Below are 144,179 nucleotides of genomic sequence, written 5' to 3'. Positions count from 1 at the left end.
AAGTTGCATTTCTTTCCCAGCTGAGAGCTCAAACTCACCAATTCATGCTTAAAATATAAACTTTCTAAAATCCTTGATTTAACATCTTAAATTAATACAATCAAAATTTTAAATCTAGGTTTATAAATTATTCTCTTGTGACAAATGATAATCGTGTTGTTTTTATCTGCAGGGAGAGAGCGTGCAGGCTTGAGTGACGGCATTCTGTTTCAATCTTCATTGCTTCCGATAGCTGCGGCCCACACATCCATCACATGACATCACCAATCATCCGTCAGCTCGGCTCTCAGCCCACAACCACCTACTCTCTCTGTTCAAACTATCAACACACACAAACTCACGCACACCATCAGCTCCTACAAGACCCAATTAACACATTCAGCTCCTTTCTATTGTGGTTTATATCAGTTGTTGTATTTGTTTATCAAAAATGTGACGTTTAAAGGCATAAAATGCAGATAGCAAAGTGCAAAGTTGTTTGGCGACCACAAAAGGCCTATGGTGAGGGTGATGGGGTCACAGTGGTTTTACTTATTGGCACTGGCCTGTTGTATGTTCGGGGTAAAACATTGCTTTTGTTTATCTACTTAGATTAGCTAGAAGGGTAGTACTGTATGTAAAAATATATTCTTACAATATTATTTTGCTATATAACTATAATTTAATAAATGACTTCCTTAGTTTACCTGTATGCTTTGTTTACACATGAAGGCTATATTTTTATCTACAACAAATTTTCCCCACGATAATCACATTGGTGTCCCGTCATCTGTTTTGAGCACCTGTTCATGGACTTGAAACTGGCTAATGCATTGCCAATTTTCACACATTAGAAGGATGTGTCTCTGTGAAGTATCATCAATCTAAACATCTTACATAACTACATGTTTGAGACTTCATAATAGGTTCTGGCGAGGGAAGCGCTTGTCGGTATCTGTAAAATCATAATCTCTGCCATTCATCAGGTAAACTTTTTATCCAGATCAACTCACAGTGAAATATAACCACCTGTCTCCTTCATGTCACAGATTTATCAATTTATTTTTAGACCCCTGTGTACTCAAAGGTCGTCACTGTTAGAAAATCTTTAGAAACTTTAGGATTACAGCATTGCTTCACCATGACTGCATGTTAATATCACTCGTTTTCCTGTGGCTCAGCGGTAAGAGCTCGGCGTTAGCAACCTCAAGGTTGCGGGTTCGATCCCAGGGATTGCACATAGAACAAAAAAGTGTAGTATAATGCAATGTAAATCGCTTTGGATAAAGTGTCTGCCAAATGCTTAAATGTAATGTAAATGTACAATGAGATTTGGGTTGTGTGAAGATATTTTTGGAGTTTTGTTAAAAAATATATTTTAGATTATGGAAGAAAATATATTTGTGTCTTTCAAAAGATCTTTTTTGAAGTAATGCATGTTTTCAGAGCAGTAAGAAATATGCATGACTGTCACAGGGGTTTATGTACATGTCAGGGGTAACAACCTTTCATCGCAGCAGAGTTTATGGAGGTCCACTGATGCATCATCTTTCTCTTCACGTATAGAAACACTTCTGCTTTCTAGAAGAGATTTTCATTTAAATCACATGCATCTGTATGCATGGGAACAAGCATGCTAGGTAAGCCTACTTCCTAAATTTGATCACAAAGAAAAAGTTGCACGGTTTTGCCGAGAGGCAGAACCGTTAAGACTGTCAAAAGTGTTATTGTTGTTGTTCTCATTAAATACATTGCTGGGAGTCTAGATAATTAAACTCCCATTCAGAAACAACAACATTTAATTATATGGACCACATTCAGGCTATTTTTGCTGGCAAAATGAACACAGCACAATTAATGTGAGATTACATGCTCACTCTTAATTTCTTGTTTTTATTTTCCTTTTAGTATCTTTTTAGTGTCCTTTGATAATTGATCAGTATTCGCAATGAGCCAACCTTAAACTTTTTTAATTTAATAAATATTTAGGAAGCAGACATGTTGATTACATTTTTATTTACTCACCCTCATGTCATTCCAAACCAAACCATCGTTAACCAAACAACATTGGCGTTAGTGACTTACATTGTATGGACAAAAAATTACTCAGACATTTCTAAAAAATATATATGTTATTCCAGAGACATATACAGGTTTTGAAGGACATGAGGGTGAATAAATAATGAGAAAATGTGTATTTTTTAGGCAAAATTATTTTATAGCCAACTGCTTTTATTTGTAGTGAATGTGCCATCATAAGTTTGGTGGTGGAAGCCATAGACAGGATAATTTGTCTTTGATTTGAATGGCTTCTTACACTGTTACTCTTCTTAATTCTGATTGCATGGGCATAAATGCTTAGTCGTGCCCCCCAGCTCTGGGTTTAATCAGAATGACAACAGCGATGCTATCAGACTGCATATTTATCTTGGTTTGCAAGAGCCGCACTTCCATTCTTCTAACCAGAAATCTAATTTGAGAAAACTATAAATATTAAGCGTCAGTGACCTTATGCTATGGAGATGTAAAATGAATGGATGTTTGATCGTAAAAGTCCACAAACAACACATATTGGAATAAAATCGCTTTTAGCATAACCTGGTTGACAGTGAATGACAACAACATGTATAAATGTGCAAATGGGAATGAATATTTATTTATTGGAAATTATTCCAGCTGTAACTTACCCTAACCTTTGTGTAACTAATTCATATATTTTACAAAATATTTTTCAGATACTCCTGCAGCAGCTTATTGAGAATTACAGTTTTGAGTAGGCTATTTTTACTGTAGGGCTATTACCATTTCAAGTGCAGCTATTGAACCAACCAATAAACTTTCATTTTGTTCACTAGAAAAAACAGTAGGAAGTCCTCTGACAGTATTGATTCTTTAAGTTGAAAGTCTTTGGGCGTTTGGGTGAGTATTTATACCTTTTACTGGCATCAGACCCATGAAGCACGGATACACGTGGCTCCTTGGTGTGTTAGCCGATGTTGACCACAGTGTTCAATGCATGTTGGGATGATGTCCTATTAGAGCTTCCTGGAAAAAAACAAGGGTTCTCATGAGACAGCTCTCAAGCAGGAGTACAATGATTATCTGTTTATTGACAATAACAAGCTTGACTCACTGAATGAGAATAGGTGACTTCACTTGAAAACATTTTTTTTCTTTTAAGGCAGCAAAGAATAGTGTTAAAAGTAAGTTATGTGTGTTTATTATGATTATTAAAAAAATGATGATTATTAAGATTCAGTGTACAATTTAGTAAATCTTAAGTGTTGATACTGAAATTTAAAAGAATAATAACAGAAAAAAATGCTGTCAATGCTTGCATTACAAAAACAAATGTGTTGGTCGAATTCCACTTAAAACTTTCTTTTTCCTGGCAACATAGTTTTGGCCACAGACTCAAGAGCATCATAGCATTGGCTCTTGTTAAAGTCTGTCTAAATAATTGAACGTCCTCTAAAGAGCTCTGTGCTTTGTTTCATATTGTCCTGTTTAATTATCTATTGTTCTTTATATGAACACACATACAAATAGCCTGTAATCAAGCAATGGAATTTGCACGGCCTTCATACATCATTAATTTGGTGTTTCTTTGTTATTTCAGTGTCTGTTATTAATGGGCCTTGTAAGATCATGACTCATTAGTATTCAGCGAAAATGAAGTCAAATGCAGGTGAATTAGTTACAAGTTGTCATATTTTCTCTCACATGTAGTTCCCCATTGGACAGAATGTTCTACTTTAACTTTGATCATGTTTGTGTTCTACTTTAACTCTGATTAGCTGACAGCTTGAATAACACGAGATGTATTGCATTCATGTAAAGGTGTGTGGGGGGTAAGTTTGTCTCCCCACGGGCAGACAAGCTAATAAATCATAGTGATATTTTTTGAAAATCTAAAAATTCAGAAAGGTTTGTGTGAGGGTTAGGGGATAGAATATACAATTTGTACAGTATAAAAACCAAGGATCTATTGACAGAAATGCAGTATACTATATCATGTCATCGGCGGTGTATAAAGACCTAACTAAATGAATCATTATGTTTTTATTACTTTAGAATAAGCTGTTTCTATCTACATAAACCCATGCATTGAATTCGCCATTTTGTTTCTACAGTAAACCTAAACTGCAGAGCGTTTCGAAAATACGTTATCTCCTTCGGCAAAGAAGCAAGAACATGATGGTATTTTAGTTCTGTGTCAGCCACCATAGTGCTTCGAAAGGGGGGTGTGGAATGGCCCTTGGTTGCAATTTGCAGCCTCACCACTAGATGCCACTACATACTATACACTGGACCTTTAAATCACTTTAAAACACTGTTGAGATGTTTTTGTGAAGGATAGGTTTAGGGGTATGGTTAAATAATAAAAATATAAGACATGATATAAAATCAATAAAAGTCTATGAAGTTAGTGTGCTAATATTGCAACCCAGTAAACAACGTAAGTATGTGTATTTGCAGAATGAGGAAATTCAAAGACAAGTAAAATACCTCTCTTTACACATAAACAGATCTTTATGCCACTTAAAAAACTGATATTATTGTGGACTATATTAGAGCAAACCCTGATTGTATTAAAAAATATATTTGTTTTTATGATCAGGTGGTTTGTCTACACGTAATATATATTGTTACTTTTGCTGTTGAGATATATTTTATTTTCATTGAGAACTGACCATGTGTAATGTGTTCAGATGGGGTTCGCTCTTGAGAACCTATCAACTTCTGACTAGTTTAGAAAAGGCCAATGAAATTGGTGAATGAAATTTGCATGCCGGACTCTGCCCCGGATATCCAGGTATAAAAGGGAGACGGCGTGCTGCATTCATTCACCTTTTGTTCTTCGGAGCCTTCACACTGATCGACTTCGAGACTTCAAACTCTACGCCGAATTACTGCTGGAATCTTACGACGTGGTGCAGTGGACTGTCCCTTCCTGCAGCGACTTCCCCTGGGCGTCTCGGCAGTTCCAGAAGTGTTTGAGTTTTTTTCTCTAAAAGAGCAAATTTCTCCAGTGTGGCATGTCCCGCTGTTCTCATGGGTGCAACACACTCATCGAGGAGGGGGACGGACACGATGTCTGCTTCCAGTATGCTGGGGCAGACGTTGTGGATACGTCCTGCCCGCACTGCGGGCGGTTGACGATTCAGACGTTGCGTCTGCTTCCCGTTCCGTGACGGCAGGACTACGACCCTGCCGTCCGCTACGGCAAGCAGCGAGGGTGATATGAGGATTACTGTGAGTGTTAATCCGCCAGCCACTGGCTCACGGACCGTTCTCACCTCGTCTCGCTCGTCTGACCGTTCCCCGGGAGACGGTCCCACCGTCTTGTTCCTCAACCACGTATTCGGAAACGGTGCGTGATAATGATGAGATGTCCCTTGCAGCATCGGGGGGTGACGTACTGCCATCCGACTCCGGCGATTCCTCGGAGCGCCCTCCCTCGGGGAGTCGAGCCCAGGAAGAAGTGGACGTCGAAATGTCAATTATGCTTTCACGGGCCACCGTGAGCGTTGGGTTGCAGTGCCCGCACAGCCTCTCCTGGCACACGCGGCTGGATACATCATGCCTCGGGCTTGAGCGTGGCTCCAAGCGACGCCCGCCCCCAGTGCCGTGTTTACCGGAAGTGCATGAGGAACTTAGTGAGACCTGGAACGCCCCCTTTTCGGCACGTCCACGCCAAACAAGTTCTGTCACCCTCTCTTCCCTCGAGGGTGAGGCAGCTAGAGGATACGTCGATGTCCTCCAGGTGCGGCGGCCACCTGGGGGGCTCGACCTAGACTCCTGTCCAAAGCATGTAGGGACTCGGCATCTCTGGTGTCGAGAGCTTACATTGCTGTGGGCCAAGCTGCCTCCTCTCTCCACGCTATGGCTCCTAGAGAGCTCCACGAGGGTAAGACCGACCCAGCGCTTATGCAGGAACTCCGCGCCGCCACCGACCTCGTTCTACGGGCGACCAAGGTGACCGCGCGGGCCCTGGGTCGGGTGACGTCCACACTTGTGGTCTATGATAGACACCTCTGGCCGAACCTTGCGCAGATGAGTAATGCACAGAAGGTCCGCAAATCTCGCAAGGGGGGGGGGGCTGTTTGGTGATACTGTCGAGCCGCAGTTCTCGACAGTAAAGAAGCAGACAGAGGATATCAAGCATATCCTCACAAGGCCGTCAAGTCCCGTGCACCGTGTGCTTCCCAGCAGCCCTGTTCCTCTTCGACATCCTCCGACTCCGGCGCCCCCCACTCAGGCGGCCCCCCCGGAAGAGACATCGAAGAGGAGACCATCGCCCCGTCAGCAGCCATGGCGAAAGCAGAAGCGGCCCTCATGGGAAGACCCCAGGGAGATCGAGAATACCATCGGGCCCGACCCCAGCCATTCCATCGCTGGGTGGTCGATCCAGGACGGTTCCTGCTCCGTCCCAACAGCCCACTCTCTTAAGAGATTCCTCTCTCTCTGGGTGTTTATCACAACCGCTCTCACCCTCTACACGACGGTGTTCGGCAACTCGACGTTGCGTCACGGCGAGACCCAATGGCGAGGATAATCAGCAGCCCTCAGCACTCTCAATCGACAGTGTGTTGTGCTACATCATCGCCAGGCAGGTAAGCAGCAGAGCCGATCTCCTCCCCGGGGCTTCCCCACGGCAAGGGATCTGCACTGCTCACCATCGAACCACCCCTGGGAGGTCGATGAAGCAGATCGTACCCCTAGCCCCTTTCTCGGTCCCTGGGAGCCTGACTAGAGCCCCCAAACCATCACAGTGGCTACGGGATACGATCCGTCTCAGCTACGCGATCCAACTCGCCAGACGCTGCTCAAGTTCGGGGCATCCTCTCAACCTCAGTCAGAGGCTAGGATGCTCCCGTGCTTCGGGCCAGGGTCACCACCCCTCTGGCAAGCGATCGTGCTCATCCCTCTAGCCGGGAAGAGATGTTCAACAGGTTTTGCAGCCCGTACTTCATCGTCCCCAAAGGGGGGGTTGCTAGATCTGCATACCCTGAACAGGCACCTACTCAAGCTGCCGTTCAGGATGCTCACGCAGAAGCGCATCCTGGCGTCTACCAGATGTCAAGATTGGTTCATGGCAATCGACCTGAAGGACGCTTACTTTCATGTCTCGCTTTCGAGGGCAGGCATATCAGTACAGAGTCCTCCCTTTCGGTCTGTCCCTGTCCCCACGAGTCTTCACGAAGATCGTGGAAGCCGCCCTCACTCCCCTCGGGGAGAGAAGTGTGTGGGTACTAAGCTATCTCGACGATTGGCTCATCTGGGCACACTCGCGAGATCTGTTGTGTACACACAGGGACCTAGTGCTCCAGCACCTAGATCGGTGGGGACCACAGGTCAACCAAGAAAAGAGCAAGCTCTCCCCTGTGCAGAGCATCCTCTTTCTCGGTATGGAACTCGACTCTGTCTCCATGACAGCGTGACTTACTCAGAGCGCGCTCAGTCAGTGTTGAACTGCCTGAAACACTTCAGGCAGTCAGCGGTCCCCCTGAAACATTTCAGAGGTTCCTGGGCACATGGCATCCTCGGTGGGGATGGTCCCTCTCGGGTTGATGCACATGCGACTGCTCCAACACTGGCTACAGGGTCGGGTTCCCTGGAGAGCCTGGCACACCGGCAGCAGGCGTATGGCCATCATGCCTCTCTGCCGACGCACCCTAACCCCCTGGTCTTCAATGACCTTTTTGGCGGACAGGGTCTCCCTAGGACAGGTCTCAAGGCACGTAGTGGGACGACAGATGTTGGCTGTGCTACTTGAACTGAAGAGTACCAACATACTTTCACACCCTCCTACACTCCTACACCCCATCAAGATCCCTGCGTTCTGCAAACCAGCGGCGTCTTGTACTGCCTTCCCATAAGGGCAGTAAATCGCTTTCCCGCTCATTCTCATTCACAACTCCTTCCTGGTGGAACATTCTTCCTAATTCGGTCCGGTCAACCACATCTCTCACAACATTCAAAAAACTACTTAAAACCCACATCTTCTGTGAATACTTGACAGACAGATGAACAAAAAAAAAAAACACTAACCCTCTCACTTTCTCTCAACAGGTAGTGGACTAGCTTTTGGTAAAACTAGTAACTTTGTATTGGCACCTATTGCACTATTGCTCCTGTATGACATATCGCTTATTGCTCCTTATACTCTTTGTAAGTCGCTTTGGATAAAAGCGTCTGCTAAATGACTAAATGTAAATGTAAATGTAAGAGGCTGCAGCCTCTCGTGCAGGGCAAGCACGTGCTGGTCCGGTCGGACAGCACAACTGCCGTGGCGTATATCAATCAACAGGGTGGCATTCACTCACCTCAGTTAACACGACTCGCCCGACGCCTCCTCCTGTGGAGTCAGCAGGTGATCAGCTCCCTGCGAGCCACACATATCCCAGGCGACCTGAACCAGACAGTCGACGCGCTCTCTCGTCAGTCAACGTCTCGCGGAGAGTGGCGATTCCATCCCCGCGCAGTCCGGCTCATATGGGAGCAGTTCGGCCAGGCGCAGGTGGACCTGTTGCCTCCCCGGACTCCTCCCATTGCCCGCTTTGGTACTCCTTGACCGAGGGACCCCTCGGCACAGATACCCTAGCGCACAGCTGGCCGCGGGGCAAGCGGAAGTACGCCTACCCCCCAGTGAGCCTCATTGCACAGGTCTTGTGCAAGGCCAGGGAAGAGGAGCATCAAGTGGTACTAGTTGCGCCCTGTTGGCCCAACCGGACTTGGTTTTCGGAGCTAATGCTCTTGACAACAACTCCCCCCTGGCCGATCCCCCTTGCGAAGAACCTGCTTTCCCAGGGGAAGGGCACGTTACGGCATCCCAGGCAGACCCCTGGAACTTCCATGTCTGGACGGGACGAGGAGATCCTGAGTGGCCCACCCCCTGCGGTGGTTGGGACATCACTCAGGCTAGGGCATCGGCCACTAGGCGGCTATACGCCCATAAGTGGCACCTCTTCTCGTCCTGGTGCTCTTCTCGAAGAGAAGACCCACGGAGTTGCTTGATCGGGAACGTGCTGTCTTTTCCTCAAGAGAGACTGGAGAGTAACCTCTCCTCCTCCACACTGGAAGTGTATGTAGCCGCTACTGCCGGTCATCATGACCCAGTTGCTGGGAAGCCTCTGGGACAGCACGACCTGGTCCTTAGGTTCCTAAGGGGTGCGAGAAGGCTACCGCCTCATCCATGCTCTGTACCCTCTTTGACCTAGGTGGCCCGCCTCAAGAGCCCCCCCCCCCCTTCGAGCCCCTCAGAGATGCCGCTCTTTCTCACCTCACGATAAAGACGGCTCTCCTGATGGCGCTCACCTCCAAGAGGGTAGGGGACCTACAAGCACCCTCCGTGTCCACAGATTGCCTAGAACTCGGGCCCGATGATTCTCAAGTTATCCTGAGACCCCGGCCCGGCTACGTGCCCAAAGTTCCCACCACTCCCCCTAGAGATCAGGTGGTGAACCTGCAGGCGCTCCCCACTGGGGAGGAAGACCCAACCCCATCCGTGTTGTGTCCAGTGCACGCGCACTGCGCATCTGCTTGGATCACACGCAGAGCTTCAGAAGCTCTGAGCAGCTCTTTGTCTGTTTTGGAGGTCAGCAGAAGGGGAGGGCTGTCTCCAAACAGAGGCTGGCACACTGGATCATGGATGCCGTCGCTACGGCATACCGATCTCAAGACCGCCACTGCCCGTTAGGAGGGAGGGCACACTCCACTCAGGGTGTAGCCTCCTCATGGGCACTGGCTCAGGGCTATGCCCAACACCTTCGCGAAGTTCTACAACATACACGTGGAACCGGTGTCAGCCTGCGTCCTGAAGGGCAACATGTAGGACCGGCAGCCGGTAGGGCGTACGCCTGCGAAAGCCCTTCCCCCTTCCTCTAGGGGGATCAGCAGCTATTAACACCTCCCTTCTTTCCCCACTGGGTAAAGAACAGGCATTCCATCCATCACTAAGCACATTCCTGGGGGCAGGCTGGGCAGAGCAGCCCTGCCCCCTTAGGCTGGGGAACAGTTGAGTTATCTACCACATAGCTCTAACCGGACCTAGTGCTCCAGACGTGGTAACCCCCCCATGGGCAGTTCCGTCTTATGTATCCTCATGAATGGTTCCCACCTCGGCAACCCATGACCTCCCTAGGTGGACTTCCACCTTGCAGTTAACTCCTTCAGTCCGCACATTTTCCCATGAGTTCTCCCCTGATGGTGAGACCATGTGGTGTCTCCACTAATTCCTCCCTATGGTAGGTAGTGGTCTCTGTAGCGTTTTTCCCCCAAGGGGGAATAATGCTTACCCAGTGGCCCTTACGGTGCCGGGCGGCTTCTCGCTGTTAGAGAATCAAGGCCTCCGCCCGTGACGGCCGGTGGCAGGGGCTTCCCACCTTTTCTTCAAAAGCTCTGGGACCCCCTACCTCTCCACTGGACGGTTACAATTTCGCGCTAGCGCTCACGTCTGACTCGCCCAGGCCAGTCAGCGTCGCTCCGCTAGAGATTGTGACGCGGCACAGCGCTGTGGCATTTTCCATAGGAACCCCATCTGTCGGCTCGACACAACGTCGAGAGACCGACAGAAAGGGAATGTCTTGGTTACGGATGTAACCTCAGTTCCCTGATGGAGGGAACGAGACGTTGTGTCGTTCTTGCCACAACGCTGGCCGCCCACCACAGTGGTCGAGGGATGCTCAGGCTCCTCAGACCAAAAGGTGAATGAATGCAGCACGCCGTCTCCCTTTTATACCCGGATATCCGGGGGCGGAGTCCGGCATGCAAATTTCATTCACCAATTTCATTGGCCTTTTCTAAACTAGTCAGAAGTTGATAGGTTCTCAAGAGCGAACCCCATCTGTCGGCTCGACACAACGTCTCGTTCCCTCCATCAGGGAACTGAGGTTACATCCGTAACCAAGAAGTTTTCTTTCCACAAAATGCACCTGGTCATTGAAAATGTATGTACGATTTCAATGATTTAATGGATTTAGAGTAACAGTTTCCCACGTGTGTCATGCATGTTAGCTCTCAGATGACTGATGAGTGTTGTGGGGCTCTTAGGTTCCCGACTGGGAGAAAGAGGATGTGTGTGCTTGCCACACATATGCTTCTAACATCACGTCCTTGTTTCTGCACTCATACTTGAGAAACATTTAGGTATGTTTCATATTTCATCAACACGTTGTATTTATCACCACTTTTGAACCATTTTGGATATGGGTTTTTCTACACAAACAAACAAATATGTTTTTTTATTCAAAACTTACAGTGATATAATGAAGACTTTAGGTGGATGAAATGTAACATAGACAAGTGACTTCTTGTGTTGTGTTGTCATATTTGTTTACAGCACCCACATAAGTTTTCTTTTTGATATCAGTCACAATGTGATAAAACCAGATGAAACAAGCAACTAAGCACATTCTGTTGAGTTCTGCTTAACAAATCTTATCGAGCAGCACAATTCATTTGAAAGGTCAGTCTTCTTGGATCCTGTAAATATTAATAAATCACACCAGGTCCCCCTGAACCCATCCTCCTCGTATAAATTCTTTTTACGTAGACCTTTAATAGCTTTTCTGCTGTTGTCTTTAGTCTTATTGTGTAAGAATACCATTTGGATCATCATGTGTCTTGCAGTGCTGTCATATAATGATGTGATTTGACCTGAATCAGTCTTGTCTAATACTCAGGTATCTTTTACTATATGCATCAGTGTTAGTAATCCCATCTGTGTCCTTACCAACAACAGAAAATGATCATATGGGACTGTTGTCTACAACTAGAGAATATCTGTCTATCCAGTGGGATTTAGTTTTAATTTAGAGGATTTCATCACTTAGGCTTGCTTTCACGTCATAATAAAAGAAATCCCATTAGTATTTCTTTAGGGTTCCTTGACTAGAATAACTTGAAAATATAAAGCAAACCAGTGAAGACGGAACAAATGATTTTTATTTTGTACTCAGTGCCTGCATCCTGTTTACTTTAAGTTTTCTGTACTTGTCAGCCTTCTGATTGTATTGTCATGGGTATTATGTATGATCATCCTGTGGATGGTGCCGCGTCTGAGATTTCTCGAATGAAAGCTCATTCCCTCGGGCTCATCTGCTTATCAAATCAAAGCCTGTTGTAAAGGAGAGGTACCAGGAGAACAGGACAGGAATAGCATTGTAATTGATTGGTTCTACCCTTGTTAGTGTAATAATCACTGATGTTTTGACTCATGTAGTCTGGTGAGAACCACATCAGGGGACCGAAACAGTTTGATACAACACAGCTCCCAACATTTTACCAGGAAACAGCTGAGGACGGTAACAGCTTCATCCGTTTAGGAATATTGTAGAAACATGGTGAATGCCATGCAAGGGGACCCACGGTGAAATAGCTCTTTTTAAGGCAATAAAAACATAACGCTTCATTATGTAAGGTCTTTATACACATCTGAAGAAATAGTTATGTATAATATTATCCATCCTGAAAAAAATTACACATTGGACCTTTGATAGGGAATAAATCTACACTAGACAGGAAACTACTATTTCATACGATTTCATCTGGCGACTTTGACTTCACGTGTTAAAAATAGCATCCGTGTCAACTGTAAATTATGTTTCCATTCTTTAATTAATATGAAGACGATCCAGTAAATTACTAGCCGGATTTGTGCCTAGACTATTTAAAGCCCTGCCATGCTTGGAACTATTTATGTTACAGTAAGCTACAGACTGTGCGGGTGAAGGAAAAAAGGCGGTTTGTGAAGACTGTAATTCTTTCATCCTGGTCCAGGCCAAATTAAGTGCCGATCACCTCATTCTCTCCATTCTCTGCATCTAAGAGTCAAATACACTAATTATGACGCAATGGATACAGTAAATTTCACAAGGCCTGTAGCTTTTTTAATAAGTTGACTGGCAGAAGTTGAAAAAATGAGGAGCTGCCTGCTGTTAAGTCAAATCTTATAGGTTCATCTTTGCTTGTCTCTCTTTTCTAAATACTGCACCCCTAAAAAACAAAAATAGCCTTTTTATTTTACGCTTGTTGAAAAACATGACGCAATATATTAAATAAAATGTCCATGTATTGGATCACAGTATGGAAGGTATATTCCTGATTTTTTTTTTAATTCGGCAGGAAAGGAAAATTAAAACCAAATTAACAATTTCATTAACTGCACGCTCAATATGTGCCATAATGAAAAATTGAATCCGGCATAAACGGATATAACGTTTTTGTGGGTGTTCCCAGTAGTGCAGACGCTCATCCATATGGGATTACTTTTGTGTCTTTTTTATTCAATCAAAAATTCTGTGTTTGAGAGTAAAACTAATTATTTTGTAATTAAAAAATAAAAGATCGCAAAAAAACTCCGAAATTGATAACAAAATTGTTTGCATTGCGTTCAAATCTTTGAAATTTTTCTTTGTGCACTTCAAAAACTTTTCATCACGAAACCACAAATGTTGCTCTTTTCTGCTGTCCTTTCTTTGCGGGTCGAAAAGTTTTGCATGCGAGTTTGCTTGCGAATAAGGCCGTATCTCAGTGGGCGGTCTCTACACTCCAGGATGAAAGACCTCTCTTATTGGTCACTTTCAATCGAAGTGCCACGCCCACTAGCCTCCCCCATCATGGCAGCCAAAGCGGGGTAGGGGTATCAAGAGCAACACGTCATTTGCAAGGTACTTTGGCTCTTTATAATACCTTATTTGATGTTATAAATCCTCAAAGTTCATAAATGTGGATAGCTCGTGTGTAACCATTCATGTTTTGATCTAATTATGTAACGTTGGCCTGTAAGTGATACCTCTGTATAGTTTTTATAGCTAGTAGCTTGATAGCTTAGCCTTAGATAGTAGCTTTAGCTTCTAGAGCAGTGGTCACCAACCCTGCTCCTGGAGATCGACCGTCCTGCAGACTGCAGCTACAACCTTGGTTGGTGACCACTGTTCTAGAGTCTGTTAAACTAACTTAAGTTGTTTTATGATTGCTGTCTCAGCGCGATAAAGTTAGTTTTGAGAGATTAGCCTGCTCACCCTGGTTTAATACAGGCAACAGTCTTACACCGATAGTATTACCATTCTTTCGTTTAATAATATTCACTTAGTGTATACAGACATTAAACATTTACTCAAAAATGCCACCTGAGAATGTTCTGACCTGATTTATACACTCTATGGTTCTGACATGTATCAGATTGCAAGGGACAATTTCATCCACTCAATTAAACATTGACCATACCACTCATTACAATCACTTCAATCGATTTATATAAATATTAAATAAGGTATTATAAAGAGCCAAAGTACCTTGAAAATGACGTGTTGCTCTTCATACCGCTAGATCCGCTCTGGCTGCCATGATGGGGGAGGCTAGTGGGCGTGGCACTTCGATTGAAAGTGACCAATAAGAGAGGTCTTTCATCCTGGAGGATAGAGACCGCCCACTGAGATACAGCCTTATTCGCAAGCAAAACTTTTCAACTCGCAAGCAAAACTTTTTGACCCGCAAAAAAAGACAGCAGAAAAGAAAAGAGAGCAACATTTGTGGTTTCGTGATGAAAAGTTTTTGAAGTGCACAAAGAAAAATGAAAAATTTCAAAGATTTGAACGCAATGCAAACAATTTTGTTATCAATTTTTTTGCAATCTTTTATTTTTTAATTACAAAATAATTAGTTTTACTCTCAAACACAGAAGATTTAATTGAATAAAAAAGACAAAAGTAATCCCATACCATCCACACCCACTGATTAACATGTAATTTGCATGACATTGAAGAAAATAAAATGAAAATAAAACTTTACATTTTAATTTGAATTGTGTCAGTATTATTGCGTGAGCATTAGGGCTGAAACGATTCCTCGAGTAACTCGAGTTATTCGAATACAAAAAATCATCGAGGCAATTTTTGGTGCCTCGAAGCCTCGTTTAATCCATTTAACTACAGTACACACGGAGCACTGCGTTTCCCCACGGACCGTTATTACTGACGCACAGCCCGCTAAACTCTGTTCATGTTACAGGGCTCTCAAGTCTCATGCATTCACCGTGAGACACACGCGTTTTAGTATGTTCACACGCTCACACGTGTTTCTCATGCTGATAAATAACTGATAGCTTATAGGGCTGTGACGGTTGCCGTAACAACCGCACCACCGCGATGGTAAAGTGCCATGACGGTGAACTGCCACCGGCTGTAGTGCACGTCACTCTGACAAATATAGGTGTAATAAATATGAGAGTTGCGATAACGATTGCTAGTTGTAGCCTTTCAGTTGTGGGTGGTTTTATTTAAAAGATTTTAAATTAACAGAAATTATTGTCATACGTGTCCATTGGTGCGTTCGAGCGCAGGCGTGCACGGCAAAACCCAGGTTATTCTGCGGCTTCTGCAATGGATCTTGTTGTGAAATGAACAGATACGTAAAATCAAAACTGGCTATGACCCGCTTGCTTAGTGTCGGAGCGCGCGCAGGTTTTGCCGCGGTTGCGGAGAGACATCTATTCATTTGCGCTCCTGTGCACATCTTCTGAACGCGCATTTAGTGCAGCTGTACACATTTTAATCTGGACCATGTCAACAAGTAAGTTTCACATCAACGAGTCGGAAAAAGTAAAGTTTTTATGGCAATCTGAATAGGAAAGCCAAGGTAGGTTTAAACAGTTTGTTTCAAATGGAATTGTTAAGGACTGTAAGGGTTAATACGCCACTGACTGAAGTTACTGCAACAAGAGCTTTTTTATTTAGTATTTAGCTTTCTTATATCATTTAAGTTTTCATTATTTACTGATGTTTATTTCAATGTTTTATATGCTGTAGCGTGCCGTTTCACTGATGGATTTGCGCGTTAAACATTGACGGATGCTTCATCCTCATTTATTTCAAATATCATATTTCAATTATTTAACAATTTCAAGTATTTAAATAAGGTCTATATTTCTCTTCCACTCGTCATGGGGTTGCTACACGCAAATATAAATATTATTTATATAAATAATATATATTTCTCAACCACCGCACCATCGCGGTCGATTTGTCTATTACCACCGCGGTGGTAAAAAACTGCCACCGTCACAGCCCTAATAGCTTATTGAAATGGTGAACTGATATTTGACTTGGTTTTAGTCTATTTTACGAGTGAAACTTGTTTTCCGGCTGCATTGAGTCCATCAAACTAGATGCGGACTAGTGGATGCCAAATCCTGTTATTTACACATTTCATCTGTCTGTTCTGCGTGTCTGAGTGAATGAACTGCACAGTTTAACGTGCTACACGCGTGATACTCATGAATTTGTCTGCGTCTGCGCTGAATGAGGACATGAACGCATGAACTTCACCTCCAGAGTTGCTCTGAGAGTTTATTTCACAAACATGTTATTGTTTGAGTGAAGAAACAGACATACTAAAAAATAAGGGTCTTCTGACAACCTGCCAAAATAAAAGCCATAGGCTATTGTTTGAAATTATTAGTTCCATTTTTATTCATGTTTCTTATTTATATATTTGTATTATATTGCATTTTGAATTTAATATGGCAATGGAATGTACTAAATGGGTTTAGTTTTCGCAGATATTAATGTATGCCATTTCAGCAATAAAAACTAATTGTTCTAAAAAGGAAGCAAATTAGTTGTTTTACTCATTTTAAGAGACCTGTCTTATTTTCTCTTGTATATTTAGTATTGCTTTTTAATAAAGAAAAAGTACTTATTATCCGAATACCCGATTAATCGATGGAAAAATCAGTAGAATACTCGATTAGTAAAAGAATCGATAGCTGCAGCCCTAGTGAGCATTATTAAAAACCTTTGTAAAATGTTTTTGAAATTTCTTTTTCACATTTGCCTTTTCATTTTCCTCATTTAATTCATTTATTTAAATTTGGCAGGATTTACCTTCCATATCCCAGTGCTTATGGGTAGTTGACAAATAAACTCTACATGTGTCTAATGGTGTGACAGCAAAGGTGTGTACCTTCAAAATGAAAATTCTGTCATCATTTTCTCACCCTCTTGTCATTTCAAACCTGTATGACTTTCTTTCTTCCTCAGAACACGAAAGGAGATATTTTGAAGAATGTTGTTAACAGCCCCCCTTTCACTTCCATTGGTTACAATAGGGGGGGTGTGCAGTTCTGTTACCAACATTTTTCAAAATATCTTCTTTTGTGTTCTGCAGAAGAAAAAGTCATACAGGTTTGGAATGACAAGAGGTTGAGTAAATGATTTTAATTTTGAAGGTGAACTACTCCTTTAAGGTTTATATTTATAATATAAAAGAGCATGTGATAGATTTATCTTCATTGTTAGCTTTCTTCTAAATTTTTGCTGTCACACCATAGGACACGTGTGGTTTATCTGTCAACTTAAAATTTTCAATACATGAAAAGTATCATTGACTCCCATTATGTATTTTATAGTATTTCTTTTCCCTACTATGGCAGTTACTGACATTCTTCCAAATATATTCTTTTGTGTTCAGAAGAACAAATACATTTCTACAGGTTTGGAACAACCTGTGGGTGAATAAATGATGGGTGATGGGATTTTTGGGTGAACTATCCCTTTAATATTTAAGAAAATATATACTTTGTAGAAGGACCACAAATGTAATCCAGTGTAGGCTATCTATTATTTGTTTGCTGAAGTCATACCATTTTGGAATGACATCAGGGAAAGTAAACTATGATCGTTTTATTTTTGGGTGAACTATTCATCGTGTCACCCAATGACACACACATGGTTGTGAGTCATTTTCTGTTTTGGATATTTTTTGGCAGCTGTTCTTTCAGGCCAGAAATCAGTGTGTCCCAAAGAACCGGTGTGACATTTAATATCCGGGAAAGACCTGTGGGAAAATTGAATGTGCATGGGCGTTTTTAACCCGGGGCAGACTCAACCGGTCTCAGTGAGTTTATCGTCTCACACTTTAGATACCATCCACCCTCAGGATTAATCTAATGCCCAGGACGTCCGTAACTGAAGCTCAGCCACCTGCTATGCTGCTGAAAAAAGTTTGTGTAGCCTGTAATAAAAGACTATAGTTAAATATAATACCAGTTGTGTTAAAGAGCGTCGCATACGAGGAAATAGCCTGGAAGGAATTGGCAGAGAAGCCCCGTCTCTCCGAGCTGACAAATTCCCAAATGATCTTCCATAAAACCAGCTGCCCGCTCATACAGTTTTCCCCCTGGAATCCTGGGACCACTTTTACCTTTTAATACATTGCTACTGTATATAAAACATTTACCGTCAGTTATGTTGAGAAATGTTCCCAGTACTCAGAATACAACTCAAACATGAATATGAATGTTGCTCTCTGGAGACCCAGGTTATTTATGGCTCCTCTATACTCTTAAACGATGACCCATGGAAAGCTACAGTATACTTGCTTTTCTCCACCGGGTAATGCTACTCCATCTCTTTTATATAACTGAGGTGAACATGATGCTGTTTTCTATCACTGTTCTCCCTGCAGTTTAGTTTCTACATGACTGACCATTCAGGCATGAATCTGGTTGTTAGCCCAGTAATCCTCAGGGAGGCTTCTCAACCATTTGAAAGCAGTTTACATTTAAATCTGAGAAAATTCTGGTTTAGGTGTCATGCAAATAAGAAATTTCTGATGTTATCCGATTAAATAAGAAATTTCACATGAACGACTGTAAATTTTGCTTGCTATATATATATTGTGCAGAGCAGGAATTCAGAGTGTAGTTTGGAAACCATTGAAAGAATGGCATGTTCTGACCTTATGGATCATGTACTGTAAATAGACAGTAAAACAACACATTTAGCATGGCTTAGAGTAAAAGATACGTAAAATGGCTTAGAGTAAAAGTAGATTTTCACCCCTACACATATTTTACCCATACACATGGCTTGAGTCCAGTCTTTGAATGGTCGTCTGGGCTTTTCTCTGTGTGCTTTGCCCTGTGAATAAAGGCAAACTTACATGTATATCTTTTGTCCATTTTAGGACCACGTGTGCACAGCTTTGCCACAGCTGCAATCATTTGTAGTCTCCTGCAGGGTTTATTTCAGAGTTGAGTTTCTGTTGGATCCTATTTGTGCTCCCAGAAATAAAACATAAATAAATTATTTAACAGAAAATGACCAGAAAATGTTACAATAATCCGTAGAGTTTGGTTGTTTGTAATATGACATATATATTTGTGACTAATTCAGAACAAGTTGTAATGTGGCCCTATAGCATTAAAAACATCACAGAGCCAGTGACACAGTGTCCTCAAAGCCTCTTCATCCTCAGCGCATTCATTGTTTCAAGAATGAAATGGTATAATTAAGATGGTCAGTGAAGAGCAGCAAAAAGATTGTCTTTGTCATTCTATGAAGTGTGACTAGTATCGGCTTATTGCTTTGAGCTCCTCTCTTGCTTCTCAATGAAAGTCTCTTCACACTGCACTGATCTCAAGGGACACCACATAAATACATGCACCGTTTCCTCCCTCCTCACTTATTTCTCCATAGACTCACTTTGGCCCAAGAGTCCTTGAGTTTTACCAGTAATAGCTGTCATTTTTATGAAAAGCAGTTCGAAAAAAGAAATGTGTGTCATGTGAGCATTATTGCCATTCCAAACCTGTTTGAAATTAGCTAATATTTTTCTGAAATATAAATCCTTTTTTTGTTTGTTTTCCTGCTTACACACTTTGAATATCGCTGCTGTCCTTCTGAAACATTGTACCTCCATATTTTGTTATTTTTATATAAATCATTATTATTAGTGAAAATGTTTGTCACTGGCTTTTGCAAATATTTAATAAAAAGTGCTTTCCAACTTGTGCTTTGACAACACAGTATGTAATCATTTAAAAAGTATAGTGTTTTTGCCATTTCCAGAAAAACTGTGTATTTGGACACAAGGTTTCAGAGACGATGTTTCTTTTGTGTGCATTGTGTGTTCTGCTGAGGTAAGAAAATACAGGAATGAAACAATGTGAGTAAATAAGGATAGGATTTCTATTTTGGGGTAAACTAGTATTATTTTGCTGAAAACAGCAGAGAATATTTGGAGTAATTTGTTTAATCTGCAGAACTGTTATGGTATTCTGCTATGGTATTTCTATTTCAGTTTTATTAAATCAAAACATGCTTTGTTTTTTTACGTATCTTCCTGAGATATTAGCCTGATCTCATGGCAATTAGGTGGCTAACCAGCTAACACAGTATGTTCTGACAACGTCGCCAGTTCGTCTTCATTTGGTCACCCTGACATTACTTTGTGACCACGTTCTGAGGACGTCTTGACAACGTTCCATTTCTTAGAATTTACGTTCCAGAAACGTCCTAGCCATGTCCTGAAATAACGTCGTGACTTAATCTCATGGAGAACGTTGTAGCGACGTGATGTTCTGGTCCTCAGATAACAGGGACACTGGTCATTTGATTAATGAATCTGGTCATTTTTGCTAACGTACCAGAAACGTCCTAGCCACGTCCTCAAATAACGTCATGAATTAATCCCATGGAGAACGTTGTAGCGACGTGATGTACTGGTCTTCAGATAACCTGGACACTGGTCATTTTTGCTTACGTTCCAGAAATGTCTGAGCCACGTCCTCAAATAACGTTGTGAATTGATCCCGTTGAGAACGTTGTAGCAATGTGATGTACTCGTCTTCAGATGACTTGGACACTGGTCATTTGATTAATGAATCTGGTCATTTCTGTTTATTATGTTATTGTATGGAAAATTTATGATCAGAGTAAAATCTGTTATAATGTCAAGACGAATGCTATTAATCTGACTTCTGACAGCTATTAAACTGTAGTTTAATTCGATACCACAATTACAACTATTTATTTTGTGCGCGAATTCTGATATGTGCATGCGCGTCTACAGCACGCACGCACCTTCTTTGTTCTGCAAAGAGCCGCGCGCTCTCATCATTTAAACGTTAACGGACATTTATTTTTACCTCATTGCCTGATTTTACTTTAGCGGTTTATTAATATTCTTTCTTTACTTTATACCTTACAGATGTGAGAGTAAACACATATTTTAGTGATTTTCGATCGATTTGGCGTGTTTAAATGAATGGACCGTGATGTTTGTGAGTGTGACTAAAGAAGCTTTTGATTGTTGTTTCTAAAAACGGACAACCTGCTAAACTTATGTGCACTGTTGGGCAAGTTACTCTGAAAAGGTAATTAACTACTAGTTACTAATTACATATTCAACAGTGTAATTAGATTACTGTACAAATTACTCTCTCCGAAAAGTATTTAATTACTTATTACTAATTACTTTCTATATCCTACATCAACCTTGATTAGTTAAGTGATTCAAGGATAGGCATGTAAGGGCTCTTTTAATTCAATCAAATAAATAATATAAAACTACATAAAGTAGTATTAGTCACTGACCAAAGTATTACAAATGTGAGAGTAATATATTAAAGCACGGATTTTTAAGTTAGACTTTGAATTTTGATGTTAATTCCACTACTGCACACACAAATATTACACAAAGTATTTAGTTTAATTACATCAGAAGTAACCGTAATTAAATTACAGAAAAAATTAGAGTAAACCCTTACTTTACTTTTTCAAAGGAAAAGTAATTTAATTACAGTAACTAATTACTTAGTAACTTGTTACACCCAACACTGCTTATGTGGTAAAACAAGAATATAATGTTAAGCCTAAACATAATGTTTATTCATCTCTGTCAATAAATATCTGCTTTAAATCCTCTATATTGTAGAAATATACACAAGAAACGGTTTGTGGCTTTCCTAAGATGCGGCTGGCAACGTCTGTTTATTAACATATTTAAACAGTTCAGTCATATAATCAGTTCTCTTCTAGTTCATCTGTTTCAAAATATTCTTAAAATAACAAGAATAGTGATTCTTTGTACATGTATAGCCTACATATTTCAATCAAAAATAAGGCTTGTATTTAAACCCGTCTCTTCTTCCTCAAAGCACATTACATTGCCTATGAATCTGCAGCAACACATAAAATAAACGTTTCTTTAGTCAGCCAATCTATTTTCTGTATGAGCATAAATGTAAAAAAAATCTATTAACTTATTCATGAGAAAGTTCTACATCAAATTGACCTGAAATACAACCCCAACTCATGTGACAAAAATAACCATTGCATCAAATATACAAACCCGATTCCCAAAAAGTTGGGACACTGTACAAATTGTGAATAAAAAAGGAATGCAATAATTTACGAATCTAATAAACTTATATTTTATTCACAATAGAATATAGATAACATATCAAATGTTGAAAGTGAGACATTTTGAAATGTCATGCCAAATATTGGCTCATTTTGGATTTCATGAGAGCTACACATTCCAAAAAAGTTGGGACAGGTAGCAATAAGAGGCCGGAAAAGTTAAATGTACATATAAGGAACAGCTGGAGGACCAATTTGCAACTTATTAGGTCAATTGGCAACATGATTGGGTATAAAAAGAGCCTCTCAGAGTGGCAGTGTCTCTCAGAAGTCAAGATGGGCAGAGGATCACCAATTCCCCCAATGCTGCGGCGAAAAATAGTGGAGCAATATCAGAAAGGAGTTTCTCAGAGAAAAATTGCAAAGAGTTTGAAGTTATCATCATCTACAGTGCATAATATCATCCAAAGATTCAGAGAATCTGGAACAATCTCTGTGCGTAAGGGTCAAGGCCGGAAAACCATACTGGATGCCCGTGATCTTCGGGCCCTTAGACGGCACTGCATCACATACAGGAATGCTACTGTAATGGAAATCACAACATGGGCTCAGGAATACTTCCAGAAAACATTGTCGGTGAACACAATCCACCGTGCCATTCGCCGTTGCCGGCTAAAACTCTATAGGTCAAAAAATAAGCCATATCTAAACATGATCCAGAAGCGCAGGCGTTTTCTCTGGGCCAAGGCTCATTTAAAATGGACTGTGGCAAAGTGGAAAACTGTTCTGTGGTCAGACGAATCAAAATTTGAAGTTCTTTTTGGAAAACTGGGACGCCATGTCATCCGGACTAAAGAGGACAAGGACAACCCAAGTTGTTATCAGTGCTCAGTTCAGAAGCCTGCATCTCTGATGGTATGGGGTTGCATGAGTGCGTGTGGCATGGGCAGCTTACACATCTGGAAAGGCACCATCAATGCTGAAAGGTATATCCAAGTTCTAGAACAACATGTGCTCCCATCCAGATGTGTCTCTTTCAGGGAAGACCTTGCATTTTCCAACATGACAATGCCAGACCACATACTGCATCAATTACAACATCATGGCTGCGTAGAAGAAGGATCCGGGTACTGAAATGGCCAGCCTGCAGTCCAGATCTTTCACCCATAGAAAACATTTGGCGCATCATAAAGAGGAAGATGCGACAAAGAAGACCTAAGACAGTCGAGCAACTAGAAGCCTGTATTAGACAAGAATGGGACAACATTCCTATTCCTAAACTTGAGCAACTTGTCTCCTCAGTCCCCAGACATTTGCAGACTGTTATAAAAAAGAAGAGGGGATGCCACACAGTGGTAAACATGGCCTTGTCCCAACTTTTTTGAGATGTGTTGATGCCATGAAATTTAAAATCAACTTGTTTTTCCCTTAAAATGATACATTTTCTCAGTTTAAACATTTGATATGTCATCTATGTTGTATTCGGAATAAAATATTGAAATTTGAAACTTCCACATCATTGCATTCACAATTTGTATAGTGTCCCAACTTTTTTGGAATCGGGTTTGTACATTTTTCTTATTAACGTTAATACAGTATATACAGTTTGAGCCCTTTTATCTGAAACGATTATACTGAAATACATAAATTAACTTACAGATGTGCCTATTAACGGTCACCGTTTAAAATTCACAATCAAGGCATTACAAATTTCAATATTTCTCCACAGTAAGTTAGTTAAGTTATTTGATACCAAACACACAAAAAAATATTAACTTACTCGTTATTACATCAATGTTTGCAAAAAAATATTTACTATTGTAGTAACATACCTGAAATTTCAGGAGAAATATACACAAGAAACGGTTTGTGGCTTTCCTCAGATGCGGCAAGATGCGTAAACACACGCACGTCACCATGACAACCCCATTAATAAACACACATTAATAAAACATAAATAATTACAAATACACATTACAATGTGGATACATGTATGTATACCACATTAAAATAAAGAAAAAATTATAAATTTAATGGAGACATCAGTTGAAGTACTAATTTCAGAATGTTGGCTTTCATTCATAAAATGAGCTTGTTAATGAAATCTGTTGTTTCCACATTAATTTTGAGATTAAATGTGAAATTATTAGAATGTAAAAGTATTTTTAAAAGCATTAATGTTATGTGCTATTAATCGTGATTAATCACAGAATGTGTGCTTAATCAGATTAATTTTTTAAATCTATTAACAGCACTAGTAAAATGATACTGTTGTGCAGAGGACTACAGGGACCAAGACTTATTTTTATTGCATTGCATTAACAAAATAATGCACCAATCAATGACTCATATTCACCTGCATCAACTGTGAAACTGTAAGACCATCATTCAGTTGCACTTGAGTTTCTAAATAAAACTGACTATTGCTCACCCCTGGTGCTCTCAGATCTAAGAATAGATTTTATGACTGTAAGAGTTCAGAGCCAACAGCTCTCTCAACATTATCACACATGCTGTTATGAAAGTGCAATATCTACACTGGTATTGTAATATTTTTTTTAACAGCTAAACTGTTAATCCACCCCAAAAATCTGTCATTTACTCACCCTCATGTGGTTCCAAACCCATATGATTTTTTTAAGGTGAAATTTCAAAGAAACTGTTGACTGTACTCTGAGCTGTACATAAAAGTGAATACTTATGTTGTCTGCCACTAACTTCCTGCCTCACATTTTTTGTGTTCACAGAAGAAAAGAGTCATGAGGGTAATTCGTGGCAGATTTTCTGGGGTAAACTATTCCTTTAAGTCTGGATCATCTGGAGCATTGCTCTACCTCATGGCTTTCATCCTCTTTGAATGTTTGTTTGCTTGATGGATACTTTGCCTTTTTTAGACAGTGGAATAAACAGACGCTCTGTTCTATGAATCTGGAGCATTTATGATTCTTGCCAAGCTGGAGTGCAGAGGGCGAAGGCCATTTTTCCTCATTGTTTTAATACCAAATCTGTTTGAAGCAGTTCACTAGCTGCAAATAATTTGGCCAGGAGAGAAAAGCCTGAAATGAGAGAGACAGGCCAGTTCTAAGCCCAATGTTCTAATTGTCTTTCCATTTGACTCAAACGTGTGACGCGATGACCTGAAAGAGAATGTAGGCCAAACATTAAGTAGCAGGCTATCATCTGCAGCTTGCAAAAACTTGGATGCATGCCTTTACCAAAAGCATTATTCATGTGAATTATGTTTCCTCTTTTAAATGTTTGTTACTGATGATAGGTCAGCCAAAAAGTAAAACTCTGTCCTCATTTACTCACCCTCATGTCATTCCAAACCTGTATGACTTTCTTTCTTCTGCAGAACACAAAAGAAGATATTTTGAAGGACGTTGGTAACCAAACAATACTGGCCCCCATTGACTTCCATTGTATGAACACAAAATCGCTTTAGACATTTAAAGACCAAATGATCTAGGCCATCCACATTTTATATTATTACTTTGACATCAATTGTCAAATTTGTAAATATTTATTTTTCCAATAAGAATTGTAGAATGAACCTATGTATCATATTCAATTGTATTTAGGTATCAAACATCACTACACAACTAAGAACTCCAGAGCCATGAAAGAAAAACTTTACAGTACTAAAATGAAATCCTCCAGGGTTGTTGATTCACATTCTTGTTGTTATATTTAAGGGTGAAGCTAATATCCCTGTTTGGTCAAGCACTTATGATATGCAAGAATAAAAGAGGATTAAGAAAAAGCGGTTTAAGAAAGGATTGTTACTCTAATTTCAGACTTGTTACATACAGAGGACATTTAATCAGTCAAACAATTATTTTCTTTGTTTGTAAGCGATGCAGGAGTCCAGTCATGTTACCATTGTGTTATTCAACATAAAATGTTGAAAATATTTAAAAATATTACACTGCTTGGCAACTGCTTGAAATGGACAAATATCTAGTAATATTAAAATAAAGTATTAGTTCAGGAATAAAAAATGCATCTAGTTTACATTTTTTTTCTTTAATGCAAAATATAAAAAAAATACAATTTAAAACTACAAATGACCATGTTAACATAAAAATGTACTTACAGAAAATGAACAGCAATTATTAACTTAGAATTGGTCTGAAGTTGATTTTAACCATTCTAAACTCTGTCACTTCTGCTTTCTTTGGAGTCTCTGGTCACTCAACCCGAACCTGGGGCCTCATTTATAAAATGATGCATAGAAACCGCCCCAAATTAGATTTTACGATCATTTCTCAAAGTGCGTATGTGTGATTCACAGAACGAAGGTACGCACAGAAAGCGTGTGTGCGTCTCTCTGTCAGATGTGAAATCTATAAACCGCAAATGATCGTGAAATTGCGTGCAGCTGAACAGTTTCACATCTCCACCTTTTAATACTGTCTAATTAATGTCATTGCTATAAGAAAGAGCACCTGTCAACGTCCAAATCCTATAAAAGCAGCAAGAATGACAATTTTTTTCAAAAACCTGCAGCACTCGGACAAAAGTGCGAATGTCTGCTCAGACCCTGATGTGGCACTAAGCACTTTTTTCACATCAAAGACCGTTTTTATTAATATGAACTTTGCCGTGATTTTTGCACGCTTTATGATCAAATCTGTGCATACGCAAGTTTTATAAATGAGGCCCCTGAAGTTTTCTATAAACACAATGGCTGTTTCTCAATATGTGTTCTTCAGCGGTCTTGTGTCCTTGTGTTCCTGCTCTACTTCATCAATAACCGTCATTGTCCGGTTCCAATACTCAAGAACAGAGAACGCATGAAAGTACCCGGATGTGTTCTCGATATCAAGGATGCATCGTATGCAGCGTTGCGCGCCTACGGAATCTGCTTGAAGTTCGGAGGCTGCCTCGCAAGACCGGTCTTCACAATAACATAAGTCCGTTCTTTGCGTTCTTGGAATCAAGAATTGGCCAATAAAAACAGCAACCATACAGTAGACTGTGGCTTATGCTTTGATGATTATTTGTCTTTTTCAAGGGAATGACTTCTGATTTTCCACACATGCATTGACTTTGAAGAGCGTTTGAGTCTGCATACTTTGTTTTAAATCGTGAAACCAGCCCACGTTCAGAGCACTTGGTAGCATGAACTCGTTCTACATTGGTGAACAAACCCACATGCTCACTTTACACGTGGGAGGCATTGTGAAGCGATTGAACCATCCAAACAAACACCTTTCAGTGCTGCCAAATTAAACAGAAAATGGGGCAGAAAATTGGTTCGAGACTCAGCCGAGTTCCCCACAATTGACACGTCACGGTTGAATGGCTTAAACAATCCAAGAATGAAAAAACTGAAATGTGTTTAGAAGACTTGTTTTCCTGAATGACTGAAACATGAAATGCTATGACATAACAATCAGAAGTTACATATATTCATTAACCAGACTGTGTATAGACGGTTTCAAAGCAACAACATAAAAAAACGTTACTGCGCGTGCATGTTGTGGCCCAAACTTAACTCTGGTACACATCCGCAAAGAATCCCTGCAGATTTTTTCTGCTAACAAACAAAAGAAATAAAAAGTTTGTCTAGCCAGTATTATTTCGGGTTACTAGAAGAACCGCTTCTTGGCTAAACTTAAATGCGACAAAGTTATGCAACCCATTCAACAAGTTCTTTATTTGATAAAAATATATACAATAATTTTCAACAAATTCTTTATTTAATACAATCACTATACAATAAAATATTAATACAAAATAATACTAATATAAATTCAAATAAAATATAAATAGTTACGTTATTATTAGCCAATACCCAGACCTAGTATTAACAAACACTGACTGGAAGTTAACTGCGGGCCAGGCGCGTTGGTCCAATGAAACAGTCTATATAAAATAATCACACAGCTAGAACCAGCTAGAACCTGGATTGTCAAGCAGGGTGTTCAATACTGTATGTATCAGTAATGTTTTAATATTAAGTGATCAAATTCACATCCTGAAAATGGAAGAACCTTTATTTCAGATTCAGGATAGGCATGTGTTGACATAAGTATTTCAAAGAGAATGGCTGAAAGATCTACTTTAAGGTCTATATGAGTCCTGTATTTTACCAACGTGTGCTGTCCGAAAGTTAGAAATACATCTGATTTACAATATGCTAATAGTCAAATTACAAAAAAACATCTTTGATATCATTCATGAGCCGTCCAGACACACCGTTCCCCTAGACTAGCCGAATGATGATCCAGGACAAACAAAAAGACAAATTTTCTGTAGCCAACATTTTATCTCTGGCAATTCTTCTTTGGAAAACCAAAACGTTCCTCATCATTTTAACTTCCTGATATCATTGTTGAAGAAGGTCACAATGTGAGAGAAATTTGCATCTGCTTAACTTGGCTCATCAAAGCAGGATGAAATTGGCATGCTGGGATATGATATTATACCCCTCAGAAACGAGAAAATTCCCTGCTGTAAGACAAGTACATTTTATAATAAATGGCAATATACTAACAAAACATTGCGCTGACTGAAAGAAGATAATGAGCGTCTGTCTTAAAAGCTCAATGACTGCAGTTAAAATGAGCTCAGAATCATTAACAGAGAACAGAAATGTGAAGATAAATTATCACTCTTTGTGAGAAAGCAAGTCAGAGGACATGACTGCTGGCTTTGTCTTTTAATTTTTGTTCTTGGCTGTACATTTTTTGTTAGGTTTTTAAAAGCCTTTATTAAAACTAAATTCTGGATGCTCACTGGTCAATACACTCTTGAACTTTAAAGTGAGCTTTCAGTAAGTTGTCACCCCCACTGAGAACATGTGATTGGCTCTAGGTTATCTGGAGGAGTCACAAAAGCATTGCGTCCCAGCCCAGATGGGTTTTGGGTTTAGTGCACACGTCCCAGCAGGATGTCAGCGTTCATTTGCAATATATTGCCTCAACTACACAAGTGTGGATGAAGCTATCAAAGAATCATTTCTGATTTAATGAGCCATTCACAGATTCACTTTACTAGACATGCATGCTATAAAACCCCCTCCAGCAACTGTCAAATAGTTGTTTTTACAGGTTTTGTTATTTTAAAGCTGAAGCATGCCTTTTATACCTATCTTAAAATGTGGACAGAAGTACTGTATAACTTAAATTTCTGCAAAAGTGTAAAATAATGCAACACTGGTTCAATGACAATCGTGTTTAGGTGAACCATTTAAAGGTGATGTCACTGTGTGTAATTTTTTGGAGGAACTTTAGACAGAAATGCAATATACATACTCTTCAGAGGTGTATTAAGCCTTACATAATGAAGCGTTATGTTTTTATTACCTTCAAATGAGCCATTTCTCTCTAAATACAGCGCAGGTCCCCTTACATGGAATTGTTTCTACAGTATCCCTAAACGAACAAACTGCTCTACAGAGCATGTTTCGTAAATACGTAATCTCCTTCTGCAAAGAAGCGAAAATGTGAAGACATCAGTGCTTCCAAAGGGAGGGGTGGAGTGAGCCGTGGGTTGCAATTCGCGACCTCACCACTAGATGCCGTTGAACTTTCATACACTGAACCTTTAAAACAGTTCATTTTAAACAATAATTTGGGCGAGTCGGCATTCACTTATTTATTATGAGGGTGTGAAGGTGTGATGAAAAGTGTTTACAGATTTCTCAAAAGCCCTCTGAGAAAGCGGCTTCTCTAATTGGTGCATAACTTAACACTTAGCAGAAAATAACTCACTGGTAATGTCTATTAGCTCCATTGTGTCTCCAGAGACAGACGTCAAATTTGTCAGAGTCTGTGCAGATTCCTCATGTCATGAGTACCTTTTAACCATTCAAGCATGACTCAAAACGGACGTACTTGTGACAATTACTCCCCTCTTCTACCATCAAGGCGAATAGAGTCATTTTAATTGCCTGTTATTAAAGTGATTCATGTAGGTATGATATAGTCATCCACCCATTTCAAGAATGACGACATCTGCAGCCCGCGTAGTCAAATATTCAAAGGTAATTTACCAGGGTTGTGGACTCGATTCTCATGACTTGGACTTGACTCGGACTCGAGTCACAAATTTGATGATTTGCGACTCGACAAAATCAAAGACTTGTGACTTGACTTAGACTTGGACACCAATGACTCGTGACTTGACTTAGACTTGAACACTATGACTCGGCAAGTCTTTATATATTTTAAAACCAAACATTGAAGCTGTGATCCAGGTTGGCTGTTCTCTGGAGCGGACCACACAGGTAAGAGCTGCGCGCTGTGTTTGGCACTGTGCGGCGCGCGCTTGTCATTTATCACAACTCTTCAGTGTTTTAATCCACATAATGTTTATTTCATATTTCGGACAATTAGTCCATAAATTAGACACAAGTGCTAGTAAACTGTTAGTAATATATTTAACATACTTTAATTTCTTTGGAGGCTGCAATAACAAACCTTTCAACCTTAATTTTAAGACGTTTTATTCATCTTAAATGCGTCCAATTGTGTAGGAAATGATTAGGCTAAAATTCCCCCTGGTCTCCCTCATGCTCCTGTCCCAGCCATTCATTTTCATGTTGGGAGATGTAGAGAATTTAGCATAAGCCAAATGGTCGGAGTCATTGAAAGAAGAGCCATCAACCCCCTTTCTCCTGGTTTCTTGATACGATCATCAAAAGACCAGAGTCAAAACCTCTCACAGAGTGTTGATAACCTTTTGTTTCTCTGTTGGATATTTCACGACTCCTAAGCTTCAAAGCAGAGGGGAGAAGTCTCTCGGTCTAATCTGAAACTTGGCTAACCAGAGAAACTTCTCTGACAAATAGGAACGTGTGATTCAATTGTCCTTTTCTATAAATATATCTAAATATCTAGGTTATATGTTGTCGCTCTTGCCATTTTTAAATAATCTGTAATTGTTAAATAGGCAAGTTAATTCAGGCTTTGTTCGTATTCATACCGCCGAATGAATCATGTCTTGATGCACTTCAAACCTTAGCATATTTGATATATAAATGTTTGTCTGTACAATTCCTCCTTGTTTATATACATTGTGTGACCATAGAACACTTTCTTTTCATTATGTTATAATTGGAATGATATCTCATAAAGATGAAAATTAGCTGTTGAGTGGACAAAGAACCTCTTCCCTGTTCAACTCTGATTGGTCGATTCAAACTCAGGTGGGCATGCCCTCTCATGAGGTTAAATATCGAGCCTGCTCTGAAAACCCGCTCTTGTCTCTTCCTCTCTTCTCTTCTGCGCTAAAACTTGTTTCGTGGCGTCTCTTCGGAGACTAAAAACCGCTACAGAGAAATGGGTGAGTTTGCATGTTGTAAATCCAACCGACTTGAACTGCATTGCAGCGCATAGCCCTATAACCTGGCATCATCATTATCTACTTTAAAATGCAAAATAAATGTACATATGTTTAAACATAAATACCATTTCTGCGCCAGAGGCGGATACAGAAAGTAGATGATAGGTGGGCCTGTAAAATTGTGGTTGGGCCGGAATAATTCACATCTCCCTTTCAACCAGAGTAATTTTTAAGAAAAATTAATGGACCGGTGTTCTGTCCCATTGTGGCCTCAAATGCAATTCACTAAACTTCGCTCTACAAATGAAACGGCATCACCGTGAGTTGATTTAACAAGGTCTCACGGCTTTGCGGTGCATAGCTTTCCCTGTATGCGTCAAAAGTCAACACAACTGCGTGCGGTTTACTAGACTCGTGTTTGTTACAGGCCTGTCGGAGGAGTTTCCAATGTTTATAACCGTCTCTTTTGAAAGTAAAATCGGTGTGTACCTCAGGAAAATGTCTGCATACTTTACAAAATATGGCACCTTTTGTATTGCTATATTCAATCCATTTAAACTGTTCATACCAATAAGAACTGAAGGAGCGTGACTTTCCATCAATTACGGTAATCGGATATTTTCTGTTCTTCTATCGCGGACTGATCTGGAGGTGGACAAATTGTATTTACTTAATTCGGAAGCCGGCTGAGTGAGAATATCAGTGAAGGCTGAAGCACAAATGCTGCCATTAGTACTCGACTCATTGGATGTTGCTGTGTGTATTTCACCTTCATTTCCAGGTGCCTCAGTGTGTGTTTCTTCAGTTTCTTTATCTAGACGTGTTTTTTTGAAGAATTGCCACATGGATAGCTGTTTGTTTAGCCATGTTTACATGATCATTGAAAGAGAATCTACAGGCAGCGATATTGGCGCACAGCCGTAACATAACTGACGTCACGTGAGCACATTCTTAATAATATTTAGATATTATTATTAATAAACAAACAATTAAAATGTTTTCATTTAATTTATACAATTCAAATTTAAAATTAAGGTAAAAAAATAATATTTAATAATATAAAAAATAATTTTCTTGGCTCTGACTGGGTGGGCCACCTGTCAATCTGGGTGGGCCTAGGCGCCTCAGCTCGTCCCGAGTGACAAGGAATGTTGATGGTCATCGTTCGGTCTCATAGATCCATAGTTATGGACATAACTTACAATCTATTTCGACCTCACTCAGACCGTCACCACGGTCCTAACCTGGATGACTAATACCATCATGTCACGAGGGGTTTACATTGCTTCCCCCTGCTGGTGGCCTAACAGCTGATAAAACAGCCTACCACAAAGAATTTGGATTTGCTACATTCACTCTATAAAATCTTGTGAACATACAGGGCGTGTTCCAACAGCCCGCAGCACATACTGTATATCCGAAAGTGCTACTCCCTTAAGTGCCACCCAAGAAGTCGCCATACTTCTGGTCGAAGGGGCAACCAAATCACCAGGGATAGGTAAACCTTGGCCGGAATACGCTTGTGAGATTGCATCCACTATCCAGAGTGACAATCGTTGTTTCAACACCAGCCTGCCTGCACATTTTTCATCGAAGCATACAAAAAGCGTGTGGGACTGCCCTAATGGGCGAGTGTACGCAGCGTCCTGACAGGACATAAAAGAACATCAACAGACCCTGCACCTGAAGCATGGGGGTCTGGACAAACAGCATTGAGTTCAATTACATGGTTTATTGTGTCACGCTTAAGAACCTTGGGTAAAAATGACGGATTTGGCCAAAGAAAAACCCCTGCATCCTCAGCCTTCCATCTTAAACAATTTTCATTGACTGACAGCAAATGTAATTCACTAACTCTCTTGGCTGAACATATCGCCAGAAGAAAAGCAGTTTTCCATGTCAGAAACTTAAGGTCAGCTTGACTCAAGGGTTCAAAAGGAGCCTTGACTAAAGAATTTAGGACAATAGTGATCTCATAACTCTTCCTGGGCGCAAACAATATGCACCCCTTAAGAATTGGGAGACCAAAGGCTGTTTCCCAATACTCAAACTATCCATTAAAACATGAAAGTTTGAAATGGCTGCAATATAAACCTTTATGGTATTGACGGATTTCTCTGCATTCAACAACAATTGAAGAAAAATAAGGATTAAACTGATCTCACAATTAACAGGGTCTGTCTGCTGAACTTTTTCAGAGAGGGGCTGAGCAATGGCCAAACCCACAGTTGCAGGATCTCTGGCCTTGGGTGCCAAATTTGACCTCCTACTTGAGACAACAGGTCGACTCTCTTCGGCAATGGCGAAGGATGACCCCGAACCAGTCGCACAAGTGTCGGAAACCAGTGCTTCTTTGGCCATCTTGGGGCTACAAGCAAGACCTTGTGACGGCCCAACGCTATCTTCCTGAGTACCAGGGGAATCAGGGGCAGGGGAGGAAAAGCGTACAATAACTCTTCCGGCCATTCTTGAGATAGTACATCTATCCCCAGTGGACCACCATGCCCGACCAGAGAGTACCATAGATCGCAATGAGTTGTCTCTGCCATTGCAAACGAATCGACTCTGCCACACCAAACTGCTGCCATACCTGTCCTACCACTTCGGGAAGGAGACGCCACTCTCCCGGAAGCGGTCCTGTTCGTCACTCCTGGTATGTACACTGCCCTAAGGGACATAATTTTCTGAGACGCCCAACAAGCTAGTTCCTTCGTCACGTGTAGGCACCGAGCCGACTTGGTTCCGCCCTGGTGATTGATGTGATATACCACCGACATATTGTATGTCCTTATCAAAACATGCTTGTTCTGCAACAAGGGAAGGAAAGCTCTAAGAGGAATCTGTACTGAGTTCCAGTACATTGATATGTTCCGAAGTCCAAGGGGACTCCCAAGGACCTCTGGCAGACCTGCCTTCCCAGACTGCTCCCCACCCTGTCAGGGAAGCATCCGTTGTTATCACAGACTGCCTTACTGGAATGTTTCTCCAAAGGAACCCCCTGTGACAGCCACTTCTTGTTCATCCACGGTTGCAGCATCTGGATGCATCTCCGCATAACCCTTATCTTCACATGTCTGTGTAGTTTGGGATGTAACTGAAAGCTGTTCAACCACCGCTGGAGTGGTCGTCCTTTAAGTCTATGGAAGTGAACCATTCCCCTGGCTCTATTGATTCCAAAATTTGTGTTGTTGTCAACATTTAGCTGCCGTAGAACCAGAATAGGCCGAAGTCCACCGTCTTTCTTTGGCACCAGGAAATATTTTGAATAGAACCCACTGAGCTGTTCGCTGGTAACTATTCGTATAATTGCCCCTTTTTGCAACAAATTACAATTTCTTTGGCTAAAATCTGTGCCTGAACAGGGTCCCTGACTATGTTCATATGAACCCCTGAAAATATTGGAGGACATTGAGAGCATGCTCTGACGACTCCGACACCACTATGTATAGCCTCCACGGGATTTAGGGCCCCTGGGGAAGCGCCCTTTGAGAAAGCTCCCCCTAAGCGGAGTGTGAGGTTGATCCGTTTGAGGGGCTTGGTAAGGCTGTCTGGGGCCTTTGTCGAGAGTTTGGTAACCCCTAGACCATCTCCTGTCATTCCCCCAAAACCCTGACCGGGAAGGATATGAAGGTTGAAAAGACTGAGCCCCCTACGCCCATATCTGGTAGGGCCAGAATGACTAAATGTCTGTTGAACAGACTCCTTAATACGTCTAGCCTGATCAGCGGTATCTAATAAATACTGTGAATCAGGATGAAATACTCTACCAGGAATCACTGGCATATTAGTCAGTTCCTTCCTAATAGTCACAGGCTGCTCGGGTAGCTGCATTGTATGACTGACACATTAGGCGATCTGTCTTCTGACATTCTCTACCGGGACACCGAGGGTTGTCTGAGACCCGATCGGGACCCAAAGTAGTTAGAGATGCAATCTCTCGCTCTACTGAGGGAATGTTCCCCATACCAGTTTCAGGAGCATAATTTAATTTAACAAATGGTCTACAACCAGCATTAAACTGGTGTGCAGCCTTCGGATTATTCCAAGCTTTCCTCAACATTTGCGAATAATCCGGAAACACCCGATTTAGATTCCTCATCCTCCTCAGGCATTCCCTCACTACCAACTGAATTATTAGCATGTAAAGAAACAACATCCATGAGATCATGCACCTCCATGTGATGTGGAGCTGTCTTATCACCTCAGATGAGGTTGTAGCAGGAGGCACGTGCTTCAAGCTTATCAGATAGATTGCGTAACGTAGTTAAAATCTGTAGCTGAGTGTCATCATTAGAATCCCGGACTGTCGTAGTCCTAACACGTTCGCCCTGAGACCCCCCCAGGTCGTGAATGGCCAGCAGAATTATCAGGGACATAAACTCTCTTGCGTTTGCCAGAGCGTCCCATATCAGAATCTACTTCACTGCCGTCGCTAGTTGGATGTCTGACCCTATGTATTCTCTCCTGTAGAGTTAATCCTACTGCTGCTGCACAGGGATTCTCAATATCATCTAATAAATGCTGCATACCCAAACAGGAGGGACAATCCTGGTGTCCATCCCGTGGGTGCAGCCTAGTTTGACAAAATCAACATTTTAAGTCACTCATACTGATGAGCCAAACCAATCCAAAAAATACATGTGAAGAATCACAGTTTATTATAATTTTTCAGTGGGGTCTGCGTACAGCCACTTAACAACAACAAATTGATTTATCAAAAGTAAAATATCTTATTTTCAAATTACAACAAAAAACGTTGACATGTAGTATGTGACGAATCACAACACAACTATTAATCATAAAAAATAAAGTCTGTGAGAAATACTTTTTGAGAACCAAAATCATATTAGATTTCCTACATATCCACCGTACTACATGCGTACATGCAGCAAACTATACAGGGAAAAAGAAACATCCGCTGCGAACAGCGGATCTATGTTCAAATACCTGTTGTCACGATCCCAGTCAGTGTTTCCCCTGTGTTTGTGAACTTTTCTGTCACTTCCTGTTCTGTGCCAAGTTTTGTAGTCCTTTGTAGTTTTTAGTGTTAATTAGTTCCTCCAGGTGTGTCTTGTTATCTTGTTAGTTTCTTATGTATTTAAGCCCTAGTGTTTCCTTTGTTTGGTGCCGGTCTTTGGTTCATGCTTTGTTTTTGTGCCGGTCTTTGGTTCATGCTTTGTTTTTGTGCCGGTCTTTGGTTCATGCTTTGTTTTTTTGCCGGTCTTTGGTTCATGCTTTGTTTTTTTGCCGGTCTTTGGTTCATGCTTTGTTTTTTTGCCGGTCTTTGTTTCATGCTTTGTTTTTTTGCCGGTCTTTGTTTCATGCTTTGTTTTTTTGCCGGTCTTTGTTTCATGCTTTGTTTTTGTGCCGGTCTTTGTTTCATGCTTTGTTTTTGTGCCGGTCTTTGTTTCATGCTTTGTTTTTGTGCCTCCTTCGTTCTGTGGATTACCTTGGTTTGTTTTTGTATATTTCATTAAATTCTAACTGCACTTGGATCCGCTTCTTGTTTTCCCTCTGCTCATCGTTACACCTGTAAACAATAGCCTAGCACAAAAGTAAATAAAGATACTCAGCGACGCGTCCTAAACACAGAAATGAGGAGAAATCCACCACAATCCTCAGGGACATAAAGCACATGCACAACAATGTGACGGATTGGAATTGCAGTTTTCTCCTGAATTTAGGCTATTAACACAATCAACCGATCCGGTCTCAGGTGAGGCGAGAAAGGCAAAGAGGAAGTAGTTGGTTCATCCAGATGTTATATAGCGGCCAACCCCTAAGGTCAGTCACATGACATTGTTGCTATTAGGTCTCGAGGATAGGCGGAGGAATGGCATCATTCTGGTTAGGACTAGGGCTGTGCAAAAATATCGATACATGTAATTATCGCAATATTTTTTTTTTCAATAGTGTATCAATATTTTTTTTAAATCATGTCATATACATACGGCCAAAAGTAAGTGCAAGCGAGCATGGCGAAAATTATAAGAACGCGTTGAGCTCTCAGAGCTGATGTGTGGGTGTGCTTTGGTTTTCAAAATAAGTCATGGAGTAATGAGTTATATAAAATAATGCTGTTTGTAGGCTTCGCAAGTCATGACACAAGTCACTTGGCTACTGCAGTGCATTAGACAAAAAGTTTATTAAGAAAAGTAACAATGACATTTATTGTGCTTTCATGGATGTGACACCAGCGCATTTACAGCATGGATGAACCAGGGGTTTTATACTGCCCATGTTCATTGTTTTAACTGTAATGCACCACAACAGCCAAGTGACTTGCGTGAGCCACCTTATTCCCCTGTGCTACCCACTTGAGGGGCGCAATCCACAGTTTGAGAACCCAAACCTCTGATCTAAAGGTCCATGCATCGCACATCATGGCCACTCTGTTGATGTAAGCGATGTTTTTACACTTATCCTTACAGAAAACCCCCGGTGGTGCACAGCATGTTGTATTTCTAGCTCTACTTTTTACATTTTCTATTTAAAGTATTGCAATATATCGCAAATGTGTATCGTATCGAAATATATATCAATATATTGTATCGTGACCCATCTATCGTGATATGTATCGTATCGGGACGGGACGGGAGGCACTTGCCAATACAGAGCCCTAGTTAGGACCGTGGTGATGGTCTGAGTGAGGTCGAAATAGATCACCCGTCTTTTACTCTGTGTCATGTAGCGCGCTCTTCAATCCTCGCAGTGCGGTGTGAACTTCAGAAGAAGAAAGTAAGGTGTGTGTAGTTACTGCTATTTGCTATGACATTTGCATATGTGCAGTTCTTTGTTATAAATGCAGTTAACATTTGATGCTGGAGCAATACAATACAATTTCCCATCTACTGTAAAGTTTTCACTTTGTTCGTCTCATCAACACACTACACAGTTGAATACCCATCAAGGCATACTTAATGCGATCCTGATGCTATTTTCATTTTGATTTAAAACATATTATTATGTTTATATATATATTATATTAGTCGATGGCAAAGAAAGAAAAATATTCCTTACTGATAAATAATAACAACTATTGTTATCAAATGGCACAGTGTTTCTTTAGGCTAATAATCCTGTGTTTTAGGAGCATTGCTTTTATATGTGCGCTTTTATGAAACAGTGACTAAAACAGAAAAGTGTAAAACAAAATTTATGCTAACCATACCAGTATACATATACATATCAGAATCCTTGTATCTCCAAAACCATTATTTTTCAGGAAGTTAAAAAAACTGCATATTTTTTGAGTTATTAAACATTATATCGTTAAAGTTGGTATTATTCAATTTTTTCAATTCAATTTTATTTATATAGCGCTTTTCACAATGTGCATTGTTCCAAAGCAGCTTTACAGGAGCAAATTAGAAAAACACAGAAAGGTAAAACACAGCACAGTGCATGGTGTTTATAGACCAAGCAAGATCATTATAATAAATAATATCTAATAAATAAATGAATAAATAAATGCAGTCTCCCGGTGAGCAAGCCAACACTGCACTGCTCTGCTGTGTGTATTATACCTTATATTGCTATCATATACTGTTGTGTACTAACATTAACACAACATTTCCCCAAAACCATGTTTAATCGGAGATACAAGGTTTATAACTTGGGAGCAGGGAGATACGAGATTACGCTGTCATTGATAAGAATGGTACGGACACAGACGTCGCTGCTGCCAGCAGTGTTCATCAAAGTCTGCGGTCGCGTTGAGCCTTTTGACAAGAGACGAGGCTTTAAGAGCTAATGAAAGCTAATGATTGTGGTTACATACATCTTCCTAAACTCTATTTTAAACGTTAGACCTATGAGTGATGTAATACCAAAATAAAACGTTAAACAGCCTGTCTAATATAGGCGGAAATGAATCTGCACGCAAATAAAGTCGGCGGTCGCCTTGAGCCTCTTGACAAGAGAAAAGGCTTCAATTGTTAACCAAAGCTAACGACTGTGGTTACATACAAATTCCTAAACTCTATTTTAAAGGTTTAAGAACTATAAGTGATGTAATACAAAAAACGATGAGCTGACTAGGCTGTCTAATAGGCGGAAATTAGCCGAATCTGCTCGCAAACTTATCTTCGTGGCTCACGGGCTTCCTTCTGCACCGAAGCATTACAGCCAAGGCTGGACTTACCATTGGCCTTGACTGGGCACCAGCCCAGGGGCCCCGCCCTTCAGGGGGCCCGCCTGCTCTCGTTCATTTGATTTGTTTAGTTATATGCCAGTCATTTTATTTTTCATTTAAACTTTGTGCATTGGCCTACCAAGGTTCAATAGCACTGCCTTATGTAAGGAATGATGTCGTTTAATTGGCTAAACGTTCCGTCAGTCATGTTGGCGTTTCCTGGTTGGTTATTTGTGGATTCTATCCATCATGTTTACCTCAGTTGAAACCTGTCTGCTCGTTAAGACGCTTGTTCTAATGGCTGACAAGAGCAATCGCAGTGCGGCGCTTAATGAAAACCAAAAACCGAGAGACAAGAACGCGAAAGAACAGCATTTAGAAAATAATGATTCTTCACACCCATGGCACCACACCTTGATCTTTAGGCAGAGAATCCAGAGCATACCTGTCACCATCTCCCGCCAGGCCGCCACCCTCCGGTTTTATTTCTTCTTTGAAACTCGCGGACCGACGGGATCCGGAACGCGTTCACTGGGTGGCTCTGTGGCTTGAGCCGCTGCCCATTTGCCCTCACAGGCTGGCGCCCTTTGGTAGACGAAGTAGAGTAGAGAGGATTCACATCCCCGCGAAAAACTTTCTCTGAATACACCGCTATATGATTCCACTCCGCGTTTTCCATTTGACGCTCGCTCCTCACAGTCTGTGTCCGCTCACTGAAACGACAGATCGGTTCATCCACAGGTAGATGCCGTAGAGTGTACTAGCTGTTGTTACACTTTCTTTGCTTTTACAAAAAACGTGTTATGAAAAGTGTTGTGTTCTGCAGACATCTCTGAATAAAAACTGGTAATATAGAGTTTATTTCTAATATTTCCCATTCTGTGACCATAAGCGGTTCTTGTAAATAATATGCAAACACTGTTAAATCCATCCATGTAAATAAAAAATGAAAACATTCTGCTAACTAACAAACAAAGTTAAAACAACCGAACTACGGGACGCGTGAAGGGACAAACTGCTCGTGCTTTTTCAAACTGCGTTTAGATAGTCATTTCATTTCTGACGTTGAGATCTCTGGCAAAATGTAAATGCTAAATTAAGATGATACCTTGCAGATATACCATTCATGGATTGATGGCCTGTGAGCTGCATTAAACAGTCTCTTAGATTTACATTTTAGAATTTGACATGAAAATGATGTTATGTTAGTCATAAAGTAATTAAAATATTTAAAACGATTTATAACAGAGGGGTGCCCTATTTGCCCTGCACAACCTCAGTTAACTAGACTTTACAAAACTATGGACCATCTCATTATTATGAAACTATTTAAGCCATAATAAGACGTTTCATCTCATTATATGAATACAATTTTAATGTGCATTTCAAACTCATAGATCTGTCATATGCTTTACTGATGGAATTGCAATAGAATACTAATATTTTTTAACACTTTACAACGTTGCATTTGTTAACATTAGTTAAGCATTAGATTACATGTCTGCATTTGTTAATCTTTATTTTCGGTATTTACTAATATTTTTACAAACATTGAACATGCACCATGAACTAACATGAACAGTTGTATTTGGCATTAACTAACAATAAACAAGATTAATAAATGCTGACTGTATTGTTCATTGTTGGTTTCATGTTAATGCAGGGATCTCAAGATCCTCCAGAAATACAGGCAAAACACACACATGTTCCTTTTTAGTAGTTTTCTTATTATGAATCAATAAATTTAATTTTAATATACATAATGGTAGGGCTGTATGATTATGTCAAAAAATGTAGTCCCCTTGATATTGTAATGTTGATTATTAATGTTGATTGGATTTTACATTTACGTATGTTTGAAACTTCCTACACGCTATAAATGCACCACTTGTGGCCCCCACTGTCAAAACAAGCATTATAAATGTGTAAACCAATGAACAAGTGTCATTGTTGGTCATTGGAGAAAAAACATTTACTAATGCTAACAAACATATGATTTTAAATAGTACGGGGGCCCCGAAAACAACTCAAGCCCAGGGGCCCCCATCCTCCTAAGTCCGGCCCTGATTACAGCTATCGATTTTTAACAAAACAGACCTACTCAAATGTTTCTAACCTAACTATTTTCACTCGTTATTGTCTAAAAAACTTTCAATCAGGAGACGTAATGCCGAGAAGCTCCCTTGCGGAGTGAAGAAGAGGTGGAGTTACGAGACTTCTCAGACAGCTGAAGTGTCCAATGGAGTTAAGAGATTTGCTCTCAAGCTATTTTCAACACTTTAGATTGGTTAATAATTTGTAAAAAATAACAGACCCACATGGGGACTGACCAATAGCATCGATTTGTGAAAAAATATGAAATTGACCAAATTTGGACATATAGGTTTCCGCCCGACAGCTACGATATGAGCATTTCTTAATTTTCAATGTACTGGTATAAATATTTGGGCATTGACAATTTAATGTTGTTAAAGTAAACATTTTATGTTATGTCACGTGTTTTGACTATACTTTTATTTGATCATCGTACAATTCTGTTTTTGGACAAATGTATATTCACAAACAAATGTCAGAAGGCCCTCACTGAATAATTTTGCCTTGGGCCCCCACTTAATGTAGGTTCGCCTGTGTTTTTGTGATGATTTTAACTTGTTTGCTAGCCTAAATGCATTGAATGTACACAATATATAAGATAATTGCACTCTCAAACTAAAACTCAAACACATTGCCCAGTCATTAGTATGCCAGAAAATATTTTCTTACTTTCTATATTCTTACAAAAATGATGTTCAAATATGGCAGTTTCATTGTCAATGCATTATTTAACATGATAATTAATCCCAAAATAAATATTTATTCACCTTCATGTTGTTCAATTACATTCTACATTTTCTTTTATGTCGTATACTTAAATTTTATTGAAAAGTTACTAATTAATTTATAACAATAAATAATTTAATTTATACAATGTACCGTTTACTGAAAATTGCATTCTGTTTGTGATAAAAAATGTTATATTCCTACTATCCTACTTCCTAATATACTATTCAAGACAAAAGAACAACAGTTTTATAACAGTAACATAATTAGTACCTAAATTCCATATTCTACATATTATAATATGAACTATACAGTAATATTACTGGTATAGGGGTCAGACCCAAAATCAGGATGGTTAGAATAGCTTGTGTGATAATAGCTATTATCTATGAGCAATATCTTCAGTCAGGTGTGTGAAGTGAATTTCTACCACAGTGCCCTTAGTGAAAATAACCTAAACTTCATCTCTTATAAAACATTGTGAAGCCTTTCTGACATAAATATAAATCTACTGTACTAATACAGTGAAACAGTGATTTGGGGAAAGAGAACTAATGACTTGACTTGAAGTTTAAACTTGAGGACTTGGACTCGATTGTCTTGACTCAGGACTTGACTCGAGACTTGCAAAGCAATGACTTGATCCCACCGCTGTAATTTATTGTACACTAAGGGAATCCGGCTATTAGCGTGTTGAACATGGCCTCCTATGTATTTCAAGGCAAAGATTAATTCAATACTCCACACTTTGTTTGTGATCAATATACAGTGTACAAGGACGGTGAACTGCGCATTTGAAAACTGTTATTGATTGCACATGCAGATTATTTATTAATGTTGCCCTAGAGAGATGAACTTCCCAGCAAATCAGATAATTGTTTAGTCAGAAAAAATAGTGGAATTGTGTAAATGTTCTAAACAGATCAGAGGCCATTTAAAACAAACAGCCTGTTTTTGTACAGTACTGATAAGAACAGACGGACGGTTTTTGTCATCAGAACGCAGCTGTGAATATTTGGGAATATGCAGTGTGTGCCACCACCTCATATTTTTTTTTTTTTTTTTTAGATTTAGATTTTTAGATTTAGATTCAATTTATTGTCATTGCACATGTACAAGTACAAGGCAACGAAATGTGACCTCTGCATTTAACCCATCCAGAGAGTTGTTACCCGCCGGCCCTGGGAATCGAACCGGCAACCTTCTGGTCATGAGTCCGACTCTCTAACCATTAGGCCACAACTGCCCCTATATATCATATGTCCCTAGCAAAACATTAATCATTTATGGTTAATATCTAAGGATTTATTTGACACAAACATTGCCTGCGGTAAGCAAAACAAAATTTGCATGGCCTAAAAATATTCATTTTGTATTGGAAAGAGCTATATGGCATGCACTTATTTGCTTTTGTAGTGTGATTTGCTACCTGTCATTCAATATTAATTTCAGCATTCCATGTGGCTGGAAATCAGAGGTCAATTTAAATGAGAATGCTCTATTTTTCTTTCTCTGCAACACATCTTGGAGTTTATTTCTGATTAGTCTCTAAACAACATCCTAAACACTGTGATTTCAAGATATAATAGGCAGGTAAAACAAGAATGATGGTCACTAAAAGATGTAGGGTAATATAAGAATCAAAGCTGGAATAGAAAATGTGAAATCAGAATTCAATGATTCTAAAAATATTTTTTCATCATTCATTCACCTTTATGTCATTTCAAACTTGAAGGACTTTATTTGAAGGAGAAAAGATATCTTCAAGAACGTAACCAAACAACATTGGACCCCATTGACTTCCACTGTATGGACACAAAACCATTGAGACATTTCTTCAAATCTTGGTAACACTTTAGTATAAGGACCAATTCTCACTATTAACTAGTTGCTTATTAGCATGCCTATTATTAGCGAATTGGCTGTTTATAAGCACTTATAAAGCCCATATTCTGCATGACCATATTCTACATCCCTAATCCTACCCAATACCTAAACCTAACAACTATGATACTAACTATTAATAAGCACCAAATTAAGAGTTAAATAAGCAAAAGTCGTAGTTAATAGTTTACTAAAACCGAGAACTGGATCTTAAAATAAAGTGTGCCCAAAATCTTATTTTGTGTTTCATAAAATAAAAAAGTTATACAGTTTTTGAACGACATGAATAATTTTTGTTTTTGTCTGTCATCATTTACTCACCATCTTGTCGTTTCAAAACCTGTATGATTTTCTTTTCTGTATGAACAAAAAAGAAGATATTTTGAAGAAAGTTGGTAACCGAACAGCACTGGTTTTGTGTCCAAGAAGTGAATGGGGGCCAGTGCTGTTTGGTTACCAACTTTCTTCAAAATATCTTCTTTTGTGTTCTGCGGAAGAAAGAAAGAGAGATCGACTTTCTCTTTGCTATAATAAGCCACAGGCAGGTAAATGTCACAGGCTTTTAAACCACTTGTGGGAAAAGCACTCGAAAGGTACAGATCGTCTCAGGTTACGACTGTAACCATAGTTCCCTGAGATAGGGAACGAGACACTGCGTCATGGAATGACTCTATGGGGGAACGCCAGCAGCGTGACTCGCGTGAAATTGTGTATGGAACTAACTCGCGATTTATAGTCGCGAGGAGATGACGTCACGGATGACGTCATGAGTGACGCGAATACCGGAAGGTATAAATAGACCGCGGTAAACAGCGACAACTCAGCTTCTGTAAAAAATGAAGCAAAAGCTACAGGCACAAGGAGTATGGCAATGAGACGCGGTGTCTCGTTCCCTATCTCAGGGAACTATGGTTACAGTCGTAACCTGAGACGTTCCCTTTCGAGGGAACTCAACACTGCGTCATGGAATGACTCTATGGGGGACGACATGCCCACTACGCCATAGTGAGTTGTGACTGTCCTGGTGTGAAGGTGTCTACGCACATTCTAGGACATAAGAACCTGGGATCCAGGTAAGGAAGAAAGGTCTAGATTGTAGAACCTCATAAATGTATGCGGGGAAGACCAACCCGCAGCATCACAAATATCTTGCATAGATGCCCCCAACAGAAGGGCCTGCGAAGAGGCCATACTCCTAGTAGAATGAGCCCTGACTCTTAGAGGTGAAGGCCTTCCGCGCACCTCATAAGCCAAAGAAATTGCCTCTACGACCCATCTACTGATGGTCTGTTTAGAGGCCGGCTGACCTCTACCTCGAGGTCCAAAGCAGACCAACAATTGGTCAGACTTTCTCCACAGAGAAGTCCTTCCTATATACTCCTGCAATGCCCTGACCGGGCATAATAAATATAACCTTTGGTGATCCGCCAACTCGTGGGGCGGAGGGTAAAAGGCCTGGAGAACTAAGGTCCTGGCAACATTGCGAGGTACCTTCGGAACATATCCCGGTTTAGGGTGCAGAATAGCCTTGATATTCCCTGGGGCGAACTCCAAACATGGGGGGGGACGCCGAAAGAGCTTGCAGGTCACCTACCCTCCTCAGTGAGGTAATGGCTAGTAAGAAGGCCAGCTTGAGGGATATATTTTTGTCTGAGCTGGACTCCATAGGCTCAAAAGGTGCCTGGGAAATTCCGTCTAGGACTATGGCTAGGTCCCACGCCGTAACTCTGGTCTGAGAAGAAGGTCTCATTCTTACGGTGCCACGCAGGAAACGAACGACCAAGGGGTGTCTCCCCACTGACCCCTGAGGCAGAGGGGAGTGAAAGGCAGAGATATCTGCCACATATACCTTGATAGTAGAAGGAGCTAGACCTGTAGAAAAACGGTCTTGAAGAAACTCTAGAACTGAAGCCAACGGGCAGTTAACTGGGTCCAAATTCCTGTCATTACACCATAAGGTGAACAATCTCCACTTCAAGGCATAAGGTTTCCTGGTGGAGGGAGCCCTAGAATTCAGGATGGTCTCAACAACCTCAGTTGATAGACCTTGGTTCAACAATTCACTCCCCTCAGTGGCCAAGCCCAAAGTTTCCACAACTCTGGGCGGGGGTGATGTATTGCACCCCCGGCTTGAGTTAGGAGGTCCCTCCTCAGAGGAATCTCCCATGGCTGTCCTGCCAGGAGAGTTTGAAGGTCTGAAAACCATACCCGAGCTGGCCACAAAGGGGCTATTAGCAAGAGACTGATCCCTTCCTGTCGAACTCTCTCTAGAACTCCCGGGAGCAGAGCAACTGGGGGAAAGGCATACAGAAGCGGCCTCGGCCACGTCTGTACCATGGCATCCAGTCCCAATGGGGCTGGATGAGTCAGTGAAAACCACAGAGGGCAATGGGACGTCTGTTGGGATGCAAACAGATCGATCTCGGCTCGGCCGAACCTTTCCCAGATCTGCTCCACCACGTCAGGGTGGAGTCTTCATTCCCCGGGCCTCAGCCCCTGCCTTGATAGCATGTCTGCTCCCACATTCTGAACTCCAGGGATGTACATCGCCCTGAGCGATATAAACTTCTCCTGGGCCCAGAGGAGGACCTGGTGCGCCAGTTTGCAGAGAGGGCGTGACCTCAGACCCCCTAGATGATTTATGTAAGAGACCACTGACGTATTGTCTGTTCTGACTAGAACATGATGGCCTCTGAGGACTGGGAGGAAGTACTTCAGTGCTCGTAGTACAGCTAACATCTCCAGGCAATTTATGTGCCAGTGGTGATGCTGCTCTCTCCACAGCCCACTGGCTGAGTGACCTTCCACTATTGCCCCCCAGCCTGTGAGGGACGCATCCGTCGTCACTATCTTCCTGTGACATTGAGCCCCCAATTTCAGACCTTGATTCAGAAACCAAGGTTTCTTCCATATAATCAGGGAACGAAGGCATCTGCGCGTAACTCTGATCATACGGAACGGGTTGCCTCTCGGGGAAAACCCTTTGCTCTTTAGCCACCACTGTAAGGGTCTCATATGCAGTAGGCCAAAAGGAATCACGTTGGACGCTGCTGCCATTAAACCCAATATTTTCTGAAAATACTTGACAGTGTAGGTCTGACCTAACTTGATCCTGGACACCGCTGTCAGGATCGATTCGACACGTGCAGGAGACAACTGTGCCTGCATTGTGACCGAATCCCACACTACCCCAAGAAATGTAATCTTCTGCTGGGGAGTTAAGTTGCTCTTTTTGGCATTGAGCCGTAACCCCAGACTCTTCATATGGTCGAGGACGAGATCTCGATGTCGAACCGCCATCTCGTGAGACTGTGCTAATATTAGCCAGTCGTCTATGTAATTTAGTATGCGGATCCCTTGAAGTCTCAATGGAGCAAGGGCTGAATCCATGCATTTTGTGAAGGTACGCGGGGAGAGAGCTAGGCCGAATGGAAGAACTCGATATTGGTAAGCTTTGCCCCCGAAAGCGAACCTGAGAAACTTCCGATGTTGAGGAAGGATAGATATGTGGAAGTATGCATCCTTCAGATCTATCGTGGTGAACCAGTCCTCTGATCTGATTCCGGCCACAATAATAGGGATAGTGAGCATCTTGAACTTGTATCTCCTCAGAGATTTGTTGAGATGTCTCAGATCCAAAATGGGCCTCAGCCCTCCATCCTTTTTTGGAACTAGGAAGTACCGACTGTAAAAACCCGTTTGACTCTCGTGGGGGGAAACATACTCTATGGCCCCTTTCGCTAAGAGAGACAACACCTCTTGTTCTAACACCCGAGCTTTTTCGGGGTCCACCTCGGTGGAGAACACCCCTCTGAAATTTGGAGGGCGGAAAGCGAATTGAATCCTGTATCCCTTCTCTATCGTGCAGAGAAGCCATTGCGTGAGATTGGGGAGCTTCCTCCACTCGTGGAAGAAGTACACTAAGGGAGTCAGCCTCTCGACGCTGACTCCAGGAGTGTGAAGTTCGGTGCCCTGAAGCGATTGAACGGCAGGGGATGATGACCCCTTTACCTTCTTTCTTATGAACACTAGGTCTACAGCGTCTTTGGGTAGACTCTGTGCTGTGAAAGTCAACGTGTCCCGAAGCGTCATAGACGGCGGGGTTAACGTATACTCTTCCAGAGGGCTTCTTGAGAGGACAGGACTCATCTGACCTCCAAGAGGGGGCGCCCTCTGATTCCCTGTCGCAACGTCAGGGTTTTTTGGCAGCAGACTTCCGATTTGAGACGATGGTAGTTCTCAAATCGGGTCTAGCCTGTTTAGCAGGATATCGAGGTTGCTGACTTGACCCCCAAGCTCTCTGAGGGGGGGCACGAGTAGCAACACTCTGTTTCTGCTGCTGTCTATATGCGCTTGTGGATGGCACTGGCTGGGGCTGCCCTCGGGCTACAGGCCTCTGGGGATAAGAACGGCGAGGAATAAATGTATTAAAAGCGGCCGATTGGCGCTTTGCCTCTTGGTACCGGTCAACAACAGTGTTGACCGTGTCACCAAAGAGGCCTTGAGACACAAGCGGTGCATCAAGAAGCACCGACTTGTCCTTTTCTTTAATGCCTGATAAATTCAGCCATAAATGTCTCTCCGTGGCTACCAGTGCCGCCATGGAGCGGCCAGTACTTTGGGCTGTCTCCTTGGTAGCCCGGAGAGTGAGATCTGCCACTGTCTTGAGCTCAGACAGTAGCCCAGGATCTAGGACCTCACCCTCTTTAATCTCCCCCAGCAAGTCAGCCTGGTATGCTTGCAAAAGACCCATGGTGTGTAGACATGAGCCAGCCCGACCTGCAGCCATGTAAGCCTTGCCCACCAGACTAGACGTAACACGGCATGGTTTGGTGGGCAATGTTGGGGGTTTCAAGGATGATGCCGCTTCTGGTGAAAGATAAGTTGCCAGTGTATCTTCCACCTTGGGCATCATCCCATAGCCTTTGTCTCTAGCCCCTAAGACTGTGGAGAAGCTAGCAGACGTGGTGGCTATACGTGAGGAGTATGGCTTTCTCCACGATTTAGACAGCTCATCATGCAAATCAGGAAAAAACGGAAACCCCCTACGCTGAGGCTGTACCCGCTTTATTAAGAACCTTTCGTCTAATTTGCTAGCGGGCTTAACCTCCGTTCTATGGGCCAGTCAACATTCAGTTTTGCTGCCGCCCGGGCAACAACCTCCACAATCTCCTCATACCCAGGGGAAAGAGGAATTTCGTGAAATTCCTCTAATACATCTGTATTAATACTAGCACTCTCTTGGTCCTCAAAACTAGAGCAGTGCATAGAGCTCTCGGACGGGGCGGGAGAAGCCGCCATGCGGGCTCCCGAATCCCTCCCGAAAGCACTGTGACTGGGGGACTGAGAAGAGGCAGAAGCCGTCTCAGCACCCCCACGAAGCTCCATCTGCGAGCCCCATGATCTGAGACGCCGCGCCGCCTCGACAGAAGCGGGTCCCGAACCATGAGGCTTGCGGATTTTGCCTGACTCGTCAAACAAAGCTGCACGGGAGTTGAGCGTTCTGAGGGGTAACCACAGACAATGTTCACAGGCAGCTCCCTCGAGAGCTGCCTTAGCATGCTCAGCTCCCAAACATTCTACACATAACTCATGTGTATCCCCACCAGTAATGTATCTAGGGCAGGGTATAGCACACGGTTTATAATTTAACTTTCTCTTACTCATTTTACTAAAATTATCTATTTCAACTCTTTGATAACTTTAGAAAAGGAACAAGACACATTCACATACACAGAGCGCTTTGCTGAAATGGCAGAAGCTGAGTTGTCGCTGTTTACCGCGGTCTATTTATACCTTCCGGTATTCGCGTCACTCATGACGTCATCCGTGACGTCATCTCCTCGCGACTATAAATCGCGAGTTAGTTCCATACACAATTTCACGCGAGTCACGCTGCTGGCGTTCCCCCATAGAGTCATTCCATGACGCAGTGTTGAGTTCCCTCGAAAGGGAACTTCCCAGAGGCGTTTATCTAAAAAGCAATTAGCAAAACAGCCTGAATGAAAACATCCTTTCAGTGCTAATATGGTGAATAATCCCACGACCAATAATGTTATCTCCTTAGCCGGGTTGGTCTTCAATGAAAGAAAATAAATTTCCCTTGACATGATGACCTTAAGAGCCCATGGAATTAGAAATACCAAGTGAATTCCTCAGTTCACTGCTCTTAAAAATATCTGATATTATCTGCTCTCAGTATGACTATAGATGTATCAAGCTACCTCTATCTACTGCCAGCGTACAGGTCTTCAACTGATGCATTCTAAAATATACTTCCAGATGGAACATTTAACAATAAACCTTTGCAGTCCTTGTATGGTGGACTTTAATTTTCATCAAAGCACAATAATCAAAGATAAAATAAAAATTTAATCCATGACACTTAAAGGGATAGTTCACCCAAAAATAAAAGTGCTGTTTACTCACCTTTGAGTTGTTCCAAATCTGGATAAAATTATTTGTTCTGATGAACACAGAGAAAGATATTTGAAAGAATACTTGTAACCAAACAGTTCTTGGACCCCATTAACTACCATAGTGGAAAAATGACTTTATATTGTTCTGTTGAACAAAAAGGAAGATATTTTGAAGAATGTAGGACAATGAAAACTTCTGGGGCACTTTTGACCACCATTGTCATTTTTTCCTACTATGGTAGTCAATAGGGGTCCAAGAACTGTTTTTACAAGCATTTGTCCAAATATCTTTCTCTGTGTTCAACCAAACAAATACATTCATACAGCTTTGGAACAACTGGAAGGACAAGGAAGTAATTCATGACAAAATGTTCATTTTTGGGTGAACTAGCCCTTTAAGCATAGCAGAAAAAAAACCAAGGTGAGGGAAAAGTTGGAATAATATTTAATTATTTATTGTACATTCTTTGTGTTTTAAAGCAGTTTAAGAAATATAGTGTTTTTTGTACTATATTGTGATGAATGCGGTGTTTCTCAACAGGGGATTAACAAACCTCAAAGGGGGTCTCAAGATGATTTAAAATGATTTCAAACAAGACAAAACAAACAAAAATCTACCAGCTGAAAAAACTATAAACCAAGATAATTCTTGATGTTTGGTTATTTTAATTAGTTATGCCAAACTTGACTATTTATAAAAAAAATGTAAATGGCTTCAAATATTAACTCTAAAAATGTTGCATTGTTTTCAAAAACTGTTGGGCTGTAACTGAACCTATGCTGGGTTTTTTAACGCATTGTTGGGTCAGATAAACATTTTCTGGGTTCCTTTACACTACCAGTCAAAAGTTTGGGAACACTGACTCTTTATTAAAAAAATTCCACTGTTTAGAATATAAGTAAAATTTCATCAAAACTATAGAATAGCGTAACTGTGGGAATTATGTTGTGTTATATTTTAAAATCTTCAACGTAGCCACCCTTTGACTAAAGTTTGCCAAATCGTTCTCTTGGCATTTGATCATTTAGCTTCTTAAGGTCTCCACATGGGAACCGTATTGAGAGAAATTCCACCTATTCAGGGCTCTTATAAGCTGCTTATACTTCATTATTTGGTCCTAGAGTAATTTTAAACATTAAGCATACATCTTGAGATTAAAAGATTTGTAGGATTATTTGAAACATTTCAGTAAAGTGTTTCCAAATAAAATGACCTTAATAATTGTACAGCCTTAAACTCAAAAACGTTGAGATTCACTGGAACTGTATAAACAGGGTTGCTCTGTACAAATCTACCTTTTATATGAGACTAAACTCATTCATTATGTTAATATATGCAGTATATATGCACATACAATACATACAAAATACTGGGTACAACAGTCCAATATCAATTAGATTGAACTTTTTTTAGGTTACTATTCCATCTCAATATAATATATAAATAATAATCAGCATTTCTCTTAGTTAAGGTGTTTCACTGAGCTTGTTACAATGAACTTTGGGATTCTCTTATCTGTGAATCATACAACATTTTCTAATTGTTAAGCAGGTTTCAAGTCAAAAGTTCCCCTTAACATGTCTCAGTAGGCAGCTTACTAGTTCTTGAAGTGCTTGAGTCTGTTATGGTGACATTTAATTTAGTCATATACAGCCGCAGAAAAAATTAAGAGACCATTCCAAATTTTCATTTAATAAGCATTTCAATTGTGACCATTTCAGTTAGACCTCAGGAGTAACATAAAATCATTCAACAGCAATGTGAAAGACTGACAGCATGACAAGACACATGAAAACTGTAATATTACAAATCGATATATATCACATAAAAATAACTTTTTTAACTTTTCCTAAATACATGTACAAATAATCTGTACAGTAATCTGTTGTAGTGCTTCAAAGTAAATATGAACTTGTTTCCTTTGCAGTATTTGAGGTCTGAAATAATCCAGAGCATCTTTTTTTGTTATTTTGACATGCTTCACCCGTTTTCATTTTCTGCAAATAAATGCAAATAGAAGCAATATTTTTATTTAAAATGATTGTTAGTAGTTCACATAATAAAACAAAAAATGACCAATTTGAACATATTTAGCTATAAATAGTACATTTTGATTTTGAAATGGTCTCTTAATTTTTTGCGCTGCTGTATCTAATAAGAATTTCTATCTTAAAACCCATTGATAAAAGATGACAATACATTAAGGCTTTTAATTACTTATTGCATATGTACATAATTAGGATCATGATAGAATCATAATATTAATCCTTACTACTGCTGTCATCATTTGGCAAAAAGTGTAGCAAAAACATTTAACGAATGTGAAATGTACCGAGGTTGATGCGTGAAATAAAATGTCCAGTCTTCACAAAACCAGCAAAGATACGCCAAACAAACACATGAATAGCGCCGTCTTCCTTGTTTTCCATCCAAGGTAATGTTTATCCACCACCAGACTGGAGATCGGTTTTGACATGATATTTAATCAAAAACTGCCTTATGAAAAATGTCACCACAAATGACTTGTGTGTTACCTGTTTGTCCATAACACAAGTGTTAGTGTTCTCTAGTTCAATATCCAAACAAGACAAACACATTCCTAGTGTTCAGTCTGTCCAATATCACTTGTTCAGCATGGGGTTACTTGGTTAACAGCTGCAGACTTATACGATTCCCTCGCTGCGTTTACTCCTCCACACCACTAGAGCTGTCATGAGCAGTGTCACCAGTATGGGCACCACGATAAAAGGCCCCAGGATCTGATTGGGTGGGTCGTGAAGCAGTCGTCCAGTCAACGAGCAGTCGTGGAAGTAGTGCCGGTGCACCCGAATGAAAAACTCATCCACCAGGCGGTTGGGCCAGAAACAGTTCATCTTCAGAGCCACCAGGAACGTGCAGTTCGTCAGTTCTCCGTAGGACCTTTAAAAAAAGGAAATGTTGGATTACGTACAATTGTGCTCTAACATTTACATAAAATGCAAGCTTGCATTTGTCAAGGTGAGATTATGTTTCAAAGCATTTTATAACAGGTCACTACAAAGAGAAAATCATTAATTTTTCATGTCGTTGAAGATAGGTGTGCAGTAAGTGAACCATCTGTAGGTTGATTTCCAAGTCTAAATGATAATTTATTAATATTTATTAACACTGTATGTTAAAAATGAATAAAAAATAGTACAAAACAATGATGACACTGTGGCCTCTCCCTTATTAAAGGTCCAGTGTATAAAATTTTGCAGCATCTAGTGGTGAGGTTGCGAATTGCAACCAACGTCTCACAACACCTCTCTTCCTTTCGAAGCACTACAGAGGCTCTCTCAGGACTAAGGACCCTTCTTTACGTATTTACAAAACACGCTCTGTAGAGCAATTTGTCTGTTTAGGGCTACTGTAGAAACAACATGGCGAATTCTAGGAGACCCGCGGTTTATGTAGATAGAAATAGCTCATTCTAAGGTCATAAAAACAGAACGCTTCATTATGCTTCACCTCTGAAGACGTATATTATAATGCATTTCTGTGAACAGATCATCAAAAAATTACACATTGGACCTTTAAAACGTTTCACATGTGCTAACCATTTGAGTTCACATGAATCTTTATGGCACGTCTGTGTGTTCTGTGAGAGATGGTGCACGTGATAACCATCATGTGCACGTACGTATGCACGTGGCCGATGTCACCTCAATAATGATGATGATGAAGATCATGTCCACTCCGTTGAATGAGGAGTCCAGTGAGAAACTGTTCCACAGATGAGCTCTTAATAGCGCCCTGTGTAAGTGTTAGACTCTGACCCCCATCCTCAGCTGTCTATTTATAAAGCCAGTCAGCCTAGCGTGCGATGCCTGGCATAACCAGTGCAGACTTTTAATCAAAAGCCCTCTTCCGGGCCTGTTTGAGGGGCTGCAGCAGGCTGCACGCCTCCTCCCCTCACATTTCACCCGGAGGGATAAAGATGGATCGCTGAACAGCAGCTCATGCCCACGGGCTGGACGAAAAGCACATCTCATCTTCCAAGGGAGGCATGTGTGACACAAATGGATGTCTGGGTCACCCATGTGTGCACAACTGGGCTGTAGAGGGTAAAGGTGGCTTGGTAAACAAATGAAGTAGAAGCCAAATGAGAAGAGTTTAAAGTATTGAGTCGATTATTCATTTTAATCTGTTTTAAAATGACCTTTTAATACCATGACATTTGTAGCTTTAACTGCCCTGTTGCTTTGGATAAATGCATTTTATAAAGATATTCATAAAATGCTCTATTTAGACTTAAACTTGTCTTGCCCTAAAGTAATATGAATTATGAATGCAGACTTGTGATAAATATTCACCAGTGGTGGGAGTGAGGCAGTATGTTAAACCCTGTCTTTTAATGGACTGACCCTGAGCTCACAGCCCTCAAATGTCTCTGTCTGCCTGTGCATTTATAGCATGTAATGTGTGTTCACATTAAAGACTGAGATATACAAAGAACCATCCCACTGTATCCCAACAAATGGATGGTTAAATAATACTGAAATAAATAATAAAATAAAGATATATATACTGTATTTATTTATATTTCTCAAACATTCTATTTTTAGTGGGCAAGCATCGCTAGAGTTGCTCATCTTTGGGATTAGTGATTTGGAGGTGGGTTCTTTTGACTTGAGCCAGAAACAACCACCTATTGACCCTAACAACCACAAAAACCCAGTCACCCTGTGCATATCCTAAATGTATTCAGACTATATACTGTATATATCCTGCAAATCAACACAACCTCAAGGCACTTCATACCTATACAAGGTGCCTAATTTGTATACTTTTGTACTGTATTCATTTTAGTACAATCTGCTTTCGGCCCAGTGATGTTTGGTTTAGGGGTGTGGCTTAATTCATGCATTTTTCTAATAATTACTTTTTGTATGATTCACATCATCCAAGCTTCAAACTGAAAGCTTGTGCAAATTTGCACAAAATCGCCATCTTGGTCAAGTAAATTAACCGTTGTATGGTGTTCGGTCTGTTCAAATTCGAACTCATTGGCCTTGGCTTATTTTCTGTGAAGAACATATATCAGGACAAATTTTCAATGACCGCACACTGTACACCCCCCTACACATTTATATTACATACAGGATGTTTGGGTCCACTGGACCCAGGGCTTACAAAATTGTGGAAATTGTAGGTTCTGTGCTGGCCTCCTTTTAGTAAGTGTTTGAGAGTGTGTGTAAGTGTGAGTTTTTTGAGTCAATTATAGTTAAAGTCAATTATACAAACATAAATACTTTTTACATTTCGAGGCAAAGCTTCTGACAAACCTTCTTTTTCTATTGTAGTTATTTTTGTAGTTACTTTTGTAGAAGTTGCATGTTGTGTTGTGTGTGTGTGTTGATTCTTTGTACAGCCGACACAAAAACAATAAGTTTACCTAACATGTCACCATTTTTACTCTGCTGCTTTGCAGTCTTTGGTATATATCAATAAACAAACTACAGTTAGTTCAGAATGCAGCTGCCAGAGTTCTAACCAGGTCCAGAATATACGATCACATAACCCCAATGTTATCAACCCTTCACTGGTTACCCATTAAGTATCGTATTGACTTTAATGTTCTTTTAATTACTTATAAAGCCTTAAACGGTTTAGCCCCTACCTACATAACAGAGCGTCTACCACACTACAACCCATCACGCTCTCGAAGATCTCAAAACTCCGGACTTTTGATAACACCTAACTAAATCCACCAACTAAACTAAACTCTGGAATAGCCTTCCCGATACTATTCGAGGGTCAGACACACATTTAAATCTAGATTAAATCTTTTCAGCCAAGCATTCACTTAATGCAGAATAGGATTCATAGCATAGCATTATTTTGCATAATATGCAAAATAAAGAAAAAATGAATGAACAGCAGCTACGCTAATTAGTCTCTTTCTGCCGTCCTCCCCCGCTTCGGGATGCCCATCCTGAGGCAGGGAGAGATCACGCCAGGCCCAAATGAACGCCATATGCCCATCCCTAACTAGAGATTATGCCAGCTCCATCTGAACATCCCGTGCCATCCTCCTGCGAGAGCCTGCGGACAGACTGACCATCCCAGCTCCAGTTTCAGGCAATTCCATCCCCAACCAAGAGCAAAGATGGACTACTTGTCACATTAATGCTAAATTTACAACATTTAGTATTTAATGCTAAACTTACATTAAATGACAGCAGTTTGAAGTTATAGCTACACTCAGTTATATTATGCAATTACTATTTTCCTTGTTTATGACATTACTCAGTTGTCTGATATCGATCACAAAAGAAGACAAAATTAGACCTTAACAGTGTCAACAAATGAAATTTCCTAAATCACAACTAATAAGCTCTCCCTATTATTCATAAACATTTACTCAGTAACTTTTAATCAAAGTCACTGAGTGCAGCTGTGACACGTCAGAGGGGACCTTGCCCTCCCGACTGAGACTGGTTTCTCCCGAGGTTTTATTCTCAATGTATTTATCATTGGAGTTTGGGTTCCTCGCCACAGGGCCATGTTGGCTTGCTCACCGGGAGACTGCTGATATTAGATATTATTTATTAGAATGATCTTGCTTGTTCTATAACACATGCGTTGTGTTTATACCTTTTCTGTTTTTCTTATTTTCTCATGTAAAGCTGCTTTGGAACAATGCAAATTGTGAAACGTGCTATATAAATAAAACTGAATTCAATTGAATATACTTTTGGAAATGCAAATCCAGCATTAATCTGTGTTTTTAATTACTTAGCCTCTAAAAAATTCAAAAGGAATGTAAAAGATTTCTTTGCAATAAATCATAAATTACTAATCACTAAAAAGAAGCCTCTAAACATATTTGTACCATTGAGATCAAAACATTTATACGAACTAAAATCACACAAGTTGAAATATCATCAACTTTACACTTTTTTACACTTTTATTGAAGGCGATTGATACAGCCGTGGAAAAAAACCAAGAGATCATTCCTAATTTTCATTTAATCAGCATTTCTAGATGGATTGTGATCATTCCAGTCCAGTGTCTGTTGAATTTCAATAAAAAATAATTTTCAAACCTCAGGAGTAACACAAAGTCATCCAACAGCAATGTGAAAGACTGACAGCATGACAAAACAAATGAAAACTGTGATAAAATTGAGGTTATCATATAAAAGTAACTTCTGGACTTTTCCTAAATACATGTACAAATATTACTGTTGTATTGCTGAAAAGTGAATATGAACTTGTTTTCCTTGCACACAGCAAAATCGCCAGTGTTAAAAAATGTCAAATTAACTCTCACAGTGTATATATAATCCACACTATGAGTTACCACACTATTAACACTGGCGATTGTATTCAGAGCATCTTCTCTGTTATTTTTACCTGTTTCTCCAGTTTTCATTTTCTGCAAATAAATGCAAATAGATACAATATTTTTACTTAAAATTTGGTATTGTAAGTAGTTCAAAGAACGAAACAAAAATTATAATTTTACCTAAACACATAGCTAGTAAATTTAGTAAACTGAAAATAATTTTGAAATGGTCTCTTAATCTCTTTTCCGTGGCTGTATATTGCAGGTTTTTGCTATAACAGCAGGTCAAAAGGTGCAAGTGACAACAGAGGTCTCATTTGAAACTACATAGCAGCACATTTGAAAAGGTTAAAAGATGGATCCACATACAGACTCAACAAATGGCGAAGTTCCACGGTGACATTTCATTGGGGCACTACGGAGGTCACCACAAACCGGGAAAATTAGAGTCTAATAATATCATATTCTCTTCCGGATGATGGCTTATGTAATAACCCTACGTACCTATGTGCATACAGCTGTGCCATGCATTGATACTCCGGACATCTACAATAATGTTTGTGATTCAAACATTCAGGGAAATAGTCATCACGTTGTGTTAATGTGTGTTTCATTTGTCCAGTTACCGTTTAAAACATAAAGCACATGACATAATTAGCAAACCATTTTATTTGCAGGACCATCTGCTTAATTCATTGGAAGCAAATACACATGAAAACAGGCAAAATTTGTTTTTGCTCTGTTAAGGAGAAATATGGAACAAGTGTGTCAACATGTTTTCTATTAATTTTTTTAATTAATTAATAGTTTCTTGATCCAACATATAGTGTAAAGACAAACAGGTCATGTGTACCATCATCATGACTAGAAAAAACTGATAACTGTGATAGCATTCAGTCCATCTTAAATCAATTTAAATAATAGGAGCCCTGGGACTTTCATTACTGCCCTGTCAAGACTTACATTAGTATCATGCAATTAATAAATGAATACAGATAAGACTGCACCACAGAAAATAGTGCGGCTTTTCACGTCAGATCTGGGAGAAGGCCTTCAAGTTGGCCTAGTTAATATTCTCTAACCGCAGATGTGAAACATCAATTCTAGAAAGTCTTTATGTGAAGATTAATACATTTGGTAAAGATTTTGCAGCGATGGGAATTAAAAAGTTAATCCAATAATTAAGTCATTCTTCAAGTCATGCCATCTTTTATTCAACCTTATTTAATCTAAAACCTGTATGACTCTTTATCTTATGCATGATACAAAATCATTTGAGGCAGAATAGTGATTTAATATTCCTGTTCCTCACACAAAGCTGTCAATTGGCTTCAGAAGATTTTGGAAAAGAATTCAGTCGTATGAGCTAGGTTTATGGTGTCATTTGATCAGTTTAAAGCATGGCAGGCCCAGTTCCTATTTACGAACATATATACAAAAGTCGTACAGGTTGCGAAATTCAGATTGGCAAGTAAATGTTTGTATAATTTCCATCTACATCAAGTATAGGATTTTGTGAAATGTTTAAGTCACACTTAGTATTAGGTGGTCTTATATAGGGGCAATGTTAACAGTTACGGTATAGTGCAAGTACTTTAAATATAATTATGAAATATAGATACATATATAGGCTCTATATTTCTGTTGAGGCAAAATGTTTCTTCCATCATAAAAATATATTTTAGTGTTCAGCAATAATTGAAGAATCAAGGACGAAAAGCATATTTGTTCTCAAAAGTATCTTGTTTTGCACTGGGGGACACATACAGGTGTGTGTTCTCATTCTAAGTCTGTCTACTTAAAGAAGAGGAATCCATGAATTGCTTGTGTTCTCTGATGTTCATGTGGTGGGAAAGTCTCTCTGTAGCTTTCGGTGGTGTAAGACACCAGATAGAATTTCAAAATGGTTTAACGCCACTAAATATAACGCGTGAGGGGACAGAGAGCGGCAGGGACAAACATCAACAGAGACCATGACTACAGCGCATGCTCAATTCTCCTGGGACATGATACTGTTCCTCTTGTAAACAAGATCAGATTTCATTAATACTCAATAACTAACGGTTGAGAACTAAAGGTATCCGACAACAGGCTGATGGATATTTTATTGCATTTCAAAACATATTGCTGTAAAGGGGACATATACATCATATAAGATTCTTTCCCCTAAGGTCCAATTATAATGTACTGGAAGGCTTTTTGCAACCATTTATAATTCGTTTTCATTACAAATTTTCACCCCTCTCTCACACCCTTGTAATTCAACTGATCCTTTTTGTAGCTGTGCTTTTAAGACATCTATGATAAAGCCCTCTGTGAATGTGAAATGGGTACTGTGCTACGCTCATAAGATGTGGGTTTGCTGTCGGGTCCAGTTTAGTTGGCAGCAGTGATGTGTTTTTCGGTCATTTTGGATGTATTTCAACGATTTCGGAGACGTTTTAGCAGCTTGATTTTAATAAAAAGTATTTTTGGACTGAGGAGGAAGTATTCAGTTCTGAATTTTTGCATAGAACATTGAACGTGTTTAATTCAATGGATCAAGGATTTTTTTTCTAATGACAGGGTCTCTTTAGATAAAGATAAAGTCAACGATAAATGAGAGAAACTTAGGTTTGCATATAGGTAACTAAAGATTTACCTAATTTTCATGTTTTACAGATTCAGGGTTTATAAACTCAGAGGTTAAGCTACTTTCTGAAGCACAGAAACAGTTCATAGGTCAATTTGATTGGTTTATTGGATTTCAGGTTATTTTTTCAAGTACTGTACAAATTGACAATCTTGTATTCTCTTGTATAAAGACAATCTCTATCTTATCTCTCTCAAGTTATAAAACTTATTTTATATCAGTCTCATCTTTAAAAATAACTGCATGCATGGATACATTTCATCATCATTCTGTGTTTTTTGGATACCTAAAACAAAAATACATTCAACTGAGAAGTTATTTTTGTCACAGAACACTCACAAGAATGTTGATCCTGACATGCCCATTAAGACATACAGTATGAATGAAATCTGTATTTGATCTCTAACTGCAGTTGATCCACCGGATGCTGAAGGAGATGTGAATCGCTGAGACACTTTAAATGTCGGACTCTCATTGTGTTTCTCTTAAAGTCATTAGGTGTCATCACACAATACAAACTTGACAAAGGGGTTAAATGCTTTTGAGTGCGGTCACATTCTGAAAAGCTACTGGAAACAATTCCATAAGCACCTGCGCTATAATGTGTGACTGCTGCATGCCTCAGGCAACAGATGGACCTTGGCATTAGAACTCAAGCCTGGGATCAGAGACCAGTAAAAAAGATCCAGGTTTAAATGGGTGACCCTGAAAACTACCACAGAAAAAATCAACCTTCAATCCTCAGTTAAACCAGGTTTTCAATGTTTGTGGGGAAAGGCATTCTGGAGGTTTTTGCAGAAATTCAAAGCTATATTTTTGCACATTAATTTATCCGTGCGAACACTTGTGCTATTCAAATGCTGGAAATCTTGTCAAGTGGTTGAATATTTTTGAACACTAAGACACGTTATCCTATTAAAAAGCTTTTATCTGTTATTTACAACAGGTCACAGAGGGTCTAACCAGTCAGAACTGCTCAAACACATTGCAGACGGTGCACACGGAAATAAGGTCGATTGAGTCAGGAGACTTGAGCTGTTATACAACGTCAAAGGTATTACTGGTTCAAAGAGATCAACCTCCATCATGGAACAAATTTCTGGAGAGGCCAAAGGGGAACATCCTCTACATGTTCCTCTATAGCTCCATTTGGCACTCATGACCTGAAATATGTTCTAGATGAACCTATACAGTGGAATGAATCGTTCCAAATGTTAATGCTCCATTTAAATACATACTGTATTGTACATCTCTCTGCTAAAGCAAAAATTTTCAACGAGTTGGACGTATGACGTAGTATTTCTGTGCTTGATACACTGCCCCAGGACTCCAACTTCCTTTTATTGGGCAATTATCCCGGAAAACCACGGCAAGGTGAAAGAAAGAGCCCGCCCCACGCGCCAACCGACGAGCGAGACCCGCTTGCCATCCAGATTGTCTGCGCTGCGTCAAGATTGTCTGCGCTGCCCTGCAGATCATTACTCTTGCGATAGTGAAGTTTAGGTGTCAGTTTGTTCACAGCATTTCAGTGATGGATGTTATATAAACAGTGGATATAACGCTGGATTTGGAGATCGTTTGAAACTGATAGATGGTGCGGTCCCAGTGCTAACAGATGCGGGACATGAACTGCACGCGGTAAGTGAAACCAAGTCATATGTCTGTGTTTTGTTGGCAATCGCCGCGTACGTGCATAATTGTGTGCTCATGCTGTTGTGTGCTCGTACTGTAGTTCCATCCCACTGCCTGCCTCCAGCAGCTCATGTTTTTCTGGAAATATTTGTTTAGCTGTATCTTTCTTTTATAAATTTGATCAAACTAAATACTCTTTGAAGATACAACGTATGCAATACTACTGTATAGGTACTCAAGATTAATATGAGATTGGCAGAAACTGAGTGTGTTACCCGATCTTTAAGAAATAGTCATTTTAAGAATCAATCGGCATCGGTAGATATCATTCTGAATACTTGGATATCGGTATCGGTGGAGAAATGTAGTCTCTAAAACAAAATAAATTTTGCTCCCCACAATACTCGTTTACTTTGGGTTTTGCTGTATTGTACTTGAAATTACATCAATATCTCCAGTCTTCATTTTGATCCATTGCACTACAGTATATTGAACCTATGGGAATCTAATCTATAGCGAAACACTCTATTAAGGAAACCCAGTGTTGAAAATTGTAAAATATTATGTTTTATATTAGATGAACACCTGCTCACAATCCCAGCCTCAGTTTTGTCACGTTGTATATATTGTAAAAGTTTTCTCGCCTTCTCGCTGTGCTTCACAGGGCGTTTTATGAGCACATTGTATCAAAACACACAGGCATGACCCCTGGCAGGGCAAGACAGGGCCAGTTTATATTGCACGTTCCCTTTGAAGTAGTTTAATGCACCATTGCCCAGGTGAGACAATTTGCTGAAGTGCAATAGTGTTTGGCTCTTCTGATAGTTTCTATACAACCTTAATTGCCTGCAATTGACTGTCCTCAGAGCTCAGTGAGTCTTACCGAACCATTTTAAGGCTCATTAGAGGCCACGTGTACAACTGCATTGCTTAGACATGATTCCAGACCTGTGGCTGTCCCCAGACAGTGCTTTGTGCATTATTGAGCAATGGAGTTGGATGACCTCATGGAGGGAGCTCAGGGGCCATACATACTTTAATGAGTGTTTTCACGGGTAAGAGGGAGACTTGAACCTGTGCACAGATCAGAAATGCTTTTCCTCACCTAGAATCCACTCATGAGCCTTGTGTCTTTACAGAGGAAACAATGTTTGCACAGCTAAACTAAATTTTTGTTATATTTAACAAACATTCCATTAAAAACTATTAATAAGAAGTATTCAAAGTTACTCCAAAGGCAACGATAGTAAATCAACATCCAACACATCTAAATGCCTCCAGTTTTGGATGCATTACATGCTTGCAAGAATCAGCAGTTTTCTGACTTCAGTCATTTTTGTCGATAAATTATTAAAAGGCAACAAATTATTTGTCATTAAAGTTTAAGCAGATGAATCAGACAGAAAAGCATTTTAAGCTAGGATGATAAAGTCACTGTGCATATATAATGTGAAGAAACAAAAAATGAAATGCCAGAAGTCGTCAAGGTTATTTATGTTTATTACCATGCATTATACACGATCAACCAAATCTATAATTCACTGTGACTCAAAAGAGTATCACGCAAAATAACCAAACAGGCTTTTAATAAAGGTGACATATCCATTCAAGCGGGTGATTTGAATAATAAAACTGTGTCGCAAATGAAGGTTTAATTCAACAACAACCGCAGGAATCATTCGACCTCCTAAACACAGTTCTGGTTTAATTTAACAAACAACTTTGTTTACAACCCTAAGGCAACAATTGGAGATATGAGACTTATTTTCTTTATGATCATCACTCTACCCATGTACTGTAGGTAAATCTAAACTAGATCCTATTGGGAACGACTAGATGTCACTGACTGGGAAAAAACTATTTGGTACTGTATTTGATACCAGTACTGTAGAACACCGTCAGCAATTTGCTTCAACAACACCTACAACACAATAATACGGGTTGGGTCACAGGGGACAAACCGTGCCTGCAGTGTCAATGACAGAGACTGGCAAACCATGCAGGTCGCAAACTGACAGCTTGGACATCAGTGTCACTTTTCTTGATTCTTTCTTTTTCACACCCTGGCAGCAGCTTCAGTCTAAGGCTCGAGTTTGTCTGAGGCCAGTTGTGACAGACGTAAAAGCAGGAAAGTTCCACTTGTTAACTCCGGAAAGTTCTTCCGTATCGTGTTTTGGAAGCACCACAAATAACCTCCTCGGTTATGTCACAGAGGCAGCTGGGCATATGGAGGTGCCCAGGAACGGTGTACGCCTGGAGCTGTGCCACATGCTGCTGTAAATCCCTGGAAGCGGGTGTTATTATGAGAACCATCGTCTTTCTTTTACTGAGAAAACTCTGCCCTTCACTTTGTCATAAGGTGTTCGAATATACATGTAAGCGCGTCAGCTGCAAAGTGATATTCCTGTACACTGGAAAAGAGTGCGGGACTAAAGTGGCTGTGATGTGTAGAGGAAGTTGTGAAAAAGGCTTTTCAACATTTATAGGCCATTATGGAGACACTGCAAAGTGGATTTGGCATGACAGGAAACATTACAAGTTCGAATTCATGCCTAATAATAGCTCCAAATATTGTGTACTGTAAGCAGTTTTCTCTCGGCTATGCACCAGAATCATTATTAGAATATATTAGAAAGGAATAGATTATTGAATAAGAATGTACATGAATGCACAATTAAGGTTATGCATCTACAGCCTAAAGAAGGGTGGTTGTTAAACATTTGGTGTGTAGGCCTACTACTTTGCAATCTTTTGTCAATCATCATTTAAGGATTCTTTACCCTAGCAAAGTCTCTAAGAACCTGACACATTGGAGATTCCAGGTAGGTTGCAGATCTGGAAAATGGTGGCACTGGAGACTAAAGAGTTCCTCATAGTTTCACACCTTATTCTTCAAATTAATTCTTCATTCTTTTGCATTTAAACTGTATCTTTTTGTCTTGGTTTTTGTCTGACTCTTTTTGCTGACCCAATGAGCCTTTTTTGCAGCTTCTAATATTGCATTAGCATTGCATAATTCTCATGGCAATTCATATTTTTTTACATTTTTTAGTGTACATTAAATGCAGTTTTTTCCTGCTTAATAATTATGCTATCTAATCTAAATGAAATAAAAAAATCACTTTAAGCTTTGTTAACCATCACTTATAAATAATTATATACAATTAATAGTAGTTATTAAGATTGATGAGGTTAGGAATTATTATATAAAATATGAGAATATCAACTTGCATAATAATTATGCATGCACTGTAATGTCAACAAATACTGTATATGCTCATTGTAGTGTTACCATTATCTATACATATATCCTTATGCATTTATGCTTTAAAGTAAATTTACCTTATTTACAGTTTTTACTGAAAGGCAAGAAAATGGTTTAAAAATGACTTCCAGTGCATGTCAGCAAATCAGAATCCAGAAGCGGCACAGTATGGAAAAATGCAATATACAATATAATTGCTAAAAATACAATATATGGTATGATTTAAGTTTGCAATACCAATTAAAATATTAGAATATATTTAAACAGCCCTGTTTTTTGGTGTAGTGATAGTACAGTAAGGACAAATCTGACAACGTTATGGCCAACTATTGCATATTGATATGCATATTGCAATCTGCTCATTTGGGGCATTTCAATAATTGTGGTATATTGTGCAGCCCTGATTGTTACAGTATAAAAATACAATCAATGCTAAGAATGAGAAATATTGGACACTTACTCAACAGTGTCCTCCCAGCTACACCACTGATGCTGGTCAAGAAGCTCCATATCCAGCTTGAACTTGGCCAGGCAAAATTCCTCAATGGCATATTCATAGTTGTTGCTGCATGCTGCGGTTAGCACAGACAGATTTGCTGCTGGAGAAAGAGACGAAGAGCTGAATAAGTGTAAAGAAGGAAAAATTTTGAAATGTTGAAAGGATGAAGAAGAAGTCTTTATATCTGACAGAATTCAAGCACTATACAGCAACAAAAGCTGAACATTTCCGCTCAATCATCTTATGAAATGATTTGACCTTAAAGCCCCAGTGAAATCAAAATGATTTTTTACTTTTATTGAAAATATGTTAGCCTTAAGCACTTAAAAAAAAAAGATATGCTCCTACATGCTGACAAAATTCCAATTTAGATGATAACCGTTCAATACTGACAGTCTGGCACGTGCGCTAAAAAGAATCTAGAAATTCCATAACATCATGCTACACTTCAGTCTCTCGTCAAAGTTCTTGTCCAATCAAAGCCGCTTTAGAATCAGAAGAGTCCTCAAAATCAGCCACTTGTTCACACATTTATTATTTCCTACATGGTGAATGACACATAATGTACTAGATGGGAGATAGGGGATGATCCAGACAGTGTAAACATTGAAGTCTTAATTTCGCTTTAGTGTCACGCGAGCGGTTGCCAGTGATTGTCCTCCGGTTCAGAGACATGATAGCACAGAGTGGATCATATGAGCCAATCATAAACGCAAATCTGCTGAGAAAACAAAACTTATCGGACCCGTTTCAAGTCTACTCAGTATATTGATTGTTAAGGAGTTATGGAATAGATTAGACATCGTAGCCTTGATGAATAAAGAAGACAAAAGCCATGTCACTCACCAACATAAATAACAAGCTTCAAATGACACATTACTGGTATCACTGATCTTCATATTCTTTTCAATAGACTTTTACACCACTGTGGCTATCACGCTGTTAAATGCAGCTTTGCCAGGCTGACTATGCCGTGAACGAAACGCTATTGGTTATTTTAAAGGGGGGCGGGGCCACTCGGTATGTCTTGCGCTCTCTCCATTTTTCAGTTGAAATTATGTCAACACATCAAATAATGCTGCGCGTTCCAAGGTGTTTCACTGGGACTTTAAAACTTCCAGCGTCAAATTGTTCCTAATTTATTTTCCTTCATAATGGACAAAGTTTACCAGTTATTTTGAAACTGGTTTGTGGCCATATATTGTAGACTGAATGTCCCGGCAATCTTGTTAATTATTCGACTGTCGCCTAATTTAATTTGAACATAAACGATACTCTGCTACACCGCAAGTAATGCATTTAAAGAGTGTCTGACACTAACAGAGATCTGAATAGAGCAGGATGGGTGAAAAAAAACTTGAACAATGAGTCATTTCATTATCTCTGACATAATGGGATTAATGTTCAGCTCTTGGAAAAACAATCGTCTTTAAAACGGAACAGCCATTGTCAGCTTGTCCTTTCCTCTCTGCTCCCTCTCTCTCCTATTGTTTTATCCACCCTCTACACAGAGATTTGCTGTGGCACTCGCCCCAAGTGCTGTAAAAGAAAGTGGCTGATCAGCAGACAGACAGGCTTACGGTCAGGGCAGCAGTGACGGCTGCTTCCCTCAGCTCATTGTTAGTCAACCACGGCTCTATCACATCAATTACGTGACAGGTGAGTCTTCCCCAAGATAAGACGTGAGACAAAAGCAAATCCATCCATCCATCCATCCATCCATCCATCCATCCATCCATCCATCCATCCATCCATCCATCCATCTATCTATGTTTCAATCTATCAACTTTGTTGCCATGACGATAAAATGAATATAAATTTACATGCAGAACGGTATTTAAATCAGTATAGTTTTTAATAGGTAATTAATATCACAAAGCAAATTCTATTAACTGCACTTAATCGGTTTTGAACCCTAAATATTCCAAACCTAGAAATAACCTGAATAACTCATTTAGTGACCGATTACAGTTTTTCTCAGTCGCTTTGGAGCATTTCTCAGATCAGAAATGAAATTCTCAAAACTAGTTATTCAACCTTCACATCATCTTGTCACTTGTGCACATCAGAAAAGTAGTTTCTTATTATTTGAACAAGTTGCAATTGCTTTAGTACATTCATGCAATTGATTATGTACAATTGTCTTTTGTCTCCTACATTATCAGTTGCTATTGTCATGTTGCTCAAAATGTATCATATAGTTCTCTGTGCAATTGTCTTATCCCTCTAAACATCTAGTCATGTGTTCATCGTCTTAGTCATTCAATGCAAAATGGTTAGACCAGTTGTCATAATCTGTCAGGCATATTCACTTTTCTTACACTTACAGGGTTATTGATCCAAACTGTGACTAGATTTACTTTGCTCACATGTTGCTTTCACTGTTAGAAACTCAGATCCTTCATTCATACAACACACACTCACTGTACAGAGATTTTCCACAAGGATCTCGTCTCTGATGAGGAGAGGGCTCTGTTTCAAGATGATTTACAAAAGCATGTGGTCATTTTGGATATCGTTGCATTTTACTGCTGTGTTGCAAGAGTAAGAAATCCCAAAGCCAAAGGCGGAGTAGAAAATATGTAGTTTGATTCCTCATACAGCACTGCATACAGTTCTGCCTGAGGGGTCTCTCCTATGTTGATCTTTTATTTTGCAATTTTTCCCATTGTGCTGTAAAATAATGTTGCATTTTCTTCATCAGTTACTTTTTTCAAGCTTGATGTGTAATTTGTTGACAGACCAACAGAACAAGTGTAAAGTGAATCCTGTTCAATCTTTTGCTATCAGTGTCGCACATACAGTTACGTATCACGTTGTACTATTGAAAGTGAAATAAGTCAGTCTTGTGCATTATCAATGAGTGTCATTACAAACTTAAGCCATAGTTTACATCCAAAAATACTCAAAAGAAAAAATAAAGCACCCGTTATATTGACAATTGACAATGTTACTACATCATGTCTTCACTACATGGTACATGTGTTGTGATGTCACACAAAAGCACCATGGTATCTTTTAAAAACAATCCAGACTGTCTTCCGAAGTAGAGCAGTTTTGTTTCAATAGTGATTTTAGCATGCGTAAGCATTTACATTACTCTGAAGATGGCTAGTGGGAAAATATAACACAAAAGAACATTTTCATTTTTTACAATACCACCAAGTGGCGTGTTTGCTTAGTCCAGAGGAATTTTTTTAACCAAGACCACACTCACTGTAGAGGTTTTAATAAATAACTGACAGAGATACAAAATGAGTGGTTTATAACCTATTAAAAAGAATACACTGTAATTATTTTTAGTAATTTTCTCATGCCTTGTTGGAAATACACCCTGAATCACAGATGTCGTGTTTTTAATAAATGACAGTAAACATACAGTATATTTTTCAATGTGCCTTGATGAATAAGATTTATTAAACCACAGATTTATTGGTAATCATCACTAAAGGGAGACGTAGCGAACACCCCTTCTGTAAGAAATTGAATTACGATGCATATAGTGAAAAGTTTTAAAGTACATCAAGAGAAGCTGCAGATGTTTCTAGGAGACACACTGCCGAACTGTGAATAATGGAGGTGAATGCTGAAGCCTAGTGTGTGTAGGAGGGTTCAGGGACGCACTTGTCATCAATTCGTTTTTGGTGTCTCTTAATTACTAAACTCACAAACAAGTGTTTTAAAACAAATAAAATACAACCTCCTCAGTCACAGACATGTGAGTACATGTGCATGCAACACATGCGTTTCCAAGTCAGTCCAACAACTATGAAAACGCTGGTCAACTGCAGCATTATACAGAATAAAAATAAAGTATTTTATTATTGTTATACTGTATATTGGTTATTAATTACTGTGTCCTTATTTTTCTATTCAAACATCTTAACACAGTCAATTTGCTGTTTTTCGTGCTTTTTATCTCACGTAAAACCTTGCCAAAAAATATAAATGGAGTGTGAAGTGTCTAAGCAGCCTTTGAGAGGGAGGAAAACAGCACGAGCTCTTCCTGAGTTTGCCCTCTTGATGATCTGTCAAACTTCAACTGGTTTGGTATTTTCATCAAAATCTTTCTGCAAAGAGCCTCTGCGGCCTTATTATTTGATTTTTACCGTTAAAGAAGTACAGCCGCGGACAAAATTAAGAGACCATTCCAAATGTTCATTTAAACAGCATTTCTACATGTTTTGTGAATTGCAATAAAATCAAACCTCAGGAGTGACAAAGTCATTCGACTTACTTACGTAAGACTTGCAGCTCGTCAAACCATGCACATTATAAAAGTCATTCACTTCATTCTCTTCTAAACCCAGTACATTTCCTCACCTCACATAGCCCAGATTCTACTGAATACCAGGGTGACAACAGATCCTACCAAACTCAGCATTGCCCTTTAGTTTGATTAAATTAAGCTGCTTAAAAGCACCTAACAGGAGACATTATTAAACACATTGATTATTTCTAGTCCAGCTGCTGGGTTACAAGTGTCCTTCTCTCTTTCCTGTGTCATAATCTCTATTATGCTTAATCAAACATGAGATGACCCTGTGAGGCCCTGTATTCAGTTGTGTGTGTATATAGCTGTTGTCCCTTCAGATCTGTTTGACACATGCATGCTTTACTGGTAAAGGGTAAGTGGTTATTTGTATACTTCCTTGTATCTTGCATGCAACATGTAAATGTTACCAGGTTTCCAGTCTTTTCAAGGTATGAAAATTGCATCATCCTATGCACACTAGACAGAAAATTGAAAAAGAATAATAAACCATCGAAGTTTAATAGAAAATGATGGTGCTGATAAAAAGGAAGAAAATGATGGTGACAATAAAGAGTTAACTTGCGCTGAAAACATTACTGTACTGCACTTACGACTATGCATGACAGATATGCTGACAGATGTATTACAGGTATACCTGCAAAGGCTCCTTTAAATAAATTATTTCCTTTAACATGCTTTTTGTGCTTCTGTCAAGCTGTTGTGTTCTTTAAAAGTATAACAGCTGCATAATTGGTAAAAACAACACTTGTCACAGAGAACGTCTCCAGAAGGTAAACATATGCAGAGAGATTGACAGAGATTGTAGCTCTATAGCACGACCAACACAATCTCACAGGAATTCGTAACAATTTTACAAGGTGGCTGATTCGTATGATCTTGTTTGTATACACGTTTTAGTACGAAGTACGATTTTAGTATTATTTGCTTTTGCGCGAGTGATGTTTCAGGGGAGGGAACATCAGTATTGCTTTTTCTAATAATCACATTTTTTCTACTACTCACATCGTACAAATTCATACGAATTAGCCACCTCATAAAACAGTTACAAATTCCTGTCAGATCAGGTTGCCTCGGCACATACAAATAGACTATAAGGGGATCGCTTGCGTGATATGCATTAATAGGCTAATGACTTTAATGGAATCTACAAGGCAAGATATACCATAAAAGCAAAAATGAATAATTTAACAAAATCATAATTTATACAAGTTAGTTCTGACCCTCTAAAGGTTAATGCACGTGCTCCAGAAACACACTTGACAGCCTCCATCATTAAAAAGCAACAAAACAAACCAACAACCTTAAAACAACATTATCATGTCTTACAATATCGCATGTAATCGTAGGACAATGACACGCTAAATAAATGTATCATGTCCTGACATGTAAGGTGTACAGAAATAAGGCTAAGACGAAACCAACCCAGTGTGAAGAAATACACCCTGCAGCAACTTGAGGATAGCGCGGCAGCATCTGCATTAATGCCACAGAAATGCATTAGCCTGCAATGTGCTACAGGGAAAACATAGTCAAGTACAGCACTTAGTCAGGAAGCCTCCGGTAAAATTATTTTGTAGTATTTTGTAGCAAACGCACGCTGGCTCCCTCATCGTCTGGCCGAACTGCATTAAACTGATATTAAACATAATATATGCGGCAAACATTTGGTGTTTAAAGAACCATAAGCAACGTGTGGGAAGAAATTGCGCAGGCTTGCTTTTTACATTTTTTTTAAATGTATAACATGTTTTATGACCACAAATTAAAGAAAACTGCCACTGTTTACACCATTTGCTTATCACACAGGTGCACACACGACATCCATTATGGCATTCCAAAATAATCTACATGGCACCGGCCCTTTGTGATCGAGCAATTACAGGGGCCATGAACGTCAGTGCATCTGGCCGTACAGGTGATGGATCACTCGTGGCCATAATGCCAACGGCTGCCTCCCATTAAATAGGGTCATTTGCCGTGGGTCACTGCCGTAAGAGTTAATCGACGCCTTGCACTGTAATTCGCCATAGCCTGTAATTGAAGTGCACTTTATATCAAGTGCCAATGTTCAGATGCGGGAAAAGAAAATGGATGGCATGTTTGTATCAGAATTTGTATATCCACACAAGTCGAGTAGTCACCTTAACGCTGATGAGAGAAAATGTCATAGCTTTATGGAAATAAGGACAGGTGAAGGCCAGAAATCTCGGCAGTTTCTCTGCCCACACATGGCAGAATACTAATGCTTCTTTTCTATTAATAAAGTGACTATTTAGCATGTACAGTATGCAGTCATATTACATTAAGAAGAAAAAAATGTTCTAACCTCTACTAGGTTCTTTACATTAAAGTGAAAGTGAAGTGAAAGTGACCTATTAGTCAGATATGGTGACCCATACCCGAAATGTGACCTCTGCATTTAACCCATCCAGAGAGTAGTGAACACACGTACAGCAAGTGGTGAACACACGTACACCCGGAGCAGTGGGCAGCTATCACTGCAGCGCCCGGGGAGCAAGTGGGGTAAGGTGCCTTGCTCAAGCGCACCTCAGTCGTTACCCGCCGTAATTAAAGGATTACATTATGAAATATTTAATTTCCCATGAACTTCTGAAATCGGTTCAGTGTTCTGTAAAGCTATGCCTCAAAACTCATTCATTTAAAAGCAGTTTCAATAGAAAAACACAATTTAAACTAAGGTCCACATTTTTAGGTCAGTTCGATACAACATTGAGGTTAAATTGAGGTTTATTTTTAACAATATTTCTCATCATTTTAGTCTGATCTTAACAGTTTAAGAGTCACCCTTTTGTGCTTATCGTGATGCTGAAACACATTTGGTAAAAAAAAGCTGTTATTTAAAGACAGGCAGCACAAACTGCATTGAATCCGCATGCCAAGTGTTACATGCTTTAACATGGCTCGACTTGGGGGGTGGGGGGGGGCAATTACATATTCCGGTTAGGCAGATATACAATCAAAGTACATAACATGCATCATTTTTACATTATTTTCTGTGATTAAATTGACATATCATTATTTAATAGATAATATTGATGAGTATTTAGTAAGTAGGCTATTTAATAATAAGTATTTTTTATTAGTTGAATTGTCAGCTGGATATTTTGGGGGGACCCAAGAAAATCTGGAGGGGCATTGCCCCCCTTCCACCAGACCTGGCCCTGCGTGTCACGCAGTTTACATGCAGACTCTATGAGAAACATAAAAAGAATGCTTTTGTTGACTTGAAGTGTCCGGTTTACAACTCAAGGCCAAGCTGTTGTAGCTGAGAAACGTTTATCCACTCGAAGAGCGCAGAAAGATCTTGTTTCTGGTCCTCTAGCTGTCAAAGAGGTGTTAAAAGGCTGCAACGGTTTAGATGTCTCTTTACACAATAACACCATAGGCCCCAGAATGATACTTCACATTACACCACAGTGGGGCACGTTCAGTGCCTTGTAGTCTGGAACTCTCTTGATACGGTCATACGGAGGGCCCGCAGAGCCCTCGATCTCAAACCTGCCAGCACAAAAAAGATCAGATGCCAAACCAATAAAATCAACCCTCCTCTTGTTTTCGTTTGAACTTAATTTATACCACAGCGGTGTACCGCTGTTTGTACGGGCACTCGATCTGCATAATGAATAATCAGCTAATGCAGGGAGGAGTTCCCAACCCAACAGCGCTGCAGAGATCTGCACATTCCAGCATGTTAATTCCCTGATGACATCACATGACACGTTGGGAATCAAGTAGGAACTGGATTTTAGTCTTACACTTGTTTCTTAATGCAATAAACAAATCGACGCCAATCTTGGGGAACAAAACAGCCAATTCACATGTAAGAACAGAGTCAATATCCCCTATTCAGGATGTCATTCCTAACGTTCCATTCGTAAGACAAATTCTACAACCATTGTGATTTCCCAAGATTTTTTTTGCGTGCAATACTCACAATGCGCACTTGCACTCGAAACCTGCTGAATTGAATTAACCATCCCACACAAGGGAAGAACCGCTTAAGGCGGTCCATTGGGAATGAAATACAAAGCAGCCCTGACAACCGCAAAGAAATAAAGCACCCATATTCATCTTTGCCTGTTACGGCTGTCCAGATCACCCCACCCACTGCCATCAGCTTATTCACCTCAATCAGAGAAATGCAACCTGCTATTCTGTATTTAGACAACTTGTATCGTACACATCCTTGTGCTTCCCTTCATTCTGAAGTGTCCTTTGTGTTTGTGGATTTAGTGTTTTATCTGTATAGGAGACTTTCAACTGTCGGGTACATGAGAGCAATTACATCTCAGGGGGGTTCAAAAGACAGCGTTCAGCTCTGGCTTCGACACAAAGAAAGCATTGTTCGGGTTTAAAAAGTGTGCTTGACATTTATCTCTTAGCTTGCGACATTAGCGTCAGGCCACATTTGTTCTTTGTGCCAGCAATGAACTGTCATGATGCAATCAATATCGAAGGACAACTAGAAATCACACCTTGACGTTATCTGTCACGATGGAAAGAAAAGAGAAAGGGAAAAAGTAGAAAGGACATGTGTGTGTAAGCCTCAAAGGTCTCTATATGGACTTCAAAGTCAAGATAAAGTGGCAGAGCAGGAATTACAGGTCAGAAACGTTCAGTACTCTTGGTAGGAATGTAAACTCAGAAACAAACACTTTGTGAGTGCTTAGTTCCATTATAAGTACTTAAGGGTCATTCTTGCGTTGGCAAACCTCAATACCCAATGTGATGATCGTGTTACAGTACCTTTAAATGACTGCCATTAAACAGTGTTATTCTTCAGCCAGCCAAAAGCATGTCGGCAGCTTTCTTTAACTAAGTGGCACCGCAAAAGAAGAAGCTGATGCATTTACAGTATAAATCACTGACAGAATGCAAGTGTGAATTCAAACTTACATAGACAGAGGTTTCCCAGAGCACGTTTTCTGTATTATTTCAGAGACAAGCTAAAGTATACTTCTTATGGATTTCCTTTGTTTCCTCTTGCTCCCTTCAGAAGCAAGAATCCCCTAAAACATCTGGATATTTTATAGGTCACTGTCTGCAACATGACAACTGGAGTAGATGAATTTACCCAAGAGCAAAAGATTTCAGACTGATTCCTTGATTTTCTACGTAATGGCATCTAGTTAGATCTTGTAATTGACTGCTCTGATCAGCAGCAATGTTCTTCATAGGAATTCCTCCTAAATAACAATATACAGCATGAATGTTCAAGTGAATACAATAATTCCACATGAGTGGTGACAGAATAACAAGGTGAGCAGAAAGAAGTTTGTTAGTCATGCTTCAGTGAGCTTGTTAAGGTAAGTGTAAATGGAATTCTTTGCAACAGAAGGAGGTTGCCTTGCATTAACAATACAAATGTGATAACAGACCCATACTTGTTTGAGTTTGACAGTTGTGAATGTTGTTTAGCAAACGTTCAACCTATGTGCATTGTGAAAGACAGAGACTGAATAAGAGATGTAAACGTATCATGCTCACCATGGCAAAACGAACTGTTAATACAGTCAATCAATTTCTATACAGTTTGAAATTCTTTAAAACTATTAAGCATAGCTCAGTATATATGGTTGCCTAAATACTGTTTTCTTCAATATTACATTTGAATTATTTTAAATGATAAAATATTTAATATATTTTAAAAATCCTTTTCAGTTCTGTAACTTGTCAACAGTTTTTTTTCTGTCATTTTTAAATCACAAAACATCACTACTTTTACAATGAATATGGTAATCCAAAATGCATGAACAATATTTAGAAAAGAAAATGTGTATATGTGAAAATGTGTTTTACATATAAAGAAATATGTAAAAATGTCATCCAAACAGTTATTTAAAATAACAGTAGGCTACGTTGTTTATTATCCATTCATCCCTGTTCGTAGTTTGAGGATAAGACCATCAGATCAATAGAAATAGTCGCATCATATTTTTAATAAGAAGTTGAAGCATACACTACATGTATGTTTGATCCCTATCCAATTACTAACCAGACAACAAAGTTATGTTTGGCAAGTTCTGGTTTGTTATGGCTCTCAATACTTTTTTCTACTCTATGTAACAAAAAACAGAAACAAACAAGTTGAACTTACCGATTACCAAGAAGAGCAGCGTCTGTCTCCACCACACAGATGCCATAACGCTTTAATGTCAGTCAAACAGAAACAGAAGTTTGTTGAGACTTTCGCTCGTGTCAGGGTCGATTAAACGACGCTATTCCCGTACATCTCGAAACATCTTCGCTTTTGGCAGGTAATTACGCTGAGTTTCGTTCACCTTAACGCTAAATTTCCATTGAAGACGCAGGAGCAAGAATTCCCCCGTTTCTCTGCCACCATAGCATGTGTTTAATGCAAAGCGTTCGATAAAAATAAAACACGAAAGGTAAAGCGTGTCCAGGTCAGCAGACGCGCATAGACTCGGCAGGACGCACTAGAGTCACCGGTGGAGAGTCGCGCTCTGCGCTCCAGCTGGGGTGGAAAGAGTTAAAGTCAGTCCAGTGAGGGAGGGATCATGGCTCATCAATTTATGCTGGCTAATAATAAACATGAACATAATTCATTATGGTAGTGAAACAAACAAACAAACAAACAAACAAACATATATATATATATATGTATACAAAATTTAGGAGCAAATTATGCTTTGTAGTGTACTAATAAAACATAAGTAGCCTATATGTAATATTTTCATATCCAACATCACAAAACAAAGCGAAAATAATAACTAGACAAACTAACCACAAAACTGCTCAGATAGATCAATTGATTTTCATATCAAATGAAAATGCTGAAAAACGTTTGGCGCCGTCTGTGGTCAAAATAGTCATTACAATTCGGCTGATCTGCTGTGCAATATTTATCAGAGGAGCCATTATTTGTTGATCGGAGACATCGACTACATTTCAGCAGTTTCGTTATTAAAGGGTGAGACTAATTGGTTAGTCCTCTTGGGGAATATAGTTGCATAAAGGCATCACAAGCAAACAGTTCAGTAGCCTAATCTGCATGTCCTTCGCTGTTATTGTAAAAAATGATTGAAATTTTAGTTCGTTTATTCACACCAAAAGTCAAACATCAACTATAACTTCAGTTTTGGGTTTGTACATGTTCCCTCAGTTGGGTCATTCTGAGAACCCTACCGCCACCTGCTGGTTCACTAGAGACACCGCGGTAAAAGAGAGGTTGAAAAACAAATGACAAATTTGTCTGTGACCGCAAAGCGTTGCCACCACTTTATTACTACTTACTGTCACGTCTATGCTTTTCCGTTTATGTCAGTGGTATTGTTTCCATCAACTCTTGCTTTTAGTTCTGTTGGAGTCAAAGTTGATCATTTTCAAGTTAGATCCCTTTGTCACACCAGAAGAAACTGGGTAATAACTCTAGAAACAAAGCTATATATTAATTTAATATACAATAAAATTTCATTTGTTTATATATTTGAAAATTAAGCCACCTCCTTTTGCACAGTGTGCTGACCTTTGCTTCTGTCTGGACAGATCCCTTAGTCCAAAGTTTAACCCCATACATACTGTACATCAGTACCTGAGGTCACTAAATGAAGTATACAAAATCATAAAAATCTTTTTGATACATTTATCAATTGGACCCAACAGCACAATGTTAGCATTTTCCTTTCTATTGTGCATGTTATATTACATTCTATATCATGTTGCTTGCTAATAAATAAAAAATAAAATGTCCAACGTCCTCTGAAGTACAAAAAGAAAAGCACCAACATTTTAACAGCCATGTTAAAATACCTTTTACTTATGCAATGCCTCACATCATACAATGACAGAAAGTTTACAGTCAGTATATATATACATATGAGATCATTGCTGTGATGTCTACAGATGACATTAATACATGTAAATAAACCTTAAAAGTGAAATTAAAAACAACAGAAGTGATGAGCATATGAATAGATTCCAGCTACAAATGCCCTGCGACTGAGCACTTTCAAACATTCAGTACAGATGAAACTAGAAAATGTGTTGATCCTTTAAACAACTTGGATGATGTCTATCTATTCACATAAAATGATTGTATAAAGGTGTTGGGCTTTCAAACATAATCCACAGGTGCTGGAAATCCAGCAAAACTTTCCATTTTATCCCAGTGATTTCAGATCCAGTGAACACATCTATGATTATTTTGTGATGCAGTCTTCTGTATGGTAACCAATAGCAGCAAGTGCCAGTGGAATGTACAGTGAAGGAGAAAGCAAGGCCTCTCTTTGCGGTAACGTCTGGCACAAATTGTAAATGGTGTTTTTGTCCATTGTAAATAACAGTTTGGCATGTTGACATTGTCTTGGTTGAACAGTTTTGATATTTTATAAGCCAGCGTTTACCAGAGGCCTGAGCTGCTCCTGTGTCTTACATAACATGTATTACAACATTTATAAACCATGTAAAAGAACACATACTGCAAGAGCTGCTAATACATACTACACAAAACATCCAATGACTTACTCCTGTTAAACGCAGAAGAGAAAATTACACGAAAACATGTTCTATGCTGTAAAATGTTCATTATTCGACGCATACATATAACGCAAGTATCTGACCATTTACATTTAAAATTAACTATTAAAATAAGGCAGGTCATTACTACAGTTTGGATAAAAATAGCATTGATAGAAGACTGAAAACTTGGCTCAGCGGCTTCATAACTGCAGGCTGCCCAATCCTACGCAAGCATCCTATAACAACATTGCAGTTTGGAGTACAGTACTTAATACCGAATGCAACTACTTTTCATAAAAACGAAAGCAGAGCAATATAAAGGCAAAGATAAAAAAAAGGTCTGTATGAAGGACTACATTAGAGATCACCTAGACAGAAAGTGGTCAGCAAGTGGTGGAGTAACACCATGTCGTCATAAACATTCGATCACAACAGGACTGTGGTCATCTGATTTAAGAGCTTAACATCTTGCAGAGATCCAAATGCTGGTGCTACTTGGAAGTTAGCGGTAAAAAAGTTATAAAAGGAACGGTGATCCCCAAACAATGCCTCCTGTTAGTCCTTTGCACACAACTCACTGTATTCTATTCTAATCAGTGTAGGGGTCAGGACATAGAGACACCATCTGTTCAAAACCAGTGTTGTTGAAGATAAAGTTGCTGTATCCTCGAGTCCAGTTGTCTGTGCCTGCACTATAAGGGTGCTGGAGTTTCGGACTGGAATGTAGTATTGAGTGAAAAGCACTGACGGTCCAGTGACAGGTGCTGCGTTCAGAGTTCAGTGGTCAGCAGACCCACGGGCTTGTGGTTGTCGTCCTTGCTTGGGACAGTCACAATACTGTCAATAACAAAGAGACCAATTCAGCAGTTAGAAATAGCACAAACAGGCAATAACAAGCTTATTACACTAAGGATCTCTGTAGCACAGCTGAAATTTTACTAGAAAAACATTTAGGTCTTCATACATTGTCGGTTTAGAGAGAATACAGCAGGGATGAAACAAACCTGGTGGCAATCACATTGTGAGTGTGAGAGGGATTGGGAGGTGGGGAAATAGCAGAATTTTCAGAATGCTGAGATGACATCTTTGCTGTACAGTCAAGGAGGTCATTATTAAAGGTGCCGGACAGCTAGAGGAGAAAGAGAAGAGAAGCCAAGTCAGTTTCTACAGAAACTACTAGAAATACCAGTGAGATGGAAAGATATCTGTTTGATCGAGTATAGTGTACAGGTACATTACTTCATTCATTTACTACACACCGCTACATAAATTATTTGACAAAAAAGCTGTGATACAAGATACATCAGGAAATCGGCTGCCTACGACAAAGTCCAATGACACAGTTTAACCGTTTTAACCACACAGATTTAATATTTGACCACAGAATCCTGCACAGAATCAGCCACCACAGAAATCAGAAGTGAACTCACTGTAGGTACTGATGCTGGAATGATCCATCGAGGTGTGATAGTAGGTTTGGGGGGTGGTACCTGTGTCAAATTATTCATATTCGATATTAGTCCTTTAATAACATTGTAAAATCAGCAGAAGATCAAATTGTGTCAATAGTGAAACTTTTAGAGTTACACTGTGAAGATTTAAAGCATATTTTCAGTCTTTTCCAAAGTCTCTGGAACTTACCACAGGGATGGGGTCTGTGAAGTCTATCAGGTTTTCAGCCTGGGGGTCTGACTGCAGCTCAGGATCCTGAACTTTAACCTGCATTACAAAAAGCAGCATACTCTAAAGGGTATTCTATCACGGAGTACATTCCTTAACTAGATGTGTCTGGTCTTTCCTGTGATTGCTATAGTGCTCTGAATGGTTACTAGGGCGTTGCTAGGGTGTTCTTGTTAATTGCTTACTGACAAAATAAACTGTTTTATTGATTTTCAATTGCCTAGATAAGGCACAGGTTTCTTTCCTAATTGAAAGCTGGGGCAAATTTCCCTCGGGATCATTTAAACATGACACTGCAGTCACAATGGTCCTCTTTGGATGACGTAAACAACGCTTGTCCAGCAGAACTTCCTGTTTTAGTTACACCAACGTTTGAAGAAAATACAACCAAAAGAACATGTATAACCGATTTAAAATGTTAAACAAATATCTTTAAAAATGACATTATGTAGGATAGAAAAAAACTTGAAATAAATAAATAAAAACTGAAAACGGAAGTGCTTCTGGACCAGTGTTTATATCTTGCAAAGTGGTCTACAATAAAGCGGTCATACTGTAAAACAATCAACACACTATCTTAAATGTTGGACGGCCAGGAAAAAGAAATAATTTTGCTATATTCTGTTTACTTTTAAAGGAGAGCATGTGTCAGTAAATGAAAGCGTATGTTGACAGCTGTTATTGTCTCTCATTACAGTATGCCAGCAGCTGGATTGGCATTCAGCCACCCTTTGATACCTTGGATGACTGGGCTTCATTCACTGGATCTGAGGACAAAGGGGGCACAGAAGAAATGAAGTTGTCCGCTTTTGCTTCAAGGCTGAGAAAAGACAACAACGAATACAACATTTCAATTCAGCATTTCTATGAATGAACGCATGATGTGAATGCTGTGTAAAATAAACACAATGTTGGATGTGTACGAAGATTCATTCTGCAGTTGTGATGATAAAAACAACAGAAATATGCACTTCTTTACAATAAAAAGGAGGCATGTCAGAGTGACCAAGCTCTTGATTTGAGCACTGAAGTGCACAAAGTAAAAAAGCTTTGAGAGCTTTAGAGGAAGCACTTTGAGCTAATTCCAAGGACATACAGGAAATCACCATTGAATGAAATGTGATGAACACTTCTTATGAAGTGTTTGAGGAAATGGCTCGAGGTAACTTTGAGAGTACTACTGAGCAAAGCAGCATTCATCATAATGAATTAGTAACAATTCTGATCTGCATCTTAAAAGATATAATTTTGTATTTTGTTTTGACAATGAGCCATTTGATGTTCATTTCATTCAGTAAACAAATGTAAATTTGATAATTAATTACCGTCAACATATCACATTAATACATGTGGTTACATAAGAACATATTTCCAAGGAGACCACTCCCATCAGTGATGACAGAATCCCCTAGATGGCAATAGAGTGCTTCAAATAAAGGGGATAACAGTTTACTTAATAATATTCTGGGTTGAACAACAAATAACGGCTCTACTGACCAGATTTAATAATAAGTTATACTGTTTATAAGCAGAAAAATATTTTAAACTGGTCATGTTTTTAACTTTAATTTTTTAGATCTCTGCACTTCAAAATCTATACACGATCTATCTATACACGATAAATGCATCAAAAAAGGATATACCTTTCCATTAACTGTGGCAAAAATATGATCACATCCAGCGGAATCAACTCTCACTAAACTATCCCAGTGATGGGAGGACCTGATGGCCCCTTTAATCTAGGTGTGCCCCAGTTTCTGCCTGCCTACTTGTGTTCCACTGCCTAAAATTCTGTCCCAGGAGGATTAGAGGCCCACAGATTTGCTCACATGGCACTACTATGTCTTAATCCACACACTCAACCGAAGCAGCAATGCTTCTTTAGGGAATAATCTCTCACTGGACCTGCCCAAAATTGCTGGTGTTTGGCAATATGGTCTCACCTGCTGGAAGAGCAAGGCAGGCCAGGCTGTGTAAACAAATCCCAGGTTTCCTGCCGTTCCACACGCCCGGTCACTGGCAGAGAGCTGGTGCTTCCCATTCTCGCATCATGGTCCGTCAGTCTTATGATGAGAAAGACACAAGTATTATCTGCAATTTATTCAATTTAATATGATGACAGTGGTGAACAGTGATGACATGATGTCACATTCTCTAAATAAAAATCACAATTGTCTATATGATTTCATGATTAAAAAACATGACATTTTCATAATGATATTATGACTATTCAATATTCATAAAATAAACACACAACACACACACACACATCATACCTGGCCGTTGCATCCTGCAGATTACAGTTCTTGTCTGTAGTCAATCCAAGCTCATCTATTGTATCCTAAAACATAAAACATGTCAAACTATGGAATCTTCAATAATAGCTCTGATTTGTAACAAAGTTTTAATTAAATCATGTTTAATTGACTAAATATGTACTGTCAACCCTTGATATTTAGAGCAGTCTCAGGTGACTTGAAAACAACTGTGCAACCAAATGTAGAAAAAGCCACATTTATACATGCACAAGTTAGTAGAGACTACAAGAAATGGAATACCTTGAGTGCTGCCTCTGCCTGAGCCTTCAGTATGTTGCTTTTGAGATCATCGGGAGCTTTGAGCTGGTTCAGAACAGGACTGCTGCCCACACGATTCAAATTTTTCTCTGTAAGCTTCATCACTGCCTCCTGCACAGATTAAAGCAAGGCACCAAGCATTAAGTCTCCTTTCTTCACAATTACATGGTCTATGCATGGTCTTCATCTTAATTACATGGTCTTTTCTCTCATTTTCTTTAAATGAGTTACTCAACCACCAGTTCAAAAGTAATGATGTCTCAATACCGGGCAAAGCAGTCTGCACAAACACCATTTACAAAAAGCCTTGTTCTCAATGAGTTTGTGTGTCAGCGTGGTCTTCCGGGTGACTAAACTGACCTGGTTGTTCATGTTGAGGTTGATGTTGGATCTGGATGGAGCAGGCACTGGAGTGCTTTCAAACTCCAGTTGCTTGAGTCGAGCTGCAGCATCTGTAGATGAGACCACATTCAGGGAAGCAATGAGAGGTCAAAACATCTGCATGTGTGGGGTTTACAACATGTCCATCCTGGGGTTAGTCAGATCAGGCTATGAAGTGCATCTCCTTACTGTATTTGCATATATTAACTCACCGGTCAGAGAGAGTGTTTCTTCAGCGACTGTGCTCGTATGAGCTCCAATGGGTCCCACCTCTTCTGGTGTCACCATGGTAACAGAGACCCGTAGAACCTCATCTACACACGTCTCCAGCAGGTCAGTCACCAAGGGCACACTGTGATGAATGAAAGGGTTGATTATCATCTTCTAAAGAAAGTATGTATCTCATGAGTGCTGCTTATACGGAGTCTTCATTGATAGATGACAAATGTGACTCACCTCATTGTTCAAGTTATAGTTCTCACATAATATCATGTGCCCTAAAGTATATACTCTGGGAATATTTTCTATCATCACCAGTAAAACAAACACAAAAATATTCTACATATTCAATGTATTCCATAGACAAATGGGTATGAAATCTTTTGCAAACTTGTGGAAAATTCTAACAAATAAGAGCAAGCAACACTAAAAACGTATTACTCAAGAATCTCGAGCAAAGAAATGGGGCTGTTTTCTAACAGATTCATATGCCAACGGACCACACACATTCCACAGATCTAGATTAAAAGACCACACACGACCATGCAATGCATATTGCATATCGGTAATGATAGCAATACCAGCATATAAGTCACAAAACGTAACATTCCTATTAAACTTCAGAGAAATGTGGGAGGGAACGGAGTCACATTCCATAAGCTACTGGAATGTGATTAAAGCACAAAGGACAGGTCACTCCTCGACACACTGACCAAACCCAGCAAGTAGTGCACAATACAGTACGTTCCTCTAAAAGTAATTAGAACTGAATATGCTGTATTAAAGGGACAGTTCACCCCAAAATAAACAACGGTAGTGCCCCAGAACTGTTTTTATTCCTACATTCTTTAAAATATCTTCTTTTGTGTTTCATAGTACAAAGAAATTTACAAAGCAAATTTTTCTACTATGGTAGTCAATGGTGGCCAAGAACTGTTTGGTTACAAGTATTCTTCCAAATATCTTTCTGTGTGTTCATCAGAACAAAGACATTTTTACAGTGTTGGAGCAACTTGAGGATTGATTTTGGGGTGAACTGTTCCTTTAAAGTGACAGTTCACCCAAAAATGAAAAATCTGTCATCATTAACTCACCCTCGTCATCTCAAACCTGTATGACTTTCTTTCTTCTGTAGAACACAAAAGAAGATATTTTGAAAAATGTTGTTGACTGAACAGCTATGGCAGCCATTCACTTGCATTGGTTTTGTGTCTATTAAATAGAAGTCAATGGGTGCCACCGCTGTTCGGTTATCAACATTCTTAAAATATCTTCTTTTGTGTTCTGTGGAAAAAAGAAAGTCATACAGGTTTGAAATGACAAGAGGGTGAGTAAATGATGACAGCATTTTCATTTTTGGGTGAACTATCCCTTTAAGTACTTTCCAAGACATTATAATTTACAGAAAAATAAAATAGTATCATACGAAGAGTACATGAACGTCTCAAAGCTAAAAGGAAAAAAATACTGGAGAGTTACTCTCACCTGATGGATTTAAAAACACATCTTCAAGCCATGTAACACAGCCATTCTTTGTTCATGTCAGTGTATAATAGTACAGCGGCAATGCATATTGTTAAAAACTGGTTTAAAACGGTAAAAAAAATCACCTTAGTGAGAACTCACTGATCATAAAGGCCAATACTTGAACATTGTGTAAATTTTCAGACCACTTTGATTACACATAGCAATATTGAAACAATACATTCTTAATGACACTTTTTATGCAAAGGGTAGATTCCCAACACTTTAAGAGCAGTAAAAGCAATTTTCCTCTTTAGAACCAATATTTGTAAATAAAATTGTATATAAATATATTCTAATTGTAAAGCATCTTCATTCACTGACACTGTTGAAAAAGAACAATCATTTTCATTTGTTTGTAGAGCTTAGAGTCCTACGTACTTTTGTATTTGCGGGAAGTGTCTCAATGATAATAACTGTGGCTGTTAATTGTGCTTTATATATTAAACAAACAAATCAAGTTGATTAAAATAATCAAGGTCTCATTAAATGACAAATAAAAAGGCTAAAATGTCAGCAGGATATTTCCTTTGTAACAGAGCTGGGTTGGTTAACAGACAAGTCTTAGTGAAAGGCACTTTCCACCGTTTCTCCTGTGAACAGGCGGATTATCTCATCACCGGCTGGTTTCGTTCTCGGTGGGGAGGGATGCATGACTGTGCAGTATCTGTGCTTGAAATGAGAGGAAGACTTCAGACCAGGTAGTTTCACTTGAGATCAGCCAGAGAACGTGCCTTTCATCCTGACGCTGAGTTCGTATCAAAGGAATGCGAGGGTGGAGGGATTGTGGCAGCGTCCGTGTCTGAGATGAAGTGCAGGGAGGTGCCTGGCGGTCACGCTGGTGTGAGCGGTGTGATTGGGGAGGGGGGTGAGGCCTGGATGGGTCAGTGGAGGGGGAGTGTTAGCATAGGAAAACAGGAATGCTGCCGAGTTTGATGTGAGGAAGTTGAAAAGGGGAAGGGCAACCCAAAGATTACAGAAGCAGACTGAAGGAACAGAGAAGAGGACTGTAGGACAACACACCTTATCTTAGATTATTCTAATTTCCTGGTTATAATGCCCATCTAACTAAAATTACAGTATATGCATTGCATTAAAATCCATAACCTGAATAAGGTTCTTCAGTACTTGTCTGACTAACAGACATCATACTTCTAGTCTAAGCTAGTTAAAGGGAGTAAATAAGGTGTCTTCGGTATGTGTTTTAAGCAACAATATGTGTATCGTTACAGTATATTTACCACAGCATGTGGGCAGTGATTGTTTCAGGGTCAAATGGCTCACTAGTCATTTTTTGTTTGGAGTCCTGCAAGGATTGCTTTACTGCAACTCACTAGTTTAATCTTCCTCATGACTGTTCTCAGTGCCAACATGTTTGTTCCCGATTTCAGGCAGCGGACTATTACAGTCATCATAATATGTATCGAGAAGCTAAATTCTTTAATATTTTTAAACCATACAAATGGATGTATGGCAATGAAAAAAATTGAATGGGAAATCAAGGTCATGGGGGAGCAGATGGTAGGACAGAAGCACAGTGACATGAGAACAGAGTGCAGAAATTAAATAATAAAATAGAGAAATAACCAGCAAAGAATAAAACATGCTTGAGTAACCTTAACCAGAATCAGGAGAGTTTTTAGTCTATTTTCTAAGTTAGTCAAAAGAAGGTTATGTTTAGCTAGTGAGGAGCATTAATAAATCACAAAACTGGCACCAACTCGGTACGGAAAGGAAAAACACCATAGAGAAATCTAATGACCAAAAAGAAGTAGAAAAGTGATGATCTGGGGTCTCATTTATAAAACTGTGCGTAGGATTCTTACTAAAAGTGTACTTGCTCCCTAAAGACAAAAATAGCGTATGCCCAAAAATATTCAGACTTATAAAACCGTGCGTACGCATACCTGTAAGTAGAGATGCACTGATTGCAATTTTCTTTGCCGATTCCGATTTTATTACAAGTGTAACCTGCCGATTCCTGACCAACTTTATTGAGATGCAGATTTTATTTTCCAACAGGACTTGGCACCTGCACACAGTGCCAAAGCTACCAGTACCTGGTTTAAGGACCATGGTATCCCTGTTCTTAATTGGCCAGCAAACTCGCCTGACCTTAACCCCATAGAAAATCTATGGGGTATTGTGAAGAGGAAGATGCGATATGCCAGACTCAACAATGCAGAAGAGCTGAAGGCCACTATCAGAGCAACCTGGGCTCTCATAACACCTGAGCAGTGCCACAGACTGATCGACTCCATGCCACGCCGCATTGCTGCAGTAATTCAGGCAAAAGGAGCCCCAACTAAGTATTGAGTGCTGTACATGCTCATACTTTTCAGTTGGCCAAGATTTCTAAAAATCCTTTCTTTGTATTGGTCTCGAGTAATATTCTAATTTTCTGAGATACTGAATTTGGGATTTTCATAATTTGTCAGTTATAATCATCAAATTAAAAGAAATAAACATTTGAAATATATCAGTCTGTGTGTAATGAATGAATATAATATACAAGTTTCACTTTTTGAATGGAATTAGTGAAATAAATCAACTTTTTGATGATATTCTAATTATATGACCATCACCTGTATATCACTTATATTTTGTGGTTGATTTATTCATTTTTTTATATTTTGGATTTTTAAAAAGAAGTAGAAGTCGTGTTGAATGTCATTTTACCTAGGTGAAATGACCACAGTTTTAACGTTAGACAAGGAATCAGGTTGAATGGAATTTACGTTTGTTTTACACAGAGTGAACGACTTCAACATGAGTTTAGCATGTGTCAGAGTTTAGCATGATGCTAATAGCATCACTGTTAGCATACATACCCCATGTAGACGGAGCAGCGAGAGATGAACTACAGTGCACCTTTTTGTCTGTACAGTACATGATGCGTGTGCACGCGCGTGCAGTCAGCGGATATGAGAGATGCGCGTCAGTCAGCAGAGACTAGCGGTTACGGTGGACACACATGCGAGTATAAACGAGCCGTGAAAGACAGGCTGTGCGCGCGCACGTTTACATGTTTACTTGCGACTTTGAGTGTACTGACGGCTGTGACGTTCTTGCCCGCATCACGGGAAACAGAAGATCGGATTGGAATCGGCGAGACGTGAGACTGACCAGCCGGTCACCGGTCGGGCCGATCATACGAAAAACCGGCCGATTCCGATCTCTTGCCGGTCAATCGGTGCACCTCTACCTGTAAGCCATATTCGCTTTATAAATCACAGATCACCTGCAAGTGTGCGTACGCGAATCAGCTTCATATCCCGCCCTGTACACGCCCATTTTTACCCATAAATAGTCAATGCAAAGCACCTCATGAATGCTGATTCGTATATTAATAAGCCTGGCATCCAATCCGCTTGTTAAGCCTGACGTCACGCACCATAATGGCCGTATACCGTTTCCGGGTCCAACCGCTATCAGATGCCATAGAAAATAACAAAAAATGATGTAAAACTGCCGATCCGATCCTTTATCTCCGCAACGAAATCACAAATGGCCACACATGAGATTCACTACGATTTACAAATGGATAATTGTTATAATTATTATTAATAATAATAATAATTATTATTATATTAAGCCAAAGAAGTTCTCTGCAGCATTTGAATGTTTACAGCATTTAGACTGATCATTAACACCTCATTAAAATCACCGCATTAATCAGCGGTGTCCTTCACCTGAGATCAAATTTGAAGACATAATTGTAAAAGACGAATGTTTCTTCATTCCGGTTTTGTTATGATCATAGTTAGGACTGATAACGAGAACTTAAAGAGAAACGATTGTGCGAGAGCTTAATGGCTGTATTTCCAGACTTTGACATTTGATGATTATGCTCAGTATTTAAGGAAAATATATTTAGTATTTATTTACACTGTGTTCTGCAGTTATCGTATTTGATGCTGTCCCTATTCAGTCAGATCATCTCCTCCTCATGCACTCATAGTGTGATGGTGAGACAGCGCTGATTAAATATTTAGATTGAATTTTTATTTAAGATTTGAGTTGGATTTTAGAAGAAGGTGCATTAAACGATCACTCAATACAAGCGCAAATAACTGAAGATTTAATCTTCGTGATAATGTGAATCTTTAACAAAATAAATGTGTGTGAGGCATTAATGCTTATAATCGTTTTTATCACACTTAGGCCTACTTTCTTCAAACTAAGTTCACTAACTCACCATTTGTGTCGCCCCATGTCACCAGAATGTGCGTACGCATGGGTCAGAGTTTGCTTACAGGTGAGCACATTCTCCCGTCAAGTTTGTTTTTAATAGACCACAACCTTTGCGTGGAAAGTGGCGTACGCACGTTTCCAGTCCCATTTTGTGCGTACGCAACGTTTATAAATGAGACCCCAGATGCTTATTTAGTTCCCTGGCTTATTTAACAGAGTTTGCAGTAACAGGACAGAAAGTCAGAGAGGCACTACGGAGTCCTTAACCCCACATACTGTATAAGTCTTATTGTGATTGGATTGTGACACCCTAAATTTGCTAAGCAAAGGTGCTAGTCAGCCAAGATTGGAAGTGGAAGTTACAGGATTGAGAAGGAAGACGGTGGGACAGTCCCACATTTGAATCCCAAAGAAAGCTCAAATCACTTCTACGCTCAGTCTACGCTCAATCCCACTCATTGGGTTGGTTTGAACTAAAATCGATAAACAGAAGACTGTATGCAGATACTGATTTGCCAAGCCAGACGGAGGTTAACCAATCAAAAGCCAATCATGAGGACTCCCGCAGAGATGCACTGATTGGATGAAGCGTATCGATACAATGTTGAAAACAAGAGTGTACATACCTTGCCTTATGAAAAGGCCACTGGGTTTCAGAACATCAGACTAGAACAAAGTTAAAACATTTTTTAACATTAAGAAACAAGGATCTAACTTTCATAAGACGGGAAAACATCCACAATCCCAAAGTCCAATTCAATTTCTTTTCAATATTTCAGCAAGTTTAAGCCAAAACTCTGCATTGCACAATTACCCCAAAAAACAGCCTCAGGAGACAGCGCAAGACAGAAAGAGAGAGGAAGAGAGAGCGAGTGGTCTTTCACATTAAGAGAAAGTTTGTTTTCGTCAGCCCAGCAGGCGTTCTCCGCCGTGCTGAAGCAGCCATCTGCTTAACGTCAAAGCTAAACAGCATAAAGCCCCTTCAGCACCAGTCACCAGCCAGCACTATAACCCAACACCAGCTAACCAACACACCAGCAACAACTAGCCAAAGCATATCATATAGGTAAGTGTTGCTCTCTGCCAAAGTAAGGTTAAGTGCCCATGCAGGGGCCCTGAAGTAACAGCAGGGCATTGGATTAACCAGCTTAAAGGTTTTATTGCATTACAATTGTGAGCAGCTCACCTCCTCTTGTCCGATTGGCTGCCACCGGGACTCCTGGGGAGGGTTTCGATTTCCACAGGGCTTGAAACAGAGGGTGGGCTGCTGACCACAGGCATACCAGACCAGGGAGGCCGTGTGCGAGCAGGCTAAGAAAAGATGAGCGAGTTGGGTTTATAGTAAGTTCCAAAAAAAACTGTAACATAATTTGATAATAAAAACATGACGTAATTATATTATCCTATGTTGTATTATAACATCCCGTTGTATTATAACATCCCATGGTATAGCTCAAGCTGGTAGTACCTTTGTTTCTAAGCCTGGGCTCATTCCATTATTGTGACTGCTGTGGAAAGAGGAGAGAAAATGAGCGAAATGACTTATCTGAGGGTTTATGAGCTACTGCTGACTGATGGCATTGACCATCAAACAGCGCAAGTTTCTTAGGATCAGAGTGACCCATGACACAGGTTCACTGACACCATTTTCAGCATGTGACTTATAGACACACAATGAGTCAAACCGTCATATTTGTGAATCAGTTAGAATTGTTATTAGTCACAGAATAAGAGCTGAAAACACCCTGTAAATGAATATGACAGATGCCATCGCATGATAAATGTACACTCCTGTTGTCCTGCCTTAACACCAGCAGTGTTACAGCAGGCAATAAGAGGACTGTTGGAAGCATATTCTTTAATAATTATTATTGTATGGATAAAGATGGTAATAGCTCATCATTCAAGTAAACACTGATTTTTACAAGCTCTAAACAGTGTTTGTGTAAAGTACTTACTCTGAAGGCTTGATGTGGCCTGCAGAAATACAAAAGAAAAGAACGAACATTTCATTAGAAATCACGCAATGCTTAAGTCATACCAGAATGACACACGTGGGGCTAAAAACCAGTGTTAGGCAGCAATTTTATGGCTTCACTACTTGAGTGGCTTGTACATCATCAATACAGTGATTCAAAAAATAGTTATGAATAAACTGTAGCTAATGAAAGATCTCTGCAAAATGCTGTACAACAATATTGGGAACAAAACTAAGTGATGATGCAAATAGAACAAGCAACAGGATACTACAACGTGAACAAATCACTTGTTCTTTGAAAAAGCTGATATACTGTATCTCCCAAAAAGTTCAAATACTTTGAACTGTTCAGTGTGCTGACAATCTTGTTTCCTCACCTCTGTTCTGCATGGTTCTCCTAGAGTAACGTCGGCTTGGTCTCCTTTCAAACGAGGCAGATCTTCTGGCTTTGTTGGCCTTAGTGGTCTGATATTCTGTCTTCCCACTTACAAATAAAACAAATTAACATCAGTTATACAGATCTCTTGAAAATCCTCAAAACAAGTCCCTGCTGACTCGATAAGTCTGCAGACATTTCTTTTTATGGGCTTAGAGTAATGAAAGTCTAATGTTATCAGACAGCGTCATTTCACAGTACAAACACATTATGCCTGGGAGGATACGCAGACTATCCTGCATTAGTAAATAGTAAAAAGTAAATACTGAACAATCAGACACACACAGGTGAATCCAACGATAAGGTAACTCATAGACGTGAAAAATGGGTTAATTCTGGAGCAAAGAGAGGTGATAAAATGAGAGCAGACAAACAAAAGCCCGAACTGGACAGCGTCAGAGCACAGGGCTGGCAGCTGGAGATAAGATGTAATTCCACACGCGGAAACACAAGGCACTGTGCAGACAAGGCCATGTTACAATTTACAACTCAGCAGCAGATATTGTTAGGGACTACTATAAAACAACAGTAAATCTTGTCTACGTGCAGGGGAAAAATACAACTCAAGTGTTTATATAAGCTGTATATAACAAAATGTAAAAGAGAAAATGTTACAATTTCAGAACATACTGACCTGTATCTGAAACGAGAGCCCATGCGGATAAACCCAGAGCGAGCCGAGCTGTTCTGGACGGGGCCCCGCAGGCGGAAGAAAGCATGGTGCTCTACAGCACACTTCCACAGATGCTTGCAAGCCTTCGGATGGTCCATGCGGAACACAAACGTGTGCTCCTGCTCTTTCCCCTATGGCAGAGGGCAAAGAGCAATAAACACCTAATTCACAGTCTGGTGTGAACACATAATATATCAAGTAAAAAGGCTTTAAGCCAAGTGAATTAGGCTTGGACAAGTGTTAAGTGTACAGGTTTACACAAACTTCCTTTAGTGTATAGCATATCTCCATTTCAGAATCTACTGAGCTGCCTACCAAGACAGCACTGTGAGGTATCATTAGTGGCTCTATCAATGTGAAGACTGTTCCAAATCATAAACAGCATACAAATGTGGCATGTTATCTGTCTTAGTCTCCATTTTATTTACCTGGTAGTTTTGCCTTTGACTGATAGCAAAAGTTAAAAACAGAACTCCCTACTATCAGTTATCAGCTACTCAATTTAACCCCATCTGAGGCAAATCAAATATTGTCTGAGGCTTTTATCAGCTGGACGACTGAGAAAACGGCATCAGTGACCTGTGCTGTAATCAATGACACACGACTCAGAGGACAAAGAAAGAGTTGATTCAATCTGATAACAGACAGATAACTACAATACAATAAAAAGCAAATAATCACCTTTGAGAGNTATCCCGCCCTGTACACGCCCATTTTTACCCATAAATAGTCAATGCAAAGCACCTCATGAATGCTGATTCGTATATTAATAAGCCTGGCATCCAATCCGCTTGTTAAGCCTGACGTCACGCACCATAATGGCCGTATACCGTTTCCGGGTCCAACCGCTATCAGATGCCATAGAAAATAACAAAAAATGATGTAAAACTGCCGATCCGATCCTTTATCTCCGCAACGAAATCACAAATGGCCACACATGAGATTCACTACGATTTACAAATGGATAATTGTTATAATTATTATTAATAATAATAATAATTATTATTATATTAAGCCAAAGAAGTTCTCTGCAGCATTTGAATGTTTACAGCATTTAGACTGATCATTAACACCTCATTAAAATCACCGCATTAATCAGCGGTGTCCTTCACCTGAGATCAAATTTGAAGACATAATTGTAAAAGACGAATGTTTCTTCATTCCGGTTTTGTTATGATCATAGTTAGGACTGATAACGAGAACTTAAAGAGAAACGATTGTGCGAGAGCTTAATGGCTGTATTTCCAGACTTTGACATTTGATGATTATGCTCAGTATTTAAGGAAAATATATTTAGTATTTATTTACACTGTGTTCTGCAGTTATCGTATTTGATGCTGTCCCTATTCAGTCAGATCATCTCCTCCTCATGCTCTCATAGTGTGATGGTGAGACAGCGCTGATTAAATATTTAGATTGAATTTTTATTTAAGATTTGAGTTGGATTTTAGAAGAAGGTGCATTAAACGATCACTCAATACAAGCGCAAATAACTGAAGATTTAATCTTCGTGATAATGTGTATCTTTAACAAAATAAATGTGTGTGAGGCATTAATGCTTATAATCGTTTTTATCACACTTAGGCCTACTTTCTTCAAACTAAGTTCACTAACTCACCATTTGTGTCGCCCCATGTCACCAGAATGTGCGTACGCATGGGTCAGAGTTTGCTTACAGGTGTGCACATTCTCCCGTCAAGTTTGTTTTTAATAGACCACAACCTTTGCGTGGAAAGTGGCGTACGCACGTTTCCAGTCCCATTTTGTGCGTACGCAACGTTTATAAATGAGACCCCAGATGCTTATTTAGTTCCCTGGCTTATTTAACAGAGTTTGCAGTAACAGGACAGAAAGTCAGAGAGGCACTACGGAGTCCTTAACCCCACATACTGTATAAGTCTTATTGTGATTGGATTGTGACACCCTAAATTTGCTAAGCAAAGGTGCTAGTCAGCCAAGATTGGAAGTGGAAGTTACAGGATTGAGAAGGAAGACGGTGGGACAGTCCCACATTTGAATCCCAAAGAAAGCTCAAATCACTTGTCTACGCTCAATCCCACTCATTGGGTTGGTTTGAACTAAAATCTATAAACAGAAGACTGTATGCAGATACTGATTTGCCAAGCCAGACGGAGGTTAACCAATCAAAAGCCAATCATGAGGACTCCCGCAGAGATGCACTGATTGGATGAAGCGTATCGATACAATGTTGAAAACAAGAGTGTACATACCTTGCCTTATGAAAAGGCCACTGGGTTTCAGAACATCAGACTAGAACAAAGTTAAAACATTTTTTAACATTAAGAAACAAGGATCTAACTTTCATAAGACGGGAAAACATCCACAATCCCAAAGTCCAATTCAATTTCTTTTCAATATTTCAGCAAGTTTAAGCCAAAACTCTGCATTGCACAATTACCCCAAAAAACAGCCTCAGGAGACAGCGCAAGACAGAAAGAGAGAGGAAGAGAGAGCGAGTGGTCTTTCACATTAAGAGAAAGTTTGTTTTCGTCAGCCCAGCAGGCGTTCTCTGCCGTGCTGAAGCAGCCATCTGCTTAACGTCAAAGCTAAACAGCATAAAGCCCCTTCAGCACCAGTCACCAGCCAGCACTATAACCCAACACCAGCTAACCAACACACCAGCAACAACTAGCCAAAGCATATCATATAGGTAAGTGTTTCTCTCTGCCAAAGTAAGGTTAAGTGCCCATGCAGGGGCCCTGAAGTAACAGCAGGGCATTGGATTAACCAGCTTAAAGGTTTTATTGCATTACAATTGTGAGCAGCTCACCTCCTCTTGTCCGATTGGCTGCCACCGGGACTCCTGGGGAGGGTTTCGATTTCCACAGGGCTTGAAACAGAGGGTGGGCTGCTGACCACAGGCATACCAGACCAGGGAGGCCGTGTGCGAGCAGGCTAAGAAAAGATGAGCGAGTTGGGTTTATATTAAGTTCCAAAAAAAACTGTAACATAATTTGATAATAAAAACATGACGTAATTATATTATCCTATGTTGTATTATAACATCCCGTTGTATTATAACATCCCATGGTATAGCTCAAGCTGGTAGTACCTTTGTTTCTAAGCCTGGGCTCATTCCATTATTGTGACTGCTGTGGAAAGAGGAGAGAAAATGAGCGAAATGACTTATCTGAGGGTTTATGAGCTACTGCTGACTGATGGCATTGACCATCAAACAGCGCAAGTTTCTTAGGATCAGAGTGACCCATGACACAGGTTCACTGACACCATTTTCAGCATGTGACTTATAGACACACAATGAGTCAAACCGTCATATTTGTGAATCAGTTAGAATTGTTATTAGTCACAGAATAAGAGCTGAAAACACCCTGTAAATGAATATGACAGATGCCATCGCATGATAAATGTACACTCCTGTTGTCCTGCCTTAACACCAGCAGTGTTACAGCAGGCAATAAGAGGACTGTTGGAAGCATATTCTTTAATAATTATTATTGTATGGATAAAGATGGTAATAGCTCATCATTCAAGTAAACACTGATTTTTACAAGCTCTAAACAGTGTTTGTGTAAAGTACTTACTCTGAAGGCTTGATGTGGCCTGCAGAAATACAAAAGAAAAGAACGAACATTTCATTAGAAATCACGCAATGCTTAAGTCATACCAGAATGACACACGTGGGGCTAAAAACCAGTGTTAGGCAGCAATTTTATGGCTTCACTACTTGAGTGGCTTGTACATCATCAATACAGTGATTCAAAAAATAGTTATGAATAAACTGTAGCTAATGAAAGATCTCTGCAAAATGCTGTACAACAATATTGGGAACAAAACTAAGTGATGATGCAAATAGAACAAGCAACAGGATACTACAACGTGAACAAATCACTTGTTCTTTGAAAAAGCTGATATACTGTATCTCCCAAAAAGTTCAAATACTTTGAACTGTTCAGTGTGCTGACAATCTTGTTTCCTCACCTCTGTTCTGCATGGTTCTCCTAGAGTAACGTCGGCTTGGTCTCCTTTCAAACGAGGCAGATCTTCTGGCTTTGTTGGCCTTAGTGGTCTGATATTCTGTCTTCCCACTTACAAATAAAACAAATTAACATCAGTTATACATATCTCTTGAAAATCCTCAAAACAAGTCCCTGCTGACTCGATAAGTCTGCAGACATTTCTTTTTATGGGCTTAGAGTAATGAAAGTCTAATGTTATCAGACAGCGTCATTTCACAGTACAAACACATTATGCCTGGGAGGATACGCAGACTATCCTGCATTAGTAAATAGTAAAAAGTAAATACTGAACAATCAGACACACACAGGTGAATCCAACGATAAGGTAACTCATAGACGTGAAAAATGGGTTAATTCTGGAGCAAAGAGAGGTGTTAAAATGAGAGCAGACAAACAAAAGCCCGAACTGGACAGCGTCAGAGCACAGGGCTGGCAGCTGGAGATAAGATGTAATTCCACACGCGGAAACACAAGGCACTGTGCAGACAAGGCCATGTTACAATTTACAACTCAGCAGCAGATATTGTTAGGGACTACTATAAAACAACAGTAAATCTTGTCTACGTGCAGGGGAAAAATACAACTCAAGTGTTTATATAAGCTGTATATAACAAAATGTAAAAGAGAAAATGTTACAATTTCAGAACATACTGACCTGTATCTGAAACGAGAGCCCATGCGGATAAACCCAGAGCGAGCCGAGCTGTTCTGGACGGGGCCCCGCAGGCGGAAGAAAGCATGGTGCTCTACAGCACACTTCCACAGATGCTTGCAAGCCTTCGGATGGTCCATGCGGAACACAAACGTGTGCTCCTGCTCTTTCCCCTATGGCAGAGGGCAAAGAGCAATAAACACCTAATTCACAGTCTGGTGTGAACACATAATATATCAAGTAAAAAGGCTTTAAGCCAAGTGAATTAGGCTTGGACAAGTGTTAAGTGTACAGGTTTACACAAACTTCCTTTAGTGTATAGCATATCTCCATTTCAGAATCTACTGAGCGCCTACCAAGACAGCACTGTGAGGTATCATTAGTGGCTCTATCAATGTGAAGACTGTTCCAAATCATAAACAGCATACAAATGTGGCATGTTATCTGTCTTAGTCTCCATTTTATTTACCTGGTAGTTTTGCCTTTGACTGATAGCAAAAGTTAAAAACAGAACTCCCTACTATCAGTTATCAGCTACTCAATTTAACCCCATCTGAGGCAAATCAAATATTGTCTGAGGCTTTTATCAGCTGGACGACTGAGAAAACGGCATCAGTGACCTGTGCTGTAATCAATGACACACGACTCAGAGGACAAAGAAAGAGTTGATTCAATCTGATAACAGACAGATAACTACAATACAATAAAAAGCAAATAATCACCTTTGAGAGATTATTAATATTTTTATTGATCAGATTTTTTTTTAATCAATTCAGATCCTCAAAATTAATAATACTGGTATAATAATAGGTAGTAATAGGCTGAGGTGTGTTTATATTGAAGGGAAGTTCTGTCCCCTTGTTAGCAGCCTCAGTGCTTCATATTCACATAAAGTGTGAAGTGCTACAGATACCAAGCATGCCTGAAGCTGGAGAGAAGCCAAAAGTCCCTGCATGAACATATACACACACGTTTCTTCATCTCAAATGCACATATATTTCACTTCATGTAATTAAAAACTGTAACTCCTATATGCACTATGAAAAAAATATTTTAGAGACATACAGTAATTGAACAAAAACACTCCTTAAGCCTATAGCATAAGTATGCCACAGCAGCACTGGGCTGCTACAGGTGGCTGAGTTAAGTGGAGCTGAACCCACTCTTATCAAAACCCCTTTATGATGGGCTGGCCTTCAAATATTTCCACATAATACCACGTAACAAATATGTTCACTTTATCCAGAGGAAAAACTAGCTTTACAGCAGAAAATATGAAACTATCTCTGCCTAAGAAGACAACAGACATTTAACACTACAGTATGGTCACTTGTGGTGTAGAATGTTTGTGTGTTTGTGTCTTTACCTCTTCTGTCTCCTGCACTACCTGTTCATCATCCTCCACTACCACCAGGGTGAGTTTGCTCTTCCTAAAGTCCAGTCGTGTGATCTTGGGCCTGGGTAGACAACCATTTCAGTTTTGATAAAATTGCTTTTTGTCCATTATATTGCATTTACTGTAACTATGACTGCAGGGGCCAAACATCAAACTGATGTTTGATCAAACAAAATGTTCCTCCTTCAATATCATAAATATGATCATTTAAATACTGTATATATTTTAGATATAGGAAGAATAGGGCAAGAAGCTACAAATGTGCATTATGTAAGAAAATATGAAAATCAAGCTATTCGCTTTGGTCCTGCTAGACAGAAGTGCTTACCAGAAAAACAGACCAATTTTAGTTTCCCCTTCAAACACGAGCACTCCAGTGGGGGTCAGACCCAGGCTGTATTCATTTCCGTCTCGTGCCTGCAGGAGGTGTCATAAAGAACACATAAGTAACTGGATGTAGCTGGATCCTTACTTTTAAAGCTTTAAATGCAGTAAACCTGCTTGAGAATGAATGATTTGAGTACCTTGACCATATGCATGTCCACCCCATACATCTCCAGCCATTTGGCCTTGTTCAGGTAGTTTATCTCAGCTTGTGCCGGCGTCTGGCCTCTGTAACACAGGGCAAAACATAATCTGAAGCGAAGGACCCATTATACAAGGTACTGTACTGATGAATAATGAGCAAAACCAAAGTTACAGTGGCAACTACGCAGAAGACAGCAACTGTGCTTTTGCTTTGCTACAGAGTCAACCTGAGGTGCTCCACATCTGCTGTACATTACAGCTTGTCAAGTACAGAGTGACAGGTTATAAATCACATACAGAAAGGTCAGGGTCAACAGTAGAGCTTTGGTTGAGTAGATAGAAGATATCCAGACAGAGTTAGAGGTGATGACCTGCATACTGACATTCATCAGCCTGCTTTCCATTTAGATTTCCATTTTAACAACTATCTAAAGAGGAGTCATTACATGCGGCTATAACTTTTTTTATAAAATAAGCTCACTCATTTATACCTGCACTCCTTCCAAGCATTAAAGATAGCTACTTCCATGTCTTCCGTCTGGTTTGGCATGAAACGGAATTCTGACACAAGGTCAAGTACATGCTCGGCAGCGTCATAATCACCAAGTTCAGCTGGAAGGTAAGATATCAAACATAAATGAATGATGAAATGCCTCATTTAAAATGTGCTTCCTTGCAGTTTCACTCTGAATGTAGCATCCTCATTTATATAAAAACCTGAGAACCAGTGAAGATTTTGCTCAAAACTGTCCCTATCCTTTGCATAACAATAACAATAACAAAACTGAAAAACAATAACAAAAATTCTAAATTTAACCCTTATGTGCTCCTGTAGCTCAGTTGGTAGAGTGTTGTGTTAGCAACACAAATAATAAAACATACTGCTAAAAATGATTAAATGCAATCTAATTCGTTCCGGGCAAAAAAGTCTGCCAAATGTGCAACAAACTAAAACAGCATAGTACATAAAGTTTAAGCAGTTAAGCAGTTAAGCAGAGAATGCATGATTTTTTAAAACATTAAACTCTTATTTTGTTTTTTCTATTATTTTTATAGCTTTATTTTCGCTAAATCAAAAGAATATATCACTAAAGTGACACAAAATAACAGCACTCATACTTACCCTGCATCGAGTATGCAGCCAGCTCCACTGCTGTGTCGAATGGGCACTCTAACCTATTTTAAACAATTTATATTTAGCCACATTTCTCACAAATTTAAGGTTTATATATGCATTCTTTAATGTTTACACTGAAATATGTGCCTTTACAAAACTTTTACAAATACAAATAAAATACATAATGCAACTTGAGTATTTGGTAAGGGTAGATGAGTGGGACAGAGTTTCATTTTGTTTTTTCAGTGCAAATGAAATTTACAGCTTTTATTGTAAAAATATACAAAGAAAAAAATGACCATTTTTTTATTACCATTTAAGCCCATTTTATTACCATTTACTTCCTTTAATGATAAATCTAAACACTTACTTGCCACTGAGGATGTCCTGCTTTAACTGTAGTACAAAGAGGTATCTACAGGAAATAATTTATGAGAAGTAGTATAAGGAAAATATACGCATGAATAATACTATATAAAAATTAGATTTTAGATTTAGATTTTTTTTTTAGATTTTAGATTCAATTTATTGTCATTGCACATGTACAAGGCAACGAAATGTGACCTCTGCATTTAACCCATCCAGAGAGTAGTGAACACACGTACCCCCGGAGCAGTGTGTTGATGAAATGACAAGCATGCAACAAACCTTGTTAACTCCTCGTGCAGATTGTTGGGTTCAGAGGAATAGAACTTTACTCTCATATGAAGGCAATAAGGTGGTCCAACTAAAACGAGACAAAGCACAAAATATGACTTACAAAATGTGTGTTAGGTGGTGCACAGGTTGTTTCCAAGAGACAGCACTTAAAATTGCATAATATGAACAGAATTTGAGGAAGAATGTCATGCAAGGAACGAGATACAGTCTCCTTTTTACGGTTTATTAGTAACTGGACTTCACAGACAGTTAATTATTAAACTTCCATTTATTTCTGAGAGCACTCAGGAAGACTAACTAAAAATACAAACAGTTCCCAAATCTAGTTGGCCATCTATGTGCAACAGCCTTCTTACTTACTTTTGACTTGTTTCTTGATGCTTTTGGTGACATCAAGCCAATGCTGTAAAATGTAAGAGCATAAAATGCATCACATTTTTAGAAAACCTTTAGTTTGAATATAGTATCAAATATTTTACATACAGCTGTTTATTCGTTACTTACATTTAACAAACACTGACTACATTCAACAAACATCAATTAAAACATATGCATAAATAATCTTTTTAGTACTTTGTACAAGTAATTTTTAAATACATCGATAATTAATGAGTTAAGTCTGCAAGCAGATTTGGCATGCCATAAAATAAAATCAGTGACAAGGTCAAATGTGCAATGTTACACTGTGTCTACACCGGACAAGACCGGCGCGACATGACAAAAGACATTTGAAATGCATTAGAACCCATTATAATTAAAAATGTTGTCCACACTGGATGCGACGCGACGCCTGTTGCGTCCGGTGTAACATTTCATAAACAGACACCATTTAACACAGGGAGCACATTTTTGTGTCAATGCACTAGAAACTTCTGTCTTGTCTATTAAGCTGGGCTGCTGTATTGAGGTGAAGCATGAACAATGTGGAGGGTGGAAGGGAGGGAGACACTCATGTTGATGGAAGAATAGACTGCCTCAATGTACTCTCCCACAAATTCCTTACACGCTTCTCCCTCCCTCTCTCCGGTCTCTACACTAGCTTCAGCTCCATCTACTGCAAAAGTTACAAAAATTACTTAGTTACATAAAAGTTTTGCATTTAGTGTAATACAAGCCTGAATTATAGCTGCTTAAATCGCATTATACCACATGACAAAGACCACAGAGTTATGCAGATTGGCATTTTACAACAGTAGAATCAGACCGTATCTTAGCATGCTGCTACTTTAAAGGGAGAATGCTCCTCCCAACCCTACCTGGTCAACAGTCCCTGAGAAATGATGTCTAAAGACAAATGTCTAATTTTAGCACTTGTTTCACAACTTGAAATACACCCCTCTGTATGAAATTCTATACAAATAGAGAGGAGCATCCTTATTTTGCAATGTGAAATAGGTGAAAGAGTTATGTAATATTAAAGGTCCCCGGTGTCAGTCAATTCAGATGAAAAATCAAAGCACATTCTGTATTCACTGTGTTGAATTTGCCCTTACCGGGACTTGGGCTGAATCCATGAAACGCAGGCCAAAGTAATCCTTTTCTACAACATCCAGATGATACATGATCTGCTCAAACAGCTCTGCACCTTTGGCTTTTTTCTGCAGAGAAAGAGAGAGATCATTTAAAGTCTAGTTTGCAGGAAAAGCTTTTGAACGAAAATGTATCTACGCAAACATCACTTTTATTTAAGGTTTCAAACATGTTTATTGTAACTAGATGAATCTCCTCTTTTGTAACCATGATAACCGTGGGTATTGCCTCAACAACATGATTCCAACTGTGCCTGATTCCAAACCACAGTTCTACATTATCTTACCAAGCCAATGAGCCATGGTCTGGCCTATCACAAACAACAGAGCTATGACCACCAGAGACAAACAAAAAGACAAATAGATAGTCAAACATTTCACAGGGTTGGATATTAAAGAAGTGATTAAAAGTCAGTCTGTCGAGTTTGTGGGGGCACCGATGTAAAACAAAATGAGTTATGTGTTAAGACCTCTGACAGGGTCAAACATCAGCAAACCTCTTACAGTACCCAAAACTGAGCATATGGAAAGCTATACCCATAATAATACATCAATGTAGAAACCAAAGAGCGCTGACTCACAAGCCACTCACCCAACTGTTGTGCTTCAAGTTGGGAAGGCGGGTGTAGTTGCAGCCTGGGCACACAGTACCGGATACTCATGGAGGCCCCAATGAGTTGGCATAGCGTACAAAGCATCCCAGTAAGCTACAAGAATGCAGACAAAGAATCCATTGTGCACTTGAGTGAACCCTAGGCTTAGGGCTCACATTGTTCATCTGAGGTTTTCCAGCCTGCTAGGCCAACATTCAGCCTTTGGAGGCGCAGTTACATTCCTTCAGCAAACAGGACAGAAACTTAGTTGGGCTGCCTGGTCCGAATCCAATTGTACCCCCTCCCCGTTCACACTGTACAATCTGACAATACACTGAACTTGCTGCTTGCATAGATGCACTGCAAAAGATGAATTGCAAAAGATGCAAAGAAAACATGATGCCATTTCTGTAAAGACAAGCCACAATGACAAATACACAATTTGTCATGCATTGCAATAATAATAGACTCAGTGCATCTCATCAATAGCTTTTCACCTCAAATCAGCAGGACTGCAAGTCATGGAAAACAGCCTTTACATCCATCAAAAACCAAACTTGGATAAGTACTGAAAGCTTTAGTGTGAAAATGCCTTAGATAGAATAGAGGGCTTATCCAAGTAAATTCAGCCCTAATCCGTTGAACCATGGGAGGCCGCTCTGTGTAAAAAAAGGCTGGCATTCTGTTGCTCCCAACACTTCCTCTCAATGTTCTCAATCAGACCAAATTTATTTGCCTTTGAAGACATATGTTAAAAAATGACATTTTTATTTACCATCTTGACCCCCTCCTAGTGTGTTCACAGGATTTGTCACATTGAGCTTCTCTGTAGGCTAGACTATGCTTTAATCAAAAGCAATGGGACATACATGCCAAGCCAGGAAATAAAGTATTTAACTTGAAGCCTGGGCAGTGAAACACCAATTCAGCATTTATGGGTATCCATGGGAGACTGCCTGAAAGGCTTTTCCCTGGAGATGCTGCAGATGGTCAATGCATGTTTGTAAAGCTTGTTGACTGTAACTATATATTTTTTGTCTTTCATCCTTTTCTGCAGCATAACACTGCACAATCAGGTTTCCCGGTCTCTTTCTCTGCTGAGGTGCAATACTTGATTTTCTTCACAGCTTAATTTATGAACGTAGTAGTGAAATCTGGGAGGAGAACAGAAAGATAAACAGTCTGTCCTTTATAAACAGGCTGAGGAAAAACAAAGGTCAATTTAAGGAAATAGTTCCTCCAAAAATAAAAATGCGGTCAGCATTTTCTCACATCCATATCATTTAAAACTTGTATGACTATACACAAAAAGAGATATTTGTAATGTAGATATAATGGATGAAGAAATTCAAGCCTTTATTTGCTTATAAACTTCCTCTGTAGCATACGGTTTACCACAGCAGGAAGCTCTAACGACAAACAAAACGATAGATGACTTAGACAATTTCCAGTGTCTGAGAGAAAATAACTATTAAAGAACCATTGTGTAGTTTTTAGGGGCATCTAGTGGTGAGGTTGTAAACTGCAACCAACCGCTCACTCCACCCCTCCCTCTCAAAGCACTATGAAGGCTGAGAGAGGATTACGGTGTTGTCACGTTTTTGCTTCTTTCCCGAATGCAGTGTTTCCCATTAATCACAGGGCTGTACACTGCGACAAATATTTGCACGTGTTAGGTAAAAAAATTGGTCTGTACCAAGAATAAATTTGCAAGTGTAGCATGCGTGCGATGCAGTTTGTCAAGTGTATTAGACAGAGCTGCATGTTTGTGTGAAGTGCGTGTGTCGTTGTGCTTATTTGTGTGTGACATTAATCAATCAGCTATTTCACATAGTTTTAGTCTATTTTGCGAGTTTTCCGGCTGCATTGAATCCATATAAGTAGATGCGGACTCGCGGACATGGAATGAATGCTGTTAAATATGTCATCTGGCTGTTCTGCGTGTCTGAGTGAATGAACTTCACAGCTTACCGTGCTACACGCTGGTGGATTTGTCAGCGTCTGCACTGTATGAGGACATGAACACATAAACTTCAGCTCCATAGTTTCTCTGAGAGTATATTTCATGACCATTTCAAAGCTATAGTCAAATATACACTAAATCTCAAATAAAAGTCAAAATAAAAGTCCCGTTAACCTGAACACTCTGATGAAAAAATACTGTAGAGTACTATAGTATTTGCTGTAGAAAATTGTAGCGCTCTTGTAGTAAATTAATAAACTTTAGTAAACGCTGTAGTATACAATAGTAAGGTTCAAAAACACTATGGTATCTAGGAATTCTACTGCAGTTTTCTATAGTAAATACTATAGTATACTAAAGTAATTTATGTGAACAAATATACCACTATTGTATAGTAAAATGAAAAACACAGAACTTAAAAAAATAAACAAATTTAGGTAAACTAAAAATTATATGGTCCTAATTTATCCACCTGTGTGTTATTAATGTCAATGTTACCTGCCTATTCATGTGATGAACTGCACTTGCATATTTTTTGATGACAACAGACATTTTATACTTGTGCTACAACATTTATGCCTGTGCTACAAAACTTTAACCTCTGTAGCACCAGTGCTATGAGCAAAAAAAGTTAACGTACAGCCCTGCATTAATTAGACTATGGCGGTCCATAGTCTAATTACGTTTGGTGTGAGTCTGTGTGTGCGCTCTCGCCCTCACTACGGTGTGGTGTTCTGTAGTTGTAACTCCGTGTAACAGCAACAGTGTATTTTCTCATATTTCTGAATTTGCGCCAAACTGTCTGCGCTATACGTGATCTACAATAAAACTATCACTCGCATTTAATGGGGTGTGATGAGATCTCGTGCCACGTTCATCCTCACGCAATTGGCATGATGGAGTGCTGGGCTCGAAATTTCAACCGTTTTAGTCGCATAAGCACCCAAATTTAACCTGTGCGACCTCAAAATATATTTGGGAGCATTTGTGTAAGTGCACATTTTGTACCAGAATCTAATACCGTTAATATCGTTACCATAGGTGATCAATAACCAGCCCCAAAATAAATTATTTGAAAAAATATTAAGAAAACTGAATGAAACTGCTGTAACTGCTTTAATGCATATTTTATATATTATTTTTATATTTTATATAGCACCATTTTATTTTTACACTTTTACACTGTATTACTGAAAAATGCTTTGGTTATATAGACTTATCATCATAATCCCACAAATATGAACAATAAAATTTTGAACAACAACAATTAAATGTTTCAAGTAGGTCTATTTAACAGTAGCATTCAAGATAAAAACTGAATTATCAATAAAAATAAAACACTGCACAGTCTTCACTGTATAAAATAAATATGCAATGACTCTAAATAAAGCTACAAAAGTTTAATTTTCTCTTTAATATGTGACACAGATGTATTAGGTTACTGTCACTTTAAGGCAACTTCTTTTTTCTGACTGTGCTTATGTGAACCTTTTGTGTTTTTGACATAACAGCGTGTGTATTTGACAGTATAAGAACATATACAAGACGCGAAAGAGAACTTCATGATTATTAGTAAGCTAACTGAGATGTCTGGAACAGCGATACCGTTATATATGCTATGTATGCCGTTGAATGGGGATGTACAGACGCATCGCAGCATGTAGAATATACGTTACACTGTAAAACAATCTAAAGATCTCTCAGCAAAAGTAGAAAGAGCCGAATTTGTAATAAATCACTCACAGTGTCTCAGTTTAAATGATCGCAAAAGTGCTTGTAGAGCGATTCATCTTGTTCTTCTATGTTGCCGGTTTTCCGTCAGTTCTGTGGCATACTGCCGCATAGCGGTGAACTTTGGAATAGCAGTGTTTCAAGTACCGAAACAAGCAAAATTCTGTTATTGAACCGATTGAAATCTAACATGTACTGGTAAATTTCCAGAACTGCGCAACCCTAATGTAAACACGCGCTAGACGTATGGGTTTCAACCTTCTCTTGCGTCTGCAGCGCATTAAGCACTAGTGTTTATGCCGGTTCGCACTGCCAGCAGCATTTTGGGAGTGCCATTACGTTATTCTAAATACATTTTCAGGCAAACCTATTAAAAAACGGATCATCTGTCTCTTACATATGTGCATAAAACATGATGTGTTTATGTAGTTTTAACTGTTTGTCTGAAGGCTATGAGGGTTCAGTCAGTGGAGGAAGGAGGATTGGCAGTGTGATATGATCGTCACCTCTGCTAACACGAGCACTATGCAAAAAGCATAGAGAAAACAACCCCATCTCTTTACTAAAAGCTGCACCTGTTAAGAAAACAAAGCCTAATTTTTGTGCAATTATTGCCTGTCAGTTGAGTTTGTGACAAAACATTTTGCAGCGTTTACACATTGTTTATTACTGCATAATATAATTTGATTAAAATAGAAGTTTAATTTGTTTCATAAAGTACAAGATGATTTTATAATGCCTACATTTTTTGCATTTTGTGTTTTTAAGGTGAATAAAAGACTTTTCTCCCCCGAAATATATTTCATCATTGAGGATTTCTTTAAAAACGTCTAAAAATCTTGTCTCGTCTCGTTCTCAGTTAAAGTAACAGCTGGCTGGATTAAACATGAGATGTTTAGTAACTTTTTATACTTGTTTGTCTGACAACAGAACAGATGATATGTGAAAACAACATTCGGTTGTGTTAAAATACAATATAATGTGATCAGAGAGTAGAAGCGAAACAGATTTCAAGTGCCAAAACTAGACCAAACGCAAACACGACATGATGATGTCACAGATATGCTAATTAGTGTGTGATGTCATCAGTGCTACAGTCTCTCAAAATCCTGTGGGAAACACTGCGAATGAGATAACGTATTTATGAAATGCAGAGAGCAATTTGTCTGCTTAGGGATACTGTAGAAACAACTTAAAATGGCAACATGCATGGGCACCATCACCCGCGCTGTATGTAGATAGAAATAGCTCATTCTAAGGTAAGAGAAACATAACAGTTCATTGTGTAAGGTCTTTACACACATCTGAACACAGAAATGCAAAATAATATACGTGCATAACTGTCAAAAGATCCTCCAATAAATTTAACGCTGGACCTTTAATTTTTATAGAGAGCATGAACTTCCAACCACTGAGTGACAGCTATATTGGACTGTCCAGATGAAAAACGATATAAACAAAAGCAGAAATCAAAAGCAACAGCAAACAACATAAACAAAAGCGGAAATCAAAAGCAACAGCAAACAACATAAAACAAGCTGTGAAGAGATAAACACACTTGAGGGTGAAACTAAGAAACACGAAAATACCAAAAACAACAGCTTAGACACAAAATTTGTTTAATGATTGGCTTAAAGCCAAAAATACATATGTGGAAAACAAACAAACTAGCGCTGAGACCTAACTCATCAGTTACAACAACAGGCACTTAAACTCTAACATGCCCACACATTCAGGAGGAGTCAGGTCATTACAATTCCTCACCCATAGCATAAACAGAGGTATTTAGAGGGGATCAAGTAATTCACTGTTCAAACAGTCCAATGACCACATGCTACAAGAGGGATGATGCCATTATGGCTAATCAGTAAACATAAAGACAAACATCTGGTTTGCTTGGACACCTGGGGCCGGATTCACGAAACTGTTCTTCAGATAAAATATTGTTCTTGAGATTAATTATAGAAACCTCATAAGATTGTTCCTTCTTAAGAAGTTTTTAAATATTTTCTTAAGATCATTTCCATTTTTTCCATAAGAATAAAATAACATATGCTTTGTAAATCAATCTTGAGAAAAACTTTTAAGAACTGTTCCCGAATTTTTTTTCCTTTCCTAACTTTTTTCTTAAAATAGAATTTAAGAAAAAATATGTCAGATAAGAAGAATGTTCTTCTTAAGAAGCCACCTGGGCTTGAGGGCATATCCTGAATCTTTATTTAGTTTCACATGGCAGATTAGGAATGGGAAGGAATAAACCAGGTCATTATGATTTCATTCTTCTGACAAATTAATACAGAGCCTGGTCCATAGTTCATGGATGTTCAGGTTTAAAGCCTCTGAATCTATTTTGAATATGCTAGTTTTTTCACAGCAAACTAAACTATGTGTGTTATTTGTAATAAATAAGTGGTGCAGGTGGACTGTGTTTGGGGAAGAAACGTTTTTTTTATGGAGCACTGAACTATATAATTGCAGAAACACCCTCTTAGCCTGTAAAGAGCCACAGAATTTGAATAATGAACTCTACTCCAGTCCCAAATGTTTTCATAACTGCCAAGCTAAAGCTCTTACAATGTGGCGATTGAGTGTCAACAAGCCCAAATTATGAGTCTACATTTCTGGTGATCACTAGAGACACTCATCTGGTTTGACTTTACTACTTTCCCTCAATTCTTCTCACAGGATTGTGTAATATGAACACAAACTCTAACAGCAATTTACAAAAACTTGCTTTATCATATGTGACTCAGTGATCAAGGACATGACATGTCACAGCACAGGCTGTGGATTTAACTGAGTTTATATCAAATCAAGGTCAACTTTTAATTCAAGATGTGAAACCACTAGTAACCACAACCAAACCACAATTTATCACTGCAGCTGTCAAGAACCTCACTCACCAACCCCAGAGTAACACATATATTTCTGGAATACAACATTTACCCAACATGAGTAAACATCTGATGCAGCTCAACTCCATTAAGTCAAAATGCACTTTAACTCCATTAAGTCAAAATGCACTTTAACTCCATTAAGTCAAAATGCACACTTTCCAAAAGGAATAAGCAACTCACCGGCAAGTCAACACTGACATCTGTGCCATCTAACAAAGACACTCGGCAAGTGACGACAGACTTGGCATCTCCAGCAGCAGGGATGTGTGTTGTAGCTCGCTGGGCTTCCCGGAGTCGAGTTTTCTCTGCATGTTTGCGGATGGACCGACGGCCCAGGGTCCGGCGCAGAAAGCTGAGCATGATCAGGAAGATTTGTTATTCCAGCCTGGACGAAACAGCCAAAAGAACATCTCAGTTAGACTCAGGCCAACCCTTATGAAAATGTACATTTACATAGTAACTTTAGTTTATCTGTAGCAACTGTAACGTTAGTGATACTGTAGCAAGAGATTTCTTTATGAAAATGGACCACAAATTTTGAATTTTAAATATAGTTAACTGTGGAATTTGGAGTAAAATCATATGAACCACAGGTCATATCACGAACGCCTCGTTTCGACGGTTTACGTTAACGTTATTATGGTTTCTAAAGAGAGGTATTTGTTATCCAAAACAGTGTTAATTGGTATAATTTATACGTTAAATGAGTCCTAAACTACACTTTTATGAACACTTATCACAAATACTAGATCGTCTTCCTCAAATAACAAGTCGCTAAGATCTCGCTATTGCTATATCATGGATTAGCCGGTTTTCCTTTAACGTTATAACAGCAGTCCAGGAACACCGAAAACGACCTTCAAAGAGAGAAAATATTCGAGTGTTTAAACTCGCTGTCAGATTTGATGCGAAATATTTTCCGTTAAAAACAGTCTCGAGCTGAACTCCACTGACACCTGTTCGCTGAACTACGCAATAATAACCTTTACTATCGCAACGACAGATAAAAGGAATTCATTAATTGCCACAAATAACCAGCATTCACAATACGTCTACACACTCGTGATTTATTTAATTTACGGTCGGTTTAGGTTCTTTGTTGTACATTAAATAGCGTCCACCTAAGAACTCGAGACGTTCACGCTCGAGCGGCGCGAATCCACTTGTTGATGCTGACTTGTAGTTCAGAGACAAAAGCGATACTTACGGCAGATTTATCAATATTCCGCTAATGAAAGAGTCCTTTAGCATCGCCTTTTATCAGAAAACAACTTTGTGCCTTGAATTATCCATCTTCTAAGCCGCAGTCTGGCTTCGGCACCGTATTTTTTTCTTGTAGATAAGCGTTTCTGATATTCTCCCTGCTCCGCAAGATTGCGGGGTGGCAATTTTCCCTCAGGAAATGACGTCATGTAAATCCCAAACAGTGGATTTACATTTAAAGGGCCGGTGTGTGTTGAACACGGACTACATTAACTTTCCTTAAATTCTAGTTTATGCTTTCTAAGAAATGTAGCGTAGTTTGCCATTCATATACTGTATATAATAAAGTAAGTTGACTAATTGTGTGTATTGTATTATGTATGTTAATCTGGCAAAAAAGTACTCTAGTGGTATTGTAATGTTGCCTTTAGGTGCTCTCAGGAATTCGATCATTCCCAGTGCGTGACCCCTGACCTTAAACTACTTTTAGTTTAAACATTTTACGCAGAATCAAACAAAAATTAGCTCTACGAAAGATCTACACCCTAAACAATTCACGTTTTTATGCCGCAAACAATAGATTTTATGTAATGTTTACATTTTTACATTCTGCCAACCTAAATATGTCATCATGTTAATTCTCGCTGGATAACATAGATATGGGGTAAAAATAGCCTGAATTACTTGGATTTATTTAATACCATCAGTGACTAATGATAGTCAAGCCAGTACAGGTACTCTGTGTTTTAACAACAGCACCCCCCACAGGTTACTCCGAGGCCTTGAAAGTGCCATAGGTCCAGAAACTCACCTTCCAGCCAAAATTGTCTTCACATTTTCCCACACCAGAGGTTGCAGTTATATCACTGTAGCCAATATATAACTTAGCTTACAAAACTAGCTTACAAAATAATACAGAGCACACACTTAAGTTTAAAGATTTTCTTTTTAATATACAACATTGTATTTACACTTTATAATATTTTCATAAAAATGGGCAAGTGGAACAACTTGACCTTCCTTTTATTTGCAGCAAAGAAAATGTTAACACCACTTTGTACTTGTATGTCTATGTTGTAAAAGTGCTGTCTATCACCACAAGGATTAGTTTCTCCCAAACTGCATGATTTGTTTCTGAATATAATCTTTTGGTAAAATCTATTATTTTACTGATATGTTGCATGATGATCATAAAAGGTAATTATTTGGTCCTAAAACCTAGTTTCTCCAGCAAGTATGACCACAAAGAAATGACAGTTGCTTGCCTGTAAAATTATATAGTACCTTACAAAGAGTATAGGCGTGGACTAATTCAACTCACCATTCAACTAGAGATGACCTGTGAATGGGTCCCTAATTTTATGTTTAAGATCTCAGCAAACATATTAGAGGGCAATGTTATTTTGTATTTAAACCACAGCAAAATCGCCAGTGTTAAAAAGGGTCAAATTAACTCTCACATTGTTTATATAATCCACACTTTGAGAGTGTGGATTATATATACACTGTGAGTGTTAATTTGACATTTTTAACACTGGCGATTTTACTGTGCAGTGTTGGATTTGATTGCTTCTAAACACAAGTCCTGTCATAAATGTAGGGCTCAAAGGAATAAACACAATAAGCCAGGCCTAGGTGAAACCTGAATGTGAATTTGGCTATCGCGTATAAACAATTATCAGTATAGTACAGTATGTTGTTAAAAGATACTGACAGACAAAGAGAGGAGAAACATACAGCAATAACTCAACACACACTCATACACAAAGGACAGTCAATTTGTTAATGGCATGTTAGATGGAGGGGTGTTCTGCATGTGCATAAGAGTGCCACTATGATGGACACATCAGGTTTCAAGCCTGTGGAAGGAAGTTACCATAGGGTGTGAGGAAATATCCCACTTGTCCCACTCTATTGACTGGATAGCTTTGGAAGAGAATGAAATTTACAACTCACTAAAATTGTCTTCTCTACCAAAGCTTGTAGATCTCATTTGAGCATTTATATATGCAAACTTGGCTTGTTAGGATGCATTAAGGCAAATTTAACACAAAACACCATCAAATGCTATTGCTTCTCATATCCTGAAGAAAACCAGGCAATGCTAGCAGTGGAAACACCCACTTTGTGTTCAAATTATGGATAAAAAGTGGATAGCACTTTGGATAAAAGCGTCTGCCAAATATATACATTTACTGTAAAGCTTGACATAAAAATGAGATTTGAGAGCTTTTGTCAGAGAGAAACATTTTCAGTAATAATTAAAATTTCAGTCTGTTCCTCACATGAAACTTATGGCTTCAGAGGATTTGATGGAATAAAATAAATCATTTGGGCTACTTTAATAGTTATTTTTTATAAAATTGTTCTTTTTTTAGTTCTGTATGCTTACATTGAAGGGAAGAGAACTGCGCGATTCCTTTTAAACTTTTGTGTTCCATTGAAGAAAGTCCGAATGTGAGTAAATGAACTATTCCTTAACCATCTGAGACCAAACTGATAAGTAACGCCTGGTAAATATTTTGCATTCTGACAGAGTCAGGCTGGATTCAATGCTACTGTATATACTGCAGCCACAGAGCACTTTGAAAACACACAAAGTGCTTTTAAATCCCTGTTGACAGCATTGATTTTAGCTTAGTGATGAGTTAGCACAATAAATAAAAGTTAATTTCACTCACTGCTAAAAAAAGAGAACAAAGCCAGCTGAAAACATGATCCATTAGCATTGTCGTAAGAAATGCAGATCTTGATTTGTAAGTAGTTAGTCTTGATCAATAGGCAGGGCTCAACATTAAGATTAAAACAATAAATATCCCAAATAAAAAACAACTGTTCATCTGCAGCACAGGCCTGGATGTGAATTGTCTTGTGTTTGTTTTGTTTCTGAAATAATGGAGGTGACCACATATAAAAACTCATTCATTCACGGGCCTGCCCTTACACACTTACATATGGCACCATAAATCTCCACTATATTCATTGTTAACATATATATTTGTTAAAACCCTGAACACTCAAAGTCCCAGCAAGTACCAACTTCACCTTTGTTAGTTTTTTGTCCTTTTTCTCTCCTCATTAAAGCTTGGCATAATGTCTTTTTTCTCAGCCTAAAGTGCAGCAGTGCTTGGTTTATGTCCCGTGTTCCTGACTCGAGAAACTTCTCCAGTGCTCTGTGATGTCATCGCATGGAGAAGGTCTCGTCAGTGAACTTCAGCATAATGTTTAGGAAAAGCTGGCATCACATTAGTTTGATTCGTACAGCGTGGACTTGAGTGGTCTCACCGGTCCCTCCTCGTAAACTTTCAGTATGGCCTCGCACACAAACTTGAACTGGCCCTGTGTGGACAGAACAGAGGGGAAGTCATGGTGAACGGAAGATGTGTCAGCCTGTCACACGAGAGCAGTCAAGTGCGACGGCACTATGTGAAACTGGCATGAGAGCATAATTCACACAGAGACACAGGAAAAAATGTCCACATATATATTGCCCACAGAATCACAGTAAGTTGAACCAAAAGCTTCGCTTCTTCTAACGGCTAACAGGATGTGAAGAAAAATATATACTTACTGACTATGTTTCAAAGAATAGTTCACCCAAAAATGAACATTCTTTCATTATGTCATAGTAAATCTGTACGAATTTCTTCTGCATAACATAAAAGAAGACATTATGAAGGGCATTGGTAACCAAACAACAATGGGCCCCATTGACTTCCATTAAACGGACACAAAAACAGACACTTTTCAAAATATCTTTTTTTGTGTTCCACAGAAGAAAGAGTCATATTCAGGTTTTGAATGGCATGAGGGTGAATAAATGATGAGAGATTTCAGTTTTTATTATCTTAACTGATGAAGGCTATGAAACATACAAACATATATGATAAGAAATAAGATCATAGTTAGGACTTACAGGTGTCTGAATCATCATGGCTCTCTGATCTCTCATGGTTCTCACGATGTCCAGCGGATTCACAGGCTGACTACATTCCATCAGACATATTGCCGTTTCCATGGTGATGAGAACTCCTGTCCGGCCTATCCCAGCACTGGCCACGGAGGACAGAGAGGGAGAATTAAATTACTTAAGAAACATCTACTTTTAATGAATGTAGTGTGAAACACAATTGTCCATTCAGTCCATTAAGGACTCACAAACACCATTATCATTTTACCTGCAGTGGACCACAACAGGCTCATCCTTTCCAGCTCGTTTACTCCGAACCAGAGCCACAAAATCCAGGAAATCTGTTGAGTCGTCTGGTACACCGTGATCTGGCCATGCTAGGTATTGGATCTGGGTCAACTCCCTGTCCTCCCCACTCTAACAACACACACAACAGCAAAATTCATTTCTTATTTTGTTAAATATTACCATTAATAATTTAGTATAATTGATCATTATTAATGATAATAACATTATCATAATAAACATAATAATTATGTTAAAATAATATGATTAACAATATTATTACTACTACAAATAATATAAATAATAATAATACAAATCTTATAATCTTATTAACTAGATTGATTAATTTATCATTTTAAAGCAACACAACATACAGTTAATTTAAACAAACAAGTCCTGAAAGTTCTGAAATCTGCAATACACTTACCTCAATATGAGTAAGAGTCATCTCTCTAACCAAGAAAGCCAAGTTTCCCTCCTCCGTTTTGCAGGAAACCTGAAAGTCTCCGTATGTAGCACTACCTGAGGGGTTTGGCCAGTACTGATGGCACTTCACCTAAAGTAGAAACGAATGTTATACCGAAACGTTAAGACATGGTACAAGCAATCTTTGTTAAACCCAAGTCCTACAAAACTAATAACATCACAGATCAAAGAGTCTCACGTACACGTCCTCGCTCAACTTGAGTGGTGAGCATGACCACCATCGAGGATCCCTGCTCCCACGTCATCTGCCAGAAATCAGGGCACGTGTTGGGCAGCGGCCCCTGACAGGCTATATAGCGGTTTATGAGACTGGAGGCAGGGATTTCCATCTGCAAACGTTTCAATGGCAGAACAAGATAGTGAGGCAATAAATCACAGTCTGAGTTTGTGTGCAAGACAATAAAGTCATTATGAGCTACTCACATTGATGTAATTTGCATTGATATAGTCATCTGTGCCATTAAGGATGACTCGGGTTGCATCATCTGATAAAAGAACAACAAAAACTCATTTGGCTTAAACCGCCTCCACCCGTTGTTAACGCCAAGGAATGTCATGCAGTGATACTCACAGGGTGAGATGTCTCTGTAGCGGTTTTTGGAAATATTCTGAGGTAATTTGGCACAGGACATTGTCATTCCGGGCCTTTTCCGGTAAAGTTGCTTTAAAATACAAAACACAAACAAATAAGTCTTCAAAATTCCAATGAATTAAAACTCAATAACGGACAGCGTTCATTCATTCGGCTGTTTTTTTATCCAAAGAGACATTAAAGCTTGTGTTTTGCTGTAAATTGTACATTTGTTATATGTAGCTGCCGCCTTGGCCAGGTCACTCTTGTGAAAGAGATTTTAATCTCAATGAGTTTTAAATAAAGAATGAATGAATGAAAGCTATGCATTTTATCAGAATGCACATTCTCTGGTAAACAAAAAAACATGACCTTGGCTTTGTTAGTGGCATACACAACAATAAAGCATTGTTTTTTTTTGCTTTGCCTTGGGTGTATAAAACCAGAAATGTCATACATAAAAAAAGACCTCAAGTCGGGATTCATACTCAGACAATCTAAGTATTTCTATATAGTACATGCAATACTTTAAATACACATATTCTACTCACTGAATTATGGTGTAAATGCATATACTGTAAATAAGGTCACCTCCTTTAACAGTAAATTAAAATCCAAGTTTGGATTTTTATGCATGACAGGGAAACATTTAACACGTACATAATGTACGTTTGTGTACAGCACCCGTACTGTACACCTGCACTGCACTTGAATTAAATTTAAACTGCATGAGCTTCAAGAACAGGGTTATAGAAACATCTCTCTTTGAGTCATACGATGCACATGATGTTCACCATACGCTTACACCCACACACTAACAGGAAAACATTAGATCTGCCTGATGAAAGACAGGAAGCAATAGAGCTCTTGTTGATATGACCACATCCTGAATGACCCTGATTACGGTGAATGTCACAGAATGTTGCAAGTGAGATGTTTAGATAAGCAATAACCCAAACTATAATTATACAGGTTTGCGTCTCCTCAATATCAAGTGTTGTAACAAAACCATCAAAAGTACATTTTCCCACACAATTAAAACGGCGTTTAAAAATCATAATATTCTTATCTACTTTTTTCCTTCAGTTCAGGTGCTCTAAAATAGTGTGCAATGAATTCAGGAATAAAACTGCTGATTGTGAAAATCTAAATACTTCAAACATGTATCTCCTGACACACAAAACAGGGGGAAAACAAATTCTGCTTTAGCATTCAAAAAGCGTTTGTGAATCCATAATAACTCACATCAAAATGGGCCAGTAAAGTACCACTGTTAAGACCCTCTTTCAGCTGCAGCATAGACTCCTTCCAAGCATCCTGGTCCAGCTGAGAGGCATCTGTGGGAGATTTCTCGGGGATGTACTGAAAATCAGGCTCAGACTCCATTTTCTCCTCGACAACATCATAGATAGCTACAAAAAGAGATCCTACTAATGTTACACGATCTGAGCATATAATGTGTTTACATGAGTACGAGGAAGTCAAAGACCAGTGCATCAAAGATCAAAACACAAGGCAAGTGCTCACCATTGGGCCGCACCAACAGCATGAGCTCCACTGAGTGGCTCTCACAGCTGGCCTTAATAAACATGACCACCTGATCATGCGTGTGCTCTGAAATATCTCTACCGTTGATCAGAACGATCTGATCGCCCTCATTTAGACGAGGCACACACAAATCAGCCTAATGGAGAGACAGACACAAAATGTATGCAGATATTATAACATTTGAAGGCTCAAATCCACTCAAAATATACTGGAACTTCCGATTACTTATGAATTAATGTAACGTATTAAAGTTTTTCAGAGGCATGTAAAGCACTAGTAAGTCTATGTTTAACACAGTTCGCTGTTAATCCTACAGGGGTCACTCTTTAGTGAGTCTCTTTTCCTACTTCAATCCCAGTCGCTCTATAAAAAGGTTTATGCTGCAGTATTTACAAAAATGTACAGCTACGTAAACATACCGATGTTCCAGGTGCTACCCGAGACACAATAATGGGCATCTTTTGATCAGAGCCACCCTGACAGTAAGAGAGATAGAACACAGGTTATTGCAATGAAGCAACACAATCGTCAAGTCAAAAAATTAAGACACTGAACATTTTACCTTCACATTAAACCCAAATCTTCCATTCTCATCTGGTTTCATCTTGATCAGGACAAGATTGTCATGAGGAACGACTCCATTGGGCTTAACATGCAACAAATTCACAATATTGTAAACATCAGCATTTGATGTTAACTTGGTGTTTTTAATCAAAAATAGTGCTTTTTAATTAATAATAATGTCATATAACACTCAATGAAACCAGAATCACTTTAGAAAAACAAGGAAGGAAAAGCAAGACTATTATCAGGAGTACCAACTAAATTGGAAAGAGGAATAATAAATTGCCACATAGTCAGACTGGACTGAGTCAGATCGGATCAGTGGATGTACTGTATTCTTACCGTAGTCTTGTCTGTTGCTATGGGGACATCATACATTTCGTTGATGTGGTTGTCTAAGTCCTGTTGTGAGTGGGACAGTATAAGTTGGCTCAGGTTCTTCCGGGACTGTTTGGGAGGGAGGGCGGGTGGCGGGCCTTCAACACCTTCTGGAGACCTAAGGGGTGAAAAAGAGTGAGTTGTGGTTCCTGAATTGGAATTTAGTACATCCCCCCATATAAACACAATTTACGTAAAAAATTATGATACTTTCAAGTTGTGCAAAATAAAATGTGAGCTTCCAGACAATGAAAGCCTAACCATGGTGGTAAGCTCCAAGAGGACAAGTAATCCATATGATTACAACATTTATAAAAGTAATCCTTATGACAATTTAATTCAGGGTACATTAATCCTTGAATAAATCCCAGTTTACAGCGTTTTAGATGCAATAAACATTTTGCAGTAGCATTCTATCATCTCTTACAGATTCTTCAGCGCATTTCAGTTAAATGCATTTCATTTGGTTGAACTCTAAATGCATGCAGTATTCAACAATTCAGTGAAGCATTCAATTATGCGACACTGTGTATTGTAGCTTTCACACTGAGGTTCTGCTTCCAAAGCTGATGTGTAGTTTATATATAGGGCGTGTATATGCTCACACTGACCCCGTTTAGTCTTGTGTCTGTCTCTAGTTGTGTCCTTACCCCAGCAGGGTGTCATAAAGTGGCCCAAACTGAACAATTCTTCAAGGTCAGCGTAGGAGGTCAAAGGTCACCTACAGTAATTATCTGTTTATATACACTGCTACGGAAAGCTGTGGCTCTCACTAAAGACATTAACATATCGCTGCTGTCCTTCTGAAACCTTGAATCTCCATATTTCAGGATGTTTATGTTTTTTCATAAATCATTATTATTAGTGACTCTATATGTTTGACACTAAGTTTTGCAAATATCTAACCAATAAAAAGTATCAAAAATTGCTTGTCAACTTTGACAATTGACAAAACAAGTATTTAATCATTTAAAAAGTACAATGTTTTTCCATTTCCTGAAAAACAGTGAATTCGGACATGCGAGGTTTCGGCGGCGATATGCTGAAAAACTGTACATGTGTGTACATGCAGCAGTACTACTGAGAATTAGAGATGCACCAATATATGGGCCAATAATCAGCATCGGTTGATTTTTATTTTTCGAACAAAGATAAATATATTCAAAATAAAACACTAAGGCAGTAAATACGTTGCAGCACAGCAAAAGAAAACATATCAACAGAATCTGCCAACAATAATTTCCACAAGGTGGAAACGGAGCCGGATGAAGCAAAAGGTTGTTAAGAAATATCAATTTAATCTTCAGAATCAGTATCAGCAGCTATCACTACTAGTAATCGGATACTGGTATCGGTGCATCTCTAGTTAGTTAAAATGATATTTATACATGTTTAAATGTAGTTAAATGTGCCCAAACCACTAAAAGATACAAGACAATACAACAGACAACATGCGTTGTGTTTACGAGTGCTTAAGCAGAATTCTGAAGCAGGTGGTTGTGTCATCATTTGAATGTATGTGACAGAGATGAACACGCAGACACATATGTGTTTGTGTATTTTAGTCAAATCTTTATGAAAGAAGAAATATAGTCATTTCTGTGAGGTAGAAATGTTTTGTGTTCAATCTTCGGAATGACATAAAAATAGCCTAACAAAGAAACCATGGCACACACACTAAAAATAAAACTGATGCACTGGAATTTCCCATGGGAGTGTGTATTCTTATACGGTCATCAAAAAAATACTGAGCATTTTATCTTGGTGACCTACACATCACAACATTCAAACAAAACATATTTAAAACAAAATTATCTTTAGCAATTATGTGACTCTGTAGGGGCTATAAATGACTATAAAAAGCTTTAAATGACACATATAAACTAACAACCACTGACAATGCATCTTTTGTGACACGGCCTGTTATCAGATGGGCTAATGTGTTGACTGTAAACAGGCTGTTTCTGCAAAACCTTAAAGACTGATACAAAAGAACTCGCAATACTTTTCCTTTGAACAAGCTGAGTGAACAAAAGCAGAAATAACCACATGCCAAGCAAATATCTACAACTGGCCATGCCATTACGCTGAAGTATACTGCAGATCTGTTCAAGAGCAGCACAAAGGCCTTGACATATTCACCACAGACCCATTAAAACCAAGCATTGTGCCCACTGCTCAAAGCGGTAAACATGTTTTACAGCAGCGCAGTGTGCATTTAATTTCCATTTGGGGCCGGTTAAGGGTTTAGACAGAGGGTGGTGATTGGAGGGCCAGAAAAAACAAACAGCCAATAAAAGAATGGTTTAGTGCAGTAAATTCACTTTTACATTTGAGGTGGTTTTCTTACATGAAATTATGTGGCTTCTGCAAATAGTGTTTTATAATAACCAAAATGATTTATGCTTTCAATACGTTAGAGCTGCTCTGCGGTTAAAATGAACAAATAATAAAGACTTGAAATGCATTTTAATGCATGCTATAAAAATGAAAGGGTTACTGAAACTTCTGTTAAAACAATTCAGTGGTATTCTCCTTTAAGACAATAACCACGCAAATACATCGCATATGGGTAGAAGCTGCTTTTGGGAATATTGAACACTCTAGGCTTAAAGGGACAGTTCACCCAAAAATGAAAATTCTGTCTTCATTTACTCACCCTCAAATTCTGAAATTTGAATAAACATATTTGTTCTGATGAACACAGAGAAAGATATTTGGAAGAATGCTTGCAACCAAACATTTCTTGGCCACCATTGACTACCATAGTAGGAAAAATTGCTATAAAATTTCTGTTCTGTTCAACACAAAAGATATTTTGAAGAATGGAGGAAAACAAACAGTTCCGGGGCACTTTTGACTACCAATGTAAGAACTGTTTGGTTACAAGCATTCTTCTAAATATATTTCTTTGTGTGCATCAGAAGAAAGAAATGTATACAGATTTGGAACAACTCGAGGGTGAGTAAATGATGACAGATATTTATTAAACTATCCCTTTAAAATAAGATGTCACTTTATTGTTGGTGAAACTCTTAAATGCATAATCTATAAACACAAGAATTATGTGATAACTTTCATGAACAATATTACATAATGTTTCAATAAACAGTAACTTTCTAAATGTTTGTTTACTAATTAATGGTTAAGCATTACACAAAACAAAGCCCTGCTTGCCTACACAAAACTCCTCTTCAGTGTGACTACTTAGGCCGTGTTTACACTAGTGCACATTTATTTTAAAACAACTTTTGAAATTTTGGTTTTAGCTTGAAAACTCCAGGGTTGCGTTTCAGTGAAGACAAACTAAAACTGAGACTTATAAAAACAAAGGCGTGGCTGCTCACATTTGCTCCCTGATTGGGTTTACAGATAATTCTGTATTCCTCCCTAAATCATCAAGCACCATCATATGACCATTATGCTACCAGAAGATGTAAATGACTAGCCTCTATTACATTAAACATTCAATAAGCCAGTTCTATAAGGAAGAGGAATAACTTACGGGGTAGACTCTAGACTGATACTGTTGGCTTGTGTAGACAAGGCCGATTTGTGATTGGAAAACACTGGGAGGCTGGGTGAGGCATGGATGACATGATCCACCAGGTGACCCATGGAGGAAGGCCGGAGCCGGGGACACTCTTGTACAAACAAGCAGTTTCTACTGTTGACAGAGCAAAAATAGTTGCTGTAGTCATTATGTTTGATTTATAAATAGCTCAAGTGTGGTGTTGTCATCTATTAAACCAAAGAAAATATACAGTAAAATTCATGGTTATGTAACAACTAGCTTCTCGCAGACAGCTGCATATAAGTGTAGTTTTTCCCTAAATGCACAGGTAAATCTCACAAAACCTTACAAAAAATTGATCATATATCCTATTCAAAAGAAAAAAGAGCTGTGAAGATTTTTTCTAATTTTAGCATGAAATTTAATTGTGAGATGCACCTGCATATACATCTTAACACCTCTTTTTTCCAGTAGTCTAACACCCAGCTTAGTCTTTGATCATTAGATCGTGCGTTGCACTAAAACAGAAAGGCACTCACTGGTTGGGCGTCCCAGGGGGTGAGCGGGTGGGTAAACTGCGGGTCTCCAGCCTTTCTTCAGACAGTGAGGTCCTGCTCACTGCTTCCCAGTCTGTCAGACCCATCAACGTCCTGCCCAGAGGCTTGCTGGGAGACCTAGATGAAAATAAAAAATCTTGACAAATCCAGAGACAGCTGTACATCTCCATCTGGCTCACTGAATTTCAATTTTAAGAGCATGACTGGTGAGTGTGAGGTCTCGGGTCTGAGCACTTGATTGTTTTGTTTCATGTCTAACACATGGTTCAGCTTGACAGCTCTCCATGTGCTCGTGTATTCGTGACAGCCCTGCCCCTTATGTCGACATTAATTACCTCATCATTGTTTCACTCCTTTCACCTGGGTTGGCTCTGGTTTTCTCTCTCCCCTCCTGGTTTCTCATTCTCTCCCGTGATTCTTTTCCTTTTTAAACCCTCTTGTACCTCCGTCCTGTGTCAGATCGTCAGTGTTTATTCCGACAACTTACCGGTCGTTTACCTAGTCTTGGGGATCGTGTTAATCACCTCTTTTTTGTCCAGGCTCCTGAGCTGTGTTTGCCACGTGGTGTCTTCTTGTCTGCCTGCAGCATTGGACTTGCTGCACAGATCCTGTTTTATCTGGCTGGTCGGTCTGACGGCTCTGGAGGGATTTGCCGTCTACCACGTTTCCTAGCCTCACAAGGAACTTCTCTTAGTCTTGGAGACCGGACCCTTTATGATTCTCCAGTTGGTCAAAGTGGATTTCATCCGAGTTTCCCTACAGAACCCTAACAGAACGATCTGACCAACATGGAGTCAGCAGCGTCCAACCCTCTACACGCAGCCTTCACCCAACAAGGAATCCTATTATGGCAACAGTCCACCCGTCTCAATGCCGCTACTCAAGAGATCGGAGCCCTCAACGCTCAGGTGGCGCAACTCACAACCCGTCTTGGAGAGCTCCTCCACACCCCCACCACCCGTAAGCCCGAACCACATGCTCACAATCCTCCGGTCTACTGTGGAGACCCGAACTCCTGTCGGGCCTTTCTTTCCCAGTGCTCCCTGGTTTTTTCACTCCAGCCCCAATGTTATGCCACTGAAACCTCCAAGGTAGCCTATGTCATTGCAAGGGGGGATGAAGTGTCCGCCCAGCTAGCCCGACTCTCGTAGAAAGGAACCTCTGTTACTGAATATGCCATCCGTCTCAAAACTCTTGCCGCGGCCACCAACTGGAATCCCAGTGCCCTCCGTGCTCGGTTTCTCGATGGCCTCAACCCGAGCCCTGCCAATGAAGTGGCACCCCTTGACCTACCCAGTGAATTAGATTCCCTCATCGAATTATCATTGCGGGTGGAAGGCCGCATTTTTCGCCGCCGTCTACGACGGCTCTCCAACCCCTTCGGACAGTTCCAGTCCAAGACCGCTCCTTCGTCTGCTTCCCTTGTCCCCCAACTCACAGGGACCGAGCCAATGCAGATCGGGCGCCTTCACCTCACCCCTCAGGAGAAACCACAACGCCTTACCCAAGGCCTCTGCCTCTATTGCGGCAAGGCGGGTCACTTCGCCGCCCGCTGTCCGGTAAAAGCCAAGGCCCACTAGGAACTCGGAGAGTCCTGGTGGGCGCAATCACCCCTTTAACCTCTCCGTCCAACCGGGCCATGTTGCCCTTCCAGCTCCTGTTTCAGGGATCATTTCAAGTCGGCCATGCTCTCTTTGACTCTGGGGCAGAAGGGAACTTCATAGACGCCGCCACAGTCCGTAGGTGGGGAATCCCTTCCATTCCCCTCTCCCATGGAGGTCGAGTCGCTCGCAGGCAGTCGCCTTGCTTCCATCACTCATGTCACCCCCTGTGTAAGTTTGATTCTTTCAGGGAACCACCACGAGAGTATTGTGTTTTACGTCCTCGATCCCCCCAAGAACCAGATTGTGCTGGGGTACCCGTGGTTCGTACAACACAATCCTCACGTGGATTAGAAGAATGGTTCCCTCTTAGCCTGGGGTCAGTCTTGTCATTTGTCTTGTCTGGGTTCTGCCTCCTCTCCTGTCTCCCTGTCTTGTGTTCCTCAGGTGCCACCCGCAGACTTAACCGGCGTCCCGGTGGAGTACTATGATCTCAGTGCGGTGTTCAGCAAGTCCCGGGCTACCTCCTTACCTCCTCATCGATCCTTTGACTGCGCCATCAACCTTCTCCCGGGCACTTCTCCACCTAAAGTTCGTTTGTACTCCCTGTCCGGCCCAGAGAGAGGGGCGATGGACAAGTATATTCAGGAATCACTCCTGGCTGGTCTCATTCGGCACTCATCATCCCCTGCGGGTGCTGGATTCTTCTTTGTTGAAAAGAAGGATGGCTCCCTACACCCCTGTATCGATTACTGAGGTTTGAATGACATCACCATTAAGAATCGGTACTCCTTACCGTTAATGTCTTCTGCCTTTGAGTTATTGCAGGGAGCCCGAGTCTTCACTAAATTAGACCTACGCAATGCCCACCACCTTGTCCGCATCCGAGAAGGTGATCAGTGGAAGACGGCCTTCAACACTCCCACGGGACACTATGAATATCTGGTTCTACCGTTTGGTCTTACCAATGCTCCAACCGTCTTCCAGGACCTCGTCAATAGCGTTCTGGGAGACATGATTAACAAATTTGTCTTTGTGTACCTGGATGATATCCTTATTTTTTCCCCCTCTCTCCAGGAACACACCCAGCACGTTAGGCGGGTCCTTCAAAGGTTACTCGAAAACCAGCTTTATGCCAAGGCGGAGAAGTGCGAATTCCACACAGAGTCAGTTATGTTCAGAATCAGAAGAATCAGAAGAGCTTTATTGCCAAGTGTGCTTGCACACACAAGGAATTTTCTTTGGTGTTGGAAGCTTCTAGTACAGACATTCAACACAATGACAATATAATGCGATTTACAGTCTAAAAGATTCTAAATTGTGCATATATAAAATAAAGACTATTTTACAGAAAATGGGGGGTAATAACATATAAGAGACATTGTACAGGGTAGTAAATAGTAGAATATACATATTAACAGATTGTATGTACACTTGTGCAAATGGATAATTTAGTAAGTAGAGGTAGTGTTATATACATGTATACATAATATGTAGATATAATAAGGCACAGTAGTGCACACTATAGGAGTAGTGGAAGTGGAATATTGCTCTTAAGGAGCAGTTATCTGTTTAGGAGGGAGATTGCCTGGGGGAAGAAGCTGCTTCTGCGTCTGGAAGTCCTAGTGTTTGGCGCTCTAAAGCACCGGCCAGAGGGCAACAGATCAAAAAGTTTGTGTGCTGGGTGTGTGGCGTCAATGATGATTTTTCTTGCCCTGTTTTTCACTCTGGAATCGTACAGGTCCTGAAGTGTGAGCAGAGGAGCAACAATAATTTTCTCAGCACTACGAACTGTCCGTTGTAGTCTTCGTAGGTCTGATTTGGTGGCCGAGCCATACCAAACAGTAATTGAAGTGCACAGAACAGATTGGATGGCCACTGAGTAGAACTGGGTCAGTAGCTCCTGTGGTAGGTTGAACTTCCTCAATTGACGGAGGAAGTATAACCTCTGCTGGGCCTTCTTTACAATGGAGTCTATGTGGGACTCCCACTTCAGGTCCTGAGAGATGGTGGAGCCCAGGAACCTGAATGACTCCACAGTATCCACAGTGCTGTCCAGGATGGTGAGGGGAGGAAGTGATGGAGGGTTCCTTCTGAAATCCACTATCATCTCCACTGTCTTGAATGCATTCAGCTCTAGGTTGTTTTGACTACACCAGGCAGCCAGCTGAGCAACCTCCTTTCTGTAGGCAGATTCATCACCATCTTGAATAAGGCCAATGACTGTGGTGTCATCTGCAAACTTCAGGAGTTTGACAGAAGGGTCTGTAGAGGTGCATTCGTTTGTGTAGAGTGAATATAGCAGTGGAGAAAGAACACATCCTTGAGGAGCTCCGGTGCTGATGGTACATGTGCTGGATTTAAATTTTCCCAACCTCACTAGCTGCTGCCTGTTCGACAGGAAGTTAATAATCCACTGACAGGTAGAGGTTGGCACAGAGAGCTGGGTAAGCTTGGGCAGGAGGAGGTCTGGGATTATGGTGTTGAAGGCCGAGCTGAAGTCTACAAACAGGATCCTGACGTAAGTCCCTGGTCTGTCTAGGTGTTGTAGGATGTAATGCAGTCCCATGTTTACTGCATCGTCCACAGACCTGTTTGCTCGGTAAGCAAACTGGAGGGGATCAAGAAGTGGTCTGGTGATGTCCTTCAGGTGGGCCAGTACAAGTCTCTCAAATGACTTCATGACCACAGATGTTAAAGCAACAGGCCTGTAGTCATTAAGTCCAGATATTTTGGGTTTCTTCTGTACAGGGATGATGGTGGAGCGTTTGAAGCATGAAGGGACTTCACACTGCTCCAAAGATCTGTTAAAAATATTAGTGAAGATGGGCGACAGCTGCTCCGCACAGACTTTCAGGCAGGAGGGTGAGACATTGTCTGGGCCTGGTGCTTTTCTGATCTTTTGTTTGCGGAAAAGCTGGCAAACATCCTCTTCGCAGATCTTAAGTGCAGGTTGAATGTCAAGAGGAGGTGTTAATGGTATAGCAGAGATAGGGTCAGGGCGGGTGTGAAGGGTGAGACTCTGCATTTCAAAACGACAATAGAAGTCGTTCAGGTCGTCAGCCAGTCGTTGATTACCCATAGACTGAGGGGATGATGGCTTGTAGTTGGTAATGTCTTTCAGGCCTTTCCACACTGATGCAGGGTCGTTGGCTGAAAACTGGTTCTTCAGCTTTTCAGAGTAGCTTCTCTTAGCTGCTCTTATCTCCTTTGTCAGTGTGTTTTTGGCCTGATTATACAAGACTTTGTCCCCACTTCTGTAAGCATCTTCTTTGGCCTGACGAAGCTGTCTCAGTTTCATTGTAAACCATGGTTTGTCATTGTTCCTTGGCCACATCATCTCCACCGACGGTATCAAAGCAGATCCAGCTAAGATCAAAGCTGTCGCCAATTGGCTCATCCCCGACTCTCGCAAGGCGCTGCAACGGTTCCTGGGTTTCGCCAACTTTTACTGGAGATTCATCAGGAACTTCGGCCTCACAGCCGCGCCTCTCACTGCATTGACCTCCATTAAAGTCCCGTTGAAGTGGAATAATGAAGCACAGGTTGCCTTTGATAAATTAAAGTCTCGTTTTGTCTCTGCACCTGTTCTGTCTGTTCCAGATCCTACTCTCCAGTATATTGTTGAGGTCGATGCGTCAGATGTCGGGGTCGGCGCAGTTTTGTCCCAACGGTCCGCTGGTGACGGAAAGGTGCACCCCTGTACCTTCTTCTCCCACCGCCTCAGCCCCGCAGAACGTAACTACGACATCGGCAATCAGGAGCTGTTGGCGGTAAGACTAGCCCTGGGGGAGTGGCGTCATTGGTTGGAGGGCGCAGAGCGACCCTTTTTGGTCTGGACGGACCACAAGAACCTGGAATACATCAGTTCAGCCAAGAGGGTGAGTGCACGTCAGGCCCGCTGGGCACTCTTCTTTGGGCGTTTCAACTTCACCCTTTTGTTCTGGCCTGGTGCTAAGAACGTCAAACCCGACGCTCTCTTGCGTCTGTTCGAGACTCCCGAGGGAGAGCTCTCAGCTGAAACCATCCTCCCTGAAAGGGTGGTAGTTGGGGCTCTCTCTTGGGGAATCGAACAGCGAGTAGTATGGCCGGACAAGGGGTGCAAGTGCCAGTTGAGTGTCCAGGGGGTAGACTATCAGTTCCGCCCGCTCTGCGATCCGATGTCCTTCAGTGGGGTCACTCTTCTAGATTGGTCTGCCATCCAGGAATTCGTGGAACGCAGGCGGCTATCGTGGCCATCCTTGGCCGATGATGTCAGACAGTTCGTGTTGGCCTGCCTGGTTTTCGCTCAATGCAAGACACCCAATCACCCTCCAGCTGGTCTGCTCTGCCCCTTACCCATCCCCTCCCGCCCTTGGTCTCATATAGCTCTTGATTTCGTCACTGGGCTACCTGCCTCCATGGGCAACACTGTGGTTCTCACGGTGGTGGATCGTTTCTCCAAGGCGGTCCATTTCATTCCATTGCTTAAACTTCCCTCCGCCCGGGAGACTGCTCAACTGTTGGTAGATCACGTCTTCCGTCTCCATCGCTTGCCGGTCGACTTGGTCTCGGATAGGGGTCCTCAGTTCTCCTCCCGGTTCTGGAAAGAGTTTTGTAGACAGATCGGGGCCTCTGCGAGTCTGTCTTCAGGTTTTCACCCCCAGACCAACGGGCAATGCGAGCGGGCCAACTAGGATCTCGGAAGAATGCTCCGCTGTCTGACATCCTCAACTCAACTCAACTCAACTCAACTTTATTTATATAGCGCTTTTACAATTTTCATTGTTACAAAGCAGCTGTACATGAGACACATTGACTACAAGCAAAACAATCAAAGTTGTACCTGCAAAAACAAGAAAAGGTTGAAAACACAGAAGACAGACACACCCACACACAAAACACTCCACACACACAACACGCACACGCACCAACACACACAGACACAGAGACACACACACACACGGATGCGCACGCACACACACACACAAAACACACACACACACACACGTACGTACACAGACAAGTACGCACACACACACACGCTCAGTGAGAGCACACATTTAGGATAAAGGAGAGAGAAGCACAGGTCAAATATAACAGATAATAAATTCCTATATGCAATATTAATTAAGTAAAACTTTAAGATTCTAAAGCAGCCCCCCCGGTCAGGCAGATAGTGCAAAAACAGTATGCAAACGGTGGCGAGGAACCCAAAACTCTAATCGAGAAAAAAAACCTCAGGAGAACCCAGGCCCAACCAGGGGATTCCAGTTCCCCTCTGGCAAAAGCTGCTGCCTCTGCACAAGCTCCAGAGAACTTGCACAACAAGGCTAAATAAAATAAATAAACCTAATAATAAAATAAATTATAGTTTAAGATTATCATTAATAATCTAATAGCATCCTCCAACCCGAGTTCTTGGTGCTCTCAGCTCCCATGGGTAGAGTACGCCCACAACTCCCTCCCCTCGGCCGCGTCAGTTATGTCTCCTTTTGAGTGCTCGGTTGGTTATAACCCCCCCTCTGTTTCCCTCGCAGGAACTCGATGCTGCTGTTCCGTCTGCTCTGGCCTTCGTCCGTCGTTGCCGGCGCATGTGGGAGAAGGCCAGAGGAGTTCTGGCCCGAACTGGTAGACGGACCAAAGCAGCGGCTGACCGCCACCGGGTCTCTCCTCCTACCTATATTTGTGGTCAGCGGGTATGGCTCTCTACCAAGGACCTGCCTCTCCGGGCACCCTCTCGCAAGCTGGCACCCAGGTTCATTGGTCCGTAAGGTGGTTAACCCGGTGGCCATCAGACTCAAGCTCTCCCCTTCCCTTGGTCGAGTCCACCCTGTTTTTCATGTGTCCAGGGTTAAGCCGGTGCTCTCCTCCCCCCTTCACCCTCTGCCAGCAATCGGCCCATCCCTCCTCCCCCACGTCTAGTGGATGGCTCCCCCACCTACACGGTGAGGAAGCTACTGGACGTTCGTCGCCGGGGCAGGGGCGTTCAGTACCTCGTGGACTGGGAAGGCTATGGCTCAGAGGAGAGATGTTGGGTACCATCCCGGGACATTCTGGACCCATCTCTGATCTCGGACTTCCATCGACGATGAGGTGAGCCCCCTCCTAGGACGCCCGGTGGTGCCGCTGGGGGGTCCTGTGAGGTCTCGGGTCTGAGCACTTGTTTGTTTTGTTTCATGTCGAACACATGGTTCAGCTTGACAGCTCTCCATGTGCTCGGTGTATTCGTGACAGCCCCGCCCCTTGTGTCGACATTAATTACCTCATCATTGTTTCACTCCTTTCACCTGGGTTGGCTCCGGTTTTCTCTCTCCCCTCCTGGTTTCTCATTCTCTCCCATGATTCTTTTCCTTTTTAAACCCTCTTGTACCTCCGTCCTGTGTCAGATCGTCAGTGTTTATTCCGACGACTTACCGGTCGTTTACCTAGTCTTGGGGATTGTGTTAATCACCTCTTTTTTGTCCAGGCTCCTGAGCTGTGTTTGCCACGTGGTGTCTTCTTGTCTGCCTGCAGCATTGGACTTGCTGCACACATCCTGTTTTATCTGGCTGGTCGGTCTGACGGCTCTGGAGGGATTTGCCGTCTACCACGCAGTGTTAATTTCGTTGACGAAAACTACGACGAAAAGTATTCGTTAACGACATGTTTTCACTGACGAAAACGAGACTATAACTAAATAAAAATGAATGCATGATAACGAAATCTGTAATAAAAATATACTGACATTTTCGTCAACTAATAAAAACGAGACGAAAATATTCTTGTCCCACCTGGCGGACATCAGTTTGCACGCATGTGCTGCTTATCTCATATAAACGGTAGAGAGAAGTCTCTGGGAGAAGGGGAAGCACAGACATATATTCTGTGTCTCAACGCGGTTTACAAAGCGTCTTAAATTTGCTGTCAAAATTAACACTGCTACCATGTTTCCTAGCAAGGAACTTCTCCTAGTCTTGGAGACCGGACCCTTTATGATTCTCCTGTTGGTCAAAGTGGATTTCATCCAAGTATCTCTGCCCTGTCGGTCTAGTGGATTCTCATTGGAATATAGTTCTCCTGTCGGTCAAAGTGGATTTCATCCATGTATCTCTGCCCTGTCGGTCTAGTGGATTCTCATTGGAATATAATTCTCCTGTCGGTCAAAGTGGTTTTCATCCAAGTATCTCTGCCCTGTCGGACTGGTGGATTCTCATTGGAATCTATTTTCCCCTGTCGGTCAAAGTGGATTACATCTACGCACCTCAGCCCTGACGGTATAGTGAATGCTTTTGGGACTAACGCTTGTCGGCCCAAGTGGACTATTTGAACAGCCTGTACGGTTGACCGTCTGCGTGCTCGTTGGACATTTCTGCCCAGAGTATTCTCTGGCTCGGCCTCTTACCCCCACGGCAGTGGGTGACACTCTCTACCTCACGCTCAGTTGCGGAATTCCGCTGGATACAAACTGAGTGACTTTCCCCTTTTTTGTGGCCGAGCGCTCGAGCCCTTTTTTGCCCCGTGCATCCCCAGACTCCATTTCTGACTCGCCAGTCATACGAACATTGGGTGTCTGATGTGTAGCCGCTTGTTGGCCTCTTTGTTTGTGGTTTTCCTCTGCCTGTATTTGCCGTGTGAGGTTTGATTAAAGATTCTTATTTACCCTGCTTCTGACTCCCGAGTTTCCCTACAGAACCCTAAAAGGTGAGGGCATTATCTAAGAGATCAGTCTACATTTCTGTGAAATGATTGCAAATATCTTCCTAAACCATGCACAGTTCCTAGAAATCTGAGTGTATAATTTGACCTTTCTGTTTCACAATGATCTGTTTACATTTGAAATGTTTTACTGCTGGTGCTCTGGTTACATTTTGACAAGCAACCTCTGGGTTTGTCTTTTCCTTACAGCAAGGCAAGTCATGGTTTTTCTGTCAGTATCCAGTTTAAAAAGTCAGACAGAACTGAATTTACCGTCAATAAATGTCAATCATTACTATCATGAACAGTTAAAGTGCAGTACAATTTAACAGATGGGTGTACTTGTTCTGTTATAGTTATACTTTCAAAAACAAAACAAAAAATGAAGCACGCAATTTTTCAATTCGAGCTCTTTGGAATGAAACAAACTTGTGATAACTGTCTCTTTATGGATACTTTATCACATAATTATGATTAACTTACAATACAAATGTTAAATGAATGCACTGATAGTGTTGACTGTGCACACATTACCTTGCAAACACTCTGTCTTTAACTCCCTTTTCTTTCCCGTACTGAACAGATTGTGCTTCCGTCCTCCCGCTGTGAGATAAACAATGTTTGTTAGAATTCACACAGTTTTCTTCAATTTCACAACCTTCAATGTGACTTTTCCAAAGCTTGTAACATCGAGTGATACAGTATCTGTGACATTCAGAGGTTTTATACAATGCTCCTACTGTTCAATGCTCTTGAACAGGGAGTGTTTTATTATACAGCAGTGGTCATCGATAAATACTAATACAAATCTAAAAGCACTGCGAAATGAATTATTGATCTCCTCTTCCTTGTTTCCCTACATCTGAAATGGACTAAAAGAGCATCATGAATTTTGCAGGAGTTTATCCCGAAGAATTTAGTAGAGCATTTGTTTGTGTCGACTAAGGTCAAGCTCTTTGGCGAATGCACATCAGTAGTAACAAATACAATGGAAACAAAACAAAAAAAATCCAAACCTGCTTTGAAAAAATGAAAACCATAACACGGATGCATACCAGTAATGGAATTTGGAGCCTAAACCGAAGTAGTGGGAGAAGAAGTTCTTCTGCGGGGGAACAGGATGGTCGAGCCGAAAAAAGGTATGATGTTCAACACAGGCCTTCCAGAGGTTCTTACAGGCTCTGTAGTTCATCATGTTAAAACCCAGCATAGTATCTCTCGTGTCATTCTGTATGCAAAAAAAGCCATGGTTAAAAAATAGCAAGTGTCAATGCTAACCTAAGGCTGTTACATTACACAGCCTGCATGCTTAATATGAGATAGAGAGTACAGGTTTATGGTTTACTAAGTTGAAAATCAAGGTTTGTGAAAATGATTAAGTTCACCTATTATATAGTTCATCATACTTGTTAAAATTAGAGATGGGTCAGGATAGTCAACTAGTTTATCTAGATTTTTCTGTATATTAGTTTTGATATTTGTAGGAGTGGTGCTTTACACAGTGTGCGAACAGCTTGCTGAGTTTTAGCTGCCCGATGGTGTTTGCATGGTAAAACCCTCTAGCTCTTGCTTTCTACAGCTGTCTTGTTTTGCCATGAAAACATGGGGCTCCGCTTGAAAACTGGCCAAAATACCCAGAAGGCTGTACTCTGGAGAGACCTATTAGGACTGACACTCCAATCTGCAAAGCTCCATTGGTCACCGCGGACTCCGGAATGTACTTCCCGCTCTGTTTTTGGTAGTGCAAATCGGCGAGGCTGCGACCCAGGTCCAAGGAAATTGCAATCTGGGCATCAATTATGGATCATGACATCATTGGGTCCTGCTTTTAGTACAACTGCATCTGAAAGGTCCCTGTGCATTATTCACATGGCCAGGGTGACTTGAGGGGCCCGATGCCGCGGAGACCCGGCTCAGGCATGCAGGATTCTCTGCAAATGGCTCGATTCCAACGTCAGGTCGTGTCCCGCTTCCCCACAAGCAAAGTGCATTATCTACTCTTCATAATTAATAAGCTGTAAAGAGTCTCTCTCATTGCACCTCCACTGACAGCAGGGTAGTAATTACACAAGGCTTTCAAATAAACAAATATCACTGGGGCCACGGGAACCAATATGCTCTTTCATTTGATGTAGTTTGAGCAGGATGGTTTATTAAAGGGGTCATATGGCGCGAACACGTGTTTTTATGTGTCTTTGGTGTGTTGTACTGCCCATGCATGTATTAGACACGTAAAATTGCAAAAATTAAAGTGTCGGAACAAAAGATGCATTCTATCTAAAAGCGAATGCTCACCCAGACCTGCATGAAACGCCTCGTGTAACCACACCCCCACAAATCTACGTCAGTTCGTGGTATGATTTGACTAAGACCGCCCAAATGTATACGCAAGTAAGGTGGGCTTACCTGTCAGTACAATTGCTTTGGAACCAGATGTTCCAAATATGGTAAGAGGCATTACATTTCCGTCACACGCTTGCAGTATTCGACCAATCACAACGCACTGGTTAACTGGCCAATCATAGCACACCTCGCTTTTCAGAGCGATGAGCTTTGTTAAAAATCCGTGCGTTTCAGAGAGGCGGGGCAAAGAGGAGATACAAACATGCACGGTATGTGGAAAATACAGCGTTTTTGAACCTTAAAAAAAGCAGACTGACAGTTGAAAAGTGAAGTGAAGTGAAAGTGACTGGGAATCGAACCGGCAACCTTCTGGTCATGAGTCCGACTCTCTAACCATTAGGCCACGACTACCCCACGACTGAAGGGGAGGAGTTAATGGATGCTCTGCCCATGCTGTCTAATTTACGTCATTTGAGATGGATAGGCACTAGAGGGTGGAAGTGCATTTTCAGATTTTAACTGAAGATTATGAGGGCACATGAATTTTAAAAAGAAATTACCTACATTGGTAAGCTATTTACGGCCCGGCCCAATTTAACCCCTGCCCACAAGCCTATGACATGAATGATAAATATGATCATATAAAAAACTGATGATCAAACCAAGTCCTTCCCTATATTTTTTCATATTGTCTTAGCAGTATATATTTCTGCATCGAGATTTAAAGGAACTATAAATGAAAGGGGAAAAACTGTATCACTCACCGCCTCTTTTCTCAGCTGGATGAAGAACTGTTTGCATTTAAAAGATATTTTCACAATCATCAACCTAAAATGGAGGAAAAATGAATAAAAATATGGTGTGGTCGGCAAACCAAAACACATTTTCAAGGGCAGTGACAAACAAAAATGTTAAGCTGTTAAAGTTTCCTGACCCATTTTAAGCCCAGAGTGTGTCTGTAAGCTTCCCTCCTATTAAAACATGACTCACAGTGAAGCTAAATATATTCCACAGAACACGCATACAAAAACACACTCTGATGTCCGCACAAACACATGCTGGCACAGTGTCACCCACTTATGACACATTCTGTCACACGCTGAAGTGCAACAGCACACAAACACATGGTCCATGACGAGTCGAGATGGTTGAACTCTAGTTCATATGTCTGTAGAGAACATCCATCCTGAGCATCAACGATTGCAAGCAAAGTGCCGACAATTAATACCATTACGTTATTTCACTACTGCTGTCTTTACATGACAGGGTATAAGACAGAATCATTGATAAAAGCAAACGTTTGCCCTAAGATCTTACTGGACGTCTGTGATAGATGACCCCTGTATATTTGTGGGCTAAACATAGTTTGCTTGGAAAGCATCTGTGTGTCCATTTCAATCAGTAGATGCTTGGACTACAGCTAGAGCAGCTGGCCTGTGTCAGAAGAACAGCCTGTGTATGTCCCTCTGTGTCTGTGTATGTCCCTCTGTGTGTGTGTGTGTGTGTGTGTGCGTGTGTGTGCGTGCGTGCGTGTGCGTGTGTGCGCGCGCTTGTGTGTTTATATGCTTTGTGTAATGAAGATTTGGGGTCACTATTTCATTCTATGGGTAGATAAAGTGTGCAAATACATTTGGAACCACTGCACCCATTTTATAAAACAAAACTGAGGATTCATGGTTATATGGTTTAAAATTGTACATCAAAGATCAAATACGTTACAGTCAAATGTTAATTTGTGTCGCAGCATCTCAGTGTGGACAGAGATACAGACTTCTCGCTGGAATCTGACACGTACGTAGTTAGACGAAAAATAATGTGCATTAATACCAAAAACTTCCAAATCAAAGCACATAACTGGCCTGAACTGGAAATCTGGTAAGAAAAAGGCTAACATTAACATGCATAAAAACACTGGCGTAACCTCATGACCCAAACCACAGCCATTACACTTTACCACGGACTTACCATGGAAAGTAGTTGATTCGTACCCTGTTCTTGTAGATGGCTATGCCAGTTGAGATCAACCCTATGAAAATCTCTGTGTTGCTTTGATCCTAAAAGCAAAAACAAAGGGAGAGAGAAAAACTCTGGATCATTCAGTGTTTTCTAAACTGTGTAGTGCTGTGCTACATTTTTGTGCAAAAAAAATGTAAACTATAGACTTCCAATGGGAGCGTATTCATGCAAATGAATGCATTTTTGTTTTTATAAACCAACGGATAAGTCAAAATGATTTTCTGTGGTGATTGACAGATTGTCACACAGGATTGGTTAACTGGTTTGAAAGAGACCCCTGGGGTCAGTTTCCCACAAAGCTTTAAAGCATCCAACAGGTACAGAAAGTGTTAAATGAACTGTGAATGTTGTATGTGTGACAGCTCATAAAACAGCTGCACTCACCCTTGCATAGTGCAGCTCCACTCCATAGAGGTCCAGCGTCCGTGCAGTGTTCAGGTAGTTGAATTCAGACTGTGCTGGTGTAAGACCACTGTGTCCACAAAAATAAGAGAGAGACAAACACAGAATTGAAACTCAAAATGAAGACCGTTGGATCACATGAAAGATGGAGGTAATGTATTTGTGTTGTACACAGCATGTGAATGGTCAAAGCTATGACTCTCACCTGTGTTGCTGGTGATGTTTGGTGACGTCTTTTTCGAAACCCTGCGGCTGGTTGGGGATGAAGCAACATTCCAAAAGGTATCCCGGCGAATTCTCTGCTTCACTGTAATCGCCCACCTCAGCTGAATCACAAAACACAACCACATTGTTACGAATAACTGATGTGTTTCTTGACAATTCAACATGTGGGTTACACAACCATATACTGTTTATAAAGAGATATGATCATGTAGCAATAAACAAGCTACATTCACACTGTTGTGGTAATATCGTAATCCATCAATTGTGTGGCCTACACACAATATTATGTGACAACTTTGACAAAAGTATAAACAGTGGATGAGTTAGTGACATTAAAACTAAACTTTTTAAAAACGTTTTATTATATAAAGTAAAGTTGATGTTTAAATTTGACTTCATTTTTATACATTTTTGTTTTTACCTTGTTAAATATATAAGCAAACTTCACAGAAAATGTGTTCAATGACTAAAATGTGTACTTTGGGTACTTACAAAAACTACCATTAGCCTATCATTTTATCATAATTATTATAATATTGGCTTGACATTTAAAAAACATATTAAATCAAAATCTTGGTTTTAAAAAACATTTATACCATTTTCAACAACCCGATCCCAAGGACTACATCACTGTCCTGCATATTCTTATTTGTCATTGACCCGGGGCAAATGTTGGGCATTAATCTAGGATTGTACTGATTTAAGAGGTCCAAAAGCATCAGTTCAGTTTACATCCTCATAAACCTAGCATTGCACTCATCCCGGTTTTAAAAAAAAAGCTTTTCAAGTGTTTAGCATTACACTCAAAGCTATTCAAGGGTTTAGCATTATTAAACACCTGTTAGATGATCTGTTATCACGTAAAATACATGAGAGATTAGTAATGCTTTCACATCTGCAAACCTAAACCAGTTCCTCTGACAACAAAGACAATAAAAGCAGCATCAGTTTTGCTGCTATAATAGCCTGTCAAGAAGCTAACATTAAAACAAACATAAAACGGATTGCAATAGATAGTGCTGTTTCAGGCTCAGCAGAATGCCCTCTGACCTATATAGAGCCTAAACTGCATGTTAAAGGCCCCGCAGAGACCGAAGCAAATGTGCTCACTACGCCAATCTGTCAAGAGTCATTATTACTGAGGTCAATCTGGCGAGCGGGCCCCCGAGGGTCCCGGGATATGCCACCGTCAGCACACACACGCCTGTATAAAGCACGTCACTGCTGTTAGGTCTGATATGATGTGCTGGGCGGCGTTAGCTCCTGCTGTACTTCAGAGAGGTTTCTTGCTTGCATGTATTCTTGTTTTACAAGCTAGTGCTTGTTAAGTGTTGAGATTGTGCACAGATGGAATGTGACATGCTGAGTTTGCGCTGCTGTATTTTGGTGGTTTGCACACAAGAGTTTCATGTGAGAACATAATAATGCATTTTGGTATAAATCTTACAATTTATAGTGTGATAGACTGCCTGGAAGGGAAAACATTTACGGGAGTAAAAAAGATATTATTCTAGGCTTAAAATATCATGTGTAATAAAAAACACATGAACACATGAAAATATTTTAAATATCTCAGTTTCTGTGAAATATGTCTAGGTCAATGTTTCTTTACTATGTACTGTGAATTTAGTGCAAATAAATGAAAATGTCACAATTATTACTTGTATAATCATTATTTTTAACTTAATCATAACGGTTATTTACATTTTGCATCAAACTGGCAAATGTGGGTGATTACATGTAATGTTTCCCAGCCCTAAATGCAGGTAACCATCACACAGGGTTTCAAAACTAGTTTAATTTTGTATCTTCTTTGTTTACATGCCGAACTCACATGGATAATAACCTCAGATGCCACATCAAAGAGCTCATACTTACACTGAACAGCGTACGATGCCAGAAGTGCGGCAGTATTGTGCGGACAGGGCAGTCTAGGTAGAACAAGAATTATATTCAATTAACTGTGTAATTTGCTTGCAATCAAGCCAAAAAGTCAAATAGTCCCAAACAGTATTTAACTATTTATTAGAGAATTTGTGAGCATTTCAGGAACATAAATTGGAAAGATATCACATGACAGGCACTCAAGGGTCATTGAATATATAAACAGTGGTTTACAAATGGTTCTAAATTAGACCTTTAAGGGACAGTTTACCCAAAAATAAAGATTCTATTTACCCTCATGTCAATCAAAACCTGTATAAGACTCTTCTGTGAAACATAAATGAAGGTTGTTTCTTCAAAATATACTTTTTTGGGTTCCGCAAAATAAAGAAAAGTCATACAGGTTTGGAATGACATAAGGTGAGTAAATCATGAAAGCTACAACTTTAATGAGGATACTTTACATTTAAACACTCTAAAGTCATGCATTCAAATAGCCAAATAATATCCAACTCACCTTCCACTGAGTATGTCCTGCTTAATCTGCAGAAAATACAGGTACCTACAAATTGATGGAAAAAAAAGACAAATAATTGAACAAAGTCTTTAAAATGACTGAAATGTTCTGATGCTGTAAAAAATTAAATCAGAAAAAAGGCACAATTGCCTATTTTTATAACTTAAATTTTATCATAACTTTTAATGCTTATACTAAAATTATTCATAAACTAGATAAAACCTGTGGCTAGGTTTGGGAATCGGAAATCAATTCCAGTTCGGAATCGAAAGGCTAGGAATCGGATCAGAATTGAAAAGAGAGGAATCGGATACTTGAAATAAAAATTTCAATTCCTGTGTGCATATTTTCAGAAATGTGCATGTGTTAACTTGTGATCTGCTGATCTCTAAATAAAAGCCCTTATGAAAATTAACCATATTTTTACTATAGTAAGCATAGTTTAACTATAGTATTTATATAGTACAGTATATTATTTGCAGTGAAGCACAGTAATCACAAATTCCTCATCATTATAGTAAATACAGTTTAACCATGATGTATTTAAACTCTGGTAATACAAATTGCAATAAATCAGACAAAACATGGTTGTTTTGTATACAAACGGTGCTCATAAATGTATATACAGTATATATTTGCAAACCAGTCAATAAGCAGGCTAAACGACCATACAAGTGTTTTAGTTCAACTGTGGAATTGAAACTGGGAATCGATAAGAATCAGAATCGATAAACGAAATCAGAATGGCTAAAATTCAAACGATACCCAACCCTACCTGTGGCTTACAGTTATTTTGTACAGTTAGTATAAATGAACACACTCACCGTGTGTATTCTTCCTGAAGTTTGTTGGGGTCACTCACATAAAATTTCACCCGGAAGTTCAAGTGATGCGGGGAGCCCCCTGTAATTTCATTAATCACAACACATGCGTCAATACAAAGATGTAGTTAAAACCAAAGCGAAATACAATATCAACAAATCAATATCTTGTTTTAAACACCAGCAGTTTAGAGGAATGTATATACTGACATACTTTTTAATTGCTTCCTTGTGGGTTTATTTGGATCCAGCCACCTCTATAAAATATTGATGAGATGGAGAGATAAACAGAGAAGGAGTGAAACAGGGACAGAGAGAGAGGAACAACATTTAATAACATGGCAACAGTCCAACACAAACTAATGCCACTCAATAATTCAATAGGCTTGTGTTTTCTGCTGTGGGGAGGCAGGGATGTACTTATCCGCAGTTACAACACAAAGAGACAAATCTGTTGGTTTGTTGAGGAAAAACTCTTTAACTGATCCAGTTTCAACCAAATCAATATGGCCATGCAGACTTGTAAACAACAGATCGAACGGTTGGTAGATAGTTACTAAAACATGAATAAAAGCGCACAGAGAGTACTTTTACATTGTTTTCTTATCTGGCCCTCAGTCCTTCAGCAGATGTTTTTATTTTCAGATTTTCCTAAATGAATTGACCAAATTTAGAGGAGTTAAACCTGAACTTGTATTGCACAGGTTTAATGTTTAGGGGGAATGTCCCAAATTCTTAAACATCAACCTATTTTAGGAATACTGCCCATTCATATGCTTTCAGATGCTGCGAGTGAAACCATCGTGAATCCCAGAGAGAAGACCAGCTCAGCTGCAGTTCATCTTTGCGCTTGACCTTTGAACTCACCGGGCTGTCAGAGGAATCATCGGCCAGGTGTAACCCAAAATAGTCTCTCTCGGTCAGTTCCAGGTGCTTAAAGACAGCGTCCAGAAGGATCTGTCCTTGATCGTGCTTCTGTTGTGCACACACACACGCACACACACACACAGAAACATAAGTTTAAATAGTAAAAATGATATTTGATATATATAAAAATAATTACTTTAATCGTGGCAAGTAGACACTTGCATCTCCACTGATTCTCAATGTGTAGAGATGTTTTAATTATTTTGTAACAGTCATTGTTTTTACTCGAGATTCTCATTAGATGGTCCTTAAATTGTATTATGTTACCCAACAATCAGAATATATGATGATTAATGCACTTTAATACTTTTTTATTACAGTAATGGGAGTTGGAGAAGGTTTGTATGCTGTAATTAAAATGTACATGTATTCATTAAAAAGACACTTGAATCCAAACATAGGTAGGGTAATTAATTTTATTATGACAACTATAATAAAAATGTATTGTAGTTCAAAAGTTGCAAGTGTAAGCAAAACAGCCAACTGTTACTCTGACGTAGAAAAGATGTCTTTTGAAAGTTGTGATAAAAAACTTTAAACAGGGTTTCTGCAGGATTCACAAAGTCAAATGTAAGACTTTTTAAGACCTTTTTTAGACCATTATGAATAAAATTAAAGACCTGTATCACAACATAAAAAACCTCACACCCAACATTCCCAGATCAATTTCTTTCTAGAAATTTCTGGCACACGAAGCAGTAGCTTCAAAAATGTTTGTATTTCAATGAGCATTAGATGTAGCGTTACATGGCCGTAGGAAAATTAAGACCTGATTAAAATTATTTAAGACCTAGAACACAATACTTCAGTGAATCTAAGACTTTTAAAGGCCTAAAATTTTGATTTTGGAATTTAAGACTTTTTTAGACTTTTTAAGACCCCTCGGAAACCCTGCTTAAAGAGATAGTTTTATCCAAAAATAATAATGCTGTCATCATTTACTCACACTCTTGTTATTTTAAACCTGTTTAACTTTCTTTCCTCTGCAGAACACAAAGGAATGTTGGAACCGAACAATGGCAGTACCCATTCACTTCTATTCTATGGACACAAAACCAATGCAAGTCAATGGGTACCGCCATAGTTTGTTCACCAACATTCTTCAAGATATCTTCTTTTGTGTTCTGCAGAAGGAAAGGAAGTCATACTGGTTTGAAATGACATGAGGGTAGGCTTGTGCTGGTGTTCGGGATTACAATACACCATGGTAGTGAAAATGCACGGTAGTGTTATTGCGGGCACGTCAAATCACCGTGAAGAAAAATGTGCCTTATCTTTTCCTTTGACTGGATAAAATAACACTCCGTTTATGCTGCGTAAGAGTCATATGCACGGACAAGCCTCACGTGGAGAAGAATGTGGGAAGGCGGAGCGCTGCCGACCTAAGGTGAAATATGAGTTATGTCACGCCACTTTCTCATATTTACGTGTTTCTGAATACCACATAGAAACAAATAGCCGAATTAAAGCGCCAAAATTGCATGGATTACATTGCTATTTGCATTCCTGAAATTTGAGGAGTTAGCTTGGTCCGCTAGCTACGCTAAAGTTTGCATCTCGTAATTTAACAAATAAACTACAGTAATCCGTTTATCGTAGTTATCTCGTTTATAATGGCAGTGTGGCAGAACAATTATTTTGATTTGAAGTTGAAACGCAACACAATCGCATCTTGCCACAGAGTGCTACTTTTAAATGTCTATTAAGTTATATAAGCTATCCTACTGCTTGCTATCCAGAAAAAAAACAATGAATTAGTACTATTGTTGACAGGTAATTATTTATGATGAACTGATGTGTCAGTAAAAATGACCATTTAAATATTAAGCCATGAATATTATGTATGTGTATTTGACTATGTTAAATACACTTTTGTACATTAGCTTAATCATCACCATTACATGTGTTCACTTATTAAAATCTAGTATGGAGTAAAAGATGTTTTATCATATTTAATTAAACACCTGACAAATTATCAATAAACTGTACTTTCTATTTCTTATTATTGGTTGATATTTGAAAAAGTTATTAAACTTGTTTTTGGCACTATAACACTGATATTGGCTTATGTTTTTGACCTGTTTTTGTTATGCATTTCATCACCGTGATTAGGGCTGGGCGGAATGACGGAATATTCTATTACCGCGGAATAAAATGTCAACCGTAAGAGATTTTTCTATTCCGTGTATTCCGCGGAATGTAAGTAGGCGTGTTTAACTCAGCGCTCTCCAAATTAGGCGCTATTCTGAAAAAAAACTAATGAATTAATCCACCCGTAACAAATGAACGTATCAAACATTCTTTTGACCTTCTTTCAGTCTGTAGTTTAGTGATCCGCTCCAGTCCGGCGTTTCTCTCACCCGCAGTGCTCGTGCAGGGATATGCGCCAGCATTTAAAAAAGCTCATTCTCAACACGTATTTCAGAAGTCAGGTTGTTTTGAAAAGCTGTTAATATTTTTATATAGTTAAACTTCAGGCAAGCCAAGGTGAAACTTGCGTTGAAATGCACGATGATGCTCACGAGCGCTTTGATGTGACGCGCTTCTACCTCCAGTTTTGGGAGACTCGTGAGGAGTCACCAGAGACTTGCAGTGCAAAAACAAGCCCGAGAATAAACAAACCTAAAGACAGAGAGTCGCAACACACTAAAATTGCTCATCTAATAGAGAGTGAAGAGCGATAAAGACCTACAGTACAGACCCCATGAACACCAGTTTAGTCATATACTGTACTCTCATTGTTTGTGCATATTCATACTTTATTGTTATATATGTTGTCTATCTTCCTACTGTATACATATGATATAGCCAGAAGATAAATATGAATAAATAATACATCTGATTATCAGAACTTAATTTGATATCTTTAGTACATTTTCATAACTTGCCTACATTTTAACTATGGTGAGCATTTAAATGAACTGTAATAAATAAATTAGTTAAATCAATCTAAGAAAAATGAGGTATAAAATATAGAATTATAATGGGAGATTGTTCCATGAAATATATTGTTACCGTGAAATAAAATTACTCATTCCGTGAAATAGATTTTTGGCCATTCCGCCCACCTCTAACCGTGATACTACCGTCTACCGTAATAAAAGCTTCATCAATTACCGCCACATAAAAAAAACATACTACCGGCACAAGCCTACATGAGGGTTAGTAAATAATGACAGAATTTTCATTTTTGGGAGAACTATCCCTTTAAGTGCCTGGTAGACACTTAACGCCTTTCCTGAAATTGAT

The 144,179-nt window shown here is 39.8% G+C and overlaps 4 protein-coding genes across 6 annotated transcripts in view; all 4 read right to left on the bottom strand.

Annotated features, from left to right (window-relative positions):
* Positions 1–51,120: 51,120 nt before the first annotated feature.
* ramp1 (receptor activity modifying protein 1) lies at positions 51,121–76,793 on the bottom strand. Of its 2 annotated transcripts, none has more exons than XM_057335662.1 (3): positions 76,417–76,793; positions 65,984–66,122; positions 51,121–53,601 (listed from the first exon to the last, which is right to left on the bottom strand). In XM_057335662.1, exons 1-3 carry the CDS (start codon positions 76,460–76,462, stop codon positions 53,346–53,348), a joined length of 441 nt encoding a protein of 146 aa, XP_057191645.1. In that variant the 5' UTR covers positions 76,463–76,793; the 3' UTR covers positions 51,121–53,345. The 2 variants fall into 2 exon arrangements, with proteins under 2 accessions (XP_057191645.1, XP_057191646.1); XM_057335663.1 differs by having other exon boundaries at positions 65,984–66,119.
* A 1,142-nt stretch (positions 76,794–77,935) lies between these two features.
* Positions 77,936–110,910, bottom strand: LOC130555446 (band 4.1-like protein 5). Its single transcript, XM_057335664.1, has 26 exons — positions 110,730–110,910; positions 109,703–109,907; positions 102,303–102,407; positions 101,170–101,212; positions 100,798–100,876; positions 100,520–100,564; positions 100,156–100,208; positions 99,524–99,644; positions 99,029–99,116; positions 98,833–98,921; positions 98,475–98,565; positions 97,112–97,281; positions 96,419–96,525; positions 96,022–96,040; positions 95,532–95,571; positions 95,250–95,374; positions 83,647–83,786; positions 83,414–83,505; positions 83,036–83,164; positions 82,754–82,818; positions 82,421–82,540; positions 81,216–81,297; positions 80,439–80,516; positions 80,228–80,287; positions 79,802–79,926; positions 77,936–79,634 (listed from the first exon to the last, which is right to left on the bottom strand). Exons 2-26 carry the CDS (start codon positions 109,880–109,882, stop codon positions 79,568–79,570), a joined length of 2,313 nt encoding a protein of 770 aa, XP_057191647.1. The 5' UTR covers positions 109,883–109,907; positions 110,730–110,910; the 3' UTR covers positions 77,936–79,567.
* On the bottom strand, positions 84,973–92,585 carry LOC130555443 (band 4.1-like protein 5). The gene is made up of 7 exons (XM_057335661.1): positions 92,420–92,585; positions 91,727–91,833; positions 91,330–91,348; positions 90,840–90,879; positions 90,558–90,682; positions 89,998–90,037; positions 84,973–86,052 (listed from the first exon to the last, which is right to left on the bottom strand). Exons 1-6 carry the CDS (start codon positions 92,554–92,556, stop codon positions 90,025–90,027), a joined length of 441 nt encoding a protein of 146 aa, XP_057191644.1. The 5' UTR covers positions 92,557–92,585; the 3' UTR covers positions 84,973–86,052; positions 89,998–90,024.
* A 749-nt stretch (positions 110,911–111,659) lies between the features above and the next one.
* The window catches only part of ptpn4a (protein tyrosine phosphatase non-receptor type 4a), a 50,946-nt gene continuing 18,426 nt past the window's right edge, over positions 111,660–144,179 (bottom strand). The window contains exons 3-27 of one of the 2 annotated variants that reach the window (XM_057335289.1): positions 140,871–140,978; positions 140,218–140,260; positions 140,007–140,085; positions 139,183–139,227; positions 138,660–138,712; positions 136,762–136,882; positions 136,539–136,626; positions 136,104–136,192; positions 134,903–134,966; positions 132,851–133,023; positions 132,330–132,398; positions 122,521–122,655; positions 121,973–122,131; positions 118,432–118,585; positions 118,088–118,171; positions 117,945–118,001; positions 117,505–117,661; positions 117,223–117,389; positions 115,978–116,068; positions 115,830–115,891; positions 115,589–115,735; positions 115,348–115,476; positions 114,904–115,052; positions 114,642–114,777; positions 111,660–114,064 (exon numbers count right to left, since the gene is read on the bottom strand). In XM_057335289.1, the coding sequence (XP_057191272.1) occupies positions 113,972–114,064; positions 114,642–114,777; positions 114,904–115,052; positions 115,348–115,476; positions 115,589–115,735; positions 115,830–115,891; positions 115,978–116,068; positions 117,223–117,389; positions 117,505–117,661; positions 117,945–118,001; positions 118,088–118,171; positions 118,432–118,585; positions 121,973–122,131; positions 122,521–122,655; positions 132,330–132,398; positions 132,851–133,023; positions 134,903–134,966; positions 136,104–136,192; positions 136,539–136,626; positions 136,762–136,882; positions 138,660–138,712; positions 139,183–139,227; positions 140,007–140,085; positions 140,218–140,260; positions 140,871–140,978 (2,652 nt within the window). In that variant the 3' untranslated portion in view covers positions 111,660–113,971. Of the gene's footprint in view, positions 114,065–114,641; positions 114,778–114,903; positions 115,053–115,347; positions 115,477–115,588; positions 115,736–115,829; positions 115,892–115,977; positions 116,069–117,222; positions 117,390–117,504; positions 117,662–117,944; positions 118,002–118,087; positions 118,172–118,431; positions 118,586–121,972; positions 122,135–122,520; positions 122,656–132,329; positions 132,399–132,850; positions 133,024–134,902; positions 134,967–136,103; positions 136,193–136,538; positions 136,627–136,761; positions 136,883–138,659; positions 138,713–139,182; positions 139,228–140,006; positions 140,086–140,217; positions 140,261–140,870; positions 140,979–144,179 lie in introns of both variants that reach the window. The other variant, XM_057335288.1, reaches the window with a different exon arrangement.

This window comes from Triplophysa rosa, linkage group LG6 (assembly GCF_024868665.1).
Source record: "Triplophysa rosa linkage group LG6, Trosa_1v2, whole genome shotgun sequence".
NCBI classification, from domain to species: Eukaryota; Metazoa; Chordata; class Actinopteri; order Cypriniformes; family Nemacheilidae; genus Triplophysa; species Triplophysa rosa.
The sequence above is the reverse complement of the archived record's forward strand: the minus strand, read 5'-3'. Positions and strand labels throughout refer to the sequence as shown.

What these genes read in the sequence shown, in the direction of transcription:
- ramp1 (XM_057335662.1), bottom strand. Translation starts at nt 76,462, where the DNA reads ATGGCATCTGTGTGGTGGAGACAGACGCTGCTCTTCTTGGTAATCG. An exon ending in GCTGCTCTTCTTGGTAATCG is followed by an intron (nt 66,123 to 76,416) that starts GTAAGTTCAACT and finishes CTCTTTCTCCAG; the next exon opens with CAGCAAATCTGTCTGTGCTA. An exon ending in AGCTGGGAGGACACTGTTGA is followed by an intron (nt 53,602 to 65,983) that starts GTAAGTGTCCAA and finishes CTTTTTTTAAAG; the next exon opens with GTCCTACGGAGAACTGACGA.
- LOC130555443 (XM_057335661.1), bottom strand. Translation starts at nt 92,556, where the DNA reads ATGGACCATCCGAAGGCTTGCAAGCATCTGTGGAAGTGTGCTGTAGAG. An exon ending in GGCTCTCGTTTCAGATACAG is followed by an intron (nt 91,834 to 92,419) that starts GTCAGTATGTTC and finishes TTTATTTGTAAG; the next exon opens with TGGGAAGACAGAATATCAGA. An exon ending in GCCCAGGCTTAGAAACAAAG is followed by an intron (nt 90,683 to 90,839) that starts GTACTACCAGCT and finishes ATCTTTTCTTAG; the next exon opens with CCTGCTCGCACACGGCCTCC.
- LOC130555446 (XM_057335664.1), bottom strand. Translation starts at nt 109,882, where the DNA reads ATGCTCAGCTTTCTGCGCCGGACCCTGGGCCGTCGGTCCATCCGCAAA. An exon ending in AGAAACACTCTCTCTGACCG is followed by an intron (nt 83,506 to 83,646) that starts GTGAGTTAATAT and finishes TCTCATCTACAG; the next exon opens with ATGCTGCAGCTCGACTCAAG. An exon ending in ACCTCAACATGAACAACCAG is followed by an intron (nt 83,165 to 83,413) that starts GTCAGTTTAGTC and finishes TAATCTGTGCAG; the next exon opens with GAGGCAGTGATGAAGCTTAC.